Source organism: Drosophila obscura, unplaced genomic scaffold (genome assembly GCF_018151105.1).
Source record: "Drosophila obscura isolate BZ-5 IFL unplaced genomic scaffold, ASM1815110v1 contig_186, whole genome shotgun sequence".
In the NCBI taxonomy this organism is placed as follows: domain Eukaryota; kingdom Metazoa; phylum Arthropoda; class Insecta; order Diptera; family Drosophilidae; genus Drosophila; species Drosophila obscura.
The window spans coordinates 7,679,709-7,814,929 of record NW_024542774.1 but is presented as its reverse complement, the minus strand read 5'-3'; the positions used below and the strand labels follow the sequence as shown (position 1 = coordinate 7,814,929).

The 135,221-nt window shown below is 46.1% G+C and overlaps 21 protein-coding genes and 1 long non-coding RNA gene across 28 annotated transcripts in view; 7 read left to right on the top strand and 15 right to left on the bottom strand.

Annotated features, from left to right (window-relative positions):
- Positions 1-395, bottom strand: part of LOC111075890 — a 752-nt gene extending 357 nt beyond the window's left edge. Inside the window, exons 1-2 of the mRNA XM_022369409.2 lie at positions 288-395; positions 1-227 (exon numbers count right to left, since the gene is read on the bottom strand). The exon at positions 1-227 is cut by the window's left edge and continues 357 nt beyond it. Of these exons, the coding sequence (XP_022225101.2) occupies positions 1-227; positions 288-345 (285 nt within the window). The 5' untranslated portion in view covers positions 346-395. The remainder of the gene's footprint in view (positions 228-287) is intronic.
- Positions 396-1,898: 1,503 nt separating this feature from the next.
- LOC111075877 (ATPase inhibitor mai-2, mitochondrial) lies at positions 1,899-7,771 on the top strand. Its single transcript, XM_022369388.2, has 4 exons — positions 1,899-1,991; positions 2,273-2,343; positions 2,647-2,788; positions 7,457-7,771. The coding sequence occupies exons 2-4, from the start codon at positions 2,294-2,296 to the stop codon at positions 7,583-7,585; spliced, it is 321 nt and encodes a 106-aa protein (XP_022225080.1). The 5' UTR covers positions 1,899-1,991; positions 2,273-2,293; the 3' UTR covers positions 7,586-7,771.
- LOC111075876 (protein yellow) lies at positions 2,811-4,337 on the bottom strand. Its single transcript, XM_022369387.2, has 2 exons — positions 3,975-4,337; positions 2,811-3,906 (listed from the first exon to the last, which is right to left on the bottom strand). Exons 1-2 carry the CDS (start codon positions 4,186-4,188, stop codon positions 2,864-2,866), a joined length of 1,257 nt encoding a protein of 418 aa, XP_022225079.2. The 5' UTR covers positions 4,189-4,337; the 3' UTR covers positions 2,811-2,863.
- On the bottom strand, positions 4,967-7,176 carry LOC111075875 (major royal jelly protein 1). The gene is made up of 3 exons (XM_022369385.2): positions 6,145-7,176; positions 5,340-6,089; positions 4,967-5,275 (listed from the first exon to the last, which is right to left on the bottom strand). Exons 1-3 carry the CDS (start codon positions 6,574-6,576, stop codon positions 5,141-5,143), a joined length of 1,317 nt encoding a protein of 438 aa, XP_022225077.2. The 5' UTR covers positions 6,577-7,176; the 3' UTR covers positions 4,967-5,140.
- An 835-nt stretch (positions 7,772-8,606) lies between the features above and the next one.
- Positions 8,607-14,604, top strand: LOC111075907 (golgin subfamily A member 4). Its single transcript, XM_041593121.1, has 9 exons — positions 8,607-8,809; positions 9,072-9,168; positions 9,244-9,434; positions 9,487-9,690; positions 9,768-10,814; positions 11,020-13,626; positions 13,696-13,773; positions 13,841-13,957; positions 14,030-14,604. Exons 1-9 carry the CDS (start codon positions 8,726-8,728, stop codon positions 14,045-14,047), a joined length of 4,443 nt encoding a protein of 1,480 aa, XP_041449055.1. The 5' UTR covers positions 8,607-8,725; the 3' UTR covers positions 14,048-14,604.
- LOC111075906 (little elongation complex subunit 1) lies at positions 14,532-19,020 on the bottom strand. Of its 2 annotated transcripts, XM_041593119.1 has the most exons (3): positions 17,398-19,020; positions 16,271-17,340; positions 14,532-16,240 (listed from the first exon to the last, which is right to left on the bottom strand). In XM_041593119.1, the coding sequence occupies exons 1-3, from the start codon at positions 18,776-18,778 to the stop codon at positions 14,621-14,623; spliced, it is 4,071 nt and encodes a 1,356-aa protein (XP_041449053.1). In that variant the 5' UTR covers positions 18,779-19,020; the 3' UTR covers positions 14,532-14,620. The 2 variants fall into 2 exon arrangements, with proteins under 2 accessions (XP_041449053.1, XP_022225121.2); XM_022369429.2 differs by having other exon boundaries at positions 14,532-17,340.
- Positions 19,021-19,157: 137 nt separating this feature from the next.
- Positions 19,158-19,613, bottom strand: LOC111075905. Its single transcript, XM_022369427.2, has 2 exons — positions 19,413-19,613; positions 19,158-19,340 (listed from the first exon to the last, which is right to left on the bottom strand). Exons 1-2 carry the CDS (start codon positions 19,591-19,593, stop codon positions 19,273-19,275), a joined length of 249 nt encoding a protein of 82 aa, XP_022225119.1. The 5' UTR covers positions 19,594-19,613; the 3' UTR covers positions 19,158-19,272.
- A 300-nt stretch (positions 19,614-19,913) lies between these two features.
- On the top strand, positions 19,914-22,467 carry LOC111075904 (translation initiation factor eIF-2B subunit delta). Of its 2 annotated transcripts, XM_022369426.2 has the most exons (5): positions 19,914-20,016; positions 20,109-20,224; positions 20,365-20,967; positions 21,024-21,626; positions 21,692-22,467. In XM_022369426.2, exons 2-5 carry the CDS (start codon positions 20,168-20,170, stop codon positions 22,373-22,375), a joined length of 1,947 nt encoding a protein of 648 aa, XP_022225118.2. In that variant the 5' UTR covers positions 19,914-20,016; positions 20,109-20,167; the 3' UTR covers positions 22,376-22,467. The 2 variants fall into 2 exon arrangements, with proteins under 2 accessions (XP_022225118.2, XP_041449054.1); XM_041593120.1 differs by lacking the exon at positions 20,109-20,224 and having other exon boundaries at positions 19,930-20,016.
- Positions 22,468-23,016: 549 nt separating this feature from the next.
- LOC111075903 (myotubularin-related protein 6) lies at positions 23,017-30,241 on the bottom strand. Of its 2 annotated transcripts, none has more exons than XM_022369425.2 (10): positions 30,044-30,241; positions 27,020-27,136; positions 25,428-25,590; positions 25,086-25,369; positions 24,891-25,025; positions 24,577-24,806; positions 23,963-24,475; positions 23,641-23,898; positions 23,357-23,579; positions 23,017-23,293 (listed from the first exon to the last, which is right to left on the bottom strand). In XM_022369425.2, the coding sequence occupies exons 1-10, from the start codon at positions 30,065-30,067 to the stop codon at positions 23,156-23,158; spliced, it is 2,085 nt and encodes a 694-aa protein (XP_022225117.2). In that variant the 5' UTR covers positions 30,068-30,241; the 3' UTR covers positions 23,017-23,155. The 2 variants fall into 2 exon arrangements, with proteins under 2 accessions (XP_022225117.2, XP_022225116.2); XM_022369424.2 differs by lacking the exon at positions 30,044-30,241 and adding an exon at positions 28,512-29,132.
- A 156-nt stretch (positions 30,242-30,397) lies between these two features.
- Positions 30,398-35,960, bottom strand: LOC111075889 (focadhesin). The gene is made up of 8 exons (XM_022369407.2): positions 35,835-35,960; positions 35,287-35,576; positions 33,988-34,206; positions 32,908-33,928; positions 32,636-32,847; positions 31,498-32,573; positions 30,770-31,428; positions 30,398-30,707 (listed from the first exon to the last, which is right to left on the bottom strand). Exons 2-8 carry the CDS (start codon positions 35,556-35,558, stop codon positions 30,558-30,560), a joined length of 3,609 nt encoding a protein of 1,202 aa, XP_022225099.2. The 5' UTR covers positions 35,559-35,576; positions 35,835-35,960; the 3' UTR covers positions 30,398-30,557.
- Positions 35,961-41,362: 5,402 nt separating this feature from the next.
- LOC111075891 lies at positions 41,363-48,749 on the bottom strand. 2 transcript variants are annotated; one of them, XM_022369411.2, is made up of 7 exons: positions 48,507-48,749; positions 48,173-48,241; positions 43,229-43,397; positions 42,871-43,148; positions 42,226-42,477; positions 41,616-41,744; positions 41,363-41,542 (listed from the first exon to the last, which is right to left on the bottom strand). In XM_022369411.2, exons 2-7 carry the CDS (start codon positions 48,239-48,241, stop codon positions 41,441-41,443), a joined length of 999 nt encoding a protein of 332 aa, XP_022225103.2. In that variant the 5' UTR covers positions 48,507-48,749; the 3' UTR covers positions 41,363-41,440. The 2 variants fall into 2 exon arrangements, with proteins under 2 accessions (XP_022225103.2, XP_022225102.2); XM_022369410.2 differs by lacking the exon at positions 42,226-42,477 and having other exon boundaries at positions 48,507-48,744.
- On the top strand, positions 44,343-46,155 carry LOC111075892. The gene is made up of 2 exons (XM_022369412.2): positions 44,343-44,740; positions 44,810-46,155. The coding sequence occupies exons 1-2, from the start codon at positions 44,540-44,542 to the stop codon at positions 45,014-45,016; spliced, it is 408 nt and encodes a 135-aa protein (XP_022225104.2). The 5' UTR covers positions 44,343-44,539; the 3' UTR covers positions 45,017-46,155.
- Positions 48,750-50,688: 1,939 nt separating the features above from the next.
- LOC111075909 lies at positions 50,689-62,115 on the bottom strand. Of its 3 annotated transcripts, none has more exons than XM_041593126.1 (4): positions 51,854-51,886; positions 51,650-51,781; positions 51,218-51,490; positions 50,689-51,141 (listed from the first exon to the last, which is right to left on the bottom strand). In XM_041593126.1, exons 1-4 carry the CDS (start codon positions 51,869-51,871, stop codon positions 50,938-50,940), a joined length of 627 nt encoding a protein of 208 aa, XP_041449060.1. In that variant the 5' UTR covers positions 51,872-51,886; the 3' UTR covers positions 50,689-50,937. The 3 variants fall into 3 exon arrangements, with proteins under 3 accessions (XP_041449060.1, XP_022225124.2, XP_022225125.2); XM_022369432.2 differs by lacking the exon at positions 51,854-51,886 and adding an exon at positions 55,950-56,093 and having other exon boundaries at positions 50,691-51,141; XM_022369433.2 differs by lacking the exon at positions 51,854-51,886 and adding an exon at positions 61,823-62,115 and having other exon boundaries at positions 50,692-51,141.
- Positions 62,116-70,920: 8,805 nt separating this feature from the next.
- LOC111075874 lies at positions 70,921-71,998 on the top strand. Its single transcript, XM_022369384.2, has one exon. The coding sequence runs from the start codon at positions 71,017-71,019 to the stop codon at positions 71,845-71,847; it is 831 nt and encodes a 276-aa protein (XP_022225076.2). The 5' UTR covers positions 70,921-71,016; the 3' UTR covers positions 71,848-71,998.
- Positions 71,999-72,038: 40 nt separating this feature from the next.
- Positions 72,039-73,280, bottom strand: LOC111075873 (odorant receptor 59a). The gene is made up of 2 exons (XM_022369383.2): positions 72,556-73,280; positions 72,039-72,501 (listed from the first exon to the last, which is right to left on the bottom strand). Exons 1-2 carry the CDS (start codon positions 73,278-73,280, stop codon positions 72,087-72,089), a joined length of 1,140 nt encoding a protein of 379 aa, XP_022225075.2. The 3' UTR covers positions 72,039-72,086.
- Positions 73,281-76,036: 2,756 nt separating this feature from the next.
- On the top strand, positions 76,037-123,029 carry LOC111076691. Its single transcript, XM_041593029.1, has 14 exons — positions 76,037-76,371; positions 88,039-90,195; positions 99,460-99,767; positions 106,668-106,842; positions 113,610-113,742; positions 113,868-114,011; positions 114,066-114,266; positions 115,330-115,398; positions 116,268-116,377; positions 116,464-116,678; positions 117,768-117,906; positions 118,023-118,128; positions 118,217-118,379; positions 120,852-123,029. The coding sequence occupies exons 2-14, from the start codon at positions 88,460-88,462 to the stop codon at positions 122,015-122,017; spliced, it is 4,665 nt and encodes a 1,554-aa protein (XP_041448963.1). The 5' UTR covers positions 76,037-76,371; positions 88,039-88,459; the 3' UTR covers positions 122,018-123,029.
- Positions 82,430-83,032, bottom strand: LOC111075913. Its single transcript, XR_002607979.2, has 3 exons — positions 82,896-83,032; positions 82,662-82,831; positions 82,430-82,603 (listed from the first exon to the last, which is right to left on the bottom strand). It is a non-coding gene; the product is annotated as an uncharacterized LOC111075913 (long non-coding RNA).
- LOC111075911 (S-phase kinase-associated protein 1) lies at positions 90,407-91,064 on the bottom strand. Its single transcript, XM_041593030.1, has one exon. The coding sequence runs from the start codon at positions 90,969-90,971 to the stop codon at positions 90,465-90,467; it is 507 nt and encodes a 168-aa protein (XP_041448964.1). The 5' UTR covers positions 90,972-91,064; the 3' UTR covers positions 90,407-90,464.
- On the bottom strand, positions 102,477-104,558 carry LOC111076693 (odorant receptor 59b). Its single transcript, XM_022370582.2, has 3 exons — positions 103,777-104,558; positions 103,357-103,714; positions 102,477-103,258 (listed from the first exon to the last, which is right to left on the bottom strand). The coding sequence occupies exons 1-3, from the start codon at positions 104,544-104,546 to the stop codon at positions 103,190-103,192; spliced, it is 1,197 nt and encodes a 398-aa protein (XP_022226274.1). The 5' UTR covers positions 104,547-104,558; the 3' UTR covers positions 102,477-103,189.
- On the bottom strand, positions 104,728-106,323 carry LOC111076692 (putative odorant receptor 59c). The gene is made up of 2 exons (XM_022370581.2): positions 105,545-106,323; positions 104,728-105,473 (listed from the first exon to the last, which is right to left on the bottom strand). The coding sequence occupies exons 1-2, from the start codon at positions 106,321-106,323 to the stop codon at positions 105,035-105,037; spliced, it is 1,218 nt and encodes a 405-aa protein (XP_022226273.2). The 3' UTR covers positions 104,728-105,034.
- Positions 108,313-108,714, bottom strand: LOC111076695. Its single transcript, XM_022370583.2, has 2 exons — positions 108,571-108,714; positions 108,313-108,501 (listed from the first exon to the last, which is right to left on the bottom strand). Exons 1-2 carry the CDS (start codon positions 108,689-108,691, stop codon positions 108,323-108,325), a joined length of 300 nt encoding a protein of 99 aa, XP_022226275.1. The 5' UTR covers positions 108,692-108,714; the 3' UTR covers positions 108,313-108,322.
- A 6,754-nt stretch (positions 123,030-129,783) lies between the features above and the next one.
- On the top strand, positions 129,784-130,655 carry LOC111076690. Its single transcript, XM_022370579.2, has one exon. The coding sequence runs from the start codon at positions 129,931-129,933 to the stop codon at positions 130,516-130,518; it is 588 nt and encodes a 195-aa protein (XP_022226271.1). The 5' UTR covers positions 129,784-129,930; the 3' UTR covers positions 130,519-130,655.
- The last annotated feature ends 4,566 nt before the right edge of the window (positions 130,656-135,221 follow it).

Below are 135,221 nucleotides of genomic sequence, written 5' to 3'. Positions count from 1 at the left end.
GCGAGTGTTGTTTGGGCCATAAGGTGTTGTGGCAGGGATTTGGGGGCCTGTGTAGTAGGTGAGATTGGCACACAAGAAGCTCTGGCTGCCACCCACTTCGGGCACATCGTTGTGGTACGTCGACAGCCAGAGGCTGCTCGCATTGGCCGTGGCGTTGGTGCAGGTCTGGACCGTGGGGTTCCTGCAGGAGGTGGCATCATTACAGCTGTAGCAGGTCAGCGAGCTGGCTAATGTTGGAGTTGATTACGTCAGCAACAGGTTCATACTCAGTGCCTCAATTTTCTCACCGATTTGCACGCCCACAAAGGCCACAAGTACCACAGAAAAAATTAATTTCTTCCACATATTTATTGGGTGTTTTTCTCTTCGCGACTGTTCAAAGTATACTGATTCGAATACAGCCCCTGTTTCCCCTTGATGGTCATAAACAATTTCTATAGCAACTATAAAGATTAGTTGACTTATCTGAGGGCTACGACACACGTGAGGTCCGAAGAAGTAAAATCTATTGCTTAAACGATTGAAAAATCGAATCTATACATTTCCAGACCTCCACGGATTTATGCCGAAAAAGTGTATCTTTGAACCAATGCTGTGATTGATTTTTTCAAATTACGTTATTTTTAAATTATAACGCTAATCGCACAAAAATATCACCTTTTAGCATACAAATATATATCGTGTCGGCAGCTTTCATGTGCTTTTATGGTATATTTCATACATTTTTTTGGTATATTACGGTATATTTCTGAATGCGACATAAATTTATCAGTGACAGCGATAAAAATCACAAAATCATGCACGGTGAGTTATGTGGTGAGGTGTGTTTTTTTTTTCTTGAAAGCTCTGGATTTTGTGACGTCATACGTCACCCTCATACCCTTATCCTTGCGGCGGAAATGAGTCCGGAGAGCGTTTCAAAATTTGCTCTCTTTTCAGAGGTGAAGAGAGCATTTTCGTGATGACTTTTCGTGGTGTGAGAAACATGTTGTTAACGGGAACGCATATGGAATGAAGATTCATTGTTGCGTCATTCCATACGCGTTCCCGTTAAGAACATTTGATTTGTATGGAAACATTTCAGCAACATGGGGAAATGAATTTGTTCTGCAACTTTGGCACGGAATGAGCAACAATCTGCATACCTTGGGAAAATGGATATTATGGACTTGAGATATTGTTTGTAATTTCAGGCACCAATTAATACAGAAACTACTCTATTAACGAAATTTTGCAGCTCACGGGTTCCAATAATAGGTAGAACCGGGATAAATGTAAATATAAAGCACAAACATATGCATTAAGAGGTAAGAAACATGTCAATCTAGGATAAAATCATAAGTAATGTTTCAATGGAGCTTGGAACAAAACATTTATCATCAATTAAAAGAAATAAGGTATACAAAAGTACATACGCATAGAAGAAACTTGGTTGACCAGCAACACTGACGTCACATTTAGTCAACATTTACGTTTTATGCTTTGGCCGTTTTTTCTTGAACCTTTTTATGTAAACAATCCAATAAAAAGAACTTCTGAAAACCTGCCAATCTTGTACAAAATCTATTGATAAATTGGATAAAATTATTTGTCTAGGGCTGAGAGGGCCAACTATCTAGTAATATTAAGCTGAATATAAAAATTATGGAATACGATTTCAATCAATAAAATAGAACGTTAACCCATTGTCGACCAGGGGGGTATTTAATATTTCCACGAAATTCATGTAACTTTAACATATTTTACGCATTACAGGTGAAAGATGTCGCTGGTCATTTCTGTTTTGTAAGTAAAGAGGAGGATGAAGCTACATGGAGCCGTTACAAACAGTAATCTTTCCGCGGTTTAACATAGGGTGCTCAACTTTTTTAATAGAGGGGTGCTTAGTGGGTTAAGTGGGCTGGATCGCCGGATTGCCTGGTTTTTCTGCCCTGGCTCCATTTCAAAGTTTTAAAAAGTGTCAGTGTAATTTTTATCAGCTGAAAAATCAAGTAAGAAATTTGTGGCGCAGTTTGCAACCAATTACATTTGTAAAGAACGCAATTTGCTTGTGAAATATTATATTATATTATATATTATATTATATCTTATATGCATTATATTTTTTGTGCAAAAAAAAAAAAACAAAACAAAGACTCGCTATTTTTAGTCTTTGTCTTTGTGCAATTTTTCGTATGGCAAAGTTGAATGCACTCCAATTTCAATGGCGGCGGCCGCTTTATAGTTACCTGCAAGTCATCGCGCTTACTAATAATTTGGTTATTCTTTTCAGATCGTCCAATAAAAACTAAGAATGTTCGTCGTACGTCGTAGCGTTTCCCGCCTGTACCCCGCCGGACTCCAGTGAGTATTTAATTGTTGCTAACCGGCTAATTAGCTGCTAGCTGACATAAAAACATTAATATACATGTTCTGGGTGGATATTCTCTTTCCCAACCAATTGTTATGTATGCTCCGAGTGGCTGCTTTCCGTCAATATGCGATAAGATAAACAATTTTCGATTCAAATGGCTTTACGTTTGACCCGCAGCAGCATTCCCGGCCGGCTTGCCCCTCTTGTGTTTGCTGTGTGTGTGTTTGTGTGTGTGCGCTGACTTCATTTGTTGCGTAACAATTAAATGAATTCGACATTTGATTATCTTGCAGGGTGGCCAAGATGAGTAGCCAGCTGGGTGATCTGGGCAGTGGTGCCGGCAAGGGCGGTGGCGGCGGTGGCTCCATCCGCGAGGCTGGCGGCGCCTTTGGCAAGTTGGAGGCCGCCCGCGAGGAGGAGTACTTCTACAAGAAGGTGAGTGGAACGAGACACACAATCAAATTCTTATCAGTTTTATTTAGTAGCAAGACCAACTAACGACAATCCCAATCAGTAGCACGGCCCGCCACTGAGCAGCTCTTGAACTCCGCATTTCTGTATGCGAAAGTTGATCTCCTTGAAGTTGAGTCCGGCCCCAAACGCTTTCTGCAAGCGATTCGATAGGGCCCACAGCTCCTCTTTTCCCTCGTGATTCCGCACGATCTTGAGGCCGCTCGTGAACTGGAGTCGCTCCTCATCCTCGATGAGCATGACCAGATTCTGATGCGTGTAGGGTGTTTGGGTGTTCCAGGCCAGAATGCTGGCTGGCTTGACCAGGCCACAGAGCAGCATTCCCGTCTCGCTCATGGCAGCAGCCACGCACTGACTGCCCCGCTTCCCCAGCACCACAAACTGATCCAGGGCGGCGCTCACGTCGTTCAGCTTCCAGTTGCTGCCATTGTTGACCACGTCCAGGGGTATGGCCATCTGCCAGTCACTGGACAGGGAGTGGAAGTACAACATTCGCTTCACGCCCAGGGCATGGGGCGTCAGAGTGGTCGACACAGTTCCATCCCACAGCTGGAAGCTCTCTTTCGCAATGGTAAAGGTTCCGAAATCGGGATGCGGATAGGTGTACTTGTTCTCGATGCGCCACGACTGCTGGGCGGCCACATCGTACACCACAATGCCGTCCCCGATGGAGTCCGCCATGTACACAAATCCCACATCGCAATTGTGCGAATCCAGCTCAATGGTGGGCGTGACGAAGCGACTAACGCCCTCCTTGTAGAGGCGCTTCGGCATGCGGTACTGATGCACCACTTTGCCGCTCTCCAGATCAATGGCATACAACTGGGGGGCACACAGCTGAACGAAGTCGATCTCGCCGCTGTCCAGGATCCACAGCCGTCCGCAGTCATCAATCTGAGTCCTGTAGACGGAAGTCAGGCCGTTACAATCGGCGCCATGCGTCTTGTGCCACTCGTAGCTTGGATATGGCTGCAGCAGGGTTCCATTCGGTGTCAGCTCGTTGGTTACATAGGCCAGGGAATAGGGCACGCCCTTGCCAAAGCGCGGGATGGTCACAAAGATTGAGGGCGTTGGATCGCCATCTGCACAAAGGGGATACAGTCTGAGCTGTCGCCTGTCTGATTTTGGGGCAGTTAGCCTGCAGTCTTACGTTTATAGTACACGTCCACATCGATGGGAATCACATTGGCGGGATCGTAGAGACCTTCACGCAGCACTCGCTCCCGCTCGAGCTGCGAGGGAAACGCCAGCTCCAGGTTGTAGGCCTGAAACACATTGTCCAAGGCCTGCCTCTGCACATGCTGTGCGGATGCAGCCAGCAGGAACCAGATGCAGACGCCCAAAGTAATCAAATGCAGTGCCATGCTGTAATCCTTTCACTTTCGCTGGATGTGGTGTGGTGTGCTCCACTTAAAGTCCAAACGGAGACTGCGCATGCGTCGCCACCGACTGGCGCATGTCTTTCTAATCCGTCTCAGGCTCAGCCTCTGGCAGCAGCAGGCAAGTCGGTTCAGCTTTTGCAACTGGTTTAATTGCACACAAACATTGTGCATTGAAATTCTCGTTGACTGTCGCTCTTGCTGCTTTTTATTTGTGCCCAATTTCGAAAACGAGTTCCTAGTGCTGGCTAATTACACACGCCACCCCTTTTTGGCTGCCACAGCCATGCGCCATGACGTCCGATCGGTTCATTGGCCCATTAAGTGTTATCAATTGTCCATTTATTATTCAGTTCGATTTACAATCCAGTTTCGGGTTTGTCAGCAGACAAATCGCACTGGAATCTGGAACGACTATGCCCAAGAAAATTCATACCCTTTTTCAATCTTGGTGAGACTACGCCGCTGCTCAAACCACAGTGGGCCTTGCATAATCATCTGGCGATAACCACGAACCTGAACTTTGCGACAATTGTTATGCCGCAAGAGATTCGTAATGGAATGCTGCGTGTACGTAAACAGTGGAGTCGTCTGAACATGAGTCGAATTATTAGGGCCTGTGGCTTGAAATAAGCTGACCCATCCTATCCTAATTTGTGTGGATATGTAGAGATGATGCGGCGAGGGTAGATTATTCGGTCTAGAATTTCGCTACTAATACTACTTCCCATAGCTTTAACATTTATACAAATCAAACAGAGGCTTCGAATCTTTCTCTATGCAACCCGTCGCATTTTCGATTTTAATCCGAAAAGTGTTTCTTCTTAATTTCTGGTTCACTTGGTTCTAATTATAGTTATTTCGACGCAACCAAGGCACGTATTAAATAATATATGTATGTATGTATAGTGGACTATATTAGCCACGCATATGCCGCTTATGGTTTAAACACCAATCGGTTGGAGAGCTCATCGTCGTTGGCAAAGAACACGCCGCCCTGGACGTCATCCAGTCTGCGTCGCAAAATGCGGAAGTTCACTTCGTTGGAGTTGAGGGTTCCCGCAGATATTTTCTGCAACACATCAATTTTCACTTTAGTTAATCCTTAAGAGTTAGCCATGTTGTATCCCACTTACCTGGAAGCGATTGGAGAGCAGCCAGAGCTCCTCGTAGCCCGCCGGATTGCGAACCACCTTCATGCCGCTGACGAACTGCAGATCCTCAGACTTGGCTGGCAGGGCGCCAAAGTTCTTGGTGCCGTAGGGGGTGTTGACGCTCCACACAAACAGTTTGATGGGATTGAAGGTGACGCAGTAGAGATTGTTCATGCTGTCGATGGCCGAGGCGGCGCACTCGCTCTTGCGCCTGCCCAGCAGCTTGAACTTATCGGCCATGGCCTCCACTCCGTTCTCCCAGTTCTCCCTTCGGTTGAGCACACTCAGGGGCACGGCGTACTCCCCAACGCTGGCCAGCGGATGGAAGTAGAGATTGCGCTTGTCATTGTTCAGCGCGAACACACCATCCATCAGGTCGAAGCTCTCGCCGGCAATCGTGTGGTGGCCGTAGTCCGGATCGGGGTACATGAAGCGGTTCTCTGCACGCCAGGAAGTATCCGTCTGTTGGTCGTACACGACCAGTCCGTGGTAGTTGACATCTGCAATGTAGATCATGGTGCGGCTGCAGGTGCCGCGTGGCGGCGGATCCTGCACCAGGACACTCGGCGTGATGAAGAGCGAGGCCCTGTGAATGTAGGTGTCGTTGGGGAATCGGTAGCGATGCAGCAGGCGATCGGTGTTCAGGTCGAACTGCAGCAGCTGCGGTGGGCACAGCTGCTCGCTTCCAATCACGCCCGAGTCGATCACCCACATCTGATTGCACTCAGTGACCTGGCGGGGAGAGGGGATGTAGAGGGGAAGTATGATCGCAGTATTAACTACTTACAGCCACTCGGAAGGCGGAGGTAATCAGGTCACAGTTCTCGCCGTGGCCGTTGTGCCAGGAGTAGCTGGGATAGGGCTGCAGCAGCGGTCCATTCCGTCCCACCTGCTCGGAGACGGTGGCCAGTGTGTAGGGAATGCCGGTGGCGAATCTGGGAATCGTTGTGAACACCCGCACCATGCCATTGGCCAAATGCTGCGCCTGCACATCGATGGGCGTTCCGTTCTCCGGCACCAGATTCCCAGCTGTCTGCGCGTTCTGGCGATCCTGGGCAGTGGGGAAGCCGTACTCCAGCTGCTGCCATTGTACAAGCGACTCCACAGTGCGCACTGGACTCGGTTGGCGTGGGGGCCGTCCACTGGACTGTTGGCTGTTGTAGGCCGAATGGGCCAGGGTCAGCGAGAGGGCGATCAGCAAGAGCCGCAGATGCTCCATTCTGTAGCTCGGCTATGGGCTAAATGCTGTGGTCCGTCTACTGAGGGGCCTCTTATCAACTTTGGGTTGACTTTGAATATTTTTGGAGCCTGATAAGTGCTGGGGAGAACCGAAACGGAGAGCTTTGCTTTGTCTAGTTTCTGTTGTTGTAGACTCTCAATTAGTCTTGTTTGAGTTCCACAGAAAACGAAATTTTATTGTGTTTAATATTTGGCCAGATGCGGCCTGAAATGCGCAATAATATTATACACTGACCCCAATCTTTAGCGCGAACACTTTCTTTGCCAACTTTTCACGATCGTTGCCTGTCGCTCTTCGCGTCACAATGCCAGTTGACTGTCGTGCGGCCAACTATAAACTGGAAACTTGCTCGGCAGATGAGCGGGCGCAGAACAGACACTACACACCTATAGCACAGATACACACCCGCCGCCTGGCTGATGTCGAACTGATTCAGGTTCTTAAACCCGGCAGATGGTTTATCCCAAGCTCACGCACTTACAGCCAAACTTTGCTTTGCTTCGAACTCCTCTCTAGTGTGTAGTATGTCCCCCAAGCATAATTTGCATTAGCCTGACGTGCTAAAAGTTTGTTCTACCAAATATTTGCTCGTGACTTTGACAAAGCGGGGAATTGTGGACGCTGTGGAGCGGCCGAAGTCAAAGCCTCTTATATTGCGACCAAAGTGGGGATGGGGGTAGGAAGGTGGCTAATAATGACAGGCGGTGGCATTGTCAATAATTGATGAGCGGCTCCGTGGGGGGGCGGAGCGGTGGTCTTAGCTAACCCGTAATTAGTTTTTTTTACGACTTACTAAATCAATAAGATACACATATTCTAATCATTTGTTATGCCTGTTTCTGTTTGAATTGCATTGCAGCAAAGGGGCCAGTTGGAGAAATTGAAGAACGACCAGATCCACCAGGCCGAGTTCCACCATCAGCAGATCAAGGAGCACGAGGAGGCCATTCAGCGCCACAAGAACTTCCTCGATAACCTGCACAAGTGAGCGGTGCCCCGCAGAAAGCTCTCACATCACACAGAAGCGTGATAACTCGAGACATTTACTTAAATGCATTTCACTCAATTGTATTTGTCCCATCCTATCCGATCAGTGCGCAGTTTATACACTCAAAAATTGTTAAACTTTTGTAAAATCTACATGAATAAAACACAGATTTTTTAAAGGCTTTAATTGAAAATAAATCTTACTACGATGCCCTGCCCACCCGCAGCTACAGAATAGTCAACTCGTGCTACAACTGGTTCTGGGTTTTTTCATACTACTACGCCTCCTATGCCCTCTTCAGAATGGGCATCTCTGGTTTCTTATTGAATTTGTAGACCACAAAAAATATTATTTTAAATAGTTCGAACCAGCTCCAAGCAACTACAGAGTGTTTAGGATGCCGCATTTCCATAATTTTAAATTCCAATTCCGCCAAAACACACTCTGCGGCTTATTAAAAAAAAATCGATTCATTCATTAATTAGCAAACTGGCTCAGCTTTCATTCAGTTTTGTTAAATGCGTAAAAATCTCGCTATAAACATTTAGCAGTCTATTGTTGTTTGAAGCTGGACTAAAATGATGGGACAAAGCTCCGAAGAGCCCAAAATCGGGCAGGTGAGATTGAAGTTTGAGAAACGCTGCTTCATATTTACCGTACCAGATATCACCAAGGAATTTGTTTGGAACTTTGTCTTTCTCTTTATAGTTTTGGTGCATATTTATATTTGAAATTTGAATTGAACGTGGGCGGGCAGAAAATATCTGGCAACTGTAATTTTACATGCTATCTACATTCCGCTCTACATATCGAGGTACAGAGTTATCGGTATCAAAGAAAAAAATGAAGTTATCGGTATCAAAGAAAAAAAAATGAAATTATCAATGAAATAATGAAACGCAGTTATCGGTATCAAAGAAAAAAAATGAAATTATCAATGAAATAATGAAACGCAGTTATCGGTATCAATGAAATAATGAAACTATCAATGAAATAGTATATTTTGGTATATTTCTGATGGTTTGACGGTCACACTGCGCGGGACACGTATTTATTTAAGATGTTTTTTAATTAAAAATTAAATTGTGATTAAACCAGGTAGTGCAGGCCGCGAAAAAGTAGTGCAGCAAGTGGGTCATCATGTTTGCCAATCTGAAGAACAAGCTAATCGAAGAGGTGAAAGCGTCACCGTCCAAATTCCAACAATTTGCGACTGCTGCACAGGTACGGTACCGTACGTCCAGGTGTTTGCAAAGGGTTGTGAAGGGGGGTCAAAAATGCAAATTGATGAAAACATACGCACACCAAAGCAATCTTGGTGTGTGTGCGTGTGTGAGATAGAGCGAGTGGAGCTGCATGAAAATGCATTTTTGACCCATTTTCACGATAATAGACATTATGGCCAGCTGCTTCTGCTGGCCTAGCCACCCAGGAAAACCATGCACTAACACTCACTCACCACTCACACGCCTAATGACTCTTGCAGGCGGCCGTGAGCTCATCGACGGGCACAACACCCAACAGCTCGGACACCAACACCAGCAGCGGCACCAATGAGAACTTTTTCAGCATCACGGAGGAGGGTGAGCTTTCTCTTCGTTCTGTCAACTATGTTTAAGTTTCTTATCAGCCCCATTTTCCATTCTCCATGCACACAGATACGCCTCAGAACTCGCCGTACCGCATACAAAAGCTGCCAACGACGAGCGCTTCTTCGCTGAGGGGACGCTCGTCCACACAATCCCTGAATGGATTGGGCGGCGGTGCCATACCGAGGAGCCGCAAGCTGTCCAACTCATCCTTGGCCAGCGATGTGTCCTTCCGCCTGCCCTCCTACGATGCTCCAGCCGTAAATATCGATGGAACAAGTACCCGACTATGAATTAAATGGATTACTTTAGGTCTATCACTTGCAATCGGATCTGGATGAGACGAGCAGCGAGTTTGATGACTCAGCCTCGACGGCTCGCCTGGATGTGATCACCAAGGATCAGCTGTACGATGCGTACAAGAAGTCCCTCGATCGGTACCACAAGTATCGCTGCCGCTACACGGATCTGGCCAAAAAGTACAAGGAACTGGAGCGTGACAGCACCAAGGCAAGGGTATCTATCAATCATCTTATCTTTGTCACTGATAAGCGTTTTATTTATGCTGCCGATAAAATTTTCCGACTTTGCAGTCGGTGCTGGTGGAGACACAAGACAAAGCGCTGCGTAGGATCAGCGAACTGCGTGAGCAATGCACACTGGAACAGCAGGCCAAGGCGCATCTGGAGGAGGCGTTGCGGATCGAAATGGATGATATGAGCTGCAAGATGCAGGCTTACCAGACCAAGCTCAAGTTGCTCGGCGAGAATCCGGAGAACGTTTCGGCTGCCCTCGAGCGGGTCAGTCAAGGTCTGGACAGCGACAAGCTGATCGATTTGGAAGAATCGACAGTCAGGTCCCAGCCCCCAGCGAATGGCAGTTCGACTGAGGACTTTTCCCATCTGCAGCAGTTGCTCGAGGAGCGGCAAGTGCAGCTCCAGGAGATAACGGAGAAATACGAAGCTCTGCGAAAACAGGAGGAGGAGAATGTCTTGCTCTTGGCCCAGACCAAACAGGCCATTCACACGGAGCTGGAGCACAAGGACATCGAGGTGGGGCAGCTGCAGGAGAAGCTGAAGCAATACGACTCCCAGCGCGAGTCTCAGACCAGTGACGTCAAAGATCAGATGAAGAAGCTGCTGGAGGCAAAGCAGGAAGCTGAAGCAAAACTCATTGCCACAGAGCATCTTTTGAGCTCCCTCAAAGGCGACCATTCCGCCAAGGAGCAACAGGTGTTGGCCCTCGAGAAGCAGCTGGCGTCTTTCAAAGCGGAAAACGAAACAAAACTACACGAATTGCGACAGCAGAGCGAACAACTAGGATCTGAGCAACTTGAGAAACTACAGGTGGCCAAAGAAACTGCGGAAACTAAACTGTTGTCTACGGAGGAGCTGTTGAATACCCTAAAGATGCAACACTCGGCAAAGGAGGAACAGGTGGTCGCATTGGAGAAGCAACTGGAAGAATTCAAAGCAGAAAGTGAATCCAAATTGAATGAATTACGGCAGCAGAGCGAGGAGCGTGACTCTGAACAACTGAAGAAGCTACAAGTGGCCAAGGAAAAGGCAGAAGCTCAGCTTTTGTCCAAGGAGGAGCTATTGAAGTCCTTGACGATGCAACACACGGCAAAGAAGGAGCAAGTGGTGACACTCGAACAGCAACTGGCTGCTCTTAAAGCGGAAAGCGACACACAACTGAACGAATTGCGGCAGCAGATCGAAAAGGTTGGCTCCGAGGAGCTGAAGAAGCTACAGGTGGCCAACGAAGAGGCAGAAGCTAAAACTCTCATACACAGAGGAGGCATTGAAATCCTTGACGATGCAACACTCGGCAAAGGAGCAACAGGTGGAGACCCTCGAAAAGCAACTGGAAACTCTCAAAGCAGAAACCGATCAGACCCTGAAAAATCTGCGACAGGAGAACAAGGATCGTGAGTCCGAAAGCAACGCTGCTAAGGCACAGCTACAGGAACTACAATTGTCCAGAGCGGAAGCAGAGGCTAACCTCTTAAGCACCGAACAGCTTTTGGTCTCGCTGCGGGCCGAATTATCAGCCAAAAACGAGCACGCGGCGACATTGGAGAAGGAAGTGCACGCGCTCAGAACAGACAGTGAGCAGAGCTTGCAGGACCTGCGCCAGCATAACGATCAGTTGCTCGAAATTGTTCAGCGCTCTCAGCAGAATGACTTTGAGGGTCAACTGCAGCAGACAAGGGACAATGTGGCTGCGCTTGAAGGGCAGCTGGTGGAGCGCGAACGGCAAACACTGGAGCTCGAAAAGAGCTTGGAGATCGAGCGTGAGTCTGTGGCCGCACTGAGCAGCGAAAAGACATCCCTCGAAGAGCAGCACAAGCTACGAATGGAGCAGCTGCAACGAGAAATCCAAATGCTTCAGGATCAGCATGCCAGCACAGAGAGTGAAACGATTGCCGCACTGAAAGCGCAGCTTGAAACGCTCAACCAGGAGCTGGCCGGCAGTCGGGCGAGTTTCCTGGCTAAGGAAAAGGAACTGAAGGCCTCTGGCAATAAGATGAACAAACTGAAGAAGCAGCACGAGCAACAGCAGGCCAAGACAAGCGAGCAAACAGCCCGCGTAGAGCAGCTCCAAAAAGAGATGGCGCAGGCCCAGAGTCTCGCCAGGCAGGTGGAGAGCGAGAAGGAGGAACTGCAGACACGCGTTAGCTCCATCCTGGAGGAAATCACCAGCATGCAGACGCACTTGCAACAAGTGCAGGACTCGCATGGCCAACTGGAGGGCGAGAACCGCAAGTTGGAGTCCCGAATCGAGGCTTTGCAGCGGGAGCAGCAGAGCAACAGTGTGCACGGCGAGCGCACCTCGGCCCAGATGGAGGAAATTCAGAGTGAAAACACCAAGCTGGCTGAGCGCAACTGTCTGTTGGAGGAGCAGACGAATCACCTGGAAAAGCAGCTTGAACTTGAACAGAAGACGAAACAGGAGGAGCTTGCCAAGATTCAGGCGAAGATGCAGCAGGTGCTGGACGAACACTCGAAGCTGCAGAATGCCCAAGAGCTAATGGATCACGACCACCGTACGCTGCAGGACAAGTGCGATGCCTACGAGAAGGAGACGCTGCTGAACAAGGATGCCGTGGAGTGCCTTCAGGCGGCCAGCGAGGAACTGCAGCAGGTCAAGGCCAATCTGGAGCGAGATCTGGCCGAACAGCAGCAGCATCTGTTGGAGCTGCGAGAGCGCCAACGCGAGCAAGAGCAGCAGGTGAAAGACCAGGCCGAACGCTGCTCCGAACTTGAGGCAAGCCACCAGGAGAGCGAGTCCCAGCTGCAGGGGACCATACAGAACCTTCGCCAGCAGATCGATGCGTTCAGGGCGACAGAGCAGGGCGTTCAGGAGAAGATGCAAGCAACCAGTTTGTCCCACGCCAACCAAATGGAGACTCTCGAGGCACGCTGGAGTGCAGCCAATGCGGATGTTGAGCGGCTGCACGAGGCCAATGACGCCCTGCAACTGGCGATGGATCAGCAGAGTCAGCGGCTGGAGGAGATGCAGGAAATCCTAGCCCAGAGAGATCGGCAGCTGGAGCACACGGAGGATTCCAGCAAAAAGCTGGCCAAATATGACGAGATTCAAGTCGAAAACGAGTATCTCCACACGCACACGAAGCAGCTGGAGCAGGAGTTGGCCGACAATGCGGAGCTCAAGGAGAAACTTAAGTCCATGCAGTGCGAGCTTTATGTGCTCCAGGAGCAGGTCGAGCACCACGCCACTCAAGTGACCGAAAAGGAAGGTCAAAGTGCGACAGCCAAGGCGGAAGCAGACCAGCTGAGAACGGCGCTAGAGGAACAGGCACTCGAACTTACCCGCCAGCGGGAGCACGCCAGTTTCGTGACCGAACAGAGCGATGCTGTCCAGACAGAGTTGCTTCAGGCACAGCAGCAACTGCAGGAGCGGCAAAGCGAGTTGGCCAAGGCACAGGAGGAACAAATTAGTCTACAGGCGGCCATTGCGCAACTCCACAATGAGGTGGCCAGCCTCAAGGAGCAGCCTGTGGCTTCCGTTGCCACAGATCCGGACAGTCTGCGCAGCCTCAACGAGCAGCTGCAGCGCGAATTGGAGGGTCTGAAACACAAGAGCAACGGAGCCGAGTCGAATATGCAGCAGGAAATCGAGGAACTGCAGGCGAACAACCAACAGATGGCCGAGCGCATCAATGAACTGGAGACCCTGAGGGCGGGCATTCAGGCTCAGCAACTTTTGAACAGCATGGCCCCCAAGCACGTCCAGGAGGCTGCTGCCACCAGCGAGAAGGCCGTGCTGGAGTCCAAATTGAAAGAGATCATGAACGAGGTTCAGGATGTGACGAATCGAAACCTGTTCCTTGAACAAAAGTGTGAAAATTTCTTGATACTCGAACAGTCCAACGAGCGTCTAAAGCTGCAGAATGCGAAACTCTCGCGGCAACTGGATGAAACACTGGTAAGCATGGAAGAAGAAGCCATCGCTAGACACTGGATTACTCATTTTATTTCTCGCTTCCATTTCCAGGTATCCATGCAGCACAGCAGCGAAAGCACAGTGCCGGCCAACACAGAGTTTGAGTATTTGCGTAACATTATGTTCCAGGTGAGTGTCCACAGATCTGTCGCATGATTAAAGCACAGCCTAACATGTTGTATTCCCTGATTGGCAGTACTTAACCGGCAATACGAACAACGAGACTCTGGTGAAGGTGATATCGGCGGTGCTGAAATTCTCGCCACAGCAGTCGCAGGTGGCACTGGAGAAGGAGCATCAGCGTCGATCGTTGGTATGACCCGTCGCCTGTTCCATCCACATATTACATGCTCAATAATCATTGGTGGTGTTGGCTTCTTTGCAGCTGAATAAACTGATCTAGCATGAACTAATGGCTCTCCACGACGGCGGCTGGTGGGAGCCATGCCCAGCCACGCTTCTAGACTACAAATTTAATCAGAATCAGAATGGTTAGCCCAAGATCACAACAAGTACCTTACACCTAAACGGAAAACTGGGCAGAACAGGCATGATATAGGGCAATGGATTCTCCTCGACTCCAAGCATTTCCGCGACACGCATGAACCCTCCCTACCCCAAACATACAAACTAAATATGTTACTATCGATGTTATTATTGTACAGTCCTCTCTGTTGAGCTCTAACTACTTGTGTCCACCCCCTCGCATGCTATGCACTATTGTACATTTCTATTTGGGATTACATTTTCCCTCTCTCCTCTCTCTGTCTTTGTCTCTCTTCTGTCTCGCTACACATCCCATCCCGCTTAAGTGCAATCGTATTGCTGTATTTTAGTTTAAGTTGAAAATTGTAAGGAGCAACGATTCAGCGACAAGGATTCATTGCAGTTGCAGTTGGCATTTAGTTTAATCCAAAATCTATACATAAAATATATATTACAATATAAATAAATAGTTGCAATTCATATAAAAGAATCAATCTCGTTTCCCCGCCTCATGCGGTTGGGTCTGGGCATGCTTCATCTGGAAATGAAAGACGCGCCGCCGCTGCACAAAGCTGCGCATCATGGCGCGTGTCAGGGGCGACAGCTGGTAGTTGGGTCTGTAGTTCTGCAGGGCATCGAGGGCGTGCTTAAAGCCGAACCGTTGCAGCCGCAAGATGGCCTGAACGGCTGCCTCCTGAACGCCGGGCCGTGGCACCGCCACGAGCAGGCGCTTGAACAGCCCCATATAGCCGGAGATATCGGTCTCGATGGGCAGCGGCTTCACAACCACCGATATACACTGCAGAATTCCCGCGAGTCGGACATCGTACGCATCGGTGTGTGCACTTAGATCACAGTAGCTGGAGGCGAGCGGCACCAGGTGCTGGGCGAGCACATTGTTCAGCACATCCACTCTCGTGCTGCGACGGCAGAAGAGGGCAAAGGCGTAGCTCAGCTGCTCCAGGTGGCCCACTTTCAGCTTGCTCACCAGGTTCTCCAGCACCTGTTCGCTGGTGGGCTCAAAGGGCTGGAAGTGATACTCGAAGCGAAGCTTGGAGAGCAGCAATCGTCCACTTCCATTGGGCTCACCCACGTCGTACTTCCGACTCATCAGCAGGTGCTTGATCACAGTGATCAGGGGATCGGAGTTGTTGTACTCGCGCTCCTCGCGGTGGGGCAGCACCGTGGGATGGCAGCACAACACCTCGTACGCCAGCTGCGGCACTTCCTTGTCGTAGTGATAGAGTATTTTTGCAAGCAGCAAGCGCGACGGGTTCTCGTAGGTCTCCGGATTCGAATGGCTTAGCTGCAGTCGCACCATCTGCAGGTAGAGTTTGACGCACGTAATGGACCAGTCCCACTGCAGTCTTTCCTTGGTCAGCCTGAAGAGACGCTTCTCCAGCGCGCATAAGAAGCTCTGCGTGTAGGAGGGTTGGCTCTGGCCTCTAAACACTTCAAAGTATCTGAGGGCATTCAGCAGGCGATCCAGCGGGTCGTTTGGCTGGGGCTCCGTCCAATCGTAGGTCATCTGGCAGAATGTTTTTAACATCACATGGACAATGACAGCCACATCCTGCGTTACCTTAAAGACCTCCAACGAGAAGTCGCTGCATGTGGAGTCGAGTTGCATGGTGTCCGTGAGATATCTTTTTATTGTGGAGCACAGCATATCAAGCTGCGTCTGGCTGTGATGCTTAGGACCCTTCACTCTACCCTTGGGGGCCTCCAGAACATGCATAAGCATAGCCTTGGGTTCCGCGTCGCCCCTTGGGCACCCTGACAGCTCCAATGGGATCTCGATGGGTGGACTGTCGCTATCGTTCGTCTCCTGGGAAGGGGGTGAGGCTGGAGACTCCAAGTCATAGCAAGAAGATGTCTTGTGCTCCATTTCCTTCGTCTCCTTTCTCTCTGCTCTCCTTTCATCTTCCTGTTTTGGCGTCTGCTCTCCTTTTGTATCAATATCTTTTGCCAGTTGCTCTTTCAGGCTATTCTGTTCCATTTCGATCTGCTTGGCTCTCAATCGAGTTAAACGAACTTCTTTTTGCGGCGACTCGCTTGCTCGTTCGTTCCTTTTGAGCGGACTAAAGGCCGATCGCAGTGGGGATTGTGACTTCGGGGATTGTGCCTTCGGGGATTGTGCCTTCGGGGATTGTGGTGTCGGTGAGCAGCTTTCTTCCTCTATAACTAGTTGCGACTCATCTTCCGATTCCTCACTGGTGCTACAACTGAAATCAAACGAATCCGAAGGCAGCTGCTCCTCGCTCGTAGCACCACCTTCCGAGTCTGACTCGCTGCCGAACAGCTCCAAATTAAAATTCGTGTGCACTGCCGTTGATAGTTTGGGTGGATCTGCTGCTTGTTCTGGTTCTGCCCTGTCCTCTTTGTCATCTAGGAAAAATGGCATATTATTGCCACATATCCCTGGCGCCCTAACATCCTCATTCTCACTGAGTTTGGTTTGCTGTTCCAGAGAAGTTTCTTCATCGGTGACGAATTGTGAATTGCATTCCGCGGGCAATGAGTGGTTTTCGCTCGTAGCATCTTCCTCACTCTCAATTAGTTCCTCTTGGATGGGCAGCAGCTGTTCTGGAGAAGTGTCTTCGTCAGTGAAGACTTGAGAATTGCATTCCACTGGCCATGAATCTGTTTCGCTCGTAGCATGTTCCACATTCTCATTGAGTTCCTCTTGCGCAGGTTGCGGCTGTTCCAGAGAAGTTTCTTCATCAGAATTGCCTTTAGAAAGTTGCACATCCTCATCTGTTTCGCCGCCTCTTGGCTCTGTCCCTTGTATGCCAGGGCCATTGGTGGTCAAGTGAAGCAAATACCGCTCCTCCGAATCCAATTCATAGTCCAGATTATCACAGTAGGGTATGTTGAAGGTGTTTAGATTGCTTATGAATTGAATCGCCGTCTCTGGTGCTGGGCACTCCACTTCCTGGTGCACTTGCATTGACTCATTGGCCACTTGGAGTGGTGCTTCGTGCGAGGGCAGTTCCACAGGCTTTCGCTTGGGGATGGGCTTCAGAAGCGAAGCTGCTTTGCGTTTTCTAGACTTTTGCTTTCGTTCTTTCGGTGGCTTTGGTGGCTTCGGTGGCAGATGGATCGGCGTGAGCTCCCCTCTGATGCTGATGTTGGGCGATTCGGCGATTAAGTCCATGGGATCGGTGCCAACATCCATGCCCCGGCCATCTGTGTCCGACTCGTAGTTATCTGTAAAGAGAGCGCGTTGAATTACATCAAATAATCGAAGGAATATCGCATGGAGACCTTTCTTGCTGCTTCCGCTGGATGCATGCTCGGGCCCAAGCTGCTTCTCAATCACCGGATGGGTCAGTGTGCCCTCGTAAAGGGCATAGAGCCAGCTGGTGAAGTCCATTTGATTGATGCTGGGCGGCGGTGACTGTGGTGGGTTCGAACGCCTGTGGAGCAGACAGAGAACCATTTGACCAATAACCTGCCACAGCTCATCGAATGCCTGGGGCGGCAGGTTAGCGAGGCAGCTTTGGTTGTGAGGTAGAAAGTTGAGAATCTCCCTGGCAAACTCCTTGTTGTGGCCAGCCGGAACGTTGCCGCCCCCCGTCAGTGTCTCATCCTTCACACTTTCGAGCATGGTGCGCGAGGGTGGCCGAGATGTGGAGACCTTCAGCTGTGACGGCACCTCCGGCATGAAGTCGATCTCTCGGTGCACATTGCACAGCATGGTGCAGGTGCCCACGTCTGTGGTGGATGTCTTGTGGATGGGGATGTCTTCCTCCACCACAAACAAAGGATCCATTATGGGGCTGAGGGGCTTGGCGATATCGTGGCTGTGCCAGGATAGCATCTCATCTAGGATTTGTCGCACATTCGGCGGGGGCTTCGGTTCCGGAAAGCAAGTGCCCACATCGCGGTACTTGATGAAGGAGGCCGTGGTGGTGCCTCTTGTGGTTGTGGTGTTCTTATGCTGCGTCCCCTGATTGCGGGTCTCTACCAGATTCACCACTTGCACCCCAATGGAACACGTATTGGTCGCCAGCTTGGTCGAAGTTTGCGTGGATTGCGTTTTCATCGTTGATTGGTTTCCTTTCCGCTTCGCTTTCGTATTCGGACTCTTCGGCTCTGGCACTGCGATCTTTGCCGACTTGCAGTAGTCTCTGACTTTTTTCATTATATTCTGTTCACGTCGCGGGAGCCCGGCATCGTCGCCAACTCTGTGCGCGAGTTGCATGTAGGCCTCGACCAGGTCTTTGGCATCCATCGGCAGGGCCCTGACCTTCAGCTCCTCCTCCAGATTCTCACAGTTGGTGACTTGTGCATCCAGTTTTATTTCCAGCTCGTTGCAGCGGCCACCGAGTTCTTGGCACTGCCTCTCCAGCTCAATCCTCTGTTGCTTCTCTTTCGTGTACAGATCGGTCACCTCCTTCGCTGTCCGCTGCGTATCGGTCAGTTTTTGATTGTGGCCCTGCAGCTGCTTCAGTTTCCGAATCAACTCATCATTGTCGCAAATCCGCTCGGACAGACGGCGACGCTTGGACTGGGCGTTGGTGTTGCTCTTGGGTATCGAAGAGTGCCGAAACTGCGGGGTCAGGAAAGTGCCCCCTTGAGCGCACTGGCCCAGAAGGTGATCAATGTTGATCTCGGGGAACTGTAGGTTCTCCGGCATGGCCATGGCGCCTCCTCCACCTCCCTTTTGTTGTGGTACTTCACGTGTTTACGTTGTGGCGCGGGATAAACGCTTAGTTTGCATGGAAATTTGCGGGAAGCTGCATATCTATTGACACCACGGATGTATTTTAGCAATGAGGCGTGGGGACACCTTAGGGTTAACTTATTTAAAACACAGATAAAATAAAAACTAAAAAATAATCCGCGTTTCTTTTTTACAACCGGTACCCTACTATGGATGGAAAATCGTCGATATATTAATCGATCCCATATGTTGGTTATTATCGATAGTTTTCTGCATCCCTGGAAAATACGAATGTTTGTCTCTGGTATTTTAATACCAAAATTTGTAAAATCACAATTATGAACATTTTTACAGAATATTTATCCGTCAACTCATTTATTCGCCGATCAAGGTTAAAGCCAACAAAAACAGCTCTGAAATGTAGATGCATATATTAAAACTAAATTAATGGCAGCATCGCTCTTGTGGGCCATTTAATGGTGTTCGGCAGCCTCCTTAGCCTGGGACTCGGCCCATGCCTTCTTGTTTCCGGGCGAGTTGGCTGTTGGAAGAAAAATTATTACAAACGTGCACTTGCTTGTGTAAGCTCGGCGGCAGGAGCAGCATAACATACCCAATCGGCTGATCTTGTAGAAAACGGGCACGCAGGCAATAGCCGCAATGAAGTAGTAGCGCCAGATCCACTGATTCTTAATGTAGTGCTTGATGGGGAATTGGGCAATCTTTGCCGAGAAAGTGTACGGGTATTTCATGGGGCGACCCACGGGCTTTTCTGGAGCAGCTTTGTCGGCCATGGTAGTTGTTGATTTAGATACTGCAGTGGCGAGAAAATAGAATGCAAAAAATTATGTAATTTTCCCTGCGAATGTCGACCGAACGTACCTCGATGAAAGAACACAATAAAATCGGCAGGTGCAACTCTGCAGGAAAGCTATCAACTTTGTGCTGCTATCGTGCGTAGCGGTAATCGGAAATATACTTTTGTGTTAATAATTTCGAATATACTATGGTGACAGAATGTAACATAGATATATGGCTCACTTAGTTTATCTTTATTTTAGCTACTGTGTCGTGAAATATAATGTAAACCGGCTTATTTGTAGGATTTGCTAGATTGAAACTAGGGCTGCAAGACTTGGGATAATATCGATAGATCGCCTTTCAAATCAGCTGGAGTTTTTGTCGTCGTGAGCAAACAAAATTTAACAAATCGTAAGGTAAATGGACGCTAAAACATATAAATAGTTAATTAACAAGCCGGTTAATGAGAAATTCTACCATTTGCTAACCTCTTTGTGTGTCCTAATAGTGCCGCTACTAAGGGCTTCAAGCTACAGGCTTTCCACATCCTTTGCCATTTAAATTTCCATGTCTGTCTCCTTGCAAGCTATCAAAATGAATAAAACGAACGATCAGGTGTCACAGGTATCAGGCCTCACTCATTTATTAGCATCGTAGTGCACTTGTAGTCTTTGATTTTGCATGCCTCATGATTTGATTTAGAATGGGTTACCAGCCTGATACTTATCTCAACTCAACTAATAACACTCCCCACCCTCCCACAGACCGAGAGTCAGACGACCAAGGCCAAGCCAAAGAAACTGAGGCAACGTAATCGACCCCGAAACAAACGAAATCGCTTGGAAGATAGCACTGCGACTACAACAGAATCCTCGACTACCGATTCCGCGCCCACTGAGAGTGCAATGCCAGGAGACAGCAGCCAGCATGGTGCAACGCGTGAGCAGGTCATGGCAGAGCGCGAGGCCAAGAAGCAAGCCAAGCAGGCCAAGAAACAAACATCTACACCACCAGCGACAAAAATCATCACCGAAGTGGAGCAGACGACCATAACCACCAAGCTGACAACGACGACAACAACCACTGCCAGGGACAAGCCAGAACCGTCCGCAGGAACTGCAGCGATAGCTGCCCCAATTGCCGCGGTCACTTTCACTGCGGCGGCAGGAACGGAAACTGGTGACAAGACTCGCGACCAGATCAAGGCTGAGCGAGAGGCCAAGAAGGCGGCCAAGCAGGCTGCCAAGGTAGCCAAATCAAGTGGAGCGAAGGTCGAAGCCCCCGTGCAGCAGCTGGCCAATTTAAAGGTGACAGAGAAGATTCCAGCACCAACCGTAGCTCCAGCCCCTGCAGTGGTGGAGGAAAAGGCAAGAAACCTTTCTAACATTAAACTGAAAAGCCTCTAATCCTCTGCCATTCACAGAAGAAACCCGCTCTCAGCAAAGCCGATCGGCGGGCCTTACAGGAAGCTCAACGGGCAGCCAAGGCGCAAGGACAAGGACAAGTGAAGAAAGCGCAGCCAGCGGCCAAGGCTCCGGCTTCGGCTACTGCTAAGACAAAGGCTGCGGCCACGCACACGACACCCAAGGAACTGAAACGGGAAAGCGTCTCCCCAGTCAAGTCAGCGACGGCTGCTTCACCCAGCAAAAATACGTCAAGCACCGCCAAGTCAGAGTGCAAAGTAAAGCTCTTCAATCACTTGGTTTGTGCAGAGAAGGGGGCCAGCCTGTTCATCAACGATCCGCTGGTGCATCCGAGCATGGCGCGGCTGGGCGTGCAGTACGCTCAACGCACAGTGGTCGGCTCCAATGCGCGCTGCATTGCCTTCCTGCATGCCCTGCGGCAGGTGGTGCAGGACTTCGAGACGCCAGCCAAGAAGGAGTTTGGCCGCAGCTTGGATGCTGCGGTGCAGCACCACGTGGATCATCTGCACAAGTGTCGCCCGCTGGCCGTCTCCGTGTCCAATGCCTACAAACAGTTTAGGAATCAGGTCACACAACTGCCGGCCGATGTGCCAGAGGCGGAGGTAAGTTTCTCCTCGCCACTGTCACTGCTTCAGGGCTGCTGATCCAAATCCAATCGTTTTTGCAGATGAAGGAAATAATCGTCCACTTCATCGACACCTACATAGAGAACCAGATTGGCAAGGCGGCCCAGGCCATTAGCAGCTCTCTGCAGGAGAAGATCACCGATGGCGATGTGCTGCTCACCTTTGGCTGCTCCTCGCTGATACAGTTCATCTGCGAGGAGGCCAAGCGGCGACAGGTCGCCTTTCGTGTCATTGTCGTCGATTCGCGTCCCACCTGTGAGGGCCAGGAGATGCTGCGTCGGCTGCATGCCCACGGTATACCCTGCACCTATGTGCTGATCAATGCCGTGGGCTATGTGATGACCGAGGCCACCAAGGTGCTGTTGGGTGCCCATGCCCTGCTCGCCAACGGCTATGTGATGGCGCGCACAGGCACCGCCCAGGTGGCCCTCGTGGCCAACAGCCACAACGTTCCCGTTCTGGTCTGCTGCGAGACGCACAAGTTCAGCGAACGATTCCAGACGGATGCCATTGTCTACAACGAGCTGAGCGATCCTAATGAGCTGGTGCGCGACGACAAGTGCTGCCTCAAGAACTGGCCAGCCAAGGGCCACCTCACGCCCCTCAATCTGAACTACGATATTACGCCACCCGAGCTGGTCAGCGCCGTCGTCACCGAGGTGGCCATCCTGCCCTGCACCAGTGTGCCCGTCATTCTGCGCATCAAACCAGACATCGGCTACTAATCGTCGGATCAGACAAAACTCCGCTGCTGTTGAATAAATATTATTTTTTATTATTACATTTTGATCAAATCGATAAACAATTTTGAATAGTATTTTTTATGTTTTTTCCTTGCAGGTTAATGCGAGGGACCGCAGCTTAAGAGGGGGGGAGGCGTATTCTGTATGTAGATTGTGGCTGAAGGAACTTCTATACTCGAGACAGTTTTGATTGCACATCATACATATATCAGGCTTAATAGAATAGATAGAATGGGTGGGTTTCCTTCTCTGCTGTTTAAATTACAATTAATGGAATAGAATAGAATAAAAAAAAGGTGTTCTCGCACAGCGGTCCCTGCTGATTACGCTTTATATTTATAGACACATATTTAATAGGTTTTATATGCCTTCCCTTGTACTCTCGCTTGTGTGTGTTTGTTTTGTGGGTGCCAAACTACATAAATTTAACAAACAAAATATACAGATTTGTGCCCGACTTATGGCATAGATCCTATATGCATGCCTGGAGGCCAATCTATCGCGATCTAGATGGTATCGGATTTGCTCTAGTGTTTAATTTTGTTTTGCTTTTTGCAACAACTCGAAGGAGCTTCTAAGCAGCTACCACTACAAATGCAACAATAAATATGGTATAATTAATAGAATTTATGGTTTTTATAATTGTATATTCATCCATTCACTCCTCCCCCAGCACACAGACCTAACACGACCGACGACGACGACTCAACAATGTACTATAACTATGGATTAGGCTACAAGTTTACCCTCTGGCAGCATCCTCTACGGACTGTTCTTCTGCATTTGCCGAAAACAGCCGCGGCACACGGGCACCGGCTTGCCGCTGTCGTGGCCTGGCAGCGACACATTCTTGTCGATGCATCGTTCGCAGAAGATATCGCCGCAACGCCAGCAATGTGTCTGTCGGGGGATATGGGGGGTTAGGGATAAGCTACGTAAATCTCTGGTCAAGTTCTGTCTCACCTTTTTGCTAAACTGATCGAAGGGCGTGGAGCAGGAACAGGCGGTCACATTGCGCATGGGCTTCCAATCAATAGCCACAGAGTCGATCTCGTCGGGCAGGGCTTGCGGGGGGCTCGTCTGCTCTGCGTTCAGCGAGAGATTGGCAAAGGACATGTTGTTAGCCTTTAAGGGGTGGTCGTCGTCTGCTGCGGACAGTTCGCTCAGCTTCTTGTCGTAGTTGTATCTGGAAGGGGGAATCAGAGCTTAGAGGGGGGACTCAATCGACGCTGCCAATGGGCTTCTACTTGTTGTCATTGATCTCGTTGGGATTAGCCGCCACCTGTCCTGCCTCCTTGGCGACCTTGGTGGTGGTGCTGGTGGCGTCCTGCAGTTTCTTGGCCGACTTGGAGATGTAGCTCTTGAAGCTCGCTATGCGCTTGGTAAGATGCTGCACATGATCCTCCAGCGAGTTGGTGTGCTCCTTGCTGTCGAGCAGCAGGTCGCCCAGCGGTTCCCGCGGATGGATGCCGCTCTCAAAGCGGCAGTACATTCCTCGCCAGAATCTGCGGATGGTAACAGAAGATGAGAAAAGGCGCAAACGCAGACGGGCTGGTGCAGAATCCTTACTTGATGCACTGCGGCGCCAGATTGGCCTTGATCGCCTCATCCACATTGGGCTTGTACAGCGGATTGATATACTCGTTCAGGTGATTGGCCATGAAGCCCCACAACGAGAAGGTGCGCTCGACCAGCTTCAGGTCCAGTCGATCCTTCTCGCAGTTGCCCACGAAGGTGCCGAACTGGCACGAGTGCACATGGTCGTGCAGGATGAGCAGGAAGCGCTCGTTGAACTCGAATGCCTCGCTGCGCTGCGACATCAGCTGCCAGGTGCAGTCCAGGAACTGCGTAAATATGGGCGACACCTCCTTCGCATCCGTCTGAATGTGGCCACATCGCTCGCTGAACTTGTGCCCGAAGGCCAGCCAATCCTTTTCGATCAGTGCCTGGAAGCCCTTGATTGTGCGGTAGTACGGATTCAGCATCAGCTGCGCCAGCGAGCACACCTGAGCGGTGCGGTCCCAGCCATCGGAGCAGTGTACCACCACAGAGACGCCCTTGTCCACGGCATTTGCAATGAAGCTGCCAAGAGAAGGAGGAGAAAGAGGAGTTTCTGTTTGTTCAGCTGTCAACAAATAATTTCCCCATTTGTCCCCAGCCCAGCTGAATGAATGTTTGCCCACCTCGACGTGTCCAATATGGAGCGAATGTGCTTCAGCCAGCCAGACGACTCGAGGGCATTGAGGAATGCGCTCATGGTGGGTGACTTCTGTTCGCAGGCCTCCAGCACCTTTTGCAGGCTGGCGCGCTGTACGTGTATGTTCTCGATGCCCAGGAAATGGAACTTGATGTTCTCATAGAATGCCTCGTTCTCGTATCCCTTGCCGGCGGCTCGATTTGCCATCGCATTGATCTGCAAACATTGAAAGGCGTTTGGGGGGAGGGTGGGTCTATTTGCATGCTCCTCATCTGTCAGGGAATGTCAAATGCTACTCACACGCGGCCGCGTATCCACCACATACATGTAGTCTGTGTTTGTGTTTGTCTTGCGTATGGCCTCCAGCATTTGTTCATCTTCCAGGCAGCGGGCACTGAAGCCAGACAGCGGCTGGCTGCAGCGGCAAATGGATGCCTAAAGCAGTGAGAGAATTGGAGTGAAGTGTGAACATTGTGAAGTGTACACCCCACCCACCTTGTTGTTGTGCAGATAGGTGAGCGCTGGCAGGCGACCCTTGGAGCGGAAGCGCGAACTGCTGATCAGCATCAGAGTGGTGGCCTCCTTGGGCACGTAGATCTGGCGCGGGTAGGTGTCGCAGAGCTCGTACTTCTCGTTCATCGAGCACAGAGTCCAGTTGTCGTTGGGCACCAGCAGATGCTTGAACTCGGCCTCCAGCTTGAAGAAGTCCCAGCCAGCGCTCTTGGGGTAGTCATCCTTGGCCGGCTGATAGTTGAAGCAATACAATTTGTTGATGGAAACTGTGTAGGAGGAGGATGGGTATGAAGTGATGCACTGCCTCCATATATCGTTGCTCACCCGGCTGGAAGAGCTTCAGCAGTGATGTGTAGACGTCGTGGCACTCGGAGTCCTTGGGAATCACGAATGTGACCGACAGGAATGTCTTGCAGCGTATGAGGAGCGGCGATCCGGTTGTGCTCAGCGGCAGCTTCTCGATGCTGGCCACATGCATGTGCAGAATCTGCAAGTAGCAAATGCCAATGCCAGTGCCAGCAATTGTAATTTGTGCCATGAAATCGACCAGAACTACGATTATGCAACGCTTTCCGCGAAGCAAAAACTAAAGATACTGAAGGAAAAGTGCCCACCCAAGGCATTGGGTCAACAGAAGTACGTGCCTGGGCGGCCACTGAGTGCCTTCCCCACTTAATTATTGACGCGCCTCAGTGGCAGTAAAAACAATAATCCCGAGTAGCCTGTGGCTCGTACCTTGCCAATCCGAGGGATTATGAGCGAACGCCACCAAAAATCAATACACACTCCGAAAATTCCCACTTGATGGAGAACCACCCACTCGAAGACCTTTAACATTTAATTAATCCTCTTAACACTGGGCCAACAAGAGAGTCTCGTTCTCCCTCTGCCTTGGGGGGCACTTGTCGCACGTGCACTTGCCGCGTGGAGAGCATAATTAATGCAATTTTCGGGCAGGCAATTAAAATGCGATGCATGTGTGCGCTCCTGCTCGGAAATATTACGTATACGCAAGAGCTGCTGCAGCAGCCGCAATGCAATTTAAAGTTTGTGCGAATCTCCCTAATTGGTAGAGCCAACAGGATTTTGTGGTAATTACATAGTAATTTGATCATGCTGCCCCTGCCCCTGCCCCTTCCCCTTTCAGTTTTATTTTTGCATTTCCTTTGAAGTGTTTCTGCTTTGAGGCATACAAATCGCAATGCCTCGCATAATGCAAAAGAGCGCTAAGCCGTAGCAGCTTGACTAAGCGGTTTGTGCAACCACCAGCACAGCAGCCTCCCTCTCCTCTCCCTTCCGCCACCCCTAGTAAATTCAAAGAGACGCCACGCTGGGGTTTATGCCTGATGAGAATGTACTACTGTGCTGTGCGCAATTAATGTACATAATATATAAATGCTGGCCGGATTCAATTTGTGCGTTTGCGTTGGGGCTTATACGCTACGTGCTTCTGGTAAGTTTTTCTCTGTGCACTGATTGCAAATTTAAGCGGAAACTTAAAGCGCAAATACAGGAAAGCCTTGAGGCAACTTCTTAGGAGGAACTTTTCTGTACTTTTTGCATTCATGCTTGAGCCAAGTGGCGGAAGCGCGCCGCATCCACGACTGTCAGACATCATTCTTAGTGCAGAGTGCAGGTCTCGCAGGGAGATGGAGAATAAGCCTCAAACTTTTTGCCAGTGCGAGGTCAAGCCCAAACCCCCAGCTGGGAAACACATATTTGAGCACGTTTCCCCGTGTCCATAAGAACCACACGACATGACGACTCGGGAGGTGACTCAGAGGTCGGGGCACGGCACTAAATTGTTTGTGGCCCATTCCACGGTGTTTTCAATTCAAAAAGTACACACACAAACAAGTTGCCCCAAGGAGGGGCATAAAATAATTGATGATGTCATATTCTTGGTGGCTACTTACCCAGGTCTCCTTGTTGCTCTCGGGCTCGACGAATATCAAATGGGTGGCCGTCAGATAGAGTGTCCCGACAGTGGGATTTTTGGTATTGTAGCGATCTATCATCCGCACATTCTCCACCTGGCGACGAAACATAAGCAAAAGAAAAAAAGAGAGGAAGAGAGAACAGTTGGAAATGGTTTTAGCAGGCATCGCATGAATATTTTACATAATTTCCCCAAAATGGCATTTAAGCCCATCTTCATTTCAATTGCAGCTGCCTGCTGACGTCAGTGAGCAGCCCACACTCTGCCACAGCCGCATAACCCACTCTTCAACTTCCACTCCCCCCTACACACCCACACACCCACACAAATATTACAGAAGCCACTGCATTGCCAGGAAAAAGAAGCAAGTTCAAAGGATAAAGGGATTCTTTTATTTAACTTTCTATGAAATTCCCGTGCAACCCTTCTCCTAGAATAGACTCCATAAACGAGTGCGAGCTTTAAAATATACTAGAAGAATGGCATTCAACCATTAAACAAAACCGCTTGGCAGCCATCCATCCCATTCATGCATTTGATGGTCCTCATTCTCATCCTCACACTCTCATTTATCTCCTGCCGCCTCTTTGTGGCAGTTCTTATTGCCCGAGGGCCCCAGCCGCTGGGGCCTGCTCATCAACAGACTAATTTCCTTTCATGTCATTTATACGGGGGCTTTGACTTTGGCTTTGGCTTCGCCTCCTGTTCTGTTCGAGGCGGGGCCATTCTTGTTATAGATAAGGTTAGTTAATTGTCAGTGGGATGGTCGTTTCATTACCCCAGCAGGACAGCGGCAGGCAGACGAATGTCTGGATTCAATTTAACATGCAAATTGAACCTACATCATGGCGAGTATACAAGGGGCTTTGAGGATTGGGATCCCTTGATTGCATCCAAACTCAATAAACATAGCATCCTCTGCTTCTGCTCTTCGTCAAGCAATGCTTTATTCGATTTTCAACAGATGGCAAATTGAAAGCGGAATAGAAAACAGGCGACGACAGTTGTCAGGAGACTTGGGAAGCCTTTTCAGTTGCAGTTTGCGGTTGAGCGCTTTGATGGACGAGTGCAATTTTGTCCAAAGGCTATTCCATCTGTGACCACGATGGGACGCCCACTCATTTAATTGGCCGCCCTGCCAGCAGTTCCTGTACAGCTCTCGACTCGAGTACTGCGCTGACTATGCAGCAATTTGTGAGTATTTGTGGGGGAAATGGCTACACAAATGGCGCCAGGATGCAGCAGGAATCGAGTGACCCAAATAAGGAAATGGGGCCTGGAGAGAGGCCAAGCGGGGTCAAGTCGAGGGCGCCGAACATATTGCTCCAGCTCGATGGGGGATTTGCATAATTTCCGGCCAAGAGCCGGCGGCTATGCGTAAAAAAGACAAATTTGTTTGACTTTCTCTCGGTTTTGCATAGGCAAGGCGATGAAACGGATCTGAAGCCAGGATGGAGGATGTCTGTTACCTTCTTGAGCACACAGTTGCCGTTGTAGAAGACAGGGGCCTCGTTAAACTCCTCCTCGATCCAGGAGACTACTTTGTCGGAGACAAACGGTGGCACCGGCACGCCCCATAGCCTCTTGTTGCCATCGGGCGGCTCCTCCGTCTCCGGCGATATGTTGTCGAAGCTCAGACGCAGGGCCGATGTGGGGGATAGTTGGCGTTCGATTTCGTTGAATTTATTCATGAATCTGGTAAAGTCCATTCCTTTAGTTTCGTTTCGCAGTTTATGCTAATGTTTTTGTTTTTATTGCTGTTGTTGTTGTTCTTGTTGCACAATGTCTTATTGATTTTGAATTACAGGGAGAGAGAATGAGCGGGCAGGGACGAGCACGAGCACAGGCACTGGCCCTTTTGGCTTATAAATCAAATCACGTGAGTCCAGGCGGTGCTGGGACGGGATGGTTAGGTTCGATACTTTCACTTTTCGACTAACAGCACACAAAGTACGTACTACGTATGTATATGGATGTATGTATGTATGTATGTGCACATGTATGTATATTTGGACACTTTGTTATTCCCACTTTGGGGCTCGTTGTGTTTGTGGGTGTGGTGGTGCCGCAGAAGAACAAGCTCCCGACACGAGTGCTGGGAGTGAACTCAGCTGCCAGTGTGGCTGGCGCGCGCCTAAATGCATGCTATGCTTGCTGTTGGGGAAATTTCTGGCCAGGGGGAAATTTGCTCAGCCAATGGGAAGAGAGCAGCTGGCGCCTAAAGAGTAAAACAAAGCAAATACTACTGGCATACCCTGTAAGGAGTGGGTATTTAGGGTTCAACTTGTGCGTATATAGCGCCTTAAGGCATGCAATGATTAGTGGGTGCCCAAGGAAAATTTGCTCATGCTATAGAAAACTAAGCAAAATCGTTAAAAGCAACAAAGTAAATACTTGCATACTATTCTTAGGGCTTTATATATATTATATTTAAATGTTAAGTGTCCTATGTATGACTCACATATCGTTAAAGGGAGTACTAAAAATGGTGCGTGTAGTCTTGATTTTATTTCTATTTGCAATGTCAAGGGACAATTGAGAGTGGGTGTTGAACTTGTGGGTTCAGCTAAAATGATGTTTGGATGAAGGCTAAAAAGTAACCTCCACAAATCTGCGCCTGAGTGTGTGTGTGTGTGTGTGTGTTTGTAGGGGAAAAGAGCACGAGGAGACATATTTCTGGATAAATTCCCATCCCATTCCTATGCGCATGTTTTAAAATACATTTATATATAAATAGACATGATTTGTGTGTCCTGCGGCAAACTGAGATGACACCCGCTTGGGAGGCAGGGTGCCCTTGGTACTGTGCCGGTCCTTCCTCTGTCGCCCGCCGTCCAGGTTGACCATCGATTTTGAATAGTCCGAGCAGAAGGTGGAGCAAACAAGGGCTGTGCAGCATGACTCACAACTCTTATCCAGGATTTAGATTGGACAATGCCACAAAGGTGACTACTGTTCAACAAATAGCACAGTTTGGACTTGATTAAGGCCATAAACATACCTTAGCCAGCTTGATATCGTCCATTGTTTACGTTTTGTTTTAGTCGCCGAGTATCCGTGGAATAATAGCTACAAGGTTGCCTCACAGCCGATCGGGATTGCAGCACGTGACACGCACTGATAATACAATTTAAATACACTTTTTTCCTAGTTTATATGCATTTTTTTTAATAAATATATTAGTATTAGGGATGTGAAATATGGAAGTATTATGTATCGATAATATTGATTCGATATATAGTGTTTGTTGATAATATATTTTACAGCCAGCGTCACTATTGGCGATAGTTTGCGCGAGAACTTTCAACACTTTTGCTTGGTCTGGCAGCACTGGAAACGTTTAAATTCAAATATTGTGCGCAAAAATGCATTTAATATACTTTAAACACATAGAAATAACAAAGAATGCGTTTGCTATCAAAAGTTGACTAACATTGACGGTATTCGGTGATCGTTAACCATTAAGTGCACTTTAGGCGTGGGGTAGAGTATTAAATGCGGCGTGTTCGTCGTGTTCATTTACGCAGTCCTACGTATTTGGTCCAGACCCCTTTGTGGTCGAAGTACGGCTTGTTCCGGGAGCAAATGATTGCCTCCTTGAAGACGTCAGCATAGTCCGAAGGCATCGAACTGTGCTTGTATAGATTAAACAGGAATTCATAGATCTAAAAGACCAAAACAAAACAAAATGATTAGGAAATAAATAGTGGAGTTTTCCTCTAGTCACCTTTGCTTCATGATCCTTCCAGAATATGTGATCGCACAGATACTGCAGGCTCTCGGGAAAGAGAATGAGTCGCTGCTTATCGTCTGTGGCCACCACATCGACACTGCCCAGCAGCACGGCACAGCCGGAGAGCACATCCACGGCCAAAATGAAAATGTCCAGCAGATAGAGAGCCCTGTTCACCTTCTCCTTGTTTGAGGCCTCGGCCAGCAGCATCTGGATCTCCAGGAATATTTCCATGATCCAGTTGCAGGCATGCTCGTCGCTCCCAAAGGCATACAGAGTGGCAGCCAAGTGGCGATAGAAGAACGACCGCTCCTCCGTGCGCTTCTCGTAGGCATCGATGATGGGCGTCAGCCACTTGAGTGGGTTGGGCAGCTTGTCGTTGTACAGCACCAGATAGCATCGGATGATGGTGGCCTTTTTCAGCTTGCCCACGGGCGTCTCCCACCAATTGGCGGGCGTGGTCAGCCCGTCGATGGCATTCGGATGGAGCACGGCCACCACTTCTGTGTAACGCTCGAACAGCCTCGAGTCCAGATTCATCGAGTCCATGTAGCGCTCCACAATCAGCGTGAACACATCCAGCACCTCGGGTATGTCGCACTTTCCCGTGAATATGTACTTGACGCTGTCCAGAAACTTTTCAAAGAGGCAGCCTGCAAACAGTAGGACACGAGGTGGTCATCGCCTGAACAAAAAGCAAGTCATTAAAGGTCGCCACTCACCCTCGGCAAAGTCGTTTAGCTGTGACTCCTTGAAGCAATAGACAGCCACCTTTTCGGCAAAGTTCTTGATTATCTGCAGGCTCACGCTACTGGCAATCTCCGGCAGCAGGGAGAACAGCAACAGCAGATCCTCCTCAAAGCAATTGGGCTCGAAGTCCACAAGAAAATTCTCCAGCAAGCGCTTCGCTGTGCCAGAGCTCGATGCCTGATTCTTGGCTATCATGATGCAGTACTTGCGCGCATCGAACGATAGGTGGAAGAAGCTCGTCAGGCAGCTCCAGTCGAGCGGTGGTATGGGCTTGGGAAACTTCTTGGACAACGCCCTGAGGGCAAAAGTCACTGCATAGGGCTCTGACACGTAGTCCCCGAAACGGGCCTGGCCCACCATGTAGTTAGTAACGGCACGGAGCGGACTTGTCGCGAACAAGCCGACCAGCTTGCGCGGCTCTGGCTTGCCCTCGGGCAGGCGGTAGACTCCGCTGCGGAAGCCGTTTATATCGTTGCCTATGTGGTGCGCAATCAGATCTGCTGCCGCATCTCCGCATTCCGGGCGAATCTTCTGGAGCAGCTGCACCCACACCTCGCCGGGCACAGTCTCCTCCTGCAGATCCACCACCTCTCGGCCACTAGGTCCGCCTCCCAGTGCACCGCCGACAATCTCAAAACGAAACTGAGCCGGAATGTGCCGCAGATTGAGCGTCGTTCCTGGCTCGTAGCTCTTTAACGCTGCCAGAGCATTGCGAATCTGTGCTGCGTCTGTGCCCGGACGACTGATGGCCTGCCACAGCTGCTCCAGGGCATCATCCGCAAGCTTCTCGTACTCCAGCGTGGGTGTCTGCAGCAGCGGAACTAAGCCAAAGAAATGGTACAGCGACTTAAGAGTCTGCGGACGCTGTTCGCCGCGGAACTTGCTACCCAGAGCATGCCACGTGGATGCTATATTGACCGTGTGGCTGTCGCACAGGGCATAGAGGGCATCCAAGGCCAGGGATGTAGCCAGATCGCCCGATTCATCGGTGCAGCTGTTTAGGGTATTGCTGAGGTGAGGCAGCAGCTCTGAGCCATGCAAAGTTGGCCTGCAAAAGATGGATTTGGGATGAGGAAAAGAATACAACATCCGTGTTCATTTGTGGGCTACTTTTCCTGGCAGATTTCGCGCATGGCGTGGGTTCGGGCCACTTGCAGCTCCCAGCGCTTATCCCCCTCCGGCAGCGGCTGGGAAACTTGCTTCAGCAGGAAGGGATAGGTGCGCGTCTCCACGCGCCACAGACGCAGATACAGATCCACACAGAAGGTGCCATTCTCGGTGGACAGATTTCGAATGGTGTTCAGAATCATGGGCACGTTGTCCTTGGCCAAACGAGAAATATTTTAGTTGTAGACTCGTGGGATGTTCATTTGAGAGCTCACCTTGGACACGGCAAAGTGGGGCAGGCCTCGCAGCAGCTCCAGTTGCAGCTCGGGATTGTTCTCGTGGGCTAGCTTGAATATGTAGGTCATGAGGAAGTCGTAGGCGATGCCCTCGTTCACCTTAATGGTCTGCAGGAGCACTTCGTAGATCTTGAACCAGCAGTCAACGGGCGGCTGTCGGGAGAGGAAGAGGGCGCGCAGGAACAGATGCAGGCGCTGACAGAAGGCCGTGTTGGCCTTGACATTGAGGGCGTCGACAAAGGCGAAGACATCCTGGTTCTCGGAGGCATCGAAAGACTCCACAAGATTGGCCAGATCAAAGGCAATCGCTATGTCCGGATGATAGTTGCGCATGTGGGCCGGCTGCAGCTGCCTGGTGGATATCCGCTCGCCCTCATCCGACTGCTGGAGGTCGAGCACACGCTGTACTATTTGGTTGGCCAGGGCCAGCCCTTCGGCGGGTATGAATGCAGTCTGAGACATCCACTGAATGATGCCATCCAGGCACATGTTCAGAATGTATTCATGGCCACTGCGCTCCTGCACGACCACGAACACAATGATGCGCAGCAAGTCGACAAGGTAGAAGGGGGACAAGACGTGCAGCACTTCCGCCAGCAGGACCAGGAGCACATGGTAGTGGTCCCGGGTATGCTCACGCGTCGCATGCAATGCGCGTTGCAAGCACAGCAGACTGGGCCGAGGATCAATGCCGTAATTTGCCAGCTGTTTGATCAGGCAAGCCTGGTAGATGCACAGATCGATGGACTGGGCGTGATCTGACTGCTGCAGGAAGTAATCGATGGCTTCGATCACCAGGATGCTGGTGGACAGGCAGGTGCTGGCGTTGTTGAACTTGCTCCACGACAACAGCTCCCGCATCAGGGCAAGGGCCTCTGGCTGGCTCTTACTCAGGCCGAGCAGGCAAGTCCAGATCGGTTTGACATCGTGCAGCGTCTGCGGATTGCACAGCACATAGAGGAACACGGGACGCAGATACTCTACGCTGTGATTGCGTATGCTGAGGATGGAGTTCAAATATCAATCAAAGCTTTACTAGTGGCAATCGTTGAGGCTCACCTCTTGTCGTGGTGCTGGCAAATGCCGATGATCTTGTTGCTCACATCGTTCATATTGACGCTGGAGTGCTGCAGCAGCGATATGAGGGGATGCTGTTGGGTCTTGAGGCCATACGAGCACTGATACGTCTCCGGCTCCTTCAGCAGCGATGTCTTCTGCTTCAGTCTGAGCAGCTGTAGGCCCACTACGCTCTCCGTGATGATGGCAAAGTGCATCGGGCTGCAATGGAAAATTGACACAGAGTGGGTGGGGTGCGGTTGGGTGGGATGTAATAACAGATTACAGAACTCTGATGGGGAAGCTAACATTAGGGTGGAGCGGTCAGCTCTAACTGGCGTTTAGACCAACTTCCGTTGCAGTGCAGGGAGTCGGAGACGACGCCTAACGACTTGCACATATGCAAGGAAGCAGTTCCACGCGGGTAAATCGCTTTGCGCTTGACGGGGTAATTACAATTCACGCGTTGGCCACCGGATGACGGCTTCTGGCCTCCCCGGGCCCTGTAATTGTGGTTCGCTCCCCTTGCAAGCCAATTAATATGCAATCCTTTTTGCCTACACTTGCCGCTCATCAAGGCTAATTCCTGCTCCTGCATTACATGACCGTTTGACGTCCTTCAGGGTGGATAGGCTGGGGGGAGGGGCAACGCAAACATTTCAAGTTCAATGCCAGAGTTTTTACTCGCTTTGCATATATCAAAACAGAAAAATTTGTAAGGCAAGGCCAGCAGGATGTGGCATGTGGGCGGTGTGGACAGAGTCCGGGCAACATGTGCGTGCTGGGAAATGGCTAATAGATTTTATGGCACCCCGGGCACAATCCCATCCCAGATCTGGGTTGGGCACTGCAAGATTGAGCACTTCGGATTGCGGTCAGCGGAAATCAAGTCAATGTCAAACAGCTTGGATTTCCTAGCCCTAGTCCATCCAGCAAGTCATATTTCATTCTCCCATTTATCACATGACGTGCCAAGTGCTGGGGCAATTAATTTGTGGCACGCGGCACGGAACGCCGCAAGCGGCAAGCGGAAATGTGTAGCATTGCGTGCCGATTGGAAGAACAATGTTAAGAGCAGTCCCAATCTGCACATTGGCAACCGCTAAATGGTCGGTTAATTAAGTGCTCCGGGCCAAATGCAGTCTGCTCTGCGCCCAGTCAGTAATTTATGCACCTTTTGCGAGCAATTTCGCAATTGGATTCGCTGCGTTCCATTTGGCTTGTCTGCCACTCCGGAAGTTCAGAGGCGCGCCCCAATGGAAGTGTGTAATGTGGGTCGTCGGTTTCGATGCAAGTCCTTACCCGGCATTGCCCAGCATGGAGAGGAGTGTGTTCTGCACACTGTTGGCATCCAGCACACCCTCGTCAACGAGCCGCACCAGCGTCTGACAGCTCATCAGGCTCAGTTGCATGTGCTCGTGCTTGCATTGGGTCTTAAGAAAGTCAATTTCTTTGATTTGATGTTCGGCGACCTGCTTTTCCCGGCTCTCGACGATTTTGTTGTATACCTTCTCCAGGCAGGCGGCCAGCTTGACCACCGAGCTGTTGGGCTTAATGCTGCTGAAATCCTCCATGGCTGATGGCTTCAAGTGCTGAAATGGCAACAACAATTCTCTCAGTTAACCTGCTTAAACTTTCAATGCCCCACCACACACACAACACAACGCCAGCGACAGAAACACGATTTATGGTTTGTTTGGGTCCCGTGGCACAGAGGCAGTTTGAAAATGTTGCGCGGCGCGTGTCCTTTCTGCTACTCGGCCGCCATTCGAATGAAACCCGAAGTTTTTGAACATTGCCGCGTTTGCAAATTGCAATATCGCGCGTGCTCACACCACCCACATACTCACATCAGGCCCAATCGACCTCCTGATACCTCATTTCATGCCAAACAGTGAAGGTTGAAACTGCCAGTTTGTTGTTTTGGCAAATTTGTTTACCTTTACGGCGGAAAGTTCGGGCAATGTAGAGGTGTCAAACCATCGAGGGCACTATCGATAGTATCGATGTTTTGCTGCTATCCGATACTATCGAAGGTTTTGCGACTATCATTATAGTATCGATTTTTTTTTTTTTTAAAACATTCAACGTTGATATTCCTCGATTTTGATATCCCGTTTAATATTACTAGCTAGTGGGCCCTCTCAGCCCTTAACAAATAGTTTTATCCAATTTCTCAATAAATTTTATTCAGGATTGGTTAGTGTTCAGAACTCTTTTTTATTGGATTGTTTCATAATAATTTTCAAACAAAAACGGACAAAGCATAAGACGTAATTATTGACTAAATGTGACGTCATTGTTGCTGGTCTGTAATTAATGGTAAAATTGTTGTTCCAAGCTCCATTGAAACATTAATAATGATTTTATCTTAGATTGACATGTTTTGTCTTTTATAAATACATTTATCCCGGTTCTTATCGACAAAATATACCGTCTGACCCACAAATATATACCTAAATATACAGTCTTATTTTCATAATATACCGTAAATATACCGTATATTTTGGTACTTCCGTATCGAGTACGGCAACACTATTCTCAGCGCAGTATTTCAGCAATATATCGTTATTTCGATATATCGATAGTTGGAACGATTTGGCGGTAAAAATCATCTTATTTCGAAAAAGCCTATGGTCTTTGCTATATGCATATTACTTTTTTTTGCCTATTTTGTTATAGGTGAGCGCCGATGAGATACATTTGCCTGGACAGCCACTTGCTGTTCGAGCATGGAGCTCCCGCTTTATGCACATGTGCAAGCGAGCTAAGACATGTGAGACAGCCCCGCTGGAAAATCCACGTCCTCCGATAAAGACTCAGATTCAGACTTCCTGCGGGCCCCAGGAAGGATGCCAAGGCCCCCGACGGACAGCCAATTATTCAAGTTAAAGTATTAATCTATGCCATAGATTCTATGGACATGTTTCAACCTTGATGAACAAAATAAAACATGTTCTGCTGCTCCTTCCTTAAAGCAATTTCTCCAATATATCAAAAAAATTAACCAATAATTGCACTTAAGTTCCCTGAATTTCCAACGAAACACCATTAAAGTGAAAATCAAGAATCATAAATATGGAAATCTTTCAGCTAATGGGCTTGTAGGGGCACAGACCCTGGGATTTATGCTTGACACCAACTTCACCCTGATATTTGTATTTACAGCATGCTCTGTTAAGCCACTACAACATCCTCATCATCGTCTTCTTCTCCTGCTTCTGGTGCTCCTTTGCTCTGAATCTTTTTCCCTGCTTTTTCAGTTAATTGACTTTATGCATTTTTGCAGCGCGCCTCGTCGTAAAATGAAATTAATTATGCCTCTGCCAGTGCAGCTATAAAAGTGTAACCAAGCAAAACAAAAGTCGGCAAACGAGGTTTAAAAAATGGAAGCCAGAGTTAAAAGCGGAAAAGGTAGGCCACCCAATGTCCTTCCGGTGGCATGGTGGTCTGGTATTTCACTCGTCCGTCCGGCTTCAGACCTAAAAGAAAACTCTGAAAAAGTATAAAAAGCATCACAACCGAGTTTAAACTGCAATCATTCATGGCAGCGAATCCGCGTCCTGGCATCAGAAAGCGGGGAAGACAAAGGTTAAGCCAAAGACAGGGCAACATAATTTCCGTTTCCGGGCCCGGAATCTGTATTTTCGGTTGTGCCCCGCCCCCAACTCTACCCCGCCATTCAACATTGTCTGAGGATTTATGATTTTATTACCACAAGGCAGTGCCGGCCAGAGCTCGAAACTGAGAGCTCGACAAAGCAGAGAGCCTGGGAAAGCGGAAACATTTCTGTTTGATGCCACGACTTTTGCCAGTCCAACTTCCACCCCACAGCGGGCGGGCGATGCCAAGGCTTCCAGAGGGGCGAAAGGTTATGGGAAACCGCCAAACTGTTGCATCGGTAACCGTGACGTTAATTTATTTTGTTCCAATTTTAATGTGTACATTTCTGGCTCAAAGGGATTTTGCGGTTCCTGTCTTGTGGTTATTATCGCGAAGCGTTTGATAATCTCCTGCTGGTGCTTCTGTTGCTGCTGTATCTGTGTTGTGTCTCCGTTCTGGTTGCCAGGCTGGCCCCAACGTCCCAGGGCATCTGCTGCTTGGTATTTCAATATAATAATCCCATGAACATCAGCTTAATACAAGCACAATAAATGTGCTTGTTTATGCAGCCTAATGATTTACTTTCAAGCCCCATGGCAAAGACCAAAAAGTACTCCCAGGGCCTGATACCTGATCATTGCTGCGGTTAAGAGAGTTTGCTGTGGCGCTGACTGCAAGACAAAGTGGCAAACAATTTAGCAAGTTATGTCCTTGTCTTAACTTTTGTACTACTCCCCTGAGATTTGCTGTAATTTTCAGAAAAATTAGGAGGTTTCTGTACGACGTTCAATTATTGAATGTGTTGCTTACGCTTTTGCTGAAAATACATATAAAATCTTAAAGGCTTCGAAGTGGTTTGTACCCTGAAAAAGTTTTCTAAAACTGTTGGTTTGCTCTTAGTAAATTTTCCCATGTTCTGTATGTATTTATATTACCTCAGGGTATTTAAAAATTTCTGAAAAATGGCATGCTGTACGAATATCTCGGAAAAAAATGGGCACCACTCACACCACCATGGCACACATTGACGCCTGTTTTTATGAACTGTTGATGTCGACATTCGTACCTCGCAGCCGTCTGCGTGGTTAGCATGGAACAACGAGCACGTGGCACACAATTTGCATGCGCTCCGGCATGGCAGGTGCTCGGTTCAGCTCGGGTGTGCGTTTTTTCCCTCCCCCACCCGCTGGCCACAATCACATTGCTTCAATTAAATGGAGTCGACTCATTAATAATGCAGACATCGTATAGTTGGATGCTGGCAACAAAAAAAAATACACGCACACCCATTTATGTATATATGTATGTAAATGTATGTACTGGTTGGTTTTCTGTACAACAATTTCCACACTAACTAACGCACAGAAGAAAACTTGAATGAAAAGCGACAGCAGCCCAAGCCCCAGCACAAGTGAAAAATGGAAAGTTCTGAAACATGGGCCCCAGTACTGGAATATTTGAATATTTATATTTTATATATGTTTGTAGTCGATCTCCGGCAACTCGAGGCACTGAATATTCATAGATGTCACTGACAGTCAGTTACTTAGCGAGTTTTAGTCGTATGCCAGTATATGGCGCATACGCAACGTTGTACGAGAATCATTTATTCAAGATGTCTTTGATTCTGATGTCTGAAAAATACTTAGTATGGGAGTATCGCTCATAAAATCATTGTCAAATTTATTCCATCAGCATGAACAGTCGTTCCGTTTAAACATAAATTTTTCCTTCACATTTAAGTGAATGAACATACAATTTTCCGATGTCTACTTTGGGGCGCACTTAAGCCTGGTGGGGTGGGTGGATTGCTTGTGCGCTTTTGTTGAATGATTTAGCCTTATGCCTCATACATTAGATGCTGGCCTTTGCGGCTCACATAAATTGTAGCCAAGACCTTTTCAATTTCCAACTTAAATTCTTCTTTGTACTGAAACTCTAAATTAGAAAAATGTGTAAATATATACGAATCGGACAGTGGGTGGATGGGTGTGCGGCGGTAGGTGAGGTGAGGTGAGCACACACACAGTGTGTGTGTGGGCAAACATAATTTGTGCGGTACGTGCGTAAAATTTAATGAGGGAACCGCGACGACGCGACCGACAAATCGGGCTCACGTTGCGTTGCCTTTGACCTCTGGCCCCTGGCTCTAGTCAACCTGCGGAAAGAGAGCAACAAAAAATATCACAAAATAGGCTGTGCTGTTGATTCTAGCTCAGGCAACCAATGCGGCAGGGTCTCTGGTATACTACGGGTATATATATATAAATGCAGAAATATACTGGGCTTTTTTCTTTTAAAATAAATTTAAGTTATGGCTTTGCTTGCTAAAATCTTTCATAATAAGTCGAAAGGATGAGTCGGTGTTATCTGCTTGAGCTTTGAATGGATAAGTGGGGCCTCACCCTAAAGATAGAGGGATATACTCGTAAAATCGTACTCGTAAATCTGAGAATGAGAATGGAAATGGAAACTGGCAGCAGTGGCTCGCTCAACATATGGATACGATGGGGGCTGTGGTTTTTCCCGTTATTTTATTTCCACGGTTTGCTACAATTTTTAAGGTTTTGAGGGCTTTAAGGGAACATAACAAGCGAGCGCTGACCGAATGGCGATAAATTGCAGGCGGGCCACTAATTAAGAAATTCAAATATCAGCCACTAACATTAACTAACCGCCACCGGATATGCGTTGGGCCCTAAGCAAACTGACCCTTCTGGCCCACATAATGGCATCCTTACAAACCATGCCCCACCGCCTACTTTCATTGTGTGGTCACGAGTTTGAATTTGTGAGGGGCATAGGAAGGACTCAAAGGCATAAAAGCATTTCGAGTATTTAAGCATATTTACACAATGCATGTTGCTGTTGTTGCTGTTGTTACTGTTGTTGTTGTTGTTTTTATAGTGCTACTGTTGGGTGCCGTGCATTTGTTTACGTGTGAACACCCCCAAGTCCTTTTGCCCTGCATCGGGAGCCATGCCATCGAAATTTTGGGGCGCACGAGCGAGTGCCTGCGGTTGTAGAGTGTGAAATATTTTGCTCTCTTACACATGCGGTGGCTGAGTGTGTGTGAGTGTGTGCCATATCTTGTCTGAGGTCTGGATCTTGATGGCACCTCACTCATACACTTATACACACACAGACACGAATACACAATCACACACGCACACACTATCTCCTAAACAAACAATTCCAATGGCTTGGCATTTTCCTGGTGCCAACTTGAATTTCCACCGAATTTCCCAACAATAAGTTCCCCCCTTGAACTGTTTGCAGTAGTTGCTCGACGTCGGATGCCATTTCAATTCATTTCCCCACATCGTTGTTGGCCCTGTTGTGGCATTTGATTTAATGACAAGGAGACCCTTTTAAATTAACAGCAACAGCAGCAACAGCAGCCACAGCAACAACAACAACTGAAGCAAAAGTGGCCGGAACACTTGCCTGGTCTCGACTTGAAAAGTGTCGAGCTCAGTGGAGCAAACTCTTCAGGGGGAAGCCATTAAATGGCCCAGCCCGGTACGGCACCATTAATGCAATAATTGAAGGCTGAGCAGGAAGTTTTTAAGTTTGTTTCCTGTGCGTAATTCACACGCCGCTGCTAATAGGCTCCTGCTGGTTCAAGTGAGTTCTGTTGAATATCTTGTACGTGTATTGCATTGGCCTCCTCCATTGGTATTCTTGATGATTGGCTTGCCTTCTACACAACTCGCTGCCATCGCTGGGGGCAACATATATCCAATGTCGGGAAACAGCCAGCAGATTGACTTGGTTAGCTGCTTAAAGGCTTTATTGATTGACACCGGTTCTAACTGTATATAAAGAGAAGCTTACAGCTAACAAAGTGGGCTTAGCCCTGAACGGGCGCCTGGGCCCCACCGTAGGAAGGCGCATTGCCGTTGGCCAGGTTGCCCAGAGATTGCTGCAGGGAGCGCAAAATGCCAATGGGAATCTGCAAATGGATGCAATTGAAGGTAAAGTTCAAATAAATCTGTGTATATACGATTAGAATCGGCTGCACTCACGTCGAGGGCCAGGCCAACGGGTGATGATGGTTGGGGTGCCAGAAGGCGATTGCCCACCGTCTGCGGCCTCTGGACGGTCTTCGAGTACTTGTGGCTCTGCACGGTCTTCACGTCACTCTTCACTGGTGCCTGTGGGTGGATGGGGCGGAAATATTCAGGTAAGTTTGAGGTAATAAAGGAACTGAAAACTGCCAATCCACCTTCATGCCACCAAAAAGCAAAGAAAATCATCCCACATGCATCAAACGAAAGGCAGGGAAACGGGCAGGGGGGGAAAAATGTATGAATATTTGCTGGGTACCAAAATAATTTCAACAAGTCGAGGGCCGCGTGTCCGGCATCACGACATGACCACGCCCACATTGTCCGCAAATGTTTTCAAATAAAATTACAGCACAAAATGTAATTCCGCCCTAAAGCGAAAGTTTATCCAACCAAAAGCCAAAAATGTTGTTTCTCCTTCTCTCTCTCTCTCTCTCCAAATCCCGGTGTGTGTGTGTGTGTGTTTTTGTAGCTGTGTGTTGCATCTGTGTGTTTGTGCTGGTGTGTATTTGTGTATTTGCCACACCGCATCGCATTTGGTTTTTGTTGTTGTTACCGTTACCGTTACCTTCTCCTGCTCCGCCTCTGGTGTCTGCTCGTGCTCGTCCTGTATGTCGCCCGCAGGCAAATCACTTTGCTGCACCTCCTGCATTACGTATACGGTGCGTTGCCTCTGACGTGGTCGCTTCACGCGGTGGCGCGGCCGCTTCACAATTATCACCGATGTGGACGGCACAGCCGCTGGTGGGAGGTGTGTGGCGGGAGCGATGGATCCTGCGGCTGCTACCACATTATTTTCAATGATTTCGCTGTGCTCCGACTAACAAATCAGCGGGGGAGAGGGAGGGGTTGTTTATGATTTGATATATGATGATTGCTTGGTTGTTGGCCTGTCGATGCGCTCGCTATTCATCAATCTACTAGCACTCGCACTCGTACTTACATTTGTACAAATTACGAGAACAGACATATTTACGCACGTCCACATGCTGCGGAAACCTCTCTGGGAAATTCCCATAAATAATTTTACAATTGTTGAAGCTAAGTGCTGGTTAAAGTAGGTGCTAGTCCCTCCCTTTAGGAATCCTCTTGGACATTTATTACAGCAAATTCCAGGAGAGATTCCCCCAAAAACTTAGATTTGGAGTATTTCCTTAGCTGTTTTCTTTTGCCACTCGTTACTGGCTGGAATTTATAGTCTATAAATACTCACATCTGGCCTGATCAGCGAATACTTCTTTGGTGGCTTAACCCTCTGGACATGATTGCTGACAGTGGGCAGGGCCGGTGGTGAGTCCGGGCCAGAAGTGGGCGAGACCGGCACTGGCGCCTGATGGACTGTGTGCTGTTTAGAGGAAATTGCCGTCTTGCCGGGACTGTGAGCCTCGGCGCCAATATAACCGTGTTCGCCAGCGCTGCCCCCCAGGAGGGCACTGGCGCCTACCGAAGGATTAGCCTGGGCTGCGGCATACCCAAAGCCGTCCGTGCGACCTGCAGGAAGAGAGGAGTAGCATTAAATTTGTTTAAGTGAAATCAAATCAATCAAGAGAAGTGTAGTGGATATTTCCTACCGTCAAGGTTACCGCCTAGACCGGCGGCGGCTCGTGAGCCCCAGGGAGTCCCGGCAGAGGCGCTGAGCCCGCCGTGGGCAGAGTTTCCAGTGAGGAGGCCGCCCAGTCCGGCATCGGCGTGGTAGCCGGCAAAGTTCACGCCCACCTTGCCATCGCGCAGCGTGATCAGCTGCAAGGAGTAGGGTAGATGCGGCAGCTTTAGAGAAAAGTTCGCTACACGCTGCGTATACGTAATTTTATGATTGAAAGTTTCCTGTCTTCCCAGAGTGCGAGGTTCTGTCGAAAGTTTTGGGCCTAACATGTTGTGCCCATTTTCCCAGTAATACTCGTAGTTAAAAGTTTTAGCAAAACTTTTGCCTGGCGCAAACAATCGCAAACACCCTTTGTGCCCGGTTAAGTAAGTTTATATAATAATTATTCATCTTTTTCCGCCACCAGCAGCCACAAGCCTTCTGAAACTCAAAGCCCTCGGATGTGGCACGGGTAGCTCAAGTCGGCTAAGGTCGCCCGCCCACGGACGCAAGGTTCGTCAGAAATGTTAGAAATGTTTACAAATATTTGCACAGTTTGCTGTCAAGCAGCAGCAGCAGCAGCAGTTCGATATGCAGGCCGAATATTTCTCCATTTACGAGTGTTCTCAGTGAACTTCGAATCGCTGATAAAAGATATCGGAGTTGGTGCGAGAGAGCGCCCGTCCAACATTGTGTGACGCGGAGAGCAATTTGTGGTAGTTATCAATAATTATGACAGCCAATAACATAACAAACCCAAGCAAATACCACGCAGAGTGGTTAAGTTTTCGTGGTACACTGACCACTGAATGCTCTTTCATTTATGTGTACTAAATTTGAATTAGATTTGATGTTATTGGGAAGGGTGAATGCAGCTTGAAGGAATGTTTTCCGTACTCTTATTCTTTTTCAATGAATTCTTTGGTAATTCTTTGATCCTGACCAACTACTAAACCAAGTCACACAACCCCATCCAAAGAGAACTATCATAAATGTATTAAAACACTAAAAGGGAGAGGGAGAGTGAGTGAGGCCAGAACACCTGCCACTGATAACAGCTCTCCAATGCTGAGACACACAGCGACCATATTTAACTTGGCCACCTGAAGGCGGCTCATTTGAGTTTCGTACGTCTGTGGGGCGAGTGGAAACCAGGGAAAGTGAAAAGTGAGTGTCACGCAAAAAGAGGAGGAGGAGAAAGAAAACCATAGGCAGAACCGCAACCACAACCAGAAGCAGAACCAGAGCTAGAACGTGGGAGCATTCCGTATACTGGGCGAGACAGCAGACACATGTTGTCATGTTGACAAATGCTAGGGAATGGGAATTGAAGAGCAGTCAACTGTTGCTGCTGCTGTTGCTTATGGTGGGGCAAGTGCTGCGCGGAGATGGCGCCTCGGTCACCTGGGGACATGTCAACAAATATGCCAGCCGGCTGTATACCGAAGACGTGTACCTAACGCCCGAGACCCCAGGCAGAGATGTGGTCTACGGCTCGAAGGTGTGATAAACATTAATATTAGACACGAATTTATATAAATTGCTTAATCTCCACTGGAATTCCACACAGAATGGCGCTGATAGCTACAGGATTACGGCAGTGCATGTGGAGGATCTCAGCAGTTCACTAGCAGATGGCGACGCCGATGCCGAGACTCTGGTAGCAGAGGGTGGCATTGGCGAGCAGTTTGTTGTTGTACATTGCCAACGAGGCAAACAAGTGCTTGGGGCGCAATCGGTACATCTACAAGTGTCCATCTATGGGCTGGATCTGTGAGGTGTCTGTGCGTGTGTCTGTGGGATTGTATCTCTTTGGGTGCTGCAAATATGAATTACTATAGAATCAACACTTGACTTGGCTTGTTACATTGTTAAGTGTTAAGTAATAATCACTTAAATGTGTGCACAAAAGTAACTCTGATAGAGCGCTTGTACTTCTACTTGTACTCTTATCTTTTTTCAATTCTTAGGCATAGCCGATAGGTTTATTCAAGTTTTTCTTTCGCTTTTGCTATTTAAGTATACCCTCAATTCGAGTGGATTTCAAACTCATTAGACGCCAATTAAAGTTTGTTTATGCCACTGAAATACTTCTGCTTTGACAACATCTGTTTGTATCCTTATAAAGCTGTAGCTAACAAGTTTATATATTAGCAGTTTTATGATTCACTTCAACTTTTATCCGGGCAATTTGTTGTGCAGGTGCTCGACTTGTCGTACGACTTAGTTAGGAAATAATGAGATGCAAATGGCGGATGCACACAGAACACAGATAAATGTGTATATATATATATATATACAGTACACATGCATAACTGTAAGCCGCTATGCGGTTTGGTTTTCTCTGGCATTTAAGCCTGCTCAAGCGTCTGGTAAATCAGTTTTTCCCTCAACACTTTACCTTGGCTGTGCCTTGTCTGCCTTACCCATTGCCAACCGTCTAGCATCGCTTTTCTAGCTCGCCTTCTGCACATTTCCCTTTGAAAGTACACTGCAAAACTGATGTATGTAATAGGATTTAGTCATAGCTGATCCCTTAAAAGATAGTTACGAGCAGGTTGAAATGCTCAGCACACAGCTGGGTGCGATGTCCCCCAAAAGCTTGCAAAGGAAAAATATACATAGTTTCCTAGTCATATTAGCAGTTTTCACAGGGTTCTAAAATGGGAAATGTAATTACATTTTTCACGGTACAAACTAATGGTCTCGTCTGTGTTGTTTGCAATGGGAAAACAACTAAAACAAATTAGAAAACATTTCATTACTTCATATTTGGCCTATCTTTGTGCACATTTCTATTAAGAGAAATGTGCAAATAACATTAAATAAATGTATGTATAAATAAGTTAAATAAAATGAAGCAAATTCACAAAACAGCACACAGAACTTTGTTGGTTGTGCCAAGTTTAGGTCAATATTTGTCTGAAACCATTTAAATTTTGCTTTTACTATGCCCTCGAGTGATGGTGTCAAGTGCAGGAGCATTCAGGTATTCATTTATCATATTCAAACGAGCAGCCAATTCATTGGAAAATGCCGCTGCACTGCCATTGCATAATGGGAATAAAACAAAATAAAAATTGGGCTAATTCAGAGCCAGAAATTAAAGATTTTGGTTATCAAAATTTCCAGATTTAAAGGATCAAGTTTTGACCCCAGGAGAGTCAGTGAGCACTTAATTCCAGCCCAACAAAAAATGTTAACAATTTCTTGGCGCAGAGTGCAAAGCAAAGGAAAGAAAATGACGAGCAATTTGCATGAATTCCAAGAAATCGCTGCCGAAATTTTACCACCAACTGTGAAGGTGAAACCCTTCTCAGGGCATTTTACGTACATTCCTAATTTTAATTCCCACAACTCGCATAGAAACGATTTTTTGGGGGTTTTCAAATGCAAATTTCATGCATGCGTTGATTAAAATCTAAATTCTATTAGCCCGCAAGCAGTACAACACAAAATAGAAATAAACTTTCCGACCAGAAAAATTGTCATCAAAAAAAGTACCAAAAAAGAAAAGGTTTAAAAAAGGAAAAGGGGAAACGGGTAAACCACAAGCAAAGAATTTCCAGGCAAATTTTTGCGGTGTGTGTGTAAATGTTTTCTCTGTCGGTTGAGTAAAAGTTAAAGTTGTTCAATGCTGGGACAGCAGCTTAAGGCGGAATGAGGGATAGGAAACGAATAATGCTCGTATGTCATATTTAAACCCTCTTGAAGAGGAGAATTCATACGCTTCGAGTGTAGGTGTGTGGCAGTAAGGATAATTGGCTGGAAAAAACTTTGTATCGTAGCTTTTTCCATAGGAAAAATATTCAATGGAATTATTATATTCTATATGTACATTTAAACAGTAATCCACCCTTAGGGGGTAATCCAACAACCGTCTACGATACGAGTAGCCACAATCAATCCCCTTAAGCGAACTTAAACTGTCGAACGACTTGTGTGGCGTTTGGTTTTGTGGGGAAATGCAATTAAATGGATATTAGTCAGCCAAAGCAGGCAAAGTTCAAGGTAGTCAGCAGCAGCAGTAGCAGCAGCAATAGCTGCAGTTATTAAAATGATGTATAATAGTTGGTAGGGTAGCGGTTCGCGGCCCCAAGATTAATGATAAGCGAACGACCCAACTCCGGTTGAGTGTGTTTATAATTGCCTTTCAGGCGGTTAGGCATTTGCCTTGGGCTGGCAATTAAACTCGAGGCGTGTTGAGAAACTACACACTAAAAATTCTTCACTCATTGCCGGACATTGCACAACAATTTAAGGCCACTCGGGTCAACCCTGCACATTGCCTAAAATTGCGAAATGTTCGAATGTTCGACCCGTACAACAGTTAACCAGCAGCTAGATAGCTTCATCCTCCCTATTTTGGTCGCACTTTCGCTAGCAAAAATCATTTGGTAACATGCCACAGACCGCAGACCACAGACCGCAAATAAAATCAACGGCAATGCCATTGGCATTGATTCCGAGGCAGTGGCAAGTGATTCTAATGCGAATTTCGATAATATTATCCGCAGATACGCGCTTGCGGGTGCAAACTTCATGATTTCGTTAACGTTTCGATTTTCTGGATAGCTTGACAAATGCTTCATCATCAATTGATCTATTAATCAAGTTAATGAATTCCATGAATTGATTCCTCTGATGGCTGCCACTGACTTCTCTGACTCATTCCAATGTTTTTTTATGGATTCTCGCGTTCTTGAAATGTGCGGCCGCATAAACTGCACCAACATTGAGGTGGAGGCCCAAGCATAGAGTTGCAAATAAATAAAACAATTTCGCTGTAATTAAAATATTCGCCATCCGCAGAATCTGGTTGAGAGAGCCAGAGCCTGGTAGCGGCAGGAACGAACACGAACACGAACAACCTACGCTGAGGCGGCAAGGAAATGGTCTGGGAAATGGAAGTGCGGCGGGAGGAAAAACTTACCTGAGCGGGCACCAGGATGGCCGATTGCAGCAGACAAAGCACTCCGATAAAGGCGAACATTTTGCGCATCTAGAAAGCAATCAAAAACGAAATCAATTCCAGCTGCTAGAGAAGAGAACTTGAAGCCGAAGCTCGAAGCAAGCGAATTGCTTTGTCATCCACTTTTGTATGCGCAACGCGTTCGCAGAATTCTTCCTCGAACCGAGGAATCTTTAGGGGAGCGGCCCTCTGGCCCGCGAGCATAATTTCGATGGGGCTTTTACATTTTATTTCAACTTTTGTCTCGGCCTCGCGGGATTTTAATTAATTAACGCCACTTGTTGTATTTATGTACCTGTTGTTGTGTTTCTTTTGAATCTGAGCGAATCTGAGCGGATTTGTGGTACGTTGTTGTCGCGCCGCGTTGTCGCCTCGCACTGAGCCTGAGTCGTCGGCCTGGGCCCGGCTTAAACTTGAATTCTGTGAGGTGGATTGGAATCGAAGCGAGCGTCTACTGCCTGCCTGCCTGCCGTCTGGTGTTTACGCTAACCGCTGCCCGATGTCTGTTGTCTGTTGTAATGCCCCGCAAACTGGAATTGTGTCGCAATTAAATATGCAAGCGTCTATTTATATAGCAGCATCAATTTGTTCTGTTTTCTGCCTTTCTTTCAAATCAATATATTATCTCTTAGGCCTGGGCACTGCCCGCTGTAATCCGAATGAACTGCTGTCCGATGATGCAAGCTTATCTCAAAGGTCTATTTGGTCAGCAAAGAACTGGCTTCGATCTATTAGCACCTCACTGGCAGCGGGTCTAACAATTGGGTGAGAACTTGCAAATAAGCCAAAGATGTGGACAGCACAGCCAAACAGACGAAACACTCTGTCAGTGGTCAGTGGCCAGCCGTGTGCTGAGATTTCTTGCTGAAAAATATGAATTTCTGGTTGGTTTTTGCAGCATTAAATAAACGAGTGGGAAAGTACATACATGCTATATATTCCTGAAGAGGGATGCATACAAATAAGCAATCGAGTAGTATCTAAGGTAACCAACTAATCCCTGACTACAAATGGACATGGCAACATTACGTATACGAATACGCTGCTGCTGTTGTTGTTGCTGCACTAGACCACATCATTTTGGTAAACCGGTTGGTGCAATTGGCTCAAATCTGCAGGTTTACTTTTTTTTTTTGGGAGCCTCGACTCAAAGCTCTTGGCCTGCGATGCACGCAGCGTGTGGCAACTGGTTGCCAGTAGGGCTGCATAACGAGTAATTTTGGTGCAGCTACAACTTCCAATCTCATTCGCATTGCGGTGGGGTGCATTGAAGCGTTGAATGCGGTGTGGCGGAAAGAGCAAACAAAAGAAGTCTGCCTGAAAGTTTGCTAATTTCTATCGAGTCGAGTGACAGATACGAGCCCGTTGGCATTTGCATTTCTCTTTCGCTTTGGGGGGCCCTACCCTTTCATGGCGTGGTGAAACGTGGCTCCAGCGTTGGGCATTCTTCTTTTGTTCAAACCATTTGATCATTAGGTATTCAAATGACAAACAGAACTGCCGGCCAGTGCCACTGCCACTGCCACCATCTGTGTTAATGTGTTTCTGCTGTCTCCCCAGTGCCTGTGTCTCCGTCTCGGATTTCTGGCCAAAAATCAGCCGTGCACGTGCTTGATAATTTAGAATTTGATGGCCGAAAACCAAATGGCACAAAAAAGGGTCCAACAAGAAAAAAATCAATTCCAATTAAATCCAATTATTTTCGATTTGGTTTTCGTAGGTCCTTTGCATCACACATCAATTATTTGGGGATGGTTTGCTTTTTGCTCAATGGGAAATCACTCGATTTTCTTTTGTCCAATTACGATTTCATTTCAATTAAATTTTTATTTGTCATTTTCCAATAAATTCCACCAGGAAAAACGAGGAAGTCCATGAGAATTTGATAATCGTATATTCATAGATTGATTGGGAGGGTCAGGAGGAGGAGGTTATCTGCTGTCTACTTATGCCGGTTGATGCGTTTATTGACTTTTGGACTGGAAGGAAATATTTGGGCATTGACATGTTTACATTTATAAAGTATTATTTTGTATATAATATTTATTTTATTTTTTATTTTACTTGCATATATTTTTAGCAAGCACGGTACAGTTTTAATAGCACTGCCACCTGTTTCGTTGATTTAATGTTGCATATTTTAGGTGCATGAAAGATTAAAGCAGTCAAATGAAGCACACGCATGCAGGTTTTGCTCTCCTGTCCCTCGTGCTCCATCAACATAACTAAATGCTTTCAACATTTTCCATCGAATCGCAGAATTTTAATAACTTGAAGACTTTTGTTTTTGCTTTCACATTTATTTTATTCGTTATATTTTCTATTTGATTTACCTTTTCACAAAACCAGCTGCCAGCAAGCAGTTCAGAAGATTTTGTTTGCATCTCTTAGGCGCATGCAAAATTCAATCAGAAATAAGCAGTTTATATTGAACCACTTGCAAGCAGTACCCATTAATTTACAGATTTTGAAACATATTTTTATTTTTCTACATTTATTTTAAACGTATGTACATAGATATACTTTTTTTGGATTTTCTTTTTTTGGGGCGGACATAAACATCCTTAAACTAGTCTTACAACAACGTCACATATATCACAAAAGTCAAACATTAAGAAACAAACTACATAAATGCACACGAAACAAACACACGAAAAACACCCGAGCATACACTCAGAGAAATGCTCCACCATTCATGCACAACTAAAAACTAATCGGGATTTAAGTTACGACATCTCCTCGCGCATTTCTCTGCGCTGCGACATCGTGAACTGCGAACCGGTGGTGGTGGGATTGGAGCTGGGATTGCCCGAGGGCAGGACCGTTCCTGCCGCCACAGATTTTTGTGACACTTCCGTCGTTGCCTGCCGATAGCCACCGGTCAGACGTCCCACCATATTGTTGACAGCGCGCAGCGTCGAAATGGGAATCTGCGGAAAAGTTCAAATGCAAAATCAGCATCTCTCTCGAATGGTTTGCTGAGTGAATTCCTCTCGGTCAGCTCACCTCGAAAATGCTGTCAATTAAGGGGCGCAGACTGAAAAGGGGATAGCTGGGCTCGGAATTGTGTGCTGGCTGGCTGTCACCCACAGCCAGAATGGCCGCATTGCTGCTGGGCTCAACAGATGGTCCCGTTCCTGCTCCTGCCGCCAGGCTGCTGAACAGAAGAGCCGCATTCTGCTGCAGGCTGTTCATGGAAGGACGCTGTTGGTACTGACCATACTCGTGGCGGCTGGGGTAGAGCAGCATATTCTGCACTGGCATCGGTTGCAGCATCGTCTGAAAAGACCGAAATTCTGATTTTAATTGGAATATTCATACAATTTCGCCATAGGGATTGATGCTGAGTGAGCAAACCCCATTCAAGTGTGCCCATGTAAATCAATTAATACTTTATTGAGCTGTGAGCAGGTTTCCACTAGCAACCCGGTGACTTACATCATTCAACAGCACAAGCTCGTGTCGTTGACCGCGGGCATAGCCGGAGACGCGGGTGAACTCCGTGACCAGGTGGGACATCACCACCAGAAGGACGAACCAAACGAATCGGTCCATGGCAGTGATAATTATCTGCAAAATAAGAGTAAGTGGCTCAATTAAATACTGACTGATGTATGACGTATGTATGATGGATGACAATACATCATTGTTGAAGCTCATTCTGTGTGGCACAGTGATCTTGGCTGCAATTAAATGTTTTGGTATTCGCACTTGAATGCCACTTGTTAGGCTTGGTCCGCTTTCATGTGGTGCAAAGTCAAGTTTCTGTCAGACATCCAACCCGCTTCACAACCGATCTCCACTGCTGCCACTTGGCCAATGTTCTGGGCGGGCAGCCCAGGCCCCGAATGCGGCTCATGGCTCACGGACTAAACGTAGGCCAAACATATCAAGTTTGGAGTGCCAGGCAACGGCAACCGGAGGTCTGGCAGAATTTGCTACCAGCCTGTATCTGCCTGTTGCTGTTGCTCTTACGGCTGCCGCTGCTGCTACTGCTACTGCTGCAGTCGATGCTGGGAGCCGATTCTCCGAGCTGGGGATTCTGAAATGTGGATTAGACCAAGGCCAACTTGCCGCGTGGCATTTGCCAAGCGTAACCAGTTTTTGTTGCCAGTGTCTGTGTCTGTTGGCGGATGCATCGAGCTTTTCCATTTTGGCAGTGAGTGAATTTTCCCAGCCCCTGCCAAATATGTATTTCAAGCATTTCGAAAGCCACCCAAGGCAAAAGGTCCAAATCCAATGAACTTTGAGCCCGCATTTGGAAATGGCAAAATATCTAGATATACGGCCGTATATGTACTGCTCCAACGAATATCCAACATCCATCAACGGCTTGCTGTCTGTCTGGCTGTGTTTGCTGTGTGTCTGGGTCCGCACTTAATGTTCGCAAAACAGAAATCAAAGCATTAAAGCGAGTGCAGGTCGGGTCAGGCCAGGCAGGTCGAGCAGGGGGAAGGGAGAGGGCACCCAACGAACCATGACAATCGGTCAGGCGACACTGAATTTGCCACAGCAATAGTATGGAGGGTAGGAGGCCGGGAGGCCGGCCTCTGCATTTGCGACTGTCTAATTGTTACTTGAAAAACAATTAAATGAGCGGTTTGTTTTTTTTTATGCCGCAAACACTTTTGAGATTCTGTGGCAGCCCTGACACGAATTGCCAGCAAGGTGCAAGCACAGAGGGCAGCAGCATGTTGCCGCTAATTAAACAAATAATTCAACATATCTTTTCCCTGACCCTTGCCACACAGACTGAGCAAGGGCAGAGAGTCGTCAAAGATTCTGCATGGCTAAAATTGTCTGTTTTACTTTATGGAATACACAAAAACAACTGGAAGACTTAAAAAACTCGATAAGCCGAGTCACAGTAAAAGATGTATTAACTTTTATTTAGGAATGCCACAAATCACAAACCGTGGAGTCGTCATCTCGTGATTCACTCGGGTAGAAATGTAAAAACAAAAATTTTTGTTTATTTTATATATTTCCTTTTTCCATGGAAATGAAAATCAAATTCATATTCCGTTTAGACTCCGTTTCTGGTTAAATCGACTTGGCATAATAATGCGCATACCAAGTGGACAATGATTATTTAAGTTACATATTTTCTGTTTCGCAGGCCACTCCGATTCAGCCAAGCAGCAAAAGTATTCTCTGAAATAAAGAAAACTCTGAATACATTTCCATAATGTATTTTTCTAAAAATGGCCTCAATTATGTCAACAGTTTAAAACAAATTGAAGAACTCTGCTGGCAACGTAGAAAAGGTTCTCTGTAATTAAAGACACATCACAACTATTTTGAACAAATATAAATTACAGGACAAGCTGCCAGTGGAGCAGAACTCGAGCTGCTCTTGCCTTGATTTATATGCAAAGCCCCCTAAACACAAACATAGATACACAGTTATACACGAACACAGTTACACACTTCCACACTAAGTGAATTGTGCGTAAGAATGCATTTTCTGTGAGATACTACATATTTGCATGACAAAAACCTCTCGAATGCCACAGAACGAGACGGATGGCGAGAGGGGGAGAGAGAAGTACTGAAGTACTATAGAATTCCATTCTGGACAGCACAAGTATTTACCAGTCTCTGCTATCCTCTGCTTCATGTTGCATGTTGCAATACAAATTGAATTTGTTTCTATTCGACCAAATGAAATTACGGTCAAAAGCACTATGGAGTATTTGTGAAAGAGATTTGTGTGTGGACGTGGCCCGATGGTGGTCGGAACGAGTTTGTACGCCACACGAGGCGTATGAGCTATGCTTGCCCCTCATGTCATGTCACTCATACGCCTTATTGGCGACCAATTGTTGCCATCGTTTAGCGGCACTTCAGCTTGAGTGGCCGCGTACGAGTGCGTGTGGGTGTGGGCCCACAAAATCTTTTCGTTATTCTTACTCAGAATATTGAACAAATATTAGACGTTCAAACAGAAGGCTAAACGGGGGCCAGGCAAACAGAAGAGCCACGCTACCATTTTGTGGGCACAAGCCGTGCATGGGCGTGGCTGCAGTAAGGATACATATAGAGCATACATACACATATCTGCTATATTTCCAGCAAACAGCAAAAGGGATTGAAGAAGTTGAAGATTCACCAACTTGAGACGGCCGCCTACAAAAAAAGTTTTTGCTTGCCGACAGTCAATAAACGTTAATTACTTTGCTAACAAAATGCTATAAGTGGGGTGCTATAAGAGGGGGAAATCGGGTGGGTGTCAGAATCAGAATTGACTCTTACTCATTTCCCTATCAAAGTAATTATAGTTTCAGTTTACATATCAATTTACGAAAACTAAATTAAATGTTCTTCAGCTTTTGCGGACGACAGGTTGAAAAGTTATAATTATTTAAGGAGGAACATGACACACCCGCCCCAGCAGTGACACCACTTTAATTTATTTTCAGAACTGCTTCATCAGTGGCATGGTACTTAAAGGTTGTATATATTTAGAGAGCAAGCCGCATGGGTGGATATATAAAAACAAATTAAAGCAAGGCAAGGGAATCCTTAGCAGTAGCTTTTCTCTCGTTCCCTGCTTAATCTTGCCTGCTCAGTCACTGTAATTTCTGTATTTTATCAATTAAAAACTCTTTTCGGTCCACTGCATAAATTCTGTAACTTTTTCACTTTTTCCCGCCTTGCTGCCATTGACCTGCGTTATTCATTATGTTTTTTATTTGTTTGATTTCCCTCAATTTCACTCACAATTAGCCACATTTTTAATTTGTTTATAATTAGCATTTGATTTTTCTTCCCTTTCGCGTCTTGTTTCGACTCGACTCGTCTCGTCTCGCTGCTTCCTTCACATTTCTTTGTCGATGGCTTGGGGCCAATACGAACTTTGTATTTTTTCCCCCTCTCTATGTTGTTTTTTTTTTCTTTCGTTGTGTGTTTGTATTTCACTGTTGCTTTCTATTGAATTTTGCGCTTTGTTTTTATATCATCGCGCCTAGAGTCGAGCCAAAGTTGATCCGAACGAGTAGCCCTGGCCCTGCAGCTGTTTGTTCCCCGACTTTGCCGAAAATGAATACTAATTTATTCTAATCATTTCAAATCCAATATTGAGTCGAGCTACTGGTTATGGGTGTTCTGTTTTCTGGGCTGTAGGCTCTGAGCCAAAGGCTTAGCCATAGCAGCGGCAAAAGCAAAAGTGTTTAAAACGAGTTCTCTCAAACATGCCCGATGTTTGTTTATGCGCTAATTGTTTTCATTGATTATTAATTTGGATATTTTGCGACTTGGTTGGGCACACACAGGATAGGTATAGGGATTTGGATGGGATGCTGTTTGGTGTGGTGTGGGCTGGCCTTTGACCTCTGCGCGTTCTTGGCAGAAATTATGATTTTGTTTCGCAATTACAGACAGAGACCTGGCGGTTGGGTGCTTTCCCTTTAGTTTTCCCTTTTAATTCTTGCACACAACCACTGCTTGCTCTATGGGATTAAGTCGTGGCGCGTTCCCTGCTCCACAGTTTCGATTGTCCAAGCAACAGTTTCGTTTGGTTTCGTTGGGTTTCATTTGGTTTGGTTTGGTTTTAATGAGGCAGCACTAATTAGCTGCTGCCAGGGCACTCATCAGAAGTGCCTGCGGGCGCCTTTATAGTTTATTTCATATTCCTTTTGTATTTCGTTCTCCCCTGCTTCTCTTACCCTCTTTCTCTCTATGTCTGACCGGCGAACGGGCTGGCTTTTTTTTTGTTTTGGCAAAGCAGGAAACTCACCTCGTTCGTGATGTAGACACTGCGTGCTGGTGTTGTAGAAGCCATTTTGGCAGCTTTCGAGAATGTAGAGTGGGAAACGGGGCCAGAACTATTGCCAGAGCTCCAATACGAGAATTCTGAGAAGTGCACACATGTGAGCGGCTGCGCGACGACTGGCAGCGGGCAGCGCATGCGCTGCTTATATTTCAGCACGTAGCCCACTTTTACAGCTACAACTACAGCTGATCATGCAGTCGTACTCGCAGTCGCAGTCTGCGCTACCTGCAGTCAATGTAAAAGTTTGCACATGATCGAAGAGACAGATAGATACAGAGAGAGAGAGAGAGAGAGATCACGCGAGAGAGCATTTCTTTGCACAGCTTTCTCGCTGCCGCTGCTGCTGATTTCATGTGCCGCTGTTAACCGTAAACTGGTTTAGGAAAAGCTGACAGTCCAGCTTTCAATGTAATTGTCGGCCTGACACACTTTTCGCTAACATCGCCCACGGGAATGGAGAACTAGCTTCAGCTTCAGCTTCAGTTTCAGTTTTAGTCGATGGCGCTGTCGCTGTCGCTGGCTCTGTCGATTGCTCACCTCACCGCTCTCAATGCCAAAGAGAGAGTCCACAGAGTATGAGTATCGGTAGTTCATTGCAGTTCACTGAACCTACCTGCTCAGGCCCGGCTTACCCTCGGTCTGACCGAGTTTCGATGCCAGGTCTCGTTCCACTACAATAAAAACCTATATTTCAGATAATGATAATAATGATTATGATGGGTTGTGTGTGCATTTGCAGCTGGGATCTACCGGAACCGCCTTGAACTCGTCGGGCGGGCATGCACAGTAAATTATGAGCTCCGTACAGAACCAGAAACCGAGCAGCAACACAAAATCGGAATTGAATATGCAAAAATTAATGAGATTCAACTGCGATGGGGTTTGCGGGAGGATTTAAAGTGTATGCAAATAAGCCAACAAATATGGTTAGACTACAAATTAATATAGAAGTAAAATCAAACCAGAAAAGAGTTTAGAAATTTTTCGAGAATGTTTGTTTCTCTTGTGGGAGCAAGGTTATTGTTTCAAAAATGTTTGTTGCTATGAAATTCAGAGGTGGGCTACTAGTAGCAATTCTTCATTTTGAAATATAATTTCCCCATCAGTTGGTTTCGTATTTCCACTATTTGTACTAGGGTCGTTATTTGCTCAAAGTAAACCAGCTTGGAGACCGGCATGATCTACCCCAATGTGCTAATTGGAATCAACTTGTTAAAGTACTTTATTATAGGTAATCGGTTTATTAGTGGTAATCAATGGGCGAGAACATATGGGTGCGCTGTCAGTGAAAACTTTATTGAGTCACGTGTTGCATTTACATTTTCCTCTTTTTGTCCTTCTCATTTTCGCGCCGGCCCTTTGACTGCTTAACCTTTACCCTCGAAATGCATTAAGGCGCGGGCAAACAAGATTTGTAAAGCATTCAACCGAGTATGAATCACGTTGAACCGGGCTCTGAGTCAGTGGGATGCCTTTCTCCCACTTCCACTTCCACTGCCATCTCCACCTGCACCTCCACTCGCTCCCTTACGCCACGCGCGCAGTTTGCCCTTGCCAAATATCAACAGAAAAATGGGTGGTAAGAGAAGAGAAGGGGCCAATGTTTGTGCCAAAGTTTGTGCTGCTGTCTGATGAGAGGGTCTATAAGCAGATGCGGCTATTTGCATTTGTGTTTTTTCGCCATTCGATTCCTCAATATTTGTTTGCCATTTTTACAAATTGTAAATCAACACTCAGCCATAGCCATAGCCATAGCCATACCCACACATAGAATTAGTCGTTGTCGTATTGGTAGCGATAGCTAAAAGCAAAACTGCAATCCAACAGTTATTGACCCTCAACTTGAACTAGAAAACCAAATAACCAGCTGGCACAAAGCTTTAAATTGAATTCTATGTTCGACTGGTTGGATTGGCTGTTGGCTCTCCCACCAAATAACAACACCACCCTCTTCTTAGCCTCTGTGCGACTGTCTAAGCGTCTGTTGTGTTTTGGTTGTTTTGTTGTCTGCTGACAATGCATAAAATTTGAATAGCCAAACAACGAGCACAGCAACAGTGGGCAAACGAAGCATTTTATACACTTTCTATGCAATAGATGGATAGATTTGCATCAAATTTGTATGGGCTATGAAGAGAGCAACCCTGTGGGGTAGAAATACAAAAGGGATGGTAAGATAACTTCTAAATTGAGGGAAGTGCGCTAATGGAACTTTCTGTTCTCTAAACAAAATAAGATCTGATCAGATGATCAAAATCAGATGTACCCTCTGCAAGGGTATGGGTATAACAAACAGCATTAAACTTGGTTTTTTTTTGCACCTATTTTTTGCTTTGTATATTTTGTTGGTCACACTTTAGCTCCAGCAGTAGCAGCAACAGCAACAGCAACAACCAAACTACCGCAAGCCCCCAGAGCCAGGCCCCTGACATTGCTCAGGGTCATGGTGTGTAACTGTATAAAGTGGAAGCCAACTCTCATTAGCTGCCTTTGCATATAGGAAGAGCAGACACGACCAGAAGATACAGACAGAGAGAGAGAGAGAGAGAGAGAGAGAATAAGTAAGTCGGACCTTGACATTGGAACGGGGTTAGGTTACAGCTCGTACGTACCAACGCTGTCTATGTGAGTGTCACTTTTTGACTTCTTTCCCGCTTTTACACTCTTTACCCATTCATAATCTACACTTTAGCACTCTTTTACACTTTTGCTGATGTTGTGGGGCTATTCGCTGCCCTTTTTGGTGCCGCATCTGGCGATTGTTTTTGTACGTGACCTTTTAGCGGAACGCTTTGAATGAAGTTGATATTTGTAGCCACCCACTTTTGCCACGAGCGAACACGTGCAGATAAATATGGTGGTGGGGAGAGCGGATAAAGTAGAAATGATTATATTCCATACCATTATTTCACAGCTGAAGAGCACAGTTCTGATTGTTTGTTAAGCGGGCTTTTGTTTGTTGTTTTAACCATTGTTTTGTTGTTCCCGCATATCACTTACATTTATTCGTTTTTCTATGGGTTTTTTCTGTGTGTTAATTGGGGACTAAACTAATTGCCCCCCTAGAATAGTTTTTCTATTGTTTGAAATGGATGTATCTACCCCACAGTTGAGGTACGCAAAGATTAACTACAATTAAACTGCGTTTAACTGCTGCCTGCTCCCTGCTGTGGGCGCGCAGCTGAGGGGCAGGTGAGTTGGCAGTTAGCGACGAGGGCGTGGCAATGCTATCGTAAATCAAGCAACTAATTAATGGCCCTCTCTCCACTGTGGCAGCAGCCACAGGAATGACAACCACTTTATGCCCAAATAGTGAATGTAATTAATTTGAATTAATTAAATTGCACCCAGAGTCGGGAGAGCATTGTGGAGAGGGAGCACCGGAGACCTTTTATTACATTTAATCCAATTCTTAGAATGTATTCAGAAAAAAAGAGTGTGAATCTGCGTATAAGCAGCAACAAAGAAGTAATTTATTTAATGGTGAATATGCCCCGAGCATGATGAAAGTCCTACATAAATCCTCGCATACTGCGTGTGGGTGTGTGTGTGTAAATTAAATTAAATTGGACGCCCCTGCCATCTCTTCGGAAGAGTCTATTAATACGCTGCCCTCTGATGCTGAGGGAGTGTAAGAGTTCGAGTGCGCGGTAGCGTGTGTGTGGGTGTGTTTGTGTGTGTGTGTGTGGACATGAGTGTAGGGCCATTCCTTGATTAATTTAAATGCAGCCTCCTGCTGCGCTACTAATCAGATTAAGCGTACTTATCAATTAGCTGCACATGCAAATTATTTATGAATTCCATTCAATATACATATGTACACTACATTTAAGCTATAGCCATATTTTAGAGCCATTAAAATTACTAGAATTTAACTGATGATCTGGTCAATTTTTAATATGCTAATGGGGAACGAAACGGCAGACTAAGTAGATTGATAAGCAGCCATCAGAAGGGTAAAGAGGGTAAAAAATATGTTTGTTGACCGAACTATTACATACATATTAATTTAATTTACTCAGACACTAGCCATATCTACTGTAAAGTGTATATCTTATCTGGTCAACAATCTGCAGTTTATATATAGTTTTTTAATGGAAGCAGTCCCAATGCACTCTGCATATTTATTCTGAAGAATTTTGCAATGAATTCCTGTTGCTCTTGTTTCAGTTGCAGTTTCTCTCTGGCTTCTAATTACCTCTTACCACGCTCTCTTTCTCTCTTTGTCTGACTCAGTTAATCTTATCTCCCTAGCCCTCTGTTTAGTTTTGGTCTACTCTGTGGAGCACAATTGTTTGTTATTAGCTTAATTGCTCTCAGTGTGCTCTGGGTCTCGTTAATAATGAAAGCGAGAGCGAGGCAAACAAGTTCTCCGAGGCCTGGAGCAGACAGATAGAGATAGACAAAGAGAAAGAGATGGAAGGACAGGTATATTCCCCCGCTTACAGTATGCTTGGGTAACTATGGTTCGGGGACTACGTGACACAGAACACATTGGATCCATCAATTCACTGGCTTAGAACTAAGAATATACATATAGATGTATGTACTCCTTATATGCAGCTCCCAAAACCCACTCAAAATCCACTCTATATGCAGCTGAGCAAACCCCCCATGACGCAGATCACGCAGAGTCCGGCTGCTGACGTCAAATCATGCATAAATATCTAAATATATCGATCAGTTGGCCAAAAATGCCGTCACACCTGGCGGCACCTGGCCGATTTCCGCTGCACATTAAGGGGGGTGGGCTTAAAATATACTCGTTGTAATCGAATCGAAGCGGGATATTCTGGCCGAACATTTGCATAAATTATAGCAGCATTTACTTTCGTTGCGTCTGAACATCTTACGTAATTTGACACGCACATAATTAATTAGAATTTCAAACATTTTTTTTAGCCGCGAGAGACGCAAAATGCAAATAAAAGCAAAAGTTATAACTGCCAAACATATGCAAATGAGTCTGAATCATAATCCAAAGTATACGAAGAAGAAAAACAACAGACAGACAGTTGGAGACGGAGATACGAATATATTTCTGCGAATATTTAGATAGGCATCAGGTAAAATGAAGATAATACAACCCGTACGACAGAACAGCGTTCTCAGATCTTGTTATCATCAGGCCGCTAAGAAGCAGAACCCGAAAGAAACCTTAAGCATATAGCCCAAGAATTAATCAGCTTGCTAAACAAACTGAACAAAGACTCAAAGAAAATAAAACCTGAATAAATGGGTTGCTTCAGCAAATCCCCTCTCTGTCATTGTCCATTCCTATGGCTACCCCCAGCTCCACTGTGATCGCAATCAGAAACATAAATCTGTTCCAAGTCTTGTATCATTATATCATTAGAATAAATGTAAAGCTGATTGAGCAACTATTAACAAAACAGAGAACTCCCAATCACTCCAACACATCGAAGTTATTTATACACTAATAAGCAATACAAAAATAAATATCTCATAGATTGGGGCCACTATTGTCCCCTTGCCAAGCACTACAATTCTCCCCCCAAAGACGTTTTATATAATGCGAATATTGCTTTTGTTTACCGATTCCCAACTCTGTTCCCAAACATTTCATTAGTGGGAAATTAAATATATTTTCTCACATTTCTTCCCTCTCTACCTGTGCCATTTGCGAAAAACTTTAAACCAAAATGAGTAATAAAGTTGACCAAAAAGTTCACAGTGCTCAGGGAAAAGTTTTCACTAGACAATGTCTTTATTTATAAAATGAAATAAAATTTAAGTTTGTTTAGAACTCGATGAGAGTATTGTTTTTGGCTTTGCTTTGGGTCGGTAGTTGTGGTCAGTGCCCTCCTCCGCCTTACCTTGTCCAGTTGACTGCGTCTCTCAATCATCTTTGGGCTGTCTTTGTTTCTGATCTGGTTTACCCCCCGAACACTTTTCACTTGAGATTGCACGCGAACACACACTCTCACTTGCACGGACGGACAGATGAATAATTATTTGCTTGACTAATTTCCGCCTAATCGCGAAACTTCTTTTTTTTTATGTTTTTTGGTTGACTTTTTGTGGAATGAAGCAGTGTATCTTTCGGAATTCTAGCGGCGCTCAATGCTCAACCGTCTCGCGTTGTATGAAATTCGCAACTGAACTGAAAGCCAAGCACTTAAGAGTCTCTTACCAACACTCAAGCTTGAAGCCCCAAGCTCCAAGCCTCTCCTGGCCTCTCCTCCTCTCCAACTCAAGCCGGCAACGAAGCGTCTCACGTTTTGTTTTCTTTTTCTTTTCGTTTCGTTTTCGTTTTTTTGCTTTTTTCTTTTTCTCGCATTTTTAGTGAGCTTAAGCGGGAGCGGGTTGTTGGGCGAGTTTTACAGTCTCGGTCGGCGCCTAACGTGTTTGCTATGGGCAGCCAGCAGGAGTATTGGTAGCTGGATAGAGTGTCCGGGGCCCGGGGTATCCGAGCACGAAGCTCAGCTGTTATTTTTTGTTTTTTGTAAGATGTGCGCGTGCGCAGTCGAATGAATTTCGCTCTGTGTAGACAGATGTCGAAGATGACGAACGGGTTGAAGATATGCTATAGATCGTGAGATGGATACCCTTTGCCCAAAACAGGGGATATTTTGGCTAGAGGTGGCATATGTTTACGGTGGTTTTTCAAGGGTTTGGGTCTTGGGTCTAACCTCATTATACAATTTCAGTTTTATGTAAAATTTGGCTTGTATTTTCCACTCATTGTTCATTTAATTTAGGTATTGAATTAAGGGTATCTACGATTCCTGCTTAATAATGCGCTGGCTGCCCCTTTTTTCAACTATATTCAGTTTTTTCTATCTCTGTTGATTTTCTGTCGAGTGGTGTGAAAAGGCAACAGTCAGGCATGAGTGGCTGCTAACTGATTTGTGGCTGTTACTATTGCCGCTGGCTTTGCTGTACGATTGCTCGATGGCAGCTCTTTAAAAAAAAAGCCTGTAACGCTGTGCTGTGTAACCGATTAGTAACTAAACTCGCATTTAAGTGAGCTGCCGGTTTCGTGGCCCGGTCATTGACGTGCTTTTGGGGAGGGGGCACACTGTATACTGTGCACTGACTTTCTTTTCCGCATATGCGGCAATCAATTCGCCATGCAGCCCAAAACACACACACACAGAGTGCAGTGTATCCACAATTAGCGGGACCAAAAACTTTCACTTGGTTCCCGGTCCAGGCGGGTGCATCACTCATATGCCGCATGGCTCTCCAGCCGTGAGTCAGATCGACTGGACTGTTATGTGATGGTGTGGGTTAGAGGTGCAAATATTTGTAGTAGTTACCTTGTTTGCAATTAGGTTTACACTGGACTGGGCTACTTGCAGCACTTGGCTTTTTTGGTAACTTTTTTTGATTCTCGTACTTGCTAGTGACTCCTGTTTGTTTTATCGACTGTGTGCTCGATGGTCTAGAAACTTTGCCCGACTGACACCAGCCCGACCGGATCCATTGTTATTTATTGCCAAATGTCGGAATTACTGGCGAAATTTATTGATATTTATTGAACCACTTGCATGGTCGGCTCTTAATTGCTCGCCCATTTAAATCACACAACGGAAAAAACTCAATGGGATTCAGGGCATGACAAATGATAAATCAGAAAAGAACCGACAAATCGATGGGATAGGAGAAACCAGTCGCTAATGATTCTGGCCGATCCGGGATGAGAACAGTGCCAGTGCCCCCCAAATCAAATTGGAGTTTAATTCGCACACCGACTCCTGCATAATAAATTGGTGGGCCGAGGACAATAATTGGTCCTCGACCTGTACGTGATTCTATTTCGGAACAAGGTTCCAGGAAATGCTTGAATAAACGCAAGATTTGCAGGGTCATCAGGGGCATTCGGACTGCCGACACAGATGAATGTGATTGGATAGAGATTGGGCTTGGTCTTGGGCATGTGAATCACACACGTGAATCCATTTGGCAATTCAATTTCGGTACCCGCTCCTCCAACTCTCCATAATCTGTGTATCCTCTGCTGTGGCTGTGTCAGCCACCCAATCAACAAAATTATTGCAATGATTATCACTTCCAGCTACAAGTTGATGTTCAATATTGTGGTCACATAATAAATGATAAACATGTACATACATACGGTATCTACTTTCCTATATCGTCAGGAATTTCGCATTCTATATTGTAGATTTAGAGATGGAAGATGAAAGGAATTTCCACTGGGCATCCCAAAGCGGAAATTGTGACAAGAAGCTCTTGGGCCAGATTCATGACTCGGCTTCATTTTGCGCTTACCAGCTGTTGCTTCTGGATACCGCTTTTTGGTTTTGTTTGGCTTGCAATTATGCGAATCTACTTGGTGGAAGTCGGCAAGTGCACGCACCGCCCCGCCCCGCCCCGCTCCGTACATTACTTTTCAAGTTTATTTTTACAGCACGCAGAATGAGTTTTATAATTGCCAGCCCGTGACCTTAAACATAAACAACTTAAACTTGAGTTACGTGTAGATTGGGCTTGGGTTTGTCGCTTCTCGGCCTCTCGTGTGTGGCTGTGCGTCATTGAGTTGAGGCATGTAATGTGTTTGCTTGAAGTCAACAAGCTTGAGAGACTCAAGCCAAACAACTTTAACCGAAGATTCAAATGAGTTGTCTTGCTCTGGTCTAAATTCTGTAATTTGTTTCATTTATTCAGTTCCTTTTTTCCCCCCTTCATTTTGCTGGTTCTGCTGTCTGCTGTCTTCTGTCCTGATTATTTCTGATTGATCAGATTAAATAAAGTGTAAGCAATAATTGCCTGTCTGCAGCCCGACTTGTTGTTGATGTCTTTGACATGTGTATAGAAGTTGTAAATAGCCTGTAAATGGTTGTCGCCAAATTGGTTACCCATAAAGGGTATGCGCGCACCTGCTGTTAGTAGCGTGATTTATAATGAGATTTTAAATTTGGCTTGGCTTCTCTTTCCACGCGGATCACCCTACCCACTCTTGGTCGCCATTCTGCTATCTCTGTTCCGCTGACTGCCTCTGCCATGTCCCACAATGAGGCCCATCTGCCCAGGCATTTGATGATCGCAAAATGAGCTTTAAATTGCTTGGGCAATTTCATGTGATTTTAGCAAATGCTTATCTCTGGCTCTAATAATAGCAGCAAACTATCAGCCCAAATATGTCAAGGTCGTCATGGATAAATGTGCACGGATATAGTTTGTATGTATGTATTTGTGCATGTGCACCCATTTGTAGTTGTATCCACATTTCGAATAGGATTTAAATTTGCAAATGAAAACAGAAGGAAATATTTATTTATTTTGCATATTTATGCAATCGCACGATTAAATGAAGCAGATGCAGCAGCAGCATTTGCAGCTGCATTAATTGCTACGATTTGCAGCAATTGAATGCGGCATATTTGAAGGCAACGATACATACAGCAATCGTTCGAATGCTGAGCCGATTATATCGTTGGAATCCTTTGAAGTTTGTGATGCATTCAGCACTGCACAAAGGCCCAAAGAGCTTTAAAATAATTGATTATTAATCCAGCTGAGGATTTTCGTTTACCTGTGATGAATACAGTGCTCTTTCGAGCAGCGCTTAGGGTATTCCATCTTCGATCACACACAATTACTCGTAGTAGCCTATTTGCAGCTGTATAAATTAATGGCTTCCAATTTATGTGCATTTGCGCTGCCCTCGATTGACATGCGGCTAACCCAACAAGAGCTACAAATATATTTTGCATTGATTTTTGCATTCATATTTCTATCCACAAATACTGAAAGCTTTCGGCGGTTGCAGATTTTTTTTTTGTGGAATTTTTTCTTAAGTCAAAGGACACTGACAACGAGTGAAAGACAGACACAGATGGAGAAAAAACAAGACAGTGATAGCGAGAAAGGGGGGGTTACAGATTTGGCCCTAAAATTATACGCCTCATTTACCTGTAAATCGCGTTAAAACCTTTTTAAAAGACATTAAATCGCACGTTATCAACTGCATGCCCTATGGCACGTGTCTGAGTGTATGTGTCTGTTTGTGTGTGTGTGGGGGTGTGATGGCAAACAAACAAGAGCCATATGCCATACGTCATCAGCATAAATCCCGATCATCATCTCATTATTGTCATTGTCAGGGCGCAATTTAAAATTTCAATTGTTGTGTTTGCATTGGCACCAAATCCGCCAAAGGGGACAGGCACGTGAAGCTGCCCGCCTCGCCTCCGAATTGAGCCCTTGGTAATGCGACCAAATCGATGAGGCTGTTGCGCCTCCTCGCCTCATTTATTCATTTATCTCGCTTATTCATTGCTTTCGTTCAGTTGTTGCTTACATATATGTACGTATACGTATATAGGTATATGTATTATGCATGTGCTTTTTGGCCACGTTTATTGCTACCGCCTTCCAGGGCACGCATCATTTCCATTTACATGCGATTAAAGTCAGTTGCAGAACTCATCGTAACCACCCCATTTAAGAAGAACAATAAAAACAATTTATGCGAACGCTTAACTCTCAATTCTTTTTGTGTTTCTCTCCCTGAGTGGCCGTCGACTTGAGGAGCAGCATAAAACTCACTTGACGAGAGGGTACGAGAGTGAATACCCAGTATGCAGTGTCCAGTGTCCTGTATCCTGTTCACAGTAACGAAACAAGCAACTAAAAAAAGTGAAATGTGATGCATACAATCTATACTGAAACTAGCGGGGGAAAAAAACGAATCAGAGCGGCGAAACAGACACAAAGAGATAGCAGCAACCAAACGTCCATTAGGCTTAAATGGTATTAAAGACCACGAGGTTCCAACTGGCATATTGCAGTTAGTTGAACAAAAAGTGCAGACTTATGAAAAAGAAACGCACGTATGTACATATGCATGTCATTATGCAATTAGGAGAGATAAAACACGTTTGATACTTCTGCTACTCTGCTTAATTAATTTTTAATTTTGTATCAACTCTGCTTTAAACTGCTTTAATGCTGCCAATCGAACTGCTTGCACTCGGATTAAGCACTTGAAGCAGTAGCATAATTATATTTAACCTTCTCTTTCACTATTTCTCGGGGCGTGCATCTGTCTCTCTCACTCTCTCTTGCATACACAAGAGCTGTCACTCGCTGTCGCTTTTGTTGTCCGTTAAAAGTAATCCCTTTGGGCAAGTCAAAATCTGTTTGCCCGTCCACCAACCCCCACACTCGTGCAACAAAAATCCTTTTGCTCGACCTTTCGCCTTGCTACGCCCATGCAAAATATTAAGTTGGCTCTGCGGCAGGGCACAAATAACACTCATTAGCCATAATGAGTTATAGTTGGACTAGACTCCGCATTGGACACGAAACACTCTTTAGCGGCAATTATGCGGTGCGACTGCTGGTGTGCGGAGCGTGGAGCGGGGAGAGGATAAACACACAGCAAACAGCGCAGAGCGCATAGCGCATAGCGCATAAAGCAGTGCTTGGCTTTTTATTGACGTAGGCTTAGGTCTGGTCTTGGTAGTCATAAAGTTTTGAGCTATAAATACTTGTACTTTGGCCAATAGCCTTTAGGCCAAAACTTCAAATAAAGCAGGAGAGAGAGAGAGGAAGAGGGAGAGAGAGAGAAGGGTAGATTAGGAGACCACAAATTGTTTGACATTTGGCACTGAACACCGAGGTCTACCGACTGCCAACCGGAGACTGAGTACCAAGGACTGAACACTGACTGGTCGTCCATGTCAGGCGCAATCCTTTTCAACATCTGCCGAAACGTAGGAACTCTGCTGATGAAGCATATGTCCCTGTCCCTGTCCCTTTCTCTCTTGCTCTATTTGTATGCATCCCTCTTGCTCACTCTTCCCTGTTATTGTTACTTGCCAGTGGCAGTTTTGTGTTATTTTATCCAAGTTTTCCGTCACACAAGCAGGACAAACTTTTTGTTGTTAATTCGTGCAAGTTTCTGGCAAGTATTTACGTGCTTCGAAGAGTTGGCTAGAAAGCTAAGAAGACAGAGAGAGAGAGAGAGAGAGAGAGAGAGAGGAGAGGGGGGGAGTGGAAATAAGAGAGAGCTACGTCTGCTATGAAAGTTTTGTATGTTAATGGCATAGTTTAGGCAAAATGTTTTCACTGACGCCTCTCCACCTAACGCTCTACCCCTTATACCATCAGAACAGCCTCCTGCCGCAATGTCAGTGCTATTCCGTTTTTCTGCTCGTTTTGCTTGGCTCACATTTTCTGGCCAAAATTAACTTTCAGTCGCCACATCGCCCGAGCCTCTCGACCCACACACAAATACACATACACCACCAACACTCCCACTCTGTGCCACTATGTACCGCTGGCTCTGCCGCTGACTCTGCTCCTGGCTCTTTCTTAGCCACATAATGTGCCATTGCCCCACGTTAAGTGACTTTCTTATGTCGGTTGTAAAATTTCCCTCTTTATACGAAACCATATGGATCCTGTTTGCCATCCTGTACGCCTGAGTGCGTGTGTGTGTGTATGTGTATGTGTCTGTGTGTGTGTCTTGATAACACTTGCTCCAGACACTCCAGCAACTACTTCTTGCTGCGGTTGAATAATCCAAGACTATGAGGGCCTGTAATTTACTTGAGTACTCAGCGGACTCGCTGGCTCTCTTCGCCCAACAGCCCTCTTTCTCACATAGCTCTCTCTCTCTCTCTCTCTCTCCCACAGATGTGGCCGCTGGGGGCAAGTTAAGCCATTGACAAAACTTTTGTCCAACACAGTTTAGTGGGAATTTTTTGTTTGGTTTCTTTTGATTTGCTTGATAAATTTGAAACTTTTGCGGCTCCCTCGACATGAGGAGAAACTATTAATTTCGAGTCAAAACTGTTTGCAATTTACGTTTAGTTTCAGATCTCTTACACTCTTACACTTTGCACCCTCTCAGCCCACCAGCCTTCCAGCCTTCACGGGCGATTGCTACTAATTAAATATAAAGTTTGGCAAACAATGAGTATTGCTTAAGTTGGCCATCCTTCTGCTCCGCACTGTAGTTAAGGGGGAAAATTGATTCACTTTCACCTGTTGGAGCCCAAGAAACTTGAGTTCTGCGGTTCTATCGTCTTCGGGTGTAACACTTCAAGGGTCCCCACGTGCATACTCCACAGTATGCTCAAGGATGCTGCAGCATACTCATCAAGATCCCCCCATTCGCAGTGCGTCGGCATCCTTTGGCCACTTGTGGCTGCCACAGCAACACCAGCAGCCAGTAACTTGCTGCTCTGCTCTGCTCTGCAATTGGATTAAAATTTTGCCTAACAACAAATTACACGTTCAGCCAAGCGCCCGAGACGGGTGGAAGGGGGGAACGAGAGGAAGTGGCTAATGCCACTGCCACTCCAGCTGATGAGTGCTATGCCACGCACTGAGGGAAATGCTTACTCTGCACTAGAGGTCTGAATGAACACCCAATATAAAACAGTTCGATTCTCGCTTCCTTGGAACAGCTCTCCGTTTTCTTCATCTCTTTGAACACTCATGAGTGAACGAACACACACACTTAGAGATGTCGAACGGCAGAAAGCAATGTAAAAAAAGCCCCATTAAGAAAGATGTGTGCTTGTATGTTGCTATGATAGCTAATAGTCCCACAGTTCTTAAGATAATTTCAGCATAGTGAGAGAGAGTGACTTTTGTACGAATTTGGAAAATCTTTATCGAATTTATTGTGTCACGGCATGATACTAATGTGACTGATGGACTGATAGTGAATGATTCATGCAGGATTTGCAGTACATAACCGAACATACATACATATATCTCTCCCCACTGATAACTGGGTGAAAGTACAGTACACATATCCCGGAGCACATACCCGCATTCTCGCAGTGGAGAAGTTTCGCCAACTTACTTCAACCATCCATCCACCCCAAATGCAATGAACTTTTCAAGTAACAGTTTGGGATGACTTACAGAAACAGGACCTGGACCTAAAGCTGGAGCTGCTGCTGATGACGGGGAGCGATAAGTAGGTTGATGAGAATGATAAGGTCTGGAAGAAATGAGCCAAGTGGCTAAAATACAATTTCCGACTTGGAACAAACAGCTGAGTCTGCTGAGTCTGCTAAATGCCCCAAAGTCCAACTTCCGTGGAAGTAGTTTTTTTTTTGCCTTTATTTTCTTGTTTATTTTGATTAAAAATTAACCACCAGCCTCGGACGTCGGGAAATGCAGAACTGTAGAGGGGGGGAGGATGGGCTTTTGGCTACGTGCTTGGCCTGGGGAATTTGGTTGGAAAGTGAAGTAAATGCGTTTTGTAATAAATTCAAATCAACTTTATAGTATGTATGTCCAATGGACGGTCCGATGGAGTAACTTGGTCGTCAAATTGGTCATCGATTGGAACGTACACACACACACACACACACACACACACACCCAAAGAGAGAGAGAACGAGAGAAAGAGAGTGGAGTCCCATTCCATTTCCAGGCTCCCAATCTTTAGTTTTTGCCAGCTATAAATTGTTGCTGTGAGCTAGTTGTTTTTTTTGGGTTCTCTTCACTTTGCCTTTTCCGCTATCCGTTTTACAATGTTCATTTTGCAGATTCAACACGGACTTTGTGCCGGACTTAAGCGCATTACGGAGTTCGGCTACAACTTCCACTCCCACTGCGACTTTGGACACTGGGCAAAGTCTTTTAATGTCTTAACGCTTGTGCAAATAAATAAAGCAAGCAATGGCATTGGGCTCAAGTCTGGTTATCCCTTCCTGAGCAATTGATTTGTTTTCTGCTGCTGCTGATGCTGTTGCTTCTTCTGCGTGTCTTATGGAAATTTCCAAAGAGATTCTGTGATTCAATTAAACACTGCCCACTCCCAATATAAAAACACCAGCAGCTGCATCTAATTCTTCTTCCTTCGGCAATGCTACACGTAGTGGCTGCCGAATATCGAAATTGAAATAAGCCAAAACCCCAAACCAATTATCAATAATCATGTTCACTCATATTCACCCCAATTTTCGATTTAATTTCTATCAAGTAGCAACTGAACCAAGTGGTTTTTTTAATTAAAATTTTTTTTGGATTTTTTTCACTCAAAATTTAAGCAGAACAAATTTTTAGTTAAGCAATGGAGGAGCTTGAACAGAGCCAGGAGGGGACTAAAATCCAGACAGAGACGAACACAATACACGGTCCCAACGTACACAGCCATGTGTTGGGTCTCGCTGCCCTCGCTAGATTTAGCTCTGTTCGCAGCACTGGCTCTGGGTTCCACATCGATGGTCAGGCCATTCTGTCGCCTCTGTTGACGCAGACGAAGCGGAGCGATATGCAAGTGTCCAAGCAGATGGCTTTTCAGCTGGAAAACAAGTTCGAAAAGGACAGAGTCCCAGCGGGCCAAGAGCGAAGCGGCCATGGCTACACCTCCGTGGCCAGGCGGCGGGGTCTGCCTCAACTGCAGCATTCCAAAACGGACATTTTCGAGCAACCACCTAGAACCAAGAAGTTGTCGCCAGGTCCCCAGTCTCTCGGGCTTAAAATGGCAAATGCCAAGAATGCTGGTGGCTATGCCGTTCAACTATTGCAATCGCTCACCCTGGAGAAGCCGTCCCAGGTGCTGGTGCAGCGCAAGGCGGATGCGGAGGCCCGTGAACAGGCCCACATTCAGCCGGAGATAGTTGGATCAAAGGCTAAAGGCTACTCACCCAAACACCAGGAGCGCTTGGTTCAGCCGAGCCTGGAACAAGAAATCGACCTCATGATCGAGCGCACCTTGAACGAGCATGTGAACGGGCTGAGAAACTACCTACGTAGCCACAGAGACCGATTCATCCAGCTGCTCCAGTCCCAGTATGACGAGCGCCTGCGCATGCAGCAAGAGTTTGACCGCCAGCAGAAGCTGCTCATCCAACAGATTTGCGCGGAAACTGACTTGGCTACCAGAAGTGGTGCCACCTAGGCCTAGGACTACTGCGCCAAGCACACCGCGATTCTGACAGCAAGCGTCCAACAGCAGACGCAGAAATTGGCCCTGAACCGAACCAAATCTAACCTCTGTTTCGCTCGCCATATTTCAGTCAAAAATAAACTATAACTTTGGCTACCTTTTATCGAGTGTGAAATTTCATTCAAGGGGAATATTAATACAATTTTAATGGACTAAAACGACCACGAAATCAGTTCATGGATTGCAAAATATTACTTCCTCATTCGTATAATAATCGTGAACAGGGAGTAGGCCATCTTAAGGGTCGAGAAGAATGTGTCCAAATGGATGCGCAGCATGCCGCCAGCAATCGCTGTGCTCTTCTTCAGCGATCGCTCCACAAAGAAGATCATTTTGCGCTTGAAGCTCCTTCCCTGCGCGTGCCAGTTGCAGCTGAAGGCGGCGTAGTGGAGGCGTCCAAACCAGTACTCGTTGTCGGTGCCAAAGTAGCAGGAGGGGAAAATCTGGAGGGGCATGGCGAGGGCATAGAAGATGAAATACAATCGAGCCATGGGCTCGCTGACAAAGAACACGAGAGCCGCGATGCTGATGCAGACATTTAGAGCGGTGACCCCGAACTGGATGAGCATTGGCAGCGACATGAATCCCTCAATGCATCTGAAGAGCCTGTAAAGGAAAGTCAAATTAGTAGTGCTAGCAATCAGTTCGTTTGGTACCCACTCGAGCAAGCGCTTGTGATCGGTGATGCACTCCTCCAGCTGCTTTTCCGCATCAATGGATGGATCCCTGCCAATTTCCTGGAAGCGGGAGCAGAGCATCTTCACGTGCGACGAGATTAGGCAGAGCATCACGGCCGGAAAGCAGTCATTGACATAGTTCTGCATGAGTTGGTAGGATATTCCCACAATCTGATAGACGTTGGCTATGTAGTAGTTCCTCGTGGAGTTTAACCAATCGAACGGGAAGTAGGCGGGGTACATAAGGCCCCGCTCCTCCTTGAAGAGGAACGAGAGCTCTGCAAAGAGACCACACGGCATGTAGATGCCAATGAAAGCATACAGGATGGTGCGCAGTTGCAGCTTCACTTGGCCGTAGATGCCACGCTGCTCCCTGCCACTCACACGCTCATCCAGCAGCCGCAGGAGCTGCTCCATCCGAACCACCTTGCCAATATTGTAGGCGTAGAGCAGACACTTGGCGGAGCAGGCGAGGCACGTCGCAAAGGTCGTCAGATTGAGGATGTCCTCGGTGAGACTGCGGTTGTGAAAGAGCGACAGGCCCAAGTGGAGCGGATAGCAGGCGGTGGCCATCACATTGACCAGCACACTGTAGCAGATGTAGAGGCTACGCCAGGAGTGCACTCGCTTATGGGCCACTCCGAGTACCCACCATGCCGTCCAGTGGCTCTTGATGAAGCCCAAACTGTCGATGGCTTCGTCGGCCATGGCCTTCTCTTTGATTTCTGAAGTTCCGTTTCTAATAATGCCTCATTTTATACTATGTATACCTGCAGATAGAGATGTGTGCGCACTGCCCTATGGCCTGGCCTTTGTCCAATTATGTAATTATTGTCGCGTGATGGCATCAATTACAAATTATCACCGGTGCCACCTGCCGCTTAGGTTGTGAATTCCCAGCGAGCAGAATTCCATTTAAAATTCCCTCTGGCAAATGGCTACTCTTCGAGCTCTTTAAACTATTTCCCATTTTGTTGGCCAACAATTCGCAACAAATGCAGCACAAGCTGCACAGGCCAACGATTGCAAATGAAATGTAAAATTATTTGATGGTTTTCCTGGGTTGCTTCTCATTTCTGATGCTGATGTTTTTCATAATTTATTAAAATGGACACAAATTCGGAATGTTCGTGGCTCCTGCTGCTTTTGTCAGCGGTTTTTGCAGCATCAAAAATTTGCGCTAAAAAGTAGACTGCAGAATTTATGGCTCATTCGCTGGTCGTCAATTTTACAGGAACTTGCAACAGTGCCACATGCTACTACATATACGATGAAACTATGCGCTTTGGTGAATATTTCAACGCAACACAACCCCAAAGGCATAGTTAGTTTATATTCTCTCTCTCTCTCTCTCTCTGCCGCTCGCTTCATGGACTGATGTGTGTATGGTGCCTGCAATTAGCATGTCCACGCAGGCCAGCAAAAAAAACATTTTGTGTTGCCATATTGCTGACATCGCCCCATAAATTGTTGCATGTTGAAATGGCAGCGAGCCAACACACACACAAACAGGACTAAAAAAAAAGATCCTCCATCACAGGGTCAGAGTATGCGTATGGTGTGATTCATGGTTGTGAGGCAGAGTCCCCGTCCCCGTCCCAGTCCCCGTCACCATTCCCGACCAATCTAATGTCTTAATTGTTGCATGGGGCATCTACGCTTACACTGCCACATGCACATGCATAAATAAAACTCTAACATTCACTGCCATTTATTGTATGTGAAATATTTTCATACGAATTTTTTAAGCTCGTAACCCAATTACGTTGGCGGCGTGGCACAAGATGGCTTCAAAAGTGGAACGGATGTGCCGGCAGATACTCGTGACTTAACCCTCCATATCTGAACCCCTCCAGTTGCAGCGGAAACATAATCACAATGCCCTCTACTCGAGCGTCGTATGCCATAAAATGAAGCATGACAATTCTCTCTCTATGATTTTGTTTTGTGGCATTTTCCCTCCAGATAGTGTTAGATTTTTCCTCCAGTGAAATTTTTGCAAGTTCTGTTAATTTCTTCAGCATTCCCATAGCTAATATACGGCGTTATTCATGCGGCAGGTTGCACAAATGCCAGTTGCATATCGGTCGAACGCAACGCGTTGCTTGCCTAACCCAAACGCAGTAGCAGCTGTTGCTGTCAGCGAACAAGAACGACAACAATGTAATTATCATAATTAAAAGGCTGCCCCCTGTCGCCGAAAAAAAAAGAAAGCCCCCATCCATGCAACCGACAAACAGCGAGAATGGGAGCGAGAAAACGGTCACAGCGGCCATGAATTTCCTATTAAAAGCAGCTCCCCAATGACTACGGAGGCTGGTCGAGGCACGTTGCTGGCTGTGGCAGGGGTTGGGGCCACAGCCCCTAATGGGGTATGGAAAACCGGAGATGGTGGCTGGTGGATGTGACTGCAGCTGCATAATTGAGGTAGTTTCACTAATTGTAAAACGTTGCGCATTAATTGTGTCTGCAGCGTTGCGCATTTTGTGGCTTGGCACTCGAGAGTCGCCCTAAACACCCATTAGACAGTAGTTCCCCCACGACCCTCCCCCCACCACATAACCGTTTTCCTAGGAAAGTGGACACAAAAAACTTTGATGATGACAGTCTTTCTCAGTATTCTTTTTCTTTTGAGACGCGTACTTCTTGCTTTTCTTGCTGCTGCTGCTGTTGCACCAGGTGTATGGGTTCTTATCAGTGATTCTTATCAGTGTGAGAAATTCACCACACGAATGCCGGACGCTGCTCAACAGCTGACAGGCCAGACTGAAGTTCTCTACTTCGTTCTGCGCAGGACCTGGAAGACATCGTAGAATATCGCATATTTGTACGTTAAGAATATCCAGATTTAAAGCATTTCTTTGGCACTTTGAGATTTCTCAGAAAATCATGAATTTATGGGAAAGATTCAAGCAATGACTTGAATGCATAATAGTGGATTGGTCAAACGGATTATGTTTTACATGCATTACATGACTTTTGATAGGATATAAATATGATAAATAACTTTTATTTTACTTCTTTCAGTCATTTAGAAACAAATTTATAAACTGGAGGTAATGCAGATGCAGCTGCCACAGAACCAGTCACTGAAAATGCACGCAACAGTTTACTTTCCACACAGGCAACGGCTTATCACAACAAGCGTTGCCGCTTCCAGTCTAATCAGAAACATCGCTGGAAGTGCCGCCACAGAGAGAGAGAGAGAGAGCGAAAGGGAGAGTGAGAGAACACTAACCTGCCTCAATAGAAGCAGTCAGTGGTAGGGCTTTTACTTTTAGCTACCCTCTTCACCCACTGGCACGATGCTCCACAGACCCACATGGACGAATCCGAAGATGATTCGTGATGGTCGGGTCGGTCTCTTGCTCGTGCTAGGAGCTCGCTCGCTCGTGTCGGGGCGTGGTGAGTTTAGAGGAGCCCAACGCCACCGAATCTGGCGCTGAATGAAGCTCGAGTTCGCATGGCGGCAATTAATCGCAGTTCGTTTTTAAACGCGTCGCGGCGTGGTTGTGTTGTGTGTGCAGCACAAAACGAAGAAGCGAACGAGCGAACCCAAAGAAACAGATTCCAACTACAGGAGATTCATCCTGACGGACAGCCGATCGGTGGTCACGAAAGAAATGCAAGTGAAAGTGAAGTTCCGATGATCGAATGTGAAGATACCTGAATGAGCTTATTGGTGAAACAATATACATACATACATAATAGATATATTAAGCATAGGATAATGTTCATATAAATCGGATTAAATTCATTTAAGTATATTAAAATTAAATTTGCAGTTTACGCCCAGAGGGTGAGTATAATTCCCAGAAAAAATACAAAATTTCCCCTTCCACTTAAATGCAAAAACCATTCAGATTAATTCAAATTATTCAGGAATTGTCAATTTGAGGTACAGTTTCTGTTGTGTTGATTTTTGTATATTTATATACATATGTACTATATTACATTTTATTTTTTTTTTTTTTTCTCTTATTCTTATGGTAAAATAATATCCCTTTGGACTAATAGCTCTCTGATTAAATTATGAGATTCAAGTTCCCTGAAAAATAATTTTCCGTCGGTTCGGGGCCGTACTGCCGTAATCCGATTGTCCAGACAACGAGGCTTACGCGAACCCAATTCCAATTCAATGCACTGTGCATCTGTGCCCGTTCAGGTACTATAATGGGGCTTTAAATGCACCAAAAAGTGAATAATAAAACTACGAATGATCGCATATGCATGGACTGACTGACTGAAAGCATTCACTGGTCTGCAAAATTTTGTCGGCTTTTTTATGTGGCTATTTGTCGACTCTCTCTATGATTTTATTATATATTATTATATATAAAATTAAATTACATTAAAAGCTGTCTTTAATAGACAAAACGAAAGCACCCGGCAGAAAAAAAACTACGAAATGTGTGGGATGCTGTTACTGCTGTGAAAATTAATTCCATTCTGGCCCAGCAGAACAGGCTTCCACTGACGTTCCACATGCCACGTGTGGAGCGGCTCAGTGAGTTCATTTTCATGTTAAAGTCAGCAGCACCCAAAAGGGAGGAACAGGCAAGTCAATTAATTAATAGGATGCCAAGAAGCCAGCGCGGAGGATACACTAATAGGTGGGAAACGAAGAGCGGCCGAAAAATCACGCATACGCCGCGTGAATGTGTAAGCCACCGCTGCCTACAGCCACCATTGTCCTTGCCAGACGAAGTGTGAAATTGTATTTTATTCTCTCACTTGGACTCCGGCATATGTCCGCATTTTTGGTCCAGGTTCATTCCTTTAGTAAACCGTTGGTAAACTGACTCAACTCTTTTGCCTCTGTGCCAAAAAAAAAAAAAAACCATCAGCGCCTAATGGGTAGAATTAATTTGAGGAAAATGTCTGTGAAATGCGAATGAGCTCAAGGAGATGGGCATCCTGCGGATGTCGTTAAGCGGATTTGCTTACGCTGTCTGTGTGTGTCCTGCAGAAACGGAGTTATTATACGCGTAATTCAAGTTAATTGCTTGCCACCTGCCAAGTGGGCCTTCCCGGCCCTCAAGCTCATCTGTTCCTAATGATTGTCTTAATTCGAAGCATTTACCTGCACGCACCATACGCTCGAAGGGAGGCGTACCCCGATGGTTAACCGCGGCGCACTCTCCCTAACCCCTGCTGCCCATTTTTCAGCTCTACTCGTTCTATCCATTCATACTCGTAACAGAACTTTGCATACAAATGGGCCAACTTCTGGCCGACGCTTGTGCTTTATGAATGCAAATTTACACAGCTTCAAGCTTAAATCTGAATGCTTCAAGCTGATGCCTGCAGTTTGCCATTGGCCACCCCACCCCCAGCCCCATGCTGTGAGTGCGCAGTGGCGTTGGCGGCGGAATAGTCGAGTACCAGTTACAGTTATCTATTTGCATACACTGGCAGAAAAGTGGGGAAAGTTTAACACAAAGAGAAACTATCTCCACGAAAGAGTGTAGTTTTGATCTTTTAATTGATTTACCTTTGATTTGTAATAAGTGCAATATGAGGGACGAATGACAGTACGAGTATAACAGTCTTTTCAGATTTACTTCAAATCAGAATCGTGTAACGCAATCAGAATGCAAGAACAAAAAACAACAAAGAAAAGTTACTCTCTTGCTTCATTCTCTCTCTCTCTCTGTTTTCTCACACTCTGGCACTACCTTCGCCTCAGCGCTTCAGCAAGCTTAAGGAGCTTTCGGACATAACTCTTCCAGGATATCATTATGAGGGTTCCTCTCAGTGTACATAGAAAATGCTATAGTATGTAAATAGCCGCTGGCTATTTTTCTTCATCGCATTCACATCTTACCTTTTGGTTTCGCTTTCATTTTAGCTTTTTCTTGTACGATTTGAATAGCTTTAATGCTTTTCAGCTTAGCCACTGAGATTATATCTTCAAAGATTATTTAAATGTTCCTTTACAGTGTGTCTAGACTAGAGAGAGAGATGATTAATGACAAATGATGTTCGTGGAATTTTAGCTTTAAATATACTTACGCATGTACAAGTATTTTTCTATTACAATTTCATTCAACGAATTTGCGTAAGCTCTTCCCACGGTCGTCCCGAATTTAGCAGCCAGCATACGTTGGGAGGAATTTGCATAATTCTATAACTACTTAATTCCCCCTTCGCCTGAAATAATAATTACTTATGCCATCTTTGCAATTCAATTTGCAAATGTTTTTATAGCTGTGTGGGCTTGTATGTCTGTTTGGAGAGAGGCAAATGCAAATTCATTTAAAAATTGAATTATCAAAAAAAAACGAAAACGAAAAGATTAGTGGATTTAGGTGAAAAATAAATGAGATGCTTGTATGTAATTTAGTTTAACTGACAGATGCCACAGACCTTATCCTATATATCATTACCAGCATTAACCCTCCCACGCTGTTTTTTTTCCGGTTTTGATGGAAACTTGTTTATTTTAGTCGAGTGCTTTTGACTACCGAAATCGGCTTAAGGGCTTCGACTTTGGTTCTAGTTTTTGGTTATATTTTGGCACAGAATACGAGTATGCAGCATGTGTTTGAGGTTTCCACTGTCCCCTAATTACACTCAAAGTTAAGCATTTTCTCCATTTCGTTGCTCACTTTTAAGCGCTTCTTTTGGGAAGCTCTTGAACCAATATTTGTGTCGACTCTTACTGGCCATTTGACATGCAACCAATTAATTAGGAGCCCAACTGTGTTCACATCTCATTTCGGGCAATCAATCTAATTGATTGACCGAAAGGCCAACGAATTCCAGTCGGAAAAACACTGATAGGGGATAATTTGAGCCTTTTGGTTGACCTGCTGTCACGCCCATTGTTAAACAATTTAGTTATTTTATCGCGCCACAAGTGGAAACAGACGGTGGAGTGACACTGGTGCACCGACCTCTCCCTACCCTTAATTCCATACTAAATACGTTATGATTGTTGCGTGTTAAACATTAATTAACTCATCCTGATTGCGGTGTGGCGGCGACCAAACAAATCAATTATTTAAACGCTTTTAAGTACTTTCCTCACCCCTGATTGACAGCCAGTGGCATGCGACGTAAAGGGGCGCACACACAATCGTTAATTGCCATGGACTTACTATGCTTTAAGCATCAGTGAGCTGACGAGTTGAAAGGTTCTTTAGTTCTCCATTTCCACGAGCATAAATTTCCCTTGATTATCTCGGATCTCTAAGCCATGTTCATCACAAATCACAGCTGCAATTTCAGGGAGAGAGGAGACCGCCACCGAGTTGATTGTCTTGGCTACGTCTTAGTAATGGAAGGAGTGCAATTCCCATCCGGGGGCAGGGTCGCGGGCGGGCAGCGGAATGGTAAAATAATTGCCCTCAAATGGCAAAGTTGAGTTACGAGCTATGCAGCAGAATGCCTGTCGAACGCCATTCGATGCCAGTTTGGCATTATTTCTTTCTTTCTTTGTTTCTTCTCCTCTACTTTTCCTCCTCTTGCTGCAGATGATTTGTGCCTGCTTTGTTCGATTTTGCTTTTCGCTGCTTGTTGCCGGCTGAGGTGCCTCAGGTGAGGCTTCCTTGAGACCTTGTCTGTGATTGAAACTCGAGCAAAATGGCAACAATTGCCGCGGTTCCCTGGAAGCAAATGGGCGGAGGGTCGGTAGCGGAGGCTGGTTTTATTGGGGGACTGGGGATTGCTCGCTTGTCCTTCCAGAAACTTGTTTGGCCAAGTGTCGTTACCAACTTTGTTGTCTCTGCTACTAAATCTGCCTCTGGTTCTGGTTCTGCCACTGCAGCATGGGCAGTGTCGCCCGGTTGTCCTGTAAAAGTGAGTTATGGGCGACAGTTGTCAGCGCCGTGCGATGCCATGGCACAACTTTTAAGCTGCCGCCTATTGAGAGATGTCCCGTACCGAATCAAGTTGCAAGGAGCAGCAGTCAGCAGCTGCACAAAACTTTCCCCCACCGCCACGAATATCATTTATCAAGGAATGCCGCCTTTAAGCCTGACATCTGCACAACTTTCATCTGCCGCGAGCAGCGTGACTTTCAGCTCAGCCTCAATTGAAGCTCACAGAACTTCAGTTACACCCAAGTGTCAAGGTTGTGATGGCTGAATGCAGACTTTGGGCAAGGACACGCGCGACAAAATTGTCATCTTAAATTGTCACTTGTCTGTGTGTGTGTGTGTGGTCTTACTGTGCACACAAAGGACAATGACAAAGAGGTAAGAGACAAGCATTTCACCGTCACTTGACTGACAATTCGTGCGTGTGGGGGCCCCCAAACCCCCAAACTCATGTGGTGACAACAGCAGCAGCAGCAGCAGCAGCAGTAACACCAGTTGTCGTCCCTTTACCTTTATGCTCCACATTCCCATTTCTTGCTGGGGTATGCACGACTAAGGGGTGGGTAAAAGCGAAAGCGAATTCTGCTTTTGCATGAGTTATAAATATGTCTATTTATACTCATTTCCATGTACAGGTGTTGCTCTCTCGCTTTGTGTGTGTGTTTGCATATACTAGTGTATGTGTGTGTGGAGGCACTCCTGCTGTCATTGTCGTCGTATCCTTTTTTCTGTGTGTTTGTATTGTATTATTTAATGTGCCCATTGTCGTCATTCCTGATGCGTTGATTGTCGGTTCAGTTGTTCTCCTTTGCTTTTAGTAATTTACGAGCTGCGATAAAATGCGAAACGAAATGGAAATGACCCTTGGCCACGAGTCTCGAGCCTTAAGGGAGGTTGTCTCTCTCTCTCTCGATATGAGAACTGCATGAGCCCGAAGGAGCCTACAAACTGAGCGGCATCAGAGAGCTTAGACATTTACCTGTTTTTAGTTCACGTGTGGCACGTGTTCGTCAGCAAGTCTCTTTCTGACTCGCCCACGCCCTCGTCCTCGCCATTCACTCAACCAATCATCCACCACAGCGAGAGACATTTCACGTTCAAGGTCCTGGCAAATTGATTGACATGGCCAGGAAATTAAAATCTGAGCTCTGAGCGCTTTAAATTTCAACATTTTTCTGCCACTACAGCACAAAAATGTGGCCCGAAAAACGTGCCGAACTGTATATTGGTTAAACAGACGGCAAAGCAATCGGCCCGCGCATTGGAAGCCATTAAGAAAATTGGATTTGATTACTTATACATGAGAGAACACGAGAGAGAACGGCTAACCACAGCGACAAAGCAATACAAGGACAGCGACAGCGACAGCGGCAGAGTCAGGGCATGGTGATCGGCCACAAAAAAAGAATGTTGTCATAAATCACATTACACAACAAAAAAGGGAAAATCCGTACGGTTCCTACGGGGATGAGAAGTGTTATTGATGAGCATTTAACTTCTTTTCCGTATTTCCGTTTCCCTGGTGTTGGATTTAAAATTTTTGACGCCGGATGGCGTCATCGTTGGGGGCTTTGGATCTTTACGAGGCATACTTGTGCTTCCCTTCGCTTGTCGATAATTTAGTTAATAGTTTCAGTACGATTCTGTTTGTGCTTACTCGAGCGCTTTTCCATGCGGCCATTCAATAAGGATATACGGGGTGCGGGGAATTGAGGAACATTTCTGGGGATCTCAGCTTGATGAGGCCTCTGCCTCTGGTGATTTGCCTTTCGGGGGCTGCTCTGGGGCTCTGGTGCTCTGGTGCTTTGGTGTTGTGTGGTCTCTGGTCTCTGGTTGGTCAATAAAGGAGCAACGTCATGTTTTATATTCGCCCTCGATGTTGTGGAGTGGCAGTGGCCCAAAGAGTGCCATAAATTAGGGCGAATTCCATTTGACTGAGCTTTGGCTTGACTTTGACTTTTTTCCTCTCGGATTTGCTTCTCGTTTTATATTTATTTTATATTTATGCTCTCTTATTTTTGTTGTTGTGTAAACTTCCTTTGGCCAATTTATGGCTACACATTTTGTCCATTAAGTAGGCAGCCGTTTAAAGGCAAAACTTCTCCAGGCACTGCATTAAGAACGCAAAATGTTCAAGTGCCATACATTCGGCTTTGTATTTGGTCTTTTTTTGCTGGCTAGACATTGTCTGGCTTTCGATTTATTGGCCTGCGATTGTCCAAGGTCAATAATGGCTTGGACAAATATTAAAAAAATGTAGACTAACTTTTGCGGGGCAATTTAATATGATTGACTTTTATTTAATGGCCTCAAATATGCTTTGAAATTTTGATTTTCTTATCCCCGTCGACTCTTAATGAGACATCAAAACGCTGCATGTGACACCACCAAACAGAGAGAGAGAGAGAGTGGGTGAGTGTGAGAGCAGAAACGCCCCTCAATTGGCGTTAATATGGAACGAGAATATTTTATACGGGATTTAAGAAAATTATGCGCATACCAAAAATCCAAAATTCGACGGGGCTTCGGTTAGGGGGGAACTGGAGCTCCGCTGAGGTTCTTACTGATGAAACATCAGACGAAACCATTCAAATTCCGAATGAATCACATCGAAAGTACATTGATTTTGGCATTAGGTTCTAGGCCCCGTAGCTACTTTAAGGGGCTACTATAATATTATAAAATTCCAAGTAAATGGAAATCATAATCTCTTTTTTGGTAGCATTCCAAGAACAACGAACGTCTACGGGCCGAGATCCATCCACGTGCCACCTGCTTATAGCGATTCTACGTACGCAAAAGTTTTCCTTGTATTCTAATTCTGGTAATAAATTTCGCTTGAAATAAACAGTTAAACGTTGGGCTTAACTTGGGTTTGGGTTCGGCTTGGTTTTGGTTTGATTCGCATCTCTTTTTGGGAGAGAGAATACAGAAACTGGATTAGGAATACAGCCTCCATTTTATTGCAATTGCCGCCTGGCCGATTGTGCTTGCGAGGTGTGGCTGTGAGTGTGAGTCTGCCTGCCTCAAGCATGTGGCACACACGTCTGGGTATGGGTTTGGGTCTGGCTCTGGGAGTCTGTTACTGTGTGCAATTCATGCGCTCACGTATAAATAGAATTGATTTTGCTTAAGCATCCCATATATTTTACCTGCTGCCAGGTGATTTAATGTCTGGCGACATAATCTGCCATTTGCCACTCGCTTCCCTGCCATCACGTACCAGAGAGAGGGAGAGATAGACTCTCTCATATGTATTATAAACACTCGTATGTACGTGAATAGCAATACATATGTATGTATATCCGAATCGTGTCTGTGCCTTTAAGCTTCCTGCAAATCCGAACCCCATTTTCATAAGATTCCATTATGCGTGAGGGCGGTAGAATAAACAATGAACAATACACACTCAGCCCCACTCCCACGCTCTCGCACACGGATACGGATAAAATTATATGCTATATGGGGATCCGCGTCGCATGCTAACAGCCAAAGCAATTATGTAAAAATAATACGCGAAATATTTGTCTCCGTCCCTTCCGAAACGAAGTTGAGCTTCTGGTTTATCGCTGCCCATGTCCTCAAAAATCTTCGTGCCACGAGTGTTCACATGTTGGGGTATTTGGAAGACTTTGCTTAACTGTTCGCTGCTCAGCTTCGTGTCTGGGCTTACCAGATTTTCACCACATACAGATCTGTCAATCAGTCGAAACAACTGGTTACTTGCACAATTTAATAGAGGAAATTTTCGTTTACTAGAGTAGAAAATACTGAAATCTTTATATTCGCATCGCATCGCTATTTTGAACTTTAGCTCCACATCCACCATCCACTCGCAGAAGCTTGAATAATTCAAAGAGCTCGAACACCTACACACGAATTAAGGGAGACAAACAAACAAATAAACAACTAAATAAATAAATACCCGGACACAAGCAGCGGAACCTAGAGAAATGGAACCGACGCGTCCCTTGAATCCACAAATGGAAGCTAATGAAGGAAGCAGTTCTTCTCAAAAGCAGAAAGAGAGTAGTAGTAGTAGCTTTCCCCCACCACTCCCAACCAACATCCCATCCGTTCGACTGTTGCCTGTCTTTTGGCTTTAGCAATTTTTATTTTCATAAATTCTCAAAGCATGTTTGCCAGCTCATAAAAACGTAGTACTTTCGCGCACACACACAAACACACACACACACACATCACATTTATCTCCCTCTTCCGCTTTGGCGTACGAATATTCGTACAAATACTGGTATGTAGTCGTATAAGAGGCAAAGCCAAGCGCCCAAGTGGCTCATAATCTGAGCAATTTGCTTGCGTTTTATGTGATTTTTGTTGCTGGTATTAGTGGCTGTAAAGCACACACCCCATGCACATATATATATGTATATGTGTATACCCCCAGGTTGAGCAGTGAGTCTGTGTGTGTGTGTGTGTGTGTGTGTGTTTGCATCAGCGGCTTTGTGCATCATTTGTATGCAAATTGAAAACGTCTTGTTTGACTCTCATACATAACAGAGTTCTGTGCATATGCACATGAGACCAGACCTGAGACTCCGCTTCGGTTTCCCCTTCGTTCTGTTTAAATTTGAAATTAAATTCCAATTGAAATCAATCGAATTGTCGACAGCACCTGACGGAGCTGAGAAATTAATGAATTTTGACCGAAATCAATTACAATTCCATGGTATTAAATTATACGAATGCCAGCAAAGAGAACGCTTCCACCGCTCTCTCTCTCTCTCCCTCACAGCCATTGAAGAGAGGGGACCAGGCGAAAAATTATCCAATTTAAAAGTCAAATGTCATTTTTCCGCCTTCCTTTTTGCGCCTCTTTCTGTTGATGTTGTTTGCCAGCAGCACATAATGTGAATTACCTAACAAAGGTGACGGTGGCTCTCTTGATGAAATGGAAATGGAGATGACGGGTGACGGGTCGCCTTTTCCATTTCTTGCTACCCTAACCCAAAAGTGTGCTGGCTACGGCCACAAGTTGGCTATACACATTCTTATTAGGGTATCCCTGGAAAGGTTTGCTCTCCTGGAGCAGCACCTGCCTGTCTGCTTTGTTGTTGTTTTTGTTGTGTTTCTGCTTCCGCTTTCTTTTGCTATTTTGGCAAAAGACATTTCATTCATTCCACAACGGCAAAGGCAGAAAAATTACTTGAATTTCATTTAACGCAAAAAACTTTGTCACTGGCAGCACCAGCAACAGCCCCACACGCAGCCATACAAAGCGAATGCGTTGAGTTTGTTAATGTGTTTGCATAAATTTGAAGCCCAAAACAGCAGCAGGGAAAGTGAAAACTTCCAGACAAATGCTGCAATAGCAAACTAAGCTAGAGCCCGTTCTGAATCAAAATTCAGAGCATAGGATCCCATATTCAAGTTCATTAATCAAGCTGAGTATGCTGCCTCGGTCGCATCACAAGTAAAACAGGCCACAGTTTCATCTCCCAATGCAATTGCTCCTCTCATCAAATTGGATTGTTGCTTGTTTTCCCACAGACGAGAGTTACATATGTGGCATGGGAGAGAGCATAGTTTGGCCAACTGCCTGCATCACATGCAGCCACTTAGCCATGATGGCGGCAAGCTTCTGCAAAAAATGGAAAAAGTGAGCTGTAAACGGGAGGGAAGCGCCAGTACTGGGGCGAGTGTGTCAAGAGTTAAGTGCATACGAATGTAACGAGTATCTTCCTGTACCTACAACGTAATGCATTAGCCGTGTGCGACACAGGATGGGAGAGTTCAGAGGTAAACCAAACTTTGAAACCATCTCCTCCTGGATACTTTTTTTCGTGAAGTGTCCTGCAGTCAGATTTGTAAAAGGATTCTGATTAGGTATCCAACACATGATTGGGGAACCTGTCCTGTGACACATGAATATTTAGTGCAAAAAAAGGACTTTCCAACTAAATAATCCCACCCCTCGGCCCGACGACCAATTGTTTATTTATTGTTAGATTCGCTTGCAGTCTGCCAACCCAAGGGAAAACAAAATGGAAACACGACATTTGGATATAAAAGATTCATCAGTGTTTTCCATTTCGATTTTGGAGCCAAGTCCACCCACAAGTTGATGTGGCATTTACTGTGGCATTTACTCGTACTGTGTACTGTGGCACTTACTCTGGCCATCTGGCCTTGTGCTGTGGAAAACTTTGTTGAACTGGTTGCTGACTCTAGCAGATTGTATAGTTTTCTAATAGAATATTGATAACATTCATAAATTCCAACGAAATATAAATCATTTCGGTTCATTTTAGCGAAAACTTTAATATAAAATTTTCCATAAATTTCTTGTTTATCCGATGTTAAGGCCCATGGTGCTGCCGCTTTGTAAAATGTTTTGTCTGCCTCCTCCTCCCTGGGTGCATGTGCATGGGTGTCAATTACTCTTGCCGCTCCCTGTTCCCCGTGCCACACTCTATGCCCATCCATGCCGCTGGCTGCTGCCACTGGCTGTTGCTTTTGTGTACGGCTCTCTGTTGATGTTTTGTCTGTTGCCTTAAAGCAATTTTTATGGCTCATAAAATTCGAAATTAGAACTGGATGTGGCACTGCCTTTGCGACTAGCAAAGCTATCCGCAGCTATATAAGCCTGAAGATTTCTATGCCCTGCCCCCCTCGCCGTTGAGCGCAACGAAATCTGGGACCTGCCAAGAGTGGATTTTCTTTTTCAGAATTAGTTGGTATTACATTTAAATGGCATATAATTTGTTAGCGCCATAATATTTATGCGAATTGTGGCCGTACACTTTTATTTATGTTCACTCGGCTGCTCCTCTGGCAGCAGCCAGGAGGAAAACCGCCCCACAGTACCGACGCGGTACCAGCGGCACCTTCCTATTCAGCGGCATCTACAGCATTCAGTCGCTAAATCCCCGAGCTGACAATCAAAGCACAGTTCTTACAAATTGCCTTTAATTTAAGTAAAAAGATGTGGGGGGAACGGGATGCCCTGACTTTCTCCCCTCCCTTTCACTTGGCACAATGCAGTGGCACTGAGCGGTACACAGCGGCGTATGCGCAATATTTTGCTGCCTGGGGAAACAATTATTTATTTTGTTGCCTTCTATGCTGCCTTCTGCATAGATGCGGACATTTTTAATTGCCGCCTTAGCTGGAATATTTGAGAGAAAGGACTTTCCCGCGTTGTTCTCCCCAAAGCTTTTGTCGGACAAGGGCACGAGGCTTGGAGTCCACGGACATCCAACGTCCAAGTCCAGCTTTATTTCCTGGCATTTGAGAAACTCGCGTAACCCTCTTCCTCATAAGCACAAGACCGAACCCTGTGAAACGTGCGACCTTGAGCTGGTGGCAGCTCTTGTGGCAAGTAAATAACAAAAGGGACTCGCATAAATCACAGCAAATATTTTGCTTACGTTTTAGCACGCCAAAAACAAAACAAAAAAGAAAACACAAACCAGAATGAAAAGCTAACTTTGGGACACATAATCATAGCTGCCATAACTCTAGTTATGATCTGTGGATTCCAGGGGCGAGCTCCACCTTTGCGCTCTACCTTTGCTGAATATCCTATGTACTTGGAGTAATTTAAGTTTAAAGCTCGTCCTTTCTTTTAGCTTCAATGCTTCACACGAAGGCTAATCTTTGGTTTTTGCTCTTTCCCATTTCAGTTTCCCATTTATTTCGGCATCGTGTTGGAGTTAAAGGACACAGCAAGGAGTAGGGGAAAATGGAAATGGCCATCAAAGCCGCGACAATGGCGCCCATGTTTTTCCGCTGACCATGGGCTCGCACAGGGGACATGTCGATGCGGATGATGCGTCATGTTTTCGCTTTGGCCTTTGAGGACTAAAAATTCCAGTTGGCGTAAACGGAAGGGCACGAAACCAGCGGCAACGCAATCGATAGCCACACAAAGGATCGCTACGCACCACCAAAAGCAAAGCGCAGATCAGCCAATCAAAGGGAGCCCCAAAGAAGCGGGTAGCCCCACCATATAGGGGCATTGGTATTCCATTCAATCGACTCTGAACCGACTGCACAGAGCAGAACAAACCCAGTCAGCGCTCAAGCAGCACCACGTATCCCGAAATGAGCAGAAACAGCAGCAGCCACAGCCGGAGAGCAGCGGAAAGGATGAGGATGCCACCAGCGTGTCAGCTGCTGCTGTGGATGGGAATGCTGATGCCATTGATTCTGCTGCAGTTGGGGCAGGGCCACGCCACGGCGGATCTAGAAGCCGCAACACTGGCTGGCGCGCAGGGAGTAGTAAAGGCCGTTGTATCCCCACGGGCTCGCATCAAAGCGGAAGCGGAAACCCTGATGGCGGCAGGCGACAGCTTCAACATTCGCCACGGACGCTCCCGCACCTCCCATATGCTTCACAACACAAACATCAACAGCAATGGCAGCAATGGCAGCAATGGCAGTGGGACCAGTGGGAGTGGCAACACCAGCACACGTATCACCCTAGTCGCGCCCACACAGCAGCCTGGGGCAGGTGGCACTACAAGCGCCCCAGTCACGCATAAAATACGCAAATTGCATAAGAAGAAAATCAACGAAAGCATTCGAAAGAGCGTGGACAAGAGCCTGGGTGTGCTCCATCCGGCCAAGAATCACCGCAGCCTCGCCGAGGCTGAACATCTACAGGGTCGTCGTCCCACCCACGATGACGACGACGACGACACGGCCGCTCTAAGTGAGGTCATGCAATTGGCGGACGAGATTGATCTGGAGAATTCATTAGAGTCGGCTTACCAGAATGTTGTCGTTGGCTTGACAGCCACGCCCACGCCAACACCACCAGCAGCAGTTGGAGGCTCCTCTGCTGCCAAGTCAGCTCCGACACGTGGCACAGACACAGGTGCAGCCGATGAAGCTCTGGACCGGCGGCCATTTGTGCGTGCCAACATTGATGAGGTCAATTACGTCGAGGATGAGGCGCCGATGGAAGATTCCCAGGAGTTAAGTGTGGATGTGGATGTGGATGAGGCCGAGGACGAGACGTTATCGACCACTTCAATGCCCAAAATGGCGAAATTTGCGCCTCATCATGTGACCACTAGTGGGGCAAGAACACGTCTGCTGCCCGTGAACAGCAGCAGCTGGCAGGAGCCGGCAGTTGGCGAAGACAAAGGCGACGACATTGGACTCCGCCCTGAAGACTCTACAGAATCCGATTACCGTCTCGATGACTCGCATTCACGCAGTGAAAACGATGCCTTTAATATCGCTGATGACGAGGACGATGTCAATGACGACGTTGACATTGACGCAGAGAACGCAGCAAAGCAGCAGTCGTACGGTCGGCTGCCCTTTGAAGAGTTGCAGCTGCTCAATGAGAGCAGCAGCACCACAGAGTGGATGGATGATGGTAATCGCAATGGCATCGCTGGTCCTGGGGCCGAGGCGCGCTCCCAGGCCAACATGGAGGTGAAACAGATCCATTTCGAGGGCGAAGGGGAGTCCGATTCGGTGCTGGATACCTCAGAGGTAACAATGGACGATGGCTATCCGCCGGAAGTGCAAATTGATGACAACACCAAGCAGCTGGTCATCGAGGATGTAGTGGGAACTGACGAGGACACAGACGAAGAGAACATGGAATCGAATCAGCTAACGGCGGACGTGATCAATGCGAGGGATAGCAAAATAGATTTGGTCTCCAAATTTCTGCAGTACATCGAGCAGCAGCATTTGATGGGCTCCAATTGTGTGGCCGGCACTTCACTGAATCTCGGTGAGGGCGTGGTCGACCGCTATGCCCAGGACCGATTCCGTGTGGAGGCCGAGGTGGCCGTCAATCGTGCCAACATGTTGACCAGGTGAGCTAAAAGTCAAAGCGAAAGTTCTCTCCTCTCTCCCCGTACGTATTATTATACACATGAGAAACTTTTCCAATCGAAAGTTTTGCACACAGCGATGCCGAATGCAAGTTGGGCAAATGGAAATGGGAAATGGAGCTGCTGCTGCTGCTGCTGCCACTGCCACTGCCATTAGAGATGTGTAAAGAGCAAAAGAACTCAACTCAATTTGTGTTAAAGATAGATTTCTCAGTGGAGTTTTATCATGGCGTGGCATTTCCCCTATTAATTTAGTTATCCTCGCTGTCAGTGCTCCCAATGCTATGATTTTCGAACGCATCCTCTTCTGTTGGATCACGTGGAATGTTGAAGATAAGACGAATCTCGTCGGGGGTGTGACCCTTGATCATGTTGGCCACCGTCTGACAGGCGGCATTCATCAGTGCCCGAATGTCCAAGTAATTGGCGGCCATGATCAGCTCGAAGAGCGTGCCCTGATCGATAGTCGACAAGAAATCTGCGTCCCACTGACTGATGAAATATTCCTCCGGTTTCCCATCCTGTTTATTCGGATCGTCCGCTGGAGCTGGGACGTCATGCTGGTGGTATTTGGCCCAAATCAATATTTTTTTCAGAGTTGTCGAATTCACGTTGGGCACGGGTATGAAGGGTTGCTCCTCCTCCTCCTCCAGGCTGCAATTCTCTAGCATATTTTTAATGGTGCCCGAGCATTTGGCAGTTTCTGCATCGGTGTCAAAAACGACACCATCGGAGGACTCTAACCTGATGTCGGGCATTGCCTTTGTAAATTTCGAATTTGGACCAAAAACAAACAACTATTTTTTGTGTGTGTTTTGGCTTTTTGTGCCGAAATGTGAACGGTTCCACAAAGGTAAACGATGCGAGTTTTGTTCGATTTCTATACAATAAATAACACAAGAAAATAACACAAAAAAACATACGACTGTTCAATCATCGAATTCATGGTCCAATTTCATCTTCTGCATCGTTCGTCAATTGTCTTTTGTCAACGTTTATAATGTCTTGGTCGTCCTGGTTGCCAGGACTACTTTTTAACTCTCGGACTCTGTGAGTTTTCTGTTTAGCTGCGTGCCTTACTTATTTTTGATAAAAGTTCAATTACTTAGCTGAACGAAGGCGCCTGGCAAAAAGTTTGTGCCCAGACTTTGATTTATCCAAAGAATGACCGCAACTGTGGTTTTTCTCTAACAATTCTCCAGCTGGCCAATGTGTGGAAGTCTTCTTTTCTTCAGTTTTTTTTGTTCCCTGTCCCCTGTCACTGGCCGTGTCCATTCCTGATTCTGTCATCGATTCGGTAGTAGTAGCTGGCCAAGTGACAAGACTCAAGGACATGCTAGTTCTCCTAGTGGCCTCTCCTTCGACCTTTCCTGCTGCGTGTGGCAGCAGCAGCAGCAATCGCACCAAAGTTTTGCCCACAGTTTGTGCGTTCTTTTTTATAGAATTTTTTGCTGCTCTTTGGCGTTCCTTTGGTTTTGTCTACAAGCTGCCCCAAGAAAAACAATAAACACAAAGTTTCATCATTTGACGCATATGTGGGCCTGCTGCCTGCATATGTCCATGGTATATATATATATGTCTATGTCGATGTGCTTGCTATCCTCTACACGGACATTAGGCATTGAATTTATGTCTTTGTGAAGCGAAAAAATAATGTTAGAACGTTTTTTCTACTGGTTTGGCTGTCGCTTCAGTCCGGTCGTTCTTACCTCAGCAATGAAGTGGAGCCAAAGGTAAGAGACTGCCCGTAGTTACCATTTTTTGTTGTTATTGATGCCAGGGAAGGAGCAGCTGCAGCAGCAGGGTTTGGGATTGGGATTGTTGATTGGATTAGATTGCTTCAAGCAACAGGCAAACAATCGACAAAAATATTGCATCGAAAATATACCAAAAATTGATGGAAATCGTTGGTAAAGGGAGCTCATTGCTCTAGCTCTGGGTCTGTTTGCAATGGATATAGGTTAGTCGAACCCCACAAAAAAAGAAATATACTTAAACGTTTTTCTGATTTTTTCTTCTGATTACAGAATGAAATCAAAGCCATTTGTTCGAGAAACTCATTTGTTAAAAGCCACACAAAAACACTCACAAAGATAAAAAGCAGACCAAAGCAGGAGGAGAACAGCACTTGGAGGAGCAGTGGGGAGGACAGCTGAAATGGAGGGGGAAAGAAATAACATGAATGACAAAGCTGACAAATCTAATGAACAAATGCCGCCTGTCAATAAAACGCACAAATAAACAATTAACCAGGCCAAAAGCGACTTGACAAATTAAGTGACGGCAAAGCCGTAGAGTAGGGAGGGCAAAGACAAGGGCAAGGGCCATGCTTTGGTCTGGGGAGCAATAAAACGTCAAATTCACACAGAAAATGGCTGTTAAAGTCAAATGTCAATAAATTAAACTGCGTCCATTGGTTGGGGACTTGGTTGGGGAACTGGCAACTGGCAACTGGGATCGGGATCAACCTTATTGCATTTAGCGTCATATGCTTGTCATTTGTTTTCATTATTTTTGCCCCCAATATGAAATGTTGCCCCTGGGACTGCGGCCCAAACTTATGTTTCAGCAGCAGTCTCAGCGGCCCGGGCTTTGGCTGATTTATTCAGCCACTACGAACTCCTGGCTGCCATAAATTTGATGAAAGATACTTCCTGCTGGTACGGAGTCTGAATCGGATGGGGCAAATCTTTTGTTAATAATTTCAGGAGGTGTGGGAGGCAGCGGCAGATAGCAGCAGCGCTAATCAGGGTTGGTTTTAATCAGTTTATCCTTGTGTTAACACAATCAAGGGCAGCCGGAAAACTTTTAGCTCTAGCTAAAAGGGAACAATTTCACAGGATGCGAAACAAAGAGAGAGAGAGAGAGAGAGAGGGGGAGGAGGGTTGGGAGAGGCCAGCATACCATAGATACTAATTGAAGTTATTGTTTTGTGATACATTGTTATTGCTCTTCCATCGTGCCTTCCGTTCCTACACTGGTTTTATTTTTGCTTTGCGTGTTTGGGTATTTCCCGTTTACTTTGTAGTGCAAACGAAAACAAAGAATAACATTTAACGAAAACAAAAGGATACAACACAGTTGCTGTAGCTCCAGGGCTGTCCTGGAGGTCAGACAAGTGGCAGGGAGGGAGGAAGGCAGGCAGGCAGGCAGGCAGCAAAAACAATATCAATTCAAGTTGAAAATTACGAGCTTCAATTGTTTTCTTGCCTTGGCCACTTTTCGTTAGTTTCCGTTCACGCCGCACCGCCAAAGTGGAGACAGCAAACAAAAACCAGAAACGACTCCAATGGAAGCACACACAAACACACACACACAAACATCCACATGGAAGGAACATGCAACAAAAGTGTTGAAACGTACGTAGCTGAAAGAATCGGGGAAAACTTTTAAGTACTTAAATGTGTTGTCGTCTAGGTGCGAGAATGCTGAATGAATGGCAGAGGAGGAGAGCAGCTTAGAGGGGTGGTTGGGGGAGGGGGAGGATGGAAAATTGAGTTTCCGGTTTCTTGTTCTCCGAACATAACAGAGATAGATATATACATACAGCTCCTTTTTCCCTTCTTGTTGTGCTTTGTACCCCCCAGCGCTAAACTCTTCTGATGTGACATATTCCTCTCACTCTCAATCTCCCTCTATCCCTCTGTCTGCCTGCCTTACTGTCTGTCTCGCACAAGCATTTGTGCAATGATTTTGTTTTTCACTTGAACTTTTGGCAATAAACTTGGCAAATAATTTATTGCTTGTTCGTCGCTTGTTCATCGCTTGTATCCATTCTGTTCAGTTGTTGTCCCAAAAGTTATTTTACTTCTTTTATTTTTGTAGGGAGTGGCATTTGATTTCACCTCTTAGAACACATCGAAATTGAAATCTACATAAGCGATGCAGTTTTCAATTGCCAGCGGCAATGAAATGCGACAACAGCAAGGACACCAAGCCAAGGCCCCACTCCACCCCCCACATGCCACCACCGAGGAAGGTAGAGGGTGGAATCCTCCACTCGTATTGTTAATCTCCTTCAAAGTTTTCTGCCAACGGAAGCAAATACGAGTACCAGTACGAGTACGGATGCAAGTCAATGCGCATGCATCGAAAGAAATTCACTGTGAATATCCAATGCCGCGTCAAAGAAACACTTGCATATTGCATTGTTTCACTTGATTTCTCTCAGTGTGCGCGCGCGGGGATTTTGTGCCGCTTGATTTAGTCTGCACTGCTGGCGTCGTGCCTTGCCATGCTCTGCGGGCGGTGCTAATAATGCCCCTACCCCTGCCCCTGCCACTCCAAAAACTTTTTATTGTTAGATGCGCTGCAGTTGTCTACAGCCGCCGAAATGGAAATTGTTTTCATTCTGCGCAGAACAATCCTAATGCGGATGCCCCATGCCCCATTGCCCCCATGCTCCCTTGCCCCCATCCCCCTTAAGCACGATCACAGTGCAACTGACATGGACATGTTCATGCCTTCTGCCAGCTGTAGGCCACCACCCGCCGGTACATGTATTCTATCCCCGTCACCGCCAACTGCACCACTGCCACTGGGCCGCGGCCTTTTTCCAGTTGGTTTATTTTAGTATCCTCGCATCTGAGTTTGACTTTTTGTTGCTGCCTTCTGACTTGTTCTGTTGCTGTTGTGGCCCTTTCTCCTTCTGGCCGCTACCGCTACTGCAGCCCCGTGGTACGCTTTGTGCAACACATGTTGCCATAACTTAACAGCTTAACAAACTTGTCGAGTAGACACCGAAAAGCGAAAAAAGGAAGGAAGCACCCCCGCCCCTTGAGAGTCGCTTCCATTTCCACTCTCTGAAGTGGCTGTCGTGCCACTTGGCGAATGCGTAACATTTAAGCCGCAGCTAAAGTTCTCTGGGGGCGCCGCAGTCTATTTTTGCGCAATAAAAACATTTGCCACTCTAGCGACCAAAGACAGGGCCAGGATCATAGAGCCCTGGACCCCATCACACAGACAGACAGACCGACCGACTGAGACTCATAGACGCATAGCTGCCGCATTGTGGCAGCAAAAGTTGGCCTCTGCAAAGGCTGAAAGGCACAAGGCCCGAGTCGCTAGTCGGGACTCATTATGCTCGACTCATTGCCATCCCTGCCCCTTCTGCCCTCGACGCCTTCTGCGTGTTTCCCAGACGAAGGCGAATTCAAAAAGTAAACTTTTTCTGCCAAAATATTTGCCAACTTCTGCTGGCACAATGAGCGCCAGCAATAATAATCATCAGGCTGCCAAAAAGTACGTTGAAAAGAAGTTACCAACTTGAAAGCAATTAATGGACTAAATCAAAAAGGCATTTTTCAAACAACAGGGGAAATGGGAAAATGGGAAAGGCGAGTGGATGCTCCAAGGGAGGGCAGACTGGGGCAGAGTTGGGGCTGTGGCCAGTATAAACATGTCAACAACAAGTGCTGCCTCGAGGCTCATTTAGCCGCAGAACAACAAACAGCACAAGCCAAACAGGGAACAAAGCATGAAGAACAACAACAAAGAAAATAACAAGCAGGAAAGCAGCCTTAACAGGCAGTAGCAGCAGCACCAGCAGCAGCAGCAGGAACTTTTAATTAATTGAACTCCTTTTTCCTTTGACTAATTGAACACACATATTCAGAAACACACACAGGAGGCACTTTTCCTTTTACGCCTGACTTTTGATCTTATTTTTTTAACATTTTTTTTCTTTCATGCTTATTACTTCGAATGAAGAATAGGAAAATTGTCAATTAGTTGTCAATTGTAATGTTTGACGATGAAACGAAAGACTAATGAAATTTCATATGTGCTGTAGACCCACAACCAAATGCCATTGAAAATACCATGAAAGAATAAGACTTTTAGTTGCTATGCATTTACGTTGATCCATTTGATCAGGTTTCCGTAATCCACTGATCCACTTTCATATCGAAAGTTACCTACCACGGCAACGCTGCATGATCGATCCACTGCTGCTTGCATGCACTGCTTGCACCGCTTGTACGGCCTGCTTGTATTGCGAGCATGTACTGCTTGTGCATTCATTTCGATTCGAAATTGGATATCACTTTCCCCTACGATCAATCAAATACGAGTAATATCAAAAGTAAAACAAAGAACTCAATTAGTATGGGTGGGGATCAACTTTCGAATGTTTTCCCTTTTGATCATTTAATTATGGCCTAATTAAAATTGGTTCAGACGCCTTGACCGTTATGGGCTATTAAAAAGCACACCCGCCAAACAAATAAAAGGCAAAGAAACTTTGAATAAAAGGGTCGCTGACAGCTTGGCCAAAAAGGTTGTCGACAGGCAACCTCTGTGCCTTCGCCATCGCCGATTCATCAGCTTCATGGCCAAAAGCATTTCATTCATTGAAGCATCCTTACCGGACCAGTAGCAGGTCCAAGTATCCTGGCCAGACTCCTGAGCTGTGTGTGCTTTGAATAATTAAACCGGAGCATTTCGCTTTCAATTAAGATGTCGACGGCAGTCGAAATCAGATGCTTGAGGCATTTGCCCAAAGGACAAACCAAAAGTGCTCCTGGCCTGCCCTGCCCTGCTCTGCTCTGTGCTTCTCTTTAGAGTTCTGCAGAGGATTCATCAGACTGCAGGCTGTTTGTAAAACAGTTTCGCTTCTCATTTTCACCTTGGATGGCATTTCCAGGTGTTGAAATTTGGAATTTCATTTGCAATTTTCTCCCCAGTCTCCTGTTTCTGGATCATGCATAATGAATTGCTTTTCACGCATAACGATAATAGAATTTAATTTGCTTGTTAATGCAAGTTGGCCACTTCAAATATTTGTTTTGTTTTGCATATTTTGTTCTCACTTTTCCTTTGCTTTATTCTCTGCCGTTGCCTGTTTTCTGTTGTTATTTGTGTTTGCTATGGCAAAATCAATACCCGTTCATCATTTTCCCATCAGTCAGCGGAAGACCTTGGCATCGACTTGAATGCAAATACCAGTTAAGAATGAAAATGGCGAGTGGTGAGTGGGAGGGGGGGCCTCTGGGAAAGCACTTCACCCGCGACATGCAACGACCTTCTAAAAAGTCAAATAACAAAAAAAAAAGAAAAAAAAGCGGCTTAAGTGCCAGTCAGGCCCCTCATGGCAATGTTCTCCCTCAACCGATGCTCCAAGTTCCAATTTGTTCCAAGTTTATAATACGCGTTTTATTGGGCAAAAGGCTCGCTGGTGCTGGCTGTCCGGGGCGGGGATCATGTGCTAAACAAATAAGCAAAACAACCAACTTATGGCAGTACCTTTAAGCTAGAGAGTGAGAGTTTGGATATGGAATAAATTGCCCATGCTGCCTGATGGCAGATATACAGAGAGACATTAACCATCAGATTTTCATTTAGAGACTTTAACTCGACACAACTTGGCATCCGGCTGCAATTATGTGTGCAGACACATGCACTCCCTCACCTGAAGCAAGGGGAGCTTGTAGATTTAGAGAATTCCAACACACAACCACATCAATGGCTACGTTATATTTCTCTGGCTCTGGCTTTGCCTCTGGCCCTCACCCTTCACTATCGTTACAAAAATGCATAGACAAAGGCTAAAACGTAAAGGGGGAAACAGTTTCAAGTACTTAGTGAGTTACTTACTCTTGGATCTCAGACCAGAGCCCGCCCCAGGACTCTTGTGTTGGACCTGGTACGTACCTGAAGCTTGTTTGCTGCTTGTTTATTTCACTCCTTTCCCGTGCACAGCACTCGAGTGTTGAAAAGCGCCTTAAACACACTTCTCCCAAATCCAGACGTAAGCGGGGGGGGCCCCACTGCTACAGCTACAGCTAATCATAGCTACAGCCAATTGGGATTGCACTAGAGAGAAGCAACAGAACAAGGTCTACCATAGCACGCTGTGCAGGAGATTTTAGAATGGAGAATGCAGTGACCATTACAGATAAGTAACCTTAGATGCACTGATATTTGTAGCATAATTGAAGTGAGCACTCATCGGCCTGGGGGGGCTCACAGGTCAGAGCCATAAATAACGAGAGGCAGAGGACGCAGAAGATAAAAAAGGGAAGCTGTCAACTCCATGTTGAGCTCTGCTAAGTCAGCATTATCACCAGAAAAAATTGTCGGCATCAGCGGCATCAGCGTCATTAGGCGACTTTTGAGCCGTGACATGACCTTGGACATTGTCTGGGATATGACTGCGCTCTGTAGAGGGAAAACGGGGGTGTCGCCGAGATGGGCGCTGACAAATGCTGTTGACATTTACAAATGAGGCCCACAAGTAAATTAATGAGCCACGCCCAATTAGCGAGCGAGTCACATGAGGGAGCCAGAGCCAGAACCATGTCTGTTGCTGAAAGTTGCCCCATATGGGTAGGTGGGTCTCTGCTCTGGATGCTGCTCCCCGGCTAATGTATTGGAAAATCAAATTGAAAGCAATGTTGTAACTGTAACAGTGTTCTCCCCATCTTCTCTTAAAGCGAAATTTTAATTAATATTTTCCCAGACAGAGAGCGAGCGGAAGGAGGTCACCTCCGTGTACTCTTGGCAGAAATCTTGAATGTAATTTTCTCGTTTACTCATTTTCCGCGCCCACATTTCTTTTCACTGCTCGCAAAAGCGGAGGTGAGGATGAGGGGGCCGCTATGCAGGCTGCCATTGTGGGAACGTGGGCACAGACAATAGCCGGCAGCCGCCCAGCGCACTTGAGCTCAGCTTGAAGCAGCTTGAAGGCGGCTACGCCTATAAGCATGCACTTGTAACGAGCCAGCAGTAGACCACTCCGTCCCCGTCGCACCCATCCGACAGCCTGCCACGTGAAAGTGAGCCGACTGAATGGCCCGCCCACGACTCTCGAGGGGTGGCTATAAAAATAGGAATGACAGCAAAAATGAGAGAAAGGCAATCCAAGGCGGTCGGTCGCAGGGTTCGCTCCACTGAGCCACTTTCGCTTTCGGTGAACTGCTTGAATTTCGGACAGCCAGGCTACTGATTATATTATATTCCAGTAATCCAGTAATATATCCAGGGTATATTTATGTACATCTCCTGCAACGGGTAAACTAATTGTATAGGAATATTATATGAAATTATCGAGGGTCTACTCTATCATCTATCCTCCGTTAAAGAGAGAGTATACCACATTCCATAGTCGCCCATAATCGTCGCCACTTGTTCATCTATTTTAAATGCAATTTCCTGTCGGCCTTGCCACATAAATTGCATTTTCTTTGTTTTTGTCCAGCGCAGCATTGCAACTAATATCCGATGTGTGTCCTCTTGTGTCTCTTGCAGAATATTTAAGACAACGGGGCAACGGGTGCAGGAAGATGTCAATTTGCTGCACGCCTCTGTACTATCGATGGTTGAGTTTGACGATGATATATTCGCGGCCGGAAATTGCTTCGATTGGAACGAGCATCCCGCACAGCCGGGCCTCTTCTGTCCGTTCGCCTACCGCCTGCCACCACCGAATCTGGGGGCAGTCTTTGCCAAGGATCTGGCCATGGAGTATCACTATCTGGGCAATACCTCCGAGTGGTTCTTTCTGGCCCGCAAGAATGCCGAAAAGGTGATAGCCCGCAACGAGCAGTATCTAAAATGTAAGTACCCGAAACTCATATTAAAATACCTTACAAGAATGCCCCTGATTTATGCCACGGGCAGTCAGAACTCTCTGTCTCCGTCTCTGTCTTATTTATGGGGCCGCCCTGATAGCGCGCCTTTTGTGCGACATGTACAATATATATGCATATATATATATATGGCATTGAATATTTATTTATTTTTCGGGGTGCTTTAATCTCCGACTTCATTAGTCACTGCCCACCCAAACGACAGGCTAGGCAGACCCCAAGGGGATGCTGCCTAATTGCGTCGCCATTTGGAAGAGGCATATTTCACCATGTTTTATCATTGCCACTTGGCAGAAAGAGTCCACCTCCGACAGGCCAACAATTAAGCGTATAAATAAAACGAAAGTGTCCCACTCGACTTCAAAACTTTCATTCCCAACGTGGGCTACTTTAAATGGAAATTGCCTTGCCACCGAATCTCACATTCCGTTGTTAATTAGCTGCGTTGGCCAGAGCAAGAGCAAGGGCCAGGCCAGGGGGCGCCTGAGCGATTACATCTAATCCCATCACACGGATGGGATGGTGTGCTTGACCCGACAGTGACAGGGACAGCGAAAGCGACAGCTACAGTGATGCGTGTAAGCTAATTTAATGCAAGAGTCGTCGCTCTACCTCCACTGACATCCGCTCAACATCAGCATCAGCCTCATCATCCATAGCCCATAGCGCAGCAGCATAGGAGCGTGGGAGCGAGTTTGTCAGCCTGTCTGCTGCTCTTCGTCTTGAAATTCTGTTGTCTGGTTACTGAAGTTTCCTGGATTATCCTCTAGTATTCAAAGTTTAACACGCAAAGTTTTCGCTGCGAAGCGAAAAGTGATTACAAACAGCACACAAACAATTTAATGGCGTTGAATTAGTTTTAATGATGTCAACTTATCCTCACTCTCACTCACTCTCTGGTGCTGCCTTCTGCTCCACTCATCTTTCCGCTGTTTCATTGCACAATTTCACACTCTAACACCTACGTTTGTTGATAGGCTCGCACCATCCAGAGGGAGAGTAAAGAGAAATCCACGTGACATGCCAATGCCGCAAATTTTCAAAATAATTTACAAATTAAAGGTTACGGCTGCACTCCTCGCCGCTCCTTGTTTACTTGCCTACCACTAATGCACACTTAATATTGCACAAATTTTAGGTATTTTCATGGTATGCGGTAAACGTGTGCCGGCACGGGCACGGGCACAGGCAAAGGCACACAATTGCATGAGCGAGAGTGAAATTTCACGGAATGGCAATTGAAAAATGTGTAGAGAATGTCGTATTCGATTGTTCTGTAGGACTGGGGCTGCGACACTCGCCCACATACAACCACCACACAGTCGGACAGATGGGCAGAGTGACAGAGGAACAGAAGAGCAGATTGGAACAGAATAGAGGGGCAAGGGGACACGCTGTGGTAATGGTAGGACACAAAAAATGGAATTGAAAACAAACATGCAGCTCGTTGAGAACGACAGGGGGAGACAGGGGGACAGAGAGGCAGGGGGACAGTGAAAGAGAACAGATTTACGTGGGCTATGGTTCGCCTATAGCCCATTGGCCCATGCATACTAATAGCCAGTATAGTTTTTGGCCAGGCTAAGAGAGGGGTTGGGCTAAGAGCTGATTGCTTCTCATTTCTTTGTTTGCCGCTGCGAGATGGGCAAAATTGCAAACACAAAAGTTGAAGGAAAGGAAAGGAAAGCTGGCCGAAAATGGAGAACTGCTCAAATAATATTTGTGGCTCAAACAATGCATTAAAGCAATGGCCGTGTTGGACATCGGCGTCATTTATCTATTGGCCGGCCACACGGAAAACTTACTCGGAATGTGGCATGCGCCTTAACGTACGAATGCGAGCACTATGTACTATGGTACTATGTGTGCGGTGAACTATGATTTATGGCCTGCTGAAATATACCCCCAAGCAAGGCTGCACCGGCACGGCACGGCATGGCGTTCGCTGACTTTCAATTTATGTGCATTTGCATATTTGCATTCGCCTTTGGCTTTATAGTTTGCCCGCAAAAACTTTACCCTCGCTGCAAACTGAAAACTTGCAACTTGCAACTGTCAGGCGGAGGCACTGCCACTGGCAGAGCCGCTTTTAAGCTGTTTCAATGCTTGAGCCAATGCGATACCCGAGTGGAACGCTGATTAAATTTGCAACATTTTGGTTCTTTGTCTGCCTGCCATGGCAAGGATAGCCGCCACATAAGGCTGTTTCAATTCTTGACACCGCAACTAACCAACAACCATTTGCGGCCAATTCATGTGCTGTTAATTTGATTAAATTGTATATTATATACGTACGTACTCGTCTAAGCGTGTTTGTGGTGCAGAGTGCAAATTTGCTTATGAGCCAACAAAAGTGATTACCTTTTTCATTGCGTAATTAATAAAATGTTTGCCACTTTAGCACACCAAATGAAGTACTCAAGGCGTAACGAGTGCATTAAATAGCCTTTTCAATATCATTATTTTGTTCACATATAATCAAATCATTTATAATAGTCATCATATTGAGATTTAATTATAAAATATAATTGAATTCAATTACTAAATCAACATTAATTTTTCTGACACCGACTGAAACTGCCTGCCCCAAAGGAAAACTACACAAAAAGCACTACAATATAGACTCCTTGAAGTTTTTTTGTTGGATCCACCATTTATGTACATGCTACATACATACAAATATATGTATGTACATATATGTACATATATATACACGTACGTGGATATTCTTTGCAAATATAAAGGAGCGTGTGTGGCAAGCACAACCGCAAAAATATGTCATAATATTTGCTTTTTACTGAACCGCCGGCATATAATAGATTTCAACCCCGCTGTAGTTGTTATGACTGAGCGAAGCGATTTATATTATTTCTCGTACACGAGTACGGACAGGCGAATATGGCGGTGGTGGTGTGCCTTCCTTTTTGCTGTTTACAAGTCACGTGTTTAACATAAAATTTAAATAAAAATCGCATACAATATGTAAACAGTTATATGTACTTCCTGTGCTGTGCTGTGTAGTGCTGTGTGGCTGGCTGCTCCTTCAGTGAAATGTGTCTCCTGTTCTATGCTCTGGCGACTGCTTCCCTTTCCAGCTGTACCAATCGTCTGGCTGTCGGCGTCTGGCCTGTTTGTAATTTCCGTCTGTTAACACAATTTACCAAAATTTAGCCACGAAATTTGGCCTCCCATCCACTCCGACTCCCACTCCCACTCCCGCTCCGCTCCACTCCATTCCCATTGCCATTGCCATTTACCAACTGAATCAGGCAAAATCTTATGCGGATAAGCCGCCAACATATATAAATTTTATGCAAATGGCAGACTCTACTTTTTTCCATTACAAGTGCAGAATAATTCAGGATTGGATAGTAACGTGAAAGTTCGTTTTACTGGAACTGCTCCGCCAGATTCATTTGTCGCACAATTGTGATAATGCTGAAAGCAAATTTGGCCACCTAAAAACGATGGCCAACCGAAAGAGCACCAGAGATTATCAGCCATCGAAATCTGTTCAAATGTGAATTGAGCAAAATTCGCAGCATACAAAACTTACGCTTATGTTCGTGCTCATGCAAATGGGAAATATGCCACCGGCAATAAACATAGTCGGGTGCTGGACATTGTGAAGGAAATAGACCAGGGTGGCCTTGTAGCGCGGCTCGGCATCCACCCAATTGGATTGGAAAATTGTGTTGGCCAAATCCTCGGCGTCGTCGATGAGTAGATTGCAGGTATAGCAGAAGGGAAATGTCTGCAGCAGGATCGTGAGTACAAACAGAAAGGAGGCCACGCCCTTCCAGAAGTTCGAGAAGAAGAACACATTGATCAGAGTGAGACCCAACACGGATCCAATCAGCGTAAACTGCACAAAGATTGTGCGGGTAATAATGGGACGGATCATGTCGCAGCATCTGGGAAAAAGAGGAAACCATCTTAGCCAGTCGCCATCCGCGTCCCTTTCTGTGAATGTTACCTCAGTATTGTCTTGTGATCAATCACACAATTGACCAGATCCTGATAGTTTTCCGCTTCGCTTTTATCGGGATCCGTGCGCAGAGTCCGCACATGATCCTTCAGCACATCCATGTGGGCCCGAAAGATCATGGTGTACATGAGGGGATATATGTCGGCCAGCTGGTCCTGCAGCACGACAAAGGACATGATGATATACTCGAAGATCGCCTGTATCCAGAGGCTGCCCAAGCCGTTGCGCCACTCGATAAACGGATTGTACACCGACCAGGGCGGACGACCGCTCAGCGTATACGAGAGGAACGTGGACGCCGCATAGTTGCAGTAGATGAAGGTGTAGATGAGAAAAGCATAGTTGCAGCGTGCCACCATATCGTGGATCTTCTGGCGATCGCTTTCGGTCTGCAGCCGCTTGTCCAGCGTGTCCAGCAGCTGCTCCGTCTTCCGCAGCCTCCAGATGAACAAATACGTGATCGTTGACTTCACCGATGACCCGTACACATTGATGCACACCTGCAGCGACGTGAGGAACTCGCCGGGCGAAAAGTTCTTGAACTCCTTCACATAGCTGATGACGAAGCCCAACGGCAAATAGAACACCCCAAAGACGAACGGCACGCAGGTCCAGAAAAGGTAGACATACCGGAGTACTCCCTCCTTGGGCGGTGTCCAGCCGATCAGCCACATGGCCCTGTGAAAATAAATGTTCGCCTCGCGAGACTTGACGGACTGCGTCAGCGGAGCCGGATTTATCAGCTCAAACAACACCATTTTCAGCTTGCCGCCCAGTGCCCAGTGTTCGAGGACTCCGTGTCGCATGTCAGTTTTATAGCCCGTGATATTTGGACAGGTGCTCGCGGTTCACTCTGCCAGGCACGCCCTGGCCCACGACACGGTGGTCTCTGGCCTGTAATTAGACCCAACAATCGGCCATGTAAAGTGCCAGCCAATGATTTATTATTAAAGTACGAATAAAGCTGCCAACAGCCAAGTGCCAACTGCCAAGTGCCAATTAGACAGAATTGGTAAATAACTCAATAAAGGATTAGGTTTGCTCTTAAATCTTTGATGGCAGATGGGTGGTTGGGTGTGGTTTCAGCCACTTGTAAACTCATTAGAAATTATATATCAAGTGTTTGTGCACTCGAAAGAGCTTTAGGGCCTTGTGCAAGCAAATTTAAATTCAAAGTGAAATTATTGAAGCTTACAGCAAAGGCAGAGGCAGAGTGTGGCTGCCACTAGTGCAGTTGTTGCACACATTAAACTTCCTTTCGAAACTTCTCCGCCAGATTCATTTGATTGACAATCGTGACGATGCTAAAGGCGAACTTGGCCACCGTTATGTTGCTCTGCACGGATATGGGAAAGATGGCTCCAGCCCAGAATTGTATGGGCTGCTGCACTCTGTGCAGAAAGTAAATTATTGCCGACTTGTACCGCCGTTCCGCGTCCATCCAGTTTGAGTGAAAGATGCCAAAGGCAAGCGCTTCGCAGTCCTCGATCAGCAGTTCGCAGGTCATGCAGAGCGGAAATGTTTCCGTGCAAATGGCAGCGATGAAGGTGACGTTCGACAGGGTCATCCCAATGCTGATGCTGAAGAAGAGTATGTTGACGAGCGCCAAGCCCACGACTATGCCAATCAGCATAAACTGCGTAAAGATGCTGGCCGACAGGGTGGGTCTAATAAGATCGCAGCATCTGCAACGGTCGAAAGGAGCGATGTTAAAAATACAAAAATAAAAAAATTTATGGGAGTTTTATCTGTTTACTGCACGATAGTCCGATAATCCTTGATGCAGTCCACCAGCTGCTGGTAGTTCTCCTTCTCGGTGAGCTCGGGACTGCAGCGCAGATTCGCTATGCGATCTTTGAGTATGGCCAGATGTCCGCGGAATATGGATAGAAAGACAATCGGATAGGTGTCCGATAGCAGCTCCTGCGTGACATTAATGCCAATGATGAAATATTCCAGGATCGAGGCCTCCCACAACTGCAGCGTACCCTGCCGCCAGTCAATCAGCGGATTGTACACCTGCCAGGGCGCCTTTCCCGCGTACAACGACGCGAACAGCGTCGTCGTGGTGAACCCTACGTATATGCTGTAAAAGGAAACAACAATTAGATTCGCTCGGGCCACCATCGCATGGAGTATCTGGCGCTGGTTGGGCGTCACACAACGCTCATCCAGGGGGGCAATAATTTCGTTGATCCGCCGCATGCGCCACATCTGGGAGAAGGTGAGAGACGCCTTGATCACGTTCCCAATGCAATTGATGTCCACCTGCACCGAGGTGAGGAACTCGCTCGCCGCAAACTTGTCAAAGTGCACCACATACGTGAGGGTAAGTCCCACCGGCAGCCACACACCCAGCAGCATGGTTGTGCAGGTCCACAGAAAATATGCCCATCGATGCAGTCCCGATGCCGCCTTGGGCGGCACCCAGCCCAACCCGGTGGCTACGCGATACAAATACACGCAGGCGTCCTCAGAGGCGACGCTCTCGGTGAGTGGCACCAGGCGTAGGCGTTCAAAGAGCGATTTCTTCATCTTTTGAGGTAATTTCCCACCGCAAAAGGTTTTATATACGAGTATCGGGCGAAGCAGCAGATCCCTGATAGGTTTTTAATGACTCGTCATTTTTGGTTTATTCATTGGACAACGGCCCAATGTCTCAATCGTGGCTCAATGTTTGCCCATTTATAAAGACATTAGGCAATCCTGCACTCAAGCTGCAAAAATCCCCCAATAATTTCCCTCTGTGTGGATGCCACGTTGCATTCTGGAGGCATATCGATTCGTGGGTGTTCTATAATTACAGATTGCATAATGGATCAACGCTATTCAAAACGCTTTCTGAGTATTAACCCTCCCCCTCACTCTTTCCATTGCAGCCTTCCATCTGTATTCGAACCGCACCGAGGAGCGCATTGAGACCGATACGCTGGCTGTTAAATATGAGGATGGAAGATGGTCGAAACCGTATTACGATTGCGGCGGTGGCAATATTTGGATGCTAACCTATACGGTCCCATTCTTTGGCTATGAGAATGGCAGCTATCACTTCAAGTAAGTAAGCCCCCCCCAAAAACAATGGCTGGCGCCTGCAAATGGCTGCACATGACTGGTGGTACGCCATCCAGATGAGCATTCATTCTATAAATAATTCACAGCCGAGTGGAATTTGAAAAGGAAACTGCATTGGCCCCGAAAAGTGCCACCAGAGCGATTTTCCAAGCCAGGACGAGGAGACAAAGACGCTTAGAAAACTATGATGAAGCGCCAAAGTCAGCTATCTGGCTTTTGTCTGTTGCGTGGAGGAGTCCTCCTCCTCCTCCCCCCCCTACACTGTAAATAGCAAAAGTAATTGAATAGCTGAATGACTGTTTTTACTCAGCTTGGCTCTAGGTCCCGGTGGCACGTGCAATGTGCTTTAAGTTTTAGGACTTTCCCTTCCTTCGAACAACCATCGACAGTGGTGCGGGGCTCTCTGTTGGACTGATAGGAAATTTTGCTCACGCACCGTTCCAAATGGAATACGTTAAAAGAGTGGAGTGCACAACATTCTTATGAAACTTTACCGCGTGCTGTTTTTCTTGATTCTTTTCATCATCTTCCGCATTTGAAGTAATTTTCAATTTTATCTCCTTTTTTTGCACCCCACCCCCACGACATAGTTCCCTTTGGCTTCGCTTATTTTTTTTTTTCCTTTTTTTGCGAACTTTTTCAATTGAATGTGGAAATGGTGAAAAAGTTGGCCAAAAAGGAAGAGAACTCGGAAAAGACGAAAACCGAAAGAAATTACAAGTGGAACTCGTTGAGCAAGTTATGTAGTTTGATGGTAAATTGATTGATGATGCTCTTTGGCGCATGGCACAGATCAATAAATTTCAAAACTGCTGCCTCCCTTTTTGGAATATTTAATTAATTCCACGCACAGGACTTTGAGTCTATTCTTTTTTCATTAAATTTGTTAAATCAGCCGTGAGGGCGTTAGTCTCTCTCTATTAGAAATTCTTACATTTTCCAGCCTAAGCGGCTTAACGAAGCCCCACGAAAGCCCAGTTTGCAGCTTTGATGAATTACTGACAGTGAGGCCCGTTCCATCAGCATAATGACAACTGCTACTGCTTGTGGATGAAAAGCATTTAGCATATTTATGACTAAATGGCCCAGCCCATTGGATGCCACTCAGGATGCCACTCAGGCATCTCTACCAACGATTAGTCGTCACTCATCATCGTTGTCTGCGCTGATTCCACTGCCATTGCTAATGCCACTTTCCCTCTACTCCATCCATAATTTCAATTATCACTTGGCTTGCCAGCAGAACCAAGAAGTCTGACAACAGACAGCAAGTAAACGTCAAGCCACAACAGAAAGAACAAAACACATTTTGGCCAGCCAACTATTTTCACTTAGTGGCCGAGCTGGTGTTGGCATAACGCAGCAATTTTGTGGCTGCCGCAGTCTAAGGAGGGGAGATAAATGCTCATCTGTTTTTGTTATCTTAAAGTTTGCTGCGAGTGAGGGAGGAGCTGTGGGCAAGCTATTTATTCAATATAAACAAATCTTCGTTCTCAACCATATACCTCTCGTAGTTGGCGGTTGTGGCCTCACCTTCCTGTGGCGGCTTGTAGCAGTAGCAGGGATACACCATCCGCACTTCATGCCACTCGGGTGTGGCCCCCGGCACGGCAGTTGTGGTGAAACGAAATCTCTGACGCCCTGCAAGTGCTTCCCCCTTGAGTGGCTAATAACAAGCAGGCCTCTAGCAGGCCAACTACTCGTACTCACATTTCGATTGGTAATATTGCTCCTGCCACCAGGACAAAGGCTTCTGGCGTTGTTGCTGCATTCCATCGGACAGCGCAGCTGCTGTCAGCGAGCAGAAGAGTATTAGCTGCATGAATGACATTTCCCCACTGAAACATTCCACAGCGCTGCAGCTTTCCACTGCTGTCAGTGCCTGTCCAATCCATTAGATTGCGCACGATACACGTACTTAGCGTTTAAAATGTAATTACACTGGGCCCATGGATGATCCATATGCGAATGATGCCGTTTGGTTGTGGGCCAGAAAAGCTTTCAACCCGCCAGCTCTCAGGTGGGAGGGCAGACCGCGTTTTCTAAATTGAATTAAAGCAATCAATTATAAAACCCACAGCCCACACTTGGTACGCCTACTTAGCGCTCAATGACTTTCTACGCTCAATAAATTTCACATGTAACTAGCGACAGGCCCAGGGAGAGGAAGTGGTAGAGGGACGCCCACTATCTGCCGCCGATGTCGGAAGCTCGGCAACTGCCTGCAATTAGTTGCAACATAAATTTGGTCTGCCCTAATGGACGGAAGCGCACAGTGGTACGCAGAACAGTTTAAAAATAAGTGCTAAAATCATTCGATATTCGCAGTGGCAAACGTGCGACTGGAGTGCTTGTGCCAGGAGTACTTAATTGACCAAATTTAAGCGTATTAAGTTGTATTATCATCCGATATGAATTTGCATACATTCCATTAGTTTTACCGACTTCATGACCCTCGACCACTGTGTGCTGGAGAGGAAAATTAATGTGCAAATGTTAAAAGTTCGTTAGTTGAGTTCATTTGAGTTTGGTCCCAGTGCTGCAGGTTTTAGATGCAGTCTCTGGCCACGTCCCCGGGGCTCGCTCCTTGTCAAACAAAGCCCCCTTTTGTTTCAGCAGCTTAGGCGGGACGAGACTGTCGGAGGACAGCCCGAAAGTGAACGGCAAAAAAATGTGAGCTAGCGGAGGGAAAAGTTTTTGCGGCTGGACTAGGACCAGCGACTGGAACAGCTCCCGGCATCCTTGCATCCCCAGCCATGTATCCATGTCCGTGTCCGGCTCATGTTAATAATGTTCTGCTATCAGTTGCCTATTAGTTGGGGAAATTAATTTGTTTACGTGGTAGCGGAAGCGCAAAAAATAAAACAAAGGAAGAATGCAAAAAAAATTTAAAAAAAAGAGACAGAGCGGGGGCGAGCGAAAACTTTTCCTAATTGATTTAATTTGCTATGCGGTGTGTGTGGCAGCTGACTGATTTTTCTCTTAGCTCCATGAAATACATATGCAGAGCAGGCAGACGAGGATAAGCAGCCTGAACATGAAGTTAAAGCTAAAGATTATTATAAATTATTTGGCCAAACGAAATGGTGCATTAGTCCGCCCAGCAATGGCAAAGCCCAAAGCACAAATCACATTAGCCGCCCGCTGTGAGCGAACGCCAAGGGACATGGCCCCCCACTGGGGCAATAATTTTATTTGATTTCATTTAAGCAGCAGCAGTAAACTTTCAATATTAAAACGGAGACGACTGTGAAGCTGGTACAGCAAGAATGACAGAGCCGGTGAATGTGTAAGCCGTAATCCCAGCATTGTATTTATTTGACTTATGCTGCAATATTGCCTGCCTTTGCCTTCCCTTCGACCCACTTCACAGATATAGAGCTACTGTATGTGCTATGCCCTGCTCTCTGGCAAAGCATAATGAGGCAAACGGAAACGGAAATATCAAATATCAGGCAATAAGCAAGCCTTGTGTTGCAGTGCCTGGATGCTGCTGCTTGTTATCCTGTTGCAACTTCAACGTCTGAATGTGGACTTGATTATAAATTCTCGTATATGCATGTGTACCTATGTTTCCATAGCATTTCCATGTACTTTACTTGGGCCAACATAACTGCTGCTGACAGCGCTCTAATAGAAATCTACGCATTTATTAGACATGTCTTTTGAAATATCTAAAATAATTGCTGTGCTGCGGCAACCTCAAATCAGTTGGAAATTTATGGAATCCCTTTTGATGCACCATCGAAAGTTTATGCTTTGAGGGAAAATATTTGAGAATAGCTTAGAATATTTTCTGGTTGAACTCCTTGAACCACCACATTAAAGTCAACAAAAACAAAGTTTTAGGTAACATTAAAGCGAACTAGCTCAACTAGCTCAAACAATTTTCCCCCCCCCCATCGCTGGTTGCAAATATTTTTGACATCATTTCGGGCCCATTTTCGGCAGCGTAGGCATTGGCATTTATGAGCCGCCGCAAACTGTGCCATCGAGGTGCAAACTACAAAACTGATTATGTGCATTAGTAGCGGGCTGACGTGTCAGCCACAACCGAAAACGGGGCGTATACGTAGTGCCACACAAATGAGTTGCTTACAAACTGGTTACAAAACTGCGTGCGTGACAGAATGCACCCTCCTCCATGTGGGTTTTCCAGTCATAGCCATTCCGGTAGCTAGCTTTATGAACTCGGAAATGGAGCAAGTCTCAAGGGTGGTCGTGGGCGGAGGGGATGCCATCTGTATTAGCTGCCATCGCTGCCATTTTTAAATAGCTGGCACGTTCCTGAGCTGGCACGCGCGATAATAGTGGTAGTAGTAGTAGTAGTCAGAGTGGAGCATCTGTATCCTAGCTCCAAAGCTCTTCAGATGCACTTCCACTTATTCACGTAATGCGTTTGTGTTTGTTTTTGTGTTCGTGTTCGTGTGCGTGTTCGTGTGCGTGCGTGTGTGATACGTGCTCTGCATTGCAATCCACTGATTTTACGCCTCACCTAATACGTAATCCCACCTTCGTGCATATGTCCTCTAGATTCTATTGGCTGCACAAATATTTGTCTTTTAGACTTTAAAGCCATCCAAAAATTCTATTTTAGTGCGTGGATTAAATTATGCTCCCATTTCCTGAAAAAGAAACAAAATCCCATCCACATTTATGCCAAGACAAATATACAAAAATCAACAGGCAAAACCCAAACCCAAACCCCGCGTCTGTTTGCAAATATGAGAGCCGAAAAAATATATGCCAACAACTGCGTTTACGTCTCATTTGTAGGCATTAGGCATTGTGTTGGGTTCTGTGTGGGTGTGTGTGCGTAGGGATCATACATATAAATCAAGTATACGCCAGATAGGCAAACATTGTCCCATCAGCAGCAACAGCAACAGCAACAGCATCAACCGTCTCCAAAAATACTCGCAGCTTAAGGCGCAAACTAATAAATCAATATGCGACACGAACGGATATGGTCGCAGACCGGCGTCCAAACTCATTCGGGCAGCTCAATCAGCTTATTTTCTAATATCCGTTTACAAATTATCTTCAAAAACTGTCAGCAACAACAGCAACAAAGAGAGAGAGAGAGAAAAAGGACGGGCGGGTGGGCTGATGAGGGAATACCATGAAAATACAGCCACAGAAAATGGGATATATCATTCGAATACGAAAACGAATACGAACTTTAGCCAAAAGGGAAATAAGAGACACAGACAGACAGAGAGACAGAGAGATACAAATAAGTAGAAGAAAACTGAAAAAAGGTCAAACCGGATCCGGGTGCAGGACATAAAGGCGCTGGGGATCAACTGCTGGGGAATTAACATAATCATTACTATAATGTAATGATGGGCCATTGTGCAGCCAGTCCCAGGCAGCCGCTCGCTGTGCTGCTCACTTTGCAGCAGTAGCAGGCCTTTGTTGGCCCTTTTTTCCCCCTTTTGCAATCAATAAGTTGTCAGAAACAATCAAATAAATACAAACTGATATGTCAATATTAACTGACAGTCACATGAACCTACCCGGACACGGTCTCAGACTCGGACCAGAACCAGTGAACCCAGACCGAGCCTAGACCGAACACAATATTCCCGAAACCATTGAAACCCCACCCAGCCGCCAGTGGATATGAGGCAGGGACACACATAACGGCCATCTGGGGTTGCCACCAAAAAATTCGGGAAATTGAAGAGGAAACCGAAATGTTTTGCCTTGCTGCTCCTTTGGAATTACGAGCATGAAATACCCTAGAAACCGGTTAAGAAAGAGCCAGAAGAAAAGGAATTCAGGCCTGCTGAATGGGTGATTCATTCCAATTCCTGTTTCTTCTGAAAAGTTATGGGCTACCAAATAAATCCCAAGCTGATCATACCTTTTCACTTATGTGTGTCCCACCAAAGTTTCCTTTGACGTCAGTCTACCCTAGCAGAGGGACACGCGACGGGAAGGGTTTGAGGAACGGCCACAGCACCGGCAGCTGCACCGGCGTGAAAATGTGTACAATTCTGAGATTATGCGTAAAGTTCTACATGTGTTCCGGCTGCCTTCCTCGCTGCCTTTGGCTGCCGTAGGAGACTCTCTCCGACCACCATTCTGCTTAGGTATGCGTGTAATTGGGTGGCTGTCCATTTCCAGGGACGACCTTTGAGGGAGGCATACAGAATTTCAGGCAGCGCCGACAGCTTAGTGCACCCTTTTCATGGCTTTATGTCTTTGTAAAACGACAAGCAAGGAATCTTTGTTACGGCCTGTCCTGTCTCCATGTATACCCCAATGCCATTCTCCATCAACGACAGCAAGAAAATAATTTTCTGCTATTTTTCCCTGAGCTCGTTCTTCCTAGTTTATCCCTAGGCTCTGTCTGCTGTGTGTGTGTGTGTGTGTGTGCGATGGCGGTAGTCCATAGACATATGCGCAATCAAAGCAGGAATTTATTGTTTGTTATCGAATTGGCAAGGCCCCGGCAAACAAAACCCCAGACGCTGCCTGATATAGAAATAGAACTTAAGCGTGCCTCCCCGCCTTCTCCCATCCTCTGTATTTTGCACTGTCCATAAATATCGGAATATCAGCGGCTGATGGTACACACGTTTTATTGAATTGAGTTTTATAAATGGCGCCATTTGGTTTAAGTGCCGCCGCCGCCGCCCAGTTGATTCTTAAACTGACAAATTAATAACATAAATTTGTAACGCCTTTTGCTGACTCTCTCTCTCTCTCACTCTTTCTGCTCGTTGTGCTCCATTTTGCAGGGGAACATCTGGCATTGATATTGACTTGCGGCGCGTGGACATCGACCAGTGCCCGCAGCGCCACACGCCCGGCACAAAGCGGCCCCTAAACATCTTTGCCGGCACCGACAAGTGCAAGCAGCGGACCACAATGGTGAGAAACCGACAAGACCAGACCAGACCAGATTTCAAACGCCATCCGATACTCCAAAGTCAGCACAAAAATTTAATTTCTCCATTTTTACATCTTTCCATTTTCCCATCTCCAACTGCCTGCAGTGTGAGGCCATCATGGGCCTGGGCTTTCGACGCGGCTCCTACAAATGCCTCTGTCGCAAGGGATTCTACTTCCCCGACGTGGTGTCGATCCACAAGTTCTTCAATGGCAGCCTGCTGGAGGAGGAATACGAGAAGCTGATGCTGGTAAGTGCTGACTCAAGTGCTGAGCGAAATTCCCACTCATTAAATATGTATTAGGGAAAGAACTCCACGTACAACAGCAACAGCGAGTACGAGTGTCTGCCCTGCGCCGAGGGCTGTGATTCCTGCGAGGATTCGTCACCATGCATTGCCGCCCTCAACTGGCCGATGCGCGCCAGCATCCTGGCACTGGCATGCATTGTCATTGGCCTCCTGCCGCCAGCGGCCTGGTTTACGTTTCGCTATCAGCAAGTTAAGGTAAGTTAAGGTTCGCTCAATCACAATCGGATAAAGTACTTCCGAAGATACAGTTCTGATGGAATTTAAAGCATTGACAAATCTTGTTAACTCCGAATCAGTAATGGGTAATCATTATAATAGCATTATGCTGCTGTGGCAAGTATTTTTTTGTGGAAATTGTTCTCGCTGTCAAATTCCTCTGATCCCGGACAAGGCCAACCAAAGCTGCTGCCATCATTGAGCCACTAAGCGGCTTAGCATTGTTAGATTCGAGTTAATTTGGTACGTGCCGCCAGGGACTCGTCCTGCATTCTGATGACAGCCGGCAGCAAACCAACAGGACAACGGATATTGTCGCGCATAAGCGGAAGTGCAAACATCCACACAACTGTCGACTTCCACTTTCACGACAGAAGGGAAAGGCGAAGTCAGAGGCACCGCCCTGGACAGTTCACTTCGAGTGTCACCCGGACGCTCATTAAGCCCATGAACAAGCTCAGCCATCGTCCAATTGTCTCTGGCGTATAGTTTTAAACCATTTTCAACTTTCCACTGGAGGAATAATGTTGGGGCAAGTGAGTTATTCAGCGTCCCCATGTTGCTGTCTGACATTTGTGTGGATCCCAGCCCACCAGGCCCCCAGGCCACCAACACACTCCAGCCCTCAGTGCACTCCAGGCCAACTCTCGCGTTCCACTTGCCTGCGTCCCAAGGCAACTAGCCAACTAAACTGTTTTCATTCGTAATACGATTCAGTCGCATTTGTGTCTATGTGGTTGTTCTCTCTCTCTCTCTCTCTCGAGTGCTCGAGTGTGTGTGTGTCCAAACTAATTAAATGGCGCTAAACATGCCACACGACATTTGCCAAGTGTGCGAACAACTCGACTCCGTCTCGGCACTTGGCACTACTTTTTCTTCCTTTGTTCTTCTTGGGTCTCCTTCTGGCTGTCTCTCTCTCTCTCTCTTTGTGAAATTGTGCGACTAAAACGATTTCAATTTAAATTTCAAAAGTTCTTTCACACAAACTGCTACACATGAGTTATTCCCTCAAAGGAAAAATTAAAAATATTTTTGTTTGCAGGTTGTACGAGCCGCCAGTCCCGCATTGTTGCGGGTCATTGCGTTGGGTGCCTTCTTCATTTATTGCACGGTAAGCATTAATTCTCGGTGTTATTTATTTGAAAATGCACATTCAAGCATAAATTGAAGGTATTATTATGCGATCCACGCACTGCAAACATTTTAGAATAGAAAAAATATCTGTTGCAAATTATAGTGGCTCCAGCGGTTTGTATGCTGAATGCTGGTCGATTCCGACGGGGAAACATTCAAAAATTCGAAACCATAAATCGCCCCAAAATAATTTCATATATTCATCAGTCCGTGCAAAGACAAATGAGTGGGAGAAAAACGTTTGGCAGTGAATGAGCGACAGACAGAGCTGCAGAGGGAGCGGTCTGCCGCTTGAACCCAATTCCCATCAATTTCTGAACAATTTAATTTGATTGATTTATGGGAAGCGTCGAAAGCTAATGGAATACTGGCCAAATAAACAACTTTAAACGAGAGAGAGAGTTCATCGAACACTCGCTTGCCGACATGGGGCCGACATGGGTGAAGCTGAGGATTTATTTATCTATTGCTGATTTATTCAGCCGCCATGAGTGGCACACAAACACACAAGACACACGATACACAATAGATGTGTCCTAGAGACGAGAATATATATTTTTGGACATTTTTTTTTTGTCTCTGGCTGTGTGCGTGTGTTTATTATATTTCTTTGTTATTCTTTATGGATTTTTGTTTGTAAAAGGTGAAAATTATAATAGAATTATAATCCTCGCCCACATAAATATATCGCACTTGGAAACTTGACAACTTTAAAGAGAATTTCAAATGTAATAATTTAAATGCATAAAATTGTCACTTTTTTGCGTACTTTGTTTGCATTTTTATTTTTATATATCGTATCATCCACGGTTTTTTTTTTTGTTTTGTTTCGTCTGTCCATTGCAGAACATTGTGATGTATCCGAATCCGAATCTCTACACCTGTACCGCTCGCATCTGGCTGCGAGAGATTGGCTTCTCCCTCACCTATGGCGCTCTAATGCTGAAGACCTGGAGGTGAGTAATGATGTGAATATTGTTTGGTGATGCAGATGTTGATATGTGAAAACTCTCTTGTAATTCTTTTATATTCGTTTACATAGAATATCAGTGATTTTTCGTGTACGCTCCGCCAAAGCTGTCAAAATCACCGATGCCGCTCTGCTGAAGCGTTTGGGAATCATTTGCGGTGCCATTGGCACCTGTCTGCTGGTGAGGACACTCGTATCGCCGCCAGATGTGGTTGTGGGACGCACCGCCGATGACCTGAAGGCGTTCCTATGCAAGACCGACTGGTGGGACTATTCATTCACATCGAGTAAGTCCATCACTCCATTCCTCATCATTGGGGAGTGATATTAATATTTCCGCACTTGAGGCACTGCTCACTGTCCAAAAGCCAATAGCCAATAGAAAACAAAAAAAGGGCAATGCGCACGTTGCTCATACGCACTGTGTGCTGCAACATATGAATTGCAAAAAGGGAAATGGAGAAGAAAAGAAAAGCAAATAGCGTTCCGCTGCCAATGGACGGCAGCTTATGGCTGCTCCACCTCCACTCTCTTCCAGTTTACTTTACGCAACTGCCTGGGGAGGCTTAAAGGGAATTCCATATTTGCATCCACACAGCTGTGTGTGCCGACCAAAGGCATGTGCAATGTACATATGAATATGCAGGCATTTTTTCGTTGCCTTGTGGTAGGCATGCCCGAGGGCCTGCATATGCTGAACTGAAGACGGATAAGACTGGGCATAAGCGCTGGCTTTGCTGTGTCTGGTCTCGTCTCGTTTCGCTTAATTAAAAAAGTTTAGGGATGGCGAACTTGAAGCACTTTCCATCATTGTATCCTTGGGATACCATGGCATATGGACAGACAAACGGCAGACTCTCGCATAGTAGATATAGACAACAATTATCGTTGATTCTTGCACTGCTGCGCCAGTCACGCACTTTGACGGCACACAGATGCTAAATAACTTAATTTTCTGTCGCTGTTGCTGTTGCTGCATGCATAGAGAGGCACGTAGCGCGTATTACGTATTTTTAATTGCACGCAGCATGCAGCATGCTGCGCCATCACCTTCTCGTTCCCTTTCTTAGTTCCCTTGTTGAAAGAGTTTATTGCTTAAAAAGTGTATGCTGTGTTTTTTTATGACTTTCCTGTGCCCTGGTGGCTCGTTCACTTTCATTTCACTCGCAAATATCGCAGATTCTCTTGCTATTTCCATGCCACTGCCTCTCATGCTTTTTGCTTAACAGCAACAGAGGGGGAAAATGAAAATGATAACGTAATTACTTTTCTCTTTGCTAATTAATGTACAAAATGTGAGCGGCGAGGCCATTGAAGTGCACAAAGGAACTAATCCTTGCTTCCTTACCCATTACTCTTTCCCGCGCTCTTTGCAGTGGAGGTACTGTTCCTGGCCTGGGGCGTGCGACTGTGCATCATGGTGCGGAAGGCTCCGTCCGAGTTCAACGAAAGCCGCTTCATATCGATGGCCATCTACAATGAGTTCCTGCTCACCTGCTTCCTCAACGTGTCCATGTAAGTGCGGTGAATCGCAAGAGCAACATACGTACACCATGCCTGGACAAATTCTATCCTTTCCAATTACTTTCTTTCTCTCTGTCTCTCTCTCTCTCTCTATCTCTCTGTGACAGGTTGTTCCTGCAGTCGCCGGCCAATCCGGATCTCCTGTACATCATCTTCTTCTGCCACACCCAACTGACGGTGACCCTGTTGCTGGCCCTTATCTTTGGCAGCAAGGTGAGTCTCTCCCTCTGCATCTGCCTCTCCCTCCCATTGTTCCATTTTCTGACTCTGGATCCTTGTGTTTCATCTTTTGTTTTGGCAGGTGTACATCGTGCTGCGCAGTGGCAAATCGCATCAGGAGAACATCGGTATGGGCACCAAAGCATCCGGAGCCAAATTCAATTTTCGTCCCCAAGTCCGGACCTTTGCCAATCCGAGTTCGGTGACCACCTCAACGGTACCAGTGGCGGGCACCACGTCAGCAGGTGAGTCCTAAGTCTAGCGATAACAGCCAATTGCCTCATTTGTCCTAATGGACAGACCATATCGACACTTATGACAAACGACAGTGTCCACTTGACAAATGTTCAGCGCAGACAGATTGCCTGCAACACAAACAGTGGAAGGCAGAATAGCGAATGGCGAATGGCGATTGGGGAATGGCAAATGAAGGTCTGCCGATGAAGTCTTCTCCTGCCCAGACTCTCGTGCTTTATTTATGTCATATTATTTGGCAAATTAAAAAATGAGTGAAATAGGCAACGGTATGGCATCACTTTGCTTCTTATCTCTCCTGTCTAGACACGAGTCATGTGGTGCGAGATGGGAGTACATGGTCCTAGCCATATCTAGTGACAGCTTTGACTTCTGATTTATGTGCTTTAGCTCATACAAAAAACAGTCTTAGCAGTCTCCTCTGCGGTTAGCTCAAGGGACTCTGTGTGCTTGAGTATGTGCGCTCGTGTGTGCGTGTTTCCGAGGAAGGAAATAGCTACGAAGCGCAAACTTCCGCCAAGCTGCCGCCGACGCCATATTTGTTTATCGCTTCGCTGGCTTTGATGTATAAACAACTACGAGTATGTGTACCATTTGTGGCATCTCTGGCAGGGCAGTCAAGTGAGCCATCATCCACAACGAGGATGCTGGGGCTGCTGTTGGTGTTGGTGCTGGTGCCAGTGGGTAGTGGTGGATGCAGATGCAGTTGGTTGTTGTGTTGGCCAATTAAGTTTGGCAAGTTCTACTTTAAATTTTGGTCCACCACAAGGCATCAACGCTGATTCGATGGCTGGTGCGAATAAGTACTTCTCTCAGCGCAAAAGGACAGCCATAGATCATGTGATACCATGGCAACTTTATTTAATAGTAACTGTAACTGTAACTGGCAGTAAGAAATTCAGTTGAATAACAATTTAATCAGAGTTTCAGAGAATGTACAGACATTTTATTTCCAGTTGAATATTTTTTAAAATATTTTTCCCCATAAGCAGACTGCATGTCCCTCTTGACATGGACGGAAATAGTATGAATATGAGTATACGAGAATTTTTGTTTGGTTTCGTTGAATGCCACTCAACCACATTCTAATGGACATTGAGCAGTGATTCCCTTTCAAATTCTTGAACATATATAAATAACTTTAACGAGAGGAAAGCTATGTGCCTCTTAGCAGATCTTCTCGGAGTTTACAGGCTCTGATGCTGTCCTTAGAGACGTTCTAGTCCCCGCATTATTATCGCAGGGTCTCTTATTGGGTTTCATGGCGAACCTTTTTCATTTGCAACGCTCTCAGCATTTTATTGCGAGAGAGCGACGCTTTATGTTTTAATGCTTTATGACCACTCGGCCTCTCTCTCTTTCTATCTCTCAGTGGGAGCACGGCTTTTATTTAATTTTTTATTACTCGTATTTCTATTCTAACACAAAACCTTAGCCATTTTTGTGGCTGCGTAAATTGTGCGTTAAATTTACATTTTTTTTCTGTTTTTTGGGGCCTTCATTTTGCTACTTTATACGCGAGATTTTTTTTTTTTTTTTGTTTGTTGGTACTAGTCGACTTTTTTAAGCGGCTCTCAATTTGCATATTTAAATTGAACAATCACAAAATAGCAAACACTCACCATCACATACACACATACACATGCAGCTGTAGCGAATTTTAAATATTTTGAAGGCGAAAAAAAGGGACAAGAGCGTGGCGGATGGTGTTGCATACTAAAATAACTGGGGGGGGGGGTGGGCTCACATAATAAATTCAATTTTTGCCACTGTCGACTGACTGCTCCACTCGACTTTCGCTTAATTTCGCAGCCATAAATCTAAATTCAGCGGCAAACAAAGCAGCAAATAAAAAAAAAAAAAAAACATTGATGCTTTTAATATACACTTCCCCGAACTGTGGCCAGTTTCGCATTCCCAGGAAGAGTGTTTCCCTTTGGCCGAATAACTTTCCAAGAATGTAGCCTCACAGAGAGAGAGAGAGTAAAGTTGAATATTTGTTTTTCTTCTCAGTATTTTGTAGTATTTGAAAGTTCGGCCTGGTTCCACTTAAATCATGCTGACAGGCTTTCAGTTGAATTGAACGGCCATTCATCATTCCGCCAACAAGGAGGGGAATGGAATCAAACCCAAGTCGTAGCCACAACAGGCTCCTCCAACTTTCGTTTCCATTTCCACAGAAGCTACATACATTACGCATTTAAATTTACGGTCTGGGATCGGATCGGTTTTGGGGATTCGGGGACGTGAAACTTTTGACATGCTCGTGGAAGTTTTTTAGTGCAAAAGTTGCTAGAGCCAAAATCATGGGAAAGGAGAGAAGAGAAGAGTGGGGGGGCAGGGTGATAGGGTGACAGGGTGAGACTGAGAGGTTTTTCCGTGGTTCGCTTTTGTTTTCTACTGTCGCAATCGCCATCCCATCTCCACGTGTAAACATATTTTTGTTCTTCATTCTCAAACAGAAAACAAATTGTCCGACCAGGAGGCTCTGGAGGAGATCCGCCAGCTGAGCATGCAACTGCAGCGTATACAGGAGATGGCACCGCCCAAGGGGGTGGCCGTGATGACGATATCGAGTCTGCTCGATGGACTCAAGACCTCCGGTGGCATGATGGCCGTGGCAGCCGGACATGCGGCAGCGCGTCAAAGTGCCCTGCCACTGTTGGCTTTGAATGCGGAGATGCAGAAATACAATCAGCAGAACATCAATGCGAATGGCCGGGGTAGTGGAGTGGCAGGTGGTGGCAGTGGCCGGACAAGCATACCCACAATGGTACTGGAGACGCCACCGTCGTCCACGCCACCCTCGACGGCGTACGAGGAGCGGGCCATCAATACCGAGCTTAGCGGTGACGACTTCCGGGAGCAGCTGCTCCGTCGCACCGCCGACGGTCACATCATCTGCAGCCGCTGCCTGGACGCGTCCAAGGAGCACTACTACTGCTGTCCGCCGCGCAGTGCCTGCGACCACATGGGCTCGCCGCAGCAGGAGGGCAGCATCAGCTTCGCCAACATCAAGCTGGACTGCATGTGCTCGCAGTCGGAGGACCTCGACCAGGACTACATGCTGCGGCAGCGGCGTCCGGCCGTGCGCTCGGCAGCCACCAACACACCTCCCCCCAGCTGTAAGCGTGGCCCCCGAAACCTGCTCGAGGCCGACGTCTGCATTACGTATCAAATTTGTGATAACTGTAGAAGTAAGTATAAGCTTAGTGGCCGCCGGCGCAGCGGCAGTTGCACCCAGGCCCAGGCCCAGACCCACAGCCACGTCCAGACGAGCGGCGGAGTTGGCGCCACGGTTCAGAGCCAGGTGCAGTCGCGCAGCAGCGAGCTGCTTCTCGATCGCAGTGTGAGCTTAGCCGTGGCCAAGGCAGCGCATTCCACAGACGACATTGTCCTCTACACCAGCTCCACCAAAGAGGAGGATAAGGAGGAGGAGTTGCCCCAGTTGGCACCTGATCCTGCCCCGGCGCCCTCGCTGGGCAATGTGTCCAATGCTTCGAACAACTCCACCAGCCAGACGGACAAGACAAATGGCAGTGGTGGAACAACGCGTCCCAAGCGGCCGGATAAGTTGGTTTTGGATCTGAACGACCGTTCAAAATACACCAAAGAGGTTTCTGTATAAAGATTTAGCAGAGGTAAAGCTAGTGGAGTGTCAAGCCAATGGTTCTGCAGGAGTTTCAAACTCTCAAAAGGTTTTTCAGAGGCTTTAGGTTGAACCGCGCTGCCTGGCATTCCTGTTGGCAATTGAAAATAGTTTATGTTTACGCAAATTGAATAACCAAAGACTTTAATAAATTGTATTTCCATAGCCACTTGTGTAGATATCGTTACGATTGAGCTAAGCCCTAAAACCACATAGATATAAGACATGCCCAGGGCCTAAAACACCTGACTTTAGTGAAAGGACAGTGAAGGATGGGTGTGGGTGTGAGAGTGGGAGTGGGAGTGGGAGCGTCAGGGATTTGCATTGCTAGGCAAAATGTTTTGCAGCTATAATGAGCCCTTAAATGCTGTGAATATATTTTGCCCAAGGCAAACGCAAACCCATGCAAGACAAACAAACCAAAATGCCACAGACTCAGAGCACCCACATGCATAAATAGACACAACATTTTGCTGAAAGTCATGTGTTTAAGCTGGCTATTTAATTGAATTTACATTTCATGCATGTGAATAATTGCAACTAAATTGCTTACTAATTGAAAACGGCATCGAATCATTTCCGATAGTTGTTCAAATTATACTGACGCTGAAATGCATTTGCTGTTTAATTAATTAAGTCATATTTAAGTGTCAATCTATTCAAAATAAAATACTAAACAACTTTCCAACGCAGCTCTTTCTGTAAAATATAAAATATATGATAAATGTGGATGGAAACTGTTTAATATACATATCTCTGCCAAAACAAAACAAAAACTGCATGTAAAAACCAAAACAAGTATGCAAAATTAAATCAAATTTAGATGTAATTGTATTTACAAATATCTGATTATTAATTAGTTAATTAGTATACAATTAGCTGCAATATTATAAATAATTCCAAATAATACACACATTACTACTTCAAATGCAAGCAATTGTAAAATACAAAATATTTATTGTATTTATTGTTTGTATTGTAGTTACGCATTGCTGTTATTAAGTGGAAAATACATTAAATGTATGGCTTAAATGTTGTTTAAAGCAATTCAATAAATGGTGAATAATATGGATGTACGAAGGCTTTTTCTTTCGATACAGCATCAGCTCAACACCAGCAGCTCACCTCAAACCGTGCATCGCCTGACAGCTTAATTAAGCATACGCAGCGTGGAACAACTTTAACAACACTTCAGCACCTTATCGTAGCAGGCACTGCAATTTGAGTGTAGTACGCACCCCTGCAGAGTGTATCTGACCCCGCCTATCTATCCCATGTGTGGGTGGGTGTGCCAGTGGCGATGAAGAGTGTTGTCGTCTTTCTTACGCTTTATGAGCACGTTATGGCTTTTATCTTTATGGACATGCCTGTGTGTGACCCTTTTTGCCATTTATGTCTGCCATTCTGAAAATGCCTTTTCAACTCTCTCCCACACACACACGCAGAGTCGCACACTGATACACACACTAAGGCACTTATACTCGTACAATGTAACTGTTTCGCAGGAGACGTTAATTTAAATGTTTTACGGCCTGCCGTCGCGCCGGTTCCGCCCCATCGGATGTTGTTTTGTTTCCTGTTCTCTCCTGTTTTGTTTTGTTTTGTTTGGTTTTCCCTTTCTGTTTGTGTTTCAAATTAAAATTTTCCTTAGGAAGCCCTCCTCAATCCATCCATACCTCACCCCGCTACTCGGGGTGCTATCAGCACAGTAAAGGACTTCCAGGATGTGTGCGTGGCTGTGTATTGAATGTTAAGGCGAGAAGTCATTTAAAGCGGCACGTTCTCGAGTTTTCCTTAAATTGAAATTCAATCATTTCACTCCAACAAATATGCCTGAATAAATATGTCTGCCATGGATATACAGAAATACTCATATATAAATTTTTACTGCTGCTTTTTTTTTTGGGCTTATTTACTCGCACAAACAAAAACTTTTACTTTTGCAGTTCAAGCCCGTGACGCCATTAATTAAACTTTCAGCATATGCGCCTGCCGCATGCCCCAGCTACCCAGGACAATAGTAAGAGCTGCTAAAAGACAGACAGGCAGATCGGAGCGAAGCGGAGTGGAGTGGAGTGCAGTGGAAGGCAAAGAGAGCTGAGAGAGTCTGAAATTCCGCTGAAATAAGCGTATACGTAATCGGGGCATTTTCCACTGCTAACGACTGTCGCCGGAAAGAGGTTTTTATTTTTATTAACATTTGCATTGCCATGGAAAAGCGAAAATATGGGCATTAATTGGTTCAATTGGAGTCCACCATCCGCGCTTACAGCCCTGAGTCCTACGGTAGCTTTTGTTTCCCCCCATTAAAAACCAAACGTTTTCATGGTAATTAAAATCACTTTTCCACACGACCAGAACAAAGGGCTTAAACAATTGTCTGGTACGGTAAACGGTGTAAAATAGTTTTACAATTGAAATGTATTTGTATAGGTACTAGCTACAGATTGTTGATATGCTAGTTGGTTTCCAGTGGATATACAAATATCACTTTAATCATTGCAATAAATCTGCGATAAATTAACCAGGACTATCAGTTGATAATGTAAATCACTCCAGTAGACTGCTTTGATTGCGTCTCGTACCTGAAGCCAGCCAGCAATGTGTGTAACTTTTGGAAACTTAAAGTTCAATGCCTAAATACACATTTCATTAGATTCAAGGGCCTGAGGCCTGTGTGCGAGGTGCTTCAGCTCAGCGGCTTGTTGCTCGTGCGACTTTTTGCCAGTACACCAAAAAGTCGAAGCCAAAAACTTCATCTCCCTCAAAAACTGGATCATAAATTTCAAAGCGAAATGAGTGGAAAAGGGACGATGCTGCAGGGACGATGTAAGTGAGAAAAATGCTCTGCGTACTTTGCCAGAGACGGAGCGCAGCGGAGGTCGTTCTCTAAACAATGATAATGGAATTTAGCAGAAAACCCAAATTGCTTTTTTCGTCGTCGGCTGGCAATTGCAAAATCTTGAACAGTGGCTCGAACATATTTATTTCCATGTCGTTGTCGATGCCGATGCCGATGCCGTTGCTGGTGTTTGATGGCTGACATTGGGCTGGTTTGGTTCGCTTTTGATTATGGCCTGGCCTGGCCTGGCCTGGTCCCTGTCCCCCAATCGTCTAAATGTATGTGGGTTATTTGAGCATTTTTTCCATCACTTAATTACGGCAATAAATGCCAATGGCAATTTCTTTGGCATTAAATAAAAACATGTTAACGACTTGCCAAGCCTGAAAAGAACAAAAAGCGATGAGAAATAATAAAAAGAAACGAATGGCAAAAAGGCAAACAAACGCACTCACACATATCTGGGAATCGGGCTGGGCTGGGCTGGGCTATGATAGGGTAACATGCTGTTGGCATGGACACCGCTTGTTGGCTCACGTGCTGCTGGGCATGGAGCCAATTAAAATTAAAGTAGGCTCGCACCCGGGCACCGTCTCTAGGCGTGTGTGTGCGCGTGCCAGAGGGTACTACCAAGAACAATAAAATTAAATTGCTCAACACCTTATTAACATTAACAGCAGATGGCTCAGTGCCCAAATTCCCATACGACTTGTTTCCTTTAGCTTTTACTGATGTTTTTTTTTTGCTCCCTTGGGTGTTGTGTCGAATCGCTTTTCAGAACTTTGAAACTGAGACTTCGATTCCTATAAAAAAAATATTCACGTATTATTTTTAATATTATTATAAGTTAAGTACACAGACAAAAATAGAACGAGCTCCGCCAGCGCAGATGCAGGTAACCTTAAGCATATATATGTATGTATGCCCTGTTTATTTGTTAAATTTAATTGGTGATTTTAATTGCTTTTCATGGGTCGTAAGTCCCCATCTCGTGTGCGAAGAGGGGCCAATGATAGCTTTATCTGCTGCTGTCCTATTTACACAGACATAATTCAACAAAAAATATTGCACAAATATTTCAAGGATATTTGCATTTGCATTTGTGTGTGTGTGTTTGTGTGTGTGTGTATGTGTGTGTGGATGTATGGAAGTCAGATCACACGATGCTACTCACAAAATATTTGTATTGCATTGTAAACACGCTGACTAACTCATAAACTTCAGTGGGTTCATATCTTGTCCTGTCAGCCATTGAATGGAAATGGAATTCTTACACCACTGCATCTTGTTTGGCACACCACTGAAATTCTTTAAACGTAGACGTTATATGCACCACACACAATTGCATTTATGTGCATACGTGAATTGCATTAGAAAGCTGCCGGCACATAAACTAAATCTGCCTCAAGTGCAAAGATCACAGTCCCCCACCCACACCTGACAGGAACAGTAGGACAGGCACAGATGGGGAGCTGACTGAGTGGTGAGGGGTTGGTTGGGTATCCATTTGCATTAGAGATGAGCCCGTGATCGCTTATGCATAGCATACAGACACCATTGTTGAGGTATTACATACAGTATTTAGTAGTGGTACTCGTATTATCTTCACTGTAATACTGTTGCAATGCAACATAATTGAGCAGAAGTTCCCATCCCTGGAGTTCACGCACTCTTTCGGCCCAACAGACATGCACATCTCCAGGCAAAATTCAGACATCTCTTGGCAGTGGAAATGACAATGGCATATCACAACCAAGCTTTAGTTCCAGCTCAGCCCCAGAGCCAAGGCTTAGTGTGAGTGTGCGAATGTATTTTCTTACGTTTACGTTTAAATTTGGACGTGGTTGATGTGTCAGTTACAAGAAGCAATTGTGGAAATGTGCCGGTTGGTATATTTGGGATGAGATGTGCGATAAGCGCCAAATGCTGGATCCTAGAATAACTACAGACGTGTGAGAATGCTGAGCGAACATGTGAATGGAATGTGGAAGTGTGCAAACTACTCGGAGTATACTTTGTATACATATATACGTATGTACATATGTATATGCGAGTGGGTGTTTGTTGCCAGCTGCTGATTGAGATAGCAAAGGAAAAACTACGAGTAGGCACCAGAAACCGGCACCAAAAGTTGACAGAGACAATAGTTGTTTTTTTTTGGTTATTTGGTTTCTTATGCCCCCCATCAAGTTGAATCTTGCCTGGGGCAGGGGGCAGGGGCAGGGGCAGGAATTGAATAGCTAGCTCAATGACTTATTGGCTATAAAGGATAAATGTGTATTTGTATGATAAGTTTTTCAGGTTCGGCTTCCTATTCGTGTGCAAGAAATATACTCGTAAATGTTACACGTGTGTTTTGCCTCCATTTGCTGGCTGAAATCTTCTGGCTTGCTTTACTCTGATCAGCCATTAAATCTTCCTGCAGCTGCTGCATATATAGAGAATCATCCACTCCAATAGTTTCACTTTGATTGCATGCCATTCCCATACGAACAATAGCCAGATAAAATCATTAAATGAAGTCACTTCACATGCGTATACTTAATTTGTGTTTTGCAGAAATTTAATGTTCTGAATGAATAAAAATAAGAAGTGACATTATGAGCAGCCAACATGTCGCGACGCTTTACATACCCTACGAGATGGATATACTCTGCTGTGATTTAACCGAATTAAGATAAGTTGGAAGTACGTCTGTCTCTTACATACACACACAGGAATTCAATACATATACCCAAAAAGGAAAGTAACCAGGTGATGATGCAACAACTCGCGACGCAATGGGTCGCAGCACAAATCCGCAAAAGCGTCAAAAGTGTATGTACGAGTATGTATGTATGTATGTATATAAGTTACCTAGACAACATCCGCACTAACAACACACATCCGTATCCGTATACGCATCCGTAATCTGCCTGTTCCTCGCCCGCAAATATGCATGTATGCATGTGTAGCAAGTCGACTGCTGTTTTATGTTTTACGTATGCCGCATTTAACAATAAAAACGTGAAATGTTTTAGTGAAAAGCGCAAAAGCGGTCAAAATAAAACACACGCACACACACACACACACCTCTCTCGAGTGCTGTACCTGTGTGCTTTAGCGTAAATTCATTTCAGCATTTAGGATGCTCTTCAAGAGCAGCCACCTTTGAGTTATTTGCCCGAGGGAAGGGGATTGGCAAATAGATGTATAGGAAAATTCACCTGAAGAGCAATAATCGGACAAAGCAAAATGAAATTCAAGTGATTCAAACCATGAGTGGTGACAATTTAAACACATTTACGGCATTAATTGCCCCCAACGACGTGAGAAATTCTCAACCAAATTAGTTGTGGTCTCTGCAGGGCTTATGCGGCAATGCTGGCAAGTACTCTATCAGAAGACAACCAGAGGTAACAGTATCCTTAACGTACAAACGCTAAGTGGTGGCCTGTACCGACAAAGGAACCTCAACACACTTGCCTGCTGCTCAACGAGCCCTGAAATTAATTGAGATTGCTGCCATCATAAACATGCCAAATGAGAAAATTCTAATTAATTCTCCAAGTGTTCGGCAAGAATGCTTCAAACAGTCATATATATTGTGTGATTTGTGACAGTAAGACAGCCAGGGAATGGCCTGCACTACACTTAATCAACGATGAATTAGCAGGCAGGCAGGCAGGCAACCAATGCAATGGGAGATGATCCTGAGAGAATTTGAGGAAATTAGCAAAGAGCAGTAGCAGTAGCTGGAAGCTGGAGATAACCTCGTAAACTAGAATAATTTGTGGTTGACTGTTCGTCCGGATGTGTTTTTGTAATTTTCTTGCGACTAATTGCTTTGAAAGCCACGGATGCCACTTGACACAGTACTTCGCGCTCCAACTCTTCCTGATCCCCATCTGTCCCCTCTGTCCGCCAGCAGTTGCATGCGTCGCTAAATTAAATGGCTGACAAAGTGAGCAGCAGCAGGAGTCTGCAGCCCGCAGCTCAAATCACCCCAGCCCCAGTCCGTCCCGCCCTTCTAGCTGCAACCGAGAGCATGGCAAAAGACACAACGAGTTTTCTTTTATAATTTGTCGCCAATTGCAGCCGCAACAGCATCAGCATCAGTAGCAGTAGCAGTTGCAGTGCCACTGCCAGTAGCAGTGGCAGTTACATTCGCAGTAGTCCCGCCCCTGACAAGGACGCGGAAAGTGCCAACTGGCGCAACTGTGAAAAGTTGGAGAGCACAAGAAGAAAGTTTGCCATAAATCAGAATATTTTAAAAGTGTTTGCTCTGACAGAAAAAAGGGAACAGAGAGAATGAAAGTGAACTGTGGCAGTCATAAGCCAAGATTACGGCCAAGAACTAGCAACCGTGTCGAAGCAGAAAAAACAGGAAAATGGAGTGAAAAAGAACAGCGCTTCTGGCAACGAACTGATTAGACACTCTCAACGAGCAACGATATGCCGGGGAATGGCAAGTAAAATACTTTTGTAAATTTAATCAAGCAACCATTGGGCAATTGTCTGTTCTGACCGCAGGTTCGCGTTCGCTTTCGATTTTTCATTTATATTTAATGGCAAAGATCAAACAGGATGACGGCACGGATGTACCACTCAGTGGAAGTTCTGCGGCGAGCTTCTGGTGTCCTCCGGCTGGGCGGTGCCATCATTATGCTCATCAACGCTGTCGCTTATCCTTCGACTGAGTGCACCTAATGCAAGTATTTTGTGCCATCATCCATGCTGAATGACTCTGCCATCCAATTTAAGTTCCAGTGCAAATTTAACTTCAACTAATCCCCGATCCAGGGAATGACTGTAGACAGGCCTGTGGGAGCCTGTAGCTGGTCATGGATTTGCAATGCGCAGATGATCTGCAGATGAATTGACATTGTTCTATAGTTTTCGATGCCGCAGCAGGCGTCAGCATTGACTTCAACAACAAATAGACAAACAAAGCACACAAACGAGCTACAAAAGTTTGATTGACATTTCAATTAAATTATTGCCAAAGTTGCTGTCGCTGACGCTGACGCTGTCGCTGTCGTTTTTATTGGCGCCTCAGCGGAAGCTCGGAATGTTCCGAGTGCAGAAAACTTTGCTCGCCGAGTACGAGGAGATCTATGAGCCGGTGCTGGTCGAGAATCCATTCACCCTGGTGGACACCCGTGGCATAGGTCTGCGCCAGTATCAAGTGGCCCTCACCGCCAGCCGCATTATATTTGGCTGCGACAACTTCTTCAAGCACGGACAGCCCGGCAGCGTGTCCAGCAGCTATGGGAATAGTCTCGATCCGGAGATCGAGTGCTTCGAGCTGGTTAGCCTCATACCGCTGCAGTTGATCCGCTTCAATTTCTACCGCTATCTCGATCGCTGCCTCATGATGGTAAGTGTTAACCATCAGCTGCAGCTGATACCCCCGCTGTCGCCGGAGAGGCCAATGATCTTGGAGTTCGGGGGACACATCTACAAGACGTACTTCTGGCGCACCTGGCGTGAGCGGGTATCCACCATTCGGCTAATGCAGCCGCTCTACAACCAGATCACTGGCCACTCACCCTTCTCCAGCACGGACGTTATGATGGACGACGAGGAGACGGTTGCGCTGGTTCATAAGGCGCCCAGGACACCGTCAGTCATAAGCAGGTGCCAGGCCGAGTTCTAAGCAAAGTCATAAGAGGCTTTCGCAAAGCTTTCACATCATTCCTTCATTCACTTTGCAGACTTCTTTTTCGTCCCGTTGTCGATTTATTTATTTATTTTAAGTACTAAAAATGTACCCAAACACCTTTTAGTTCCCTGCTGGAATTTTGTAAGCCATTTGTACTACGCTCGGTATCAAATAGTCCAGGACCTTGCGGCCACTGGGCTTTTTTTTCATCTTGTTTCTTTTGGTTAATGCAATCAGGGCCCGGAGCAAGAAATCCCAGCCGCAACTAGCAACCAAAGCTCTGGTTTCGGCGGCTTGTTCTGTTGACTGTTTATTTTGGGAGGCAGTGCGATGGTGGTACAGCGGGGTATGACGTTGGAAAGAATGCTGTATTGATGTGCCCAGGCTTCGGGCCATTTCTTTTTTCCCCCGCTTTTCGTCCAGCCCTATTTTCACAGACAAGTTAACCAACAAAGTTTTCAATTTGCCGACAAACTTAAGCCGCAGCCACAGCACTTGTCGAGTCGAGACGGGTCGGGTCGAGTCCAGGGAGAGCGGAAAGGAGAGGGCAGGACATGCCTGTCTCTGTCTGAGCGTGCAGCTGACACCAAAAATCAATTGCAATGAAATGGTTGGCAAATAAAACCAACAAAACAGAAAATAAAACAATCGTCATTGGCCTTATTTGGTTTGCAGCATTTAATGGTCAAAGTTGTTCAACTTCTCCGTAATTTATTTGATTTGCTTTTTGCGGGGAGGCCGTTTAATAAATTACAATTTATTTAATGAAATGTACAGAGACAGACTGAGAGAGAGAGAGGGGCAGCAAGCATTAATCATACGCCATGTGGTGCGCAATAAACAAAAGCTGAGAAGGCCCTGAGAACCAGACAGCATTTTAAATTTGGCAAAACTTTAGTTGAAGTTTGCCCACAAAAACCGTTTGCCTGGCAACGCCATTGCGAAAAGTTAATTAAAAAGCCATGGGACATGGACAGAAACCAATAAAAAGAATCACACGCCCACAACGCCAGCCACCAACTACCACCAACCACCACCATCAGCGCACACAGCACCGCTGTGCTCTCTAAACATTTTCGGCTTATTTTTTATTAATTTTTAATACACCTGCCTGCGCTGCTTGCCATTAAGTGCGGACCTGTTCAATTTCATTTAATTAGCCATTAAGGCGTTTAAAAAGGGAACTCCCTGACGAAGGGGTTGGCTCCCCCAGGGGTGCAATGAGGCAGGCATTTAAATTTGAAATGGCTCCGACTGGGGCACCATCAAGCATCAGTCAGGAGCGGATCTCCTTAAAGCGTTCGCCGAAATTTCGCGCATTGTTGCTTTGTTATTCATTTATTTGCTCACGGGATGGAGTTCAAAGTGTCTAAGCAGCCACATCAAAGCCTCAGTCTGGTAATTGCTTCTTGGAAAATTTGTATTCGAAATTTCGTTCAGCTTTCAGAGTCGGCAAATGGTCGAGAGAAATTCCATTTAAGGTGCTTACGTTTGAAAATCATTGACAGCCTATGCGGCCACACATTTAGGAATAGGCCTGAGCCATCGGTGCGTATACGTAACATTTGAAGTGGGTGACTGGCACTAGGTGAGGATGTGTGGGCGGTTGTGGGATGGGTGTGTGGGTATGGGAGATATTCCATTAGCACGCAGCTTCGTTTGACATCTTGCCAGGACATTAAGCGTTAAATTTAAAGCGGCGACGCCGGAGGCCAGCCTTAATGCCCACACAAAACACACTCGCATGTGCAGCATAAGCTGACAGTGATGGATGTGTTTCATATTTATTGAATGCCAACGGCTGTCTCTCCCCACTCTGAAACTCTCTGTCTGTGCCCGTGTATCTGCTGGCTGCTGCTCATACTCGTATGCAAATACATATGTAAGAATCCACCATTGCCAGAGGCCTTTTGTATTCTCTGAAATCAATATTTCATTCGCATAGGTCATTGATTTGTGTAAGTTGTAAAAAAATTGAAAACAATTTACCCCTATTTTCACACACACACACACGATCTCTGGGGCTAATTCAATTTGAACTTAAACGGACGCTGAATTTAAGTTTTTAAACTAATTGAAACGTGCCTGGCATGCCGAGAGGCCGCCAAACCCTCTCCCCCAAGCCAGTGGCTAGGCAGTCGGTCAGGATAGCGGAGACTTTGTTTGTTTGTCGCTTCTCTGCTTTCATGTGGTTGCACTCTCTGAATGGGATTAACAAATAGAGACCCGGGCAAAAGTGTTGCAGAATATTATTCAGCAAACAATTTTGTCGCCTTTTATCGCACTGCGGGCAAGAGGCGGTGGCACAAGCCTCAAAAATGCCGCACATGCCGCATGAGAAATCGCTGCAACGATGCTAAAGAGACATGGACGTATTTGCTTTTGTGTGAAGTGCAAAAGAAGCGCCCACGAACTGCAAACGAGAGTAAGTAAAAGCCGTTAATGTTTATGATACTGATGGCAGCCACCACAGTGCCACTCTGCCAGAGACAGGTACACACACACACACACACACACACCACACACACACAGTGAGGCATGAGTCAAATTTATTGCATACTTTGCAGGGCGTGCATTAGAGTGGAGCAACCTCGGTCACGTCACGAATCTCTACCAAAACAAAAACCGAGGGATATATGTACATAGAGTGGGTAAAGCCAAGAAGAGCCAAACGCGAACGTGACTTGACGTTGCTTGCGATTGCTGGCCCCGTGATGAGGGTGCCTCCTGCTGATGGCCACCCCCACATCAAGCCCAAATGGCTGAGTCATTAGAATTTAGCCAAAAGAAAAAAGAGTTTGGCTCTGCTGATTGCATTTCGAATACATAGATCAAGTGAAGTAAATTAATTTTAATTATTCGCAGCTGCGCTCAAGTGTTAATCTCTATGAGATATGCAAGTTTAAATTGGTTTTGCCCATGGGCTTGTCAAAATAGTCTCAGAAAATGCCTGATAGAATACACAATGCCCCAAAGCAGTACTCGTATTAGGAAAGCCAGCAACGCGTGACTCCGGAGGCTCAAGTGAACTTCTGTGCATTAAATAAACATACTCGTTGTTGCTCAAAGGTTATTTCGTCTCTGGGTTGGTTCGTGGGCAAGATTTTCTGCTTCTGATGGATACCTACTGTTTACCCATTCAAATATGCCACTCGGATCATGTGAACGCATTTCAAGTGCCCTGAAACGAAACTGGAAATCAACCAAGTCGAAAATGCAATCGCATGCAAATCTCTCTCTTGAAATTAGAGCAGCACCTGGCTGCCTAAATCCTTAGGGCTCCGTACCCTAAATGCCCCTCCCCTCCTCACGTTCAGGCTATCCGGTAACAAACACACAGTTGAGAGACCATTAAAATGCAAAACTATGCCCTTGTGCAACTGTATGGACATCTATTGGGCACATGCTCCACAAGTCGATTCATTTTGTAGCAAGTCAGTGGGCAGGGGCAGCCACCAACAGGCACTTGGAGATAAACTGCAAGCAAAGGGAGGCAAGGCAAGGCGAGGCAAGGCGAGGCCAGGCCTAATCCTGCTGGCATTTTCGTTTCAGAATGTTGCTGCAGCTCCATCACCGAATGTATTTGCAGTTCATATTGTCCATTAAACGCCTAACATTTGGCAAACCTCAGTTCGAATTTTAGCCTGGAGCAAGCACACGCACCTGCCCGCTTGCCCTGCATTCGAATTTTTTGGATGCCGATGCCAACATCTGCCATGTGCGGATGCCCAGCTACAGCTTGACCTACAGATTGGAAATCGTAAATGTTAATGGGTGCACAGATTTCCTGTGGCTTGGACTTTAGGAAAGGATGCGTTCCGAGTTGTCTCGATTCCTAAATGCCCTAAGCAACCAGCAGTCAATGAAAGGAAAAGGGCAGAGCCCATATGGCCTGGTCTAAGCCTCCCTCGTTGCTTCTAACCAAATCCATTTAAAGCGCTTGGAGTGAATCACAAATCCAGCCGGGCCAACGGAAGAAATACCCAGGGAAATGCTCGTTAATGCTTTGGGTCTGGGTCTGCGTGGGGGTCTGGGTCTCTGCAGGGCATTCGAATGGTGAATGGTAAATGGAGAAATCATTAAGCTTTTGTTTAGCTTTAAGCAGCTGCATTTTCCTTCAGGCCCCCCGAACAGATAATCAAACTTAAATCAGGATTTATTGCCCAATGATTGCAGTTTATTTGTCATTCCTTCTTCCTTCCCAAAACTAAATGGAACATGCTGGGGTGCAGATTTAGTTGAGATTTACAAGCCACACATACATATGTATGTCCATATGTATGTATTCATCATAATTCATGTGAGTCCAACAGCAGCTGACACGATTGTAGCCATCACGTACATCGTGGCTAGATAAATCTTTTGCCCCAGCCAGCCACAACCCCAGCCCTGCTTTGGCAGTACTCAACGCCATTGTCGTCGACAGAGACAGAGTCAGAGTCGCCACCTTTTGTCCACTCTTCAGCGCTCTATCACCCCGTTCGGATCTCGCCTTTCCCCCGTCCCTCTTCCACTTTGGGGCAGCCAGCACGTGCACGCTGTTAACCTCAAAAATGCGCTGCTAAAACATTTTTTAACGCTCGCCAGCTTTCCAACACCTCTCAACCGCTCTGGCCACCCTTGTCTCCTACCGCCTCCATCTCCCTCTGTGTCCCTGTCTGAGTGTGTGAGTCCGAGACCAGACCGGATCGGAGCAG

Excerpts from the sequence above, each read along its gene's own strand:
- LOC111075877 (XM_022369388.2), top strand. The coding sequence starts at position 2,294 with ATGTTCGTCGTACGTCGTAGCGTTTCCCGCCTGTACCCCGCCGGACTC. Across the intron at positions 2,344-2,646 it reads CTGTACCCCGCCGGACTCCA|GGTGGCCAAGATGAGTAGCC; the intron begins GTGAGTATTTAA and ends ATTATCTTGCAG. Across the intron at positions 2,789-7,456 it reads AGGAGTACTTCTACAAGAAG|CAAAGGGGCCAGTTGGAGAA; the intron begins GTGAGTGGAACG and ends ATTGCATTGCAG.
- LOC111075876 (XM_022369387.2), bottom strand. The coding sequence starts at position 4,188 with ATGGCACTGCATTTGATTACTTTGGGCGTCTGCATCTGGTTCCTGCTG. Across the intron at positions 3,907-3,974 it reads TGTGGACGTGTACTATAAAC|ATGGCGATCCAACGCCCTCA; the intron begins GTAAGACTGCAG and ends CCCTTTGTGCAG.
- LOC111075875 (XM_022369385.2), bottom strand. The coding sequence starts at position 6,576 with ATGGAGCATCTGCGGCTCTTGCTGATCGCCCTCTCGCTGACCCTGGCC. Across the intron at positions 6,090-6,144 it reads CCTCCGCCTTCCGAGTGGCT|GTCACTGAGTGCAATCAGAT; the intron begins GTAAGTAGTTAA and ends TCTCCCCGCCAG. Across the intron at positions 5,276-5,339 it reads TGCTCTCCAATCGCTTCCAG|AAAATATCTGCGGGAACCCT; the intron begins GTAAGTGGGATA and ends GATGTGTTGCAG.
- LOC111075907 (XM_041593121.1), top strand. The coding sequence starts at position 8,726 with ATGTTTGCCAATCTGAAGAACAAGCTAATCGAAGAGGTGAAAGCGTCA. Across the intron at positions 9,169-9,243 it reads TTTCAGCATCACGGAGGAGG|ATACGCCTCAGAACTCGCCG; the intron begins GTGAGCTTTCTC and ends CCATGCACACAG. Across the intron at positions 9,435-9,486 it reads CCTCCTACGATGCTCCAGCC|GTCTATCACTTGCAATCGGA; the intron begins GTAAATATCGAT and ends GGATTACTTTAG.
- LOC111075906 (XM_022369429.2), bottom strand. The coding sequence starts at position 18,778 with ATGGCCATGCCGGAGAACCTACAGTTCCCCGAGATCAACATTGATCAC. Across the intron at positions 17,341-17,397 it reads CAGCGGAAGCAGCAAGAAAG|ATAACTACGAGTCGGACACA; the intron begins GTCTCCATGCGA and ends CTCTCTTTACAG.
- LOC111075905 (XM_022369427.2), bottom strand. The coding sequence starts at position 19,593 with ATGGCCGACAAAGCTGCTCCAGAAAAGCCCGTGGGTCGCCCCATGAAA. Across the intron at positions 19,341-19,412 it reads CTACAAGATCAGCCGATTGG|CCAACTCGCCCGGAAACAAG; the intron begins GTATGTTATGCT and ends TTCTTCCAACAG.
- LOC111075904 (XM_022369426.2), top strand. The coding sequence starts at position 20,168 with ATGTCTGTCTCCTTGCAAGCTATCAAAATGAATAAAACGAACGATCAG. Across the intron at positions 20,968-21,023 it reads CTGCAGTGGTGGAGGAAAAG|AAGAAACCCGCTCTCAGCAA; the intron begins GCAAGAAACCTT and ends TGCCATTCACAG. Across the intron at positions 21,627-21,691 it reads CCGATGTGCCAGAGGCGGAG|ATGAAGGAAATAATCGTCCA; the intron begins GTAAGTTTCTCC and ends TCGTTTTTGCAG.
- LOC111075903 (XM_022369424.2), bottom strand. The coding sequence starts at position 28,751 with ATGGACTTTACCAGATTCATGAATAAATTCAACGAAATCGAACGCCAA. Across the intron at positions 27,137-28,511 it reads GCAACTGTGTGCTCAAGAAG|GTGGAGAATGTGCGGATGAT; the intron begins GTAACAGACATC and ends TTTCGTCGCCAG. Across the intron at positions 24,807-24,890 it reads TGGTGGATACGCGGCCGCGT|ATCAATGCGATGGCAAATCG; the intron begins GTGAGTAGCATT and ends CAATGTTTGCAG.
- LOC111075889 (XM_022369407.2), bottom strand. The coding sequence starts at position 35,558 with ATGGAGGATTTCAGCAGCATTAAGCCCAACAGCTCGGTGGTCAAGCTG. Across the intron at positions 34,207-35,286 it reads TCCATGCTGGGCAATGCCGG|CCCGATGCACTTTGCCATCA; the intron begins GTAAGGACTTGC and ends TTTCCATTGCAG. Across the intron at positions 32,848-32,907 it reads CCCACTTTGCCGTGTCCAAG|GACAACGTGCCCATGATTCT; the intron begins GTGAGCTCTCAA and ends CGTTTGGCCAAG.
- LOC111075892 (XM_022369412.2), top strand. The coding sequence starts at position 44,540 with ATGTTGACAAATGCTAGGGAATGGGAATTGAAGAGCAGTCAACTGTTG. Across the intron at positions 44,741-44,809 it reads ATGTGGTCTACGGCTCGAAG|AATGGCGCTGATAGCTACAG; the intron begins GTGTGATAAACA and ends AATTCCACACAG.
- LOC111075891 (XM_022369411.2), bottom strand. The coding sequence starts at position 48,241 with ATGCGCAAAATGTTCGCCTTTATCGGAGTGCTTTGTCTGCTGCAATCG. Across the intron at positions 43,398-48,172 it reads CCATCCTGGTGCCCGCTCAG|CTGATCACGCTGCGCGATGG; the intron begins GTAAGTTTTTCC and ends TACTCCTTGCAG. Across the intron at positions 41,543-41,615 it reads CCGTTGGCCTGGCCCTCGAC|ATTCCCATTGGCATTTTGCG; the intron begins GTGAGTGCAGCC and ends ATCCATTTGCAG.
- LOC111075909 (XM_022369432.2), bottom strand. The coding sequence starts at position 55,994 with ATGGCTTCTACAACACCAGCACGCAGTGTCTACATCACGAACGAG. Across the intron at positions 51,782-55,949 it reads GTGTCTACATCACGAACGAG|ATAATTATCACTGCCATGGA; the intron begins GTGAGTTTCCTG and ends CTTATTTTGCAG. Across the intron at positions 51,491-51,649 it reads AGCTTGTGCTGTTGAATGAT|ACGATGCTGCAACCGATGCC; the intron begins GTAAGTCACCGG and ends CGGTCTTTTCAG.
- LOC111075874 (XM_022369384.2), top strand. The coding sequence starts at position 71,017 with ATGGAGGAGCTTGAACAGAGCCAGGAGGGGACTAAAATCCAGACAGAG.
- LOC111075873 (XM_022369383.2), bottom strand. The coding sequence starts at position 73,280 with ATGGCCGACGAAGCCATCGACAGTTTGGGCTTCATCAAGAGCCACTGG. Across the intron at positions 72,502-72,555 it reads GATCACAAGCGCTTGCTCGA|GCTCTTCAGATGCATTGAGG; the intron begins GTGGGTACCAAA and ends TTTCCTTTACAG.
- LOC111076691 (XM_041593029.1), top strand. The coding sequence starts at position 88,460 with ATGAGCAGAAACAGCAGCAGCCACAGCCGGAGAGCAGCGGAAAGGATG. Across the intron at positions 113,743-113,867 it reads GCAAGCAGCGGACCACAATG|TGTGAGGCCATCATGGGCCT; the intron begins GTGAGAAACCGA and ends AACTGCCTGCAG. Across the intron at positions 116,679-117,767 it reads GGACTATTCATTCACATCGA|TGGAGGTACTGTTCCTGGCC; the intron begins GTAAGTCCATCA and ends CGCTCTTTGCAG.
- LOC111075911 (XM_041593030.1), bottom strand. The coding sequence starts at position 90,971 with ATGCCCGACATCAGGTTAGAGTCCTCCGATGGTGTCGTTTTTGACACC.
- LOC111076693 (XM_022370582.2), bottom strand. The coding sequence starts at position 104,546 with ATGGTGTTGTTTGAGCTGATAAATCCGGCTCCGCTGACGCAGTCCGTC. Across the intron at positions 103,715-103,776 it reads GATCACAAGACAATACTGAG|ATGCTGCGACATGATCCGTC; the intron begins GTAACATTCACA and ends TCTTTTTCCCAG. Across the intron at positions 103,259-103,356 it reads GCATGAGCACGAACATAAGC|GTGGCCAAATTTGCTTTCAG; the intron begins GTAAGTTTTGTA and ends CATCGTTTTTAG.
- LOC111076692 (XM_022370581.2), bottom strand. The coding sequence starts at position 106,323 with ATGAAGAAATCGCTCTTTGAACGCCTACGCCTGGTGCCACTCACCGAG. Across the intron at positions 105,474-105,544 it reads GATTATCGGACTATCGTGCA|ATGCTGCGATCTTATTAGAC; the intron begins GTAAACAGATAA and ends CGACCGTTGCAG.
- LOC111076695 (XM_022370583.2), bottom strand. The coding sequence starts at position 108,691 with ATGTCATTCATGCAGCTAATACTCTTCTGCTCGCTGACAGCAGCTGCG. Across the intron at positions 108,502-108,570 it reads GCAATATTACCAATCGAAAT|GGCGTCAGAGATTTCGTTTC; the intron begins GTGAGTACGAGT and ends AAGCACTTGCAG.
- LOC111076690 (XM_022370579.2), top strand. The coding sequence starts at position 129,931 with ATGTTCCGAGTGCAGAAAACTTTGCTCGCCGAGTACGAGGAGATCTAT.